At 39.9% G+C, this 125,308-nt stretch overlaps 3 protein-coding genes across 5 annotated transcripts; 2 read left to right on the top strand and 1 right to left on the bottom strand.

Moving 5' to 3' along the window:
• The first annotated feature begins 11,766 nt into the window (after positions 1–11,766).
• On the top strand, positions 11,767–15,745 carry LOC133047061 (vigilin-like). Its single transcript, XM_061130090.1, is given in 4 exon segments — positions 11,767–14,190; positions 14,192–15,413; positions 15,416–15,668; positions 15,670–15,745. Coding segments are annotated over 4 exon segments (3,774 nt in total). The 5' UTR covers positions 11,767–11,967.
• An 11,258-nt stretch (positions 15,746–27,003) lies between these two features.
• Positions 27,004–70,571, top strand: MED23 (mediator complex subunit 23). 3 transcript variants are annotated; one of them, XM_061130360.1, is made up of 30 exons: positions 27,004–27,237; positions 27,598–27,629; positions 27,781–27,868; positions 30,703–30,827; positions 32,880–32,991; positions 34,418–34,516; positions 35,300–35,401; positions 35,843–35,912; positions 37,087–37,199; positions 38,557–38,652; positions 39,198–39,215; positions 44,474–44,674; positions 46,364–46,507; positions 47,722–47,867; positions 48,925–49,170; positions 51,805–51,947; positions 52,686–52,860; positions 53,501–53,664; positions 55,752–55,876; positions 56,913–57,118; positions 57,203–57,383; positions 58,450–58,620; positions 59,058–59,274; positions 60,921–61,157; positions 62,154–62,319; positions 62,877–62,949; positions 65,555–65,769; positions 66,436–66,556; positions 67,295–67,426; positions 69,003–70,571. In XM_061130360.1, the coding sequence occupies exons 1-30, from the start codon at positions 27,190–27,192 to the stop codon at positions 69,168–69,170; spliced, it is 4,134 nt and encodes a 1,377-aa protein (XP_060986343.1). In that variant the 5' UTR covers positions 27,004–27,189; the 3' UTR covers positions 69,171–70,571. The 3 variants fall into 3 exon arrangements, with proteins under 3 accessions (XP_060986343.1, XP_060986344.1, XP_060986345.1); XM_061130361.1 differs by lacking the exon at positions 39,198–39,215; XM_061130362.1 differs by lacking the exons at positions 38,557–38,652; positions 39,198–39,215.
• A 933-nt stretch (positions 70,572–71,504) lies between these two features.
• Positions 71,505–125,051, bottom strand: ARG1 (arginase 1). Its single transcript, XM_061130363.1, has 8 exons — positions 124,931–125,051; positions 81,724–81,796; positions 78,917–79,091; positions 76,882–77,041; positions 75,088–75,182; positions 73,600–73,704; positions 73,246–73,382; positions 71,505–73,012 (listed from the first exon to the last, which is right to left on the bottom strand). The coding sequence occupies exons 1-8, from the start codon at positions 124,973–124,975 to the stop codon at positions 72,846–72,848; spliced, it is 957 nt and encodes a 318-aa protein (XP_060986346.1). The 5' UTR covers positions 124,976–125,051; the 3' UTR covers positions 71,505–72,845.
• Between the last annotated feature and the right edge of the window lie 257 nt (positions 125,052–125,308).

Genomic DNA, 125,308 nt, shown 5'->3' with positions numbered 1-125,308 from the left:
CTCTTCTGTTCATGGAATTCTCCAGGCAAGAATACTGGAGTGGGGAGCCAATCTCTTCTCCAGGGAATCTTCCTGACCCAGGGATTGAACCCAGGTCTCCTGCATTGTACGCAGATTCTTTACCATCTGAGTGACTAGGTAGAATGATTCTGAACCTCAGTTAAATAAAATATTATCCCCCAGCCCAAGAGGGAAAAAAGTTCTATTTTATTTTTAATTTTATCAATAAAAATTTGTGAATTTTGTTTCCTCTTTTACTATGTAAGTGCACACATCTTTGATTTCATACATATACCGATATAATACCTTTGGTTATGCATCTTGGACCACAAAGCTTAAAATATTCACTAACTGGTCCTCTGCAGTTTCAAAGTCTGGCACTAATATACTTAACCATAGAAATCCATCACTTGAACAATTATAGTTTTATCAATTGATTTCACAATGAATAACTAAAAAACTAAAGTTTTAAATTCTGGACAACACAGTAAACACTCTCGATCTGAGTTAAAGTACCATTTGAATCAAAGCAGGTAAATGGATAAAATGATCCAGGACATGAGGTTTTTATGTGGCAGAATAGGCTATAAGGATCAGAACTCTTCAGTCTGTAAAATCTATGTGGTATGAATAAAAGAATAATAAATTTGGAGTCAAAAATTATTTTGTGGCAAAAGAAAGAAGAAATGAAAAGATTTGAATTGGAGAAATTGAAATGTGAGTCTGTTAGAAATGAAATTCCAAGGCTGGATTTGGAGGCAGAGAGTAATAGGATAAAAGATTTGCTTTGGGAATATTTTCCTGGTTCTAGAGAATGAAAGGGCTTCCATGGTGGGTCAGAGGGTAAAGCGTCTGCCCACAACATGGAAGACCTGGGTTTGATCCCTGGGTCAGGAAGATCCCCTGGAGAAGGAAATAGCAACCCACTCCAGTATTCTTGCCTAGAAAATCCCATGGATGGAGGAGCCTGGTAGGCTATAGCTCACGGGGTCACAAAGAGTCGGACACGACTGAGCAACTTCACAGAGAATGAAATGAACCAGAGTGAGGAGAGATGAAGACAGCAAGGCCAGGTAGGTATAGCTGTCACCCAGTGAGACAGTGAGATGAAGTCAGAGGAAGGCTGTGGAAATGAATAGTATGTGTTGGGTTTGAGAAATATGAAGGCTGATCTTGGAGACTGATTCTAAACCCAGGTCACCCAAAGAAGAGTGGGATCTCAGGAGCAGAGAGAGGGCTATCAGGACCGGAGGCTAGTTCTCTGGAAAAATGACAAGCTAGGTTTTAGACCTAACAAACTAAGTTATTTATAGAACACATATTGAAATCTTCAGCATCAAAAGTAAAGAAAAATATCTTTTAAAAAGAAGGGTAAAAATGCCTCTACTTTTTTTTTTTTAAATATTACTTTATAATAAATAGTGTGTGCATGCTCGGTCACTCAGTCCAACTCTGCGACCCCATGGATTGCTGCTCACAGGGTTCCTCTGTCCATGGAATTTTCCAAGCAAGAATACTGGAGTGGGTTGCCATTTCGTTCTCCAGGGGATCTTCACCTGCATTAACCCAGGGATTAAACCTGCATCTCCTGGGCTGGCAGGCAGATTCTTTACCACTGAGCCATCTGGGAAGCCCCATATAATAAACATTATAACACAAATAATCTCTGTCAGAGAGTCAATATTGATACTTAGGATGCATATAAGTTTTCTGTGGCTTTGTAGCAAACTAGGCTACATAATTTGCTAGCAAATTTTAGGCCACAGTATCATAAATTTAGTGGCCTAAAACAACACAGATTTATTATTTTACAGTCCTCTTGGTTTAAAGTTCAATCAGTTCTCAGTGGGCTAAGGTCAAGATGTCAGGTGAGCTGGATTCCTTTCTGGAGCCTGCAGGGGACAATCTGTTTTATTGCCTTTTCTAGCTTTCAGGAGCCACCTACACTCCTTGGGTCCCCCTTCCTCCACTTTCTAGTCCAAAAACTTTGCATCTTCCTGACCGTTCTTCCTTAGTCGTATCTCCTATTGACTCTTCTCTTCAATTTACCTCTTCCACTGTGAAGGGTCCTTGGATTACACTAGTCCACCCAGGTAATCCAGGATAGTCTCTTTATTTGAGGGTTTACAGATTAGCAATCTTAAATCCATCTGTAAATTTCATTTCTCTTTGCTTATGTAATTTAACATATCTTCAAGGGCTGGGGCTTAGACATTGACATTCTGCCTACCATAGGCAAAAACACTTTTATACTTTGATGAGATAAAATATATGTTTTAAGGCAGCACAAGAAAAAAGTAAACCTAAAATTCTCTGTGTTTTCTTGGACCTCCTCCCTCCCTAATGTGCAGTGTTTATCTGCATACATGTCAACAGAGCTCCTCAAAGAGAAGGACCCCTGCTCAAATATGAAGGTCAGTTTTTTTTTTTTTTTTCTTTATTCTGATGCTGACACTGTAACTTGTTAAAGAATAACCTTCTTAGCTCTGTAGGGGTCACTGTGAATTCCTGCTCACTATGTATCCTTGGTGAACATTCTGATGTTTTAGTCTCTCAGTCATACCCAGCTCATTGCAACCCCATGGACTGCAGCACGCCAGGCTTCCCTGTCCTTCACCATCTCCCAGAGTTTGTTCAAAACCATGTCCATTGAGTCAGTGATACCATCGAACCATATCATCTTCTGTCATCCCCTTCTCCACCTGCTCTCATACTTTCCCAGCATCAGGGTCTTTTCCAATGAGTCGACTCTTCCCATCAGATGGCCAAAGTATGGGAGCTTCATCTTCAGCATCAATCTTTCCAATGAATATTCAGAGTTGATTTCCTTTAGGATTGACTGGTTTGATATCCTTGCAGTCCAAGGAACTCTCAAGTGTCTTCTCCAGCACCCTATTCCGATGTATGATCCTTTGTCTTAAAAATGTATATGGCTGTGTCTTCAGTTTCAAACAGGCAGAACCGTTCTCAGAGCTGTCCGGCTTACAATCCTCAGTTTGGTTCAAATAAAATTCCCTTTTTTTACTTTCTGTACTTGATAGGTAATTGCATTTTGGTCAACACTTTCTTGGCATAGTCGGCAGAACATCAGACACCCACGGAGGACACCGGGAGTCCACCCTGAACCACTGCTTGGTCCCAGCAGGGGCCATCTGAGTCCTACCCTCCCCCTGGTCTTCCTCAAGTGCTCCGGTGAGTCCTTCTGGTCTCTGAACATCATTGCTTTAAATGTCCTGAATTGTACTCTAGCTGTTTTTCTTGGATTTGGAGTCTTAAGAGGCTACCAGTATATTTCCTAGGTGGGGACCTAGGGGGATCTTTGGAGTGAACTGGCTGACTGTCCTTTCATAAAATTTGGTTTAGAGGTTACATTGAATTTAGGTGGGATGGGGTGGGCGGTAGGAGTGAGGTTCAAGAGGAAGGGGGCATATGATTACCTATGGTTGATTCATGTTGATATAGGGCAGAAACATATATAATATTGTAAAGTAATTATCCTCCAATTAAAAATAAATTTAAATGCATAAATAATGAATGAATTTTAATTTTAAAGGTGAAATGATGTAAAGCTGTAACTTGGTTTATTTCTCTGCTGAGACGACAAAGTTTTCTTGAAGTATTCATCTGCTTTTGGTAAGATTTATAAAGCCTCTTTACCAGTAGCTTTTCTCACTTGCCTTTCAAATCTCATTGTCATTTTGTTTGTATGAATAAGCACGGCTTCCCACTGACATGATCCTCCCTGGCCAAATGTTTAAAACCTTCTGTTCTGACAATCTTTCTAAAAACAAATTCATGGAGGCAGGGGAGGTGGGGCGAGGCGAGTCTTGTTGAGGCAAGGCGGCGGCCGGGCGGGCCGGGCCACAGGCGGTGGCGACGGGACTATGGAGGCAGCGGCCGATACTCCTTGTCCCCGGCTGCTCCTCCTCATGCTGGTGGCGGCCGCCACGCTGGTCCCGGAGGCAGTGGGAACATCGGTAGAGAGGTTCGATTTCTTGAGCGACAGTAGTTTGAATCGGTCGTCTGTGTAGCTGGTTTTCGAGGATCTTAGTTCCCTGACCAGGGATCAAACCTGTGCCCCCTGCAGTGGAAGTGCGGAGTTTTAACCACTGGAACGCCAGGATCTACTTTGTAAATGTTGAAATTAAACGGGGAACTGATATGTTAAAAATAATCAAAAGGGAAGCCAGTCTTCTTGTGGGGAAGGCTGCTCCTGTGGACTTCACTTGAAAGCTCCTAGGCCTAATTGAAACGATTACCTGGACTCAGTACGGTTCTTGTAGTAGTGCTATATTGTATTAGATATGTTCATGTCTAATGAAGTGGGTTTTGAAAATGCCAGTATCCAGTGGATTGCCCTTTTGATGTCAGAACATGTCTTTTCAAACCGCAGAATCCCCTGCACATGTCAAAAAACCTCATGCCTTTTGCTGTTCTTTCTTGGTCGTGGATTGCATAATGCAACTTTCTCTGAACAGACAGACTGTGGTTTGATACCATGTGATTGGGTCACGTCTTTGCTTCCTGGTTCTGGAACTGAGGGCAGAAACTGGCATTTTCTCAGAACTTTTCATGCCTTGTCCCATAGAACTGGCTCAAGAAAACTTTTGGAATCTTCTAAAAATGTATAGTCTGTCTTGACCCAGCCTAACTCCAATACTTAGGGTAACATTTAATGCCTTTCTTAATGTAGTTTTCTCAGTATCAAATCCAAGCAGTCTCCATAAATATTAAGATTTGCTGCTACTCTGAATTAGATCTAGGTTTAACTGTACAGTTTCAGTCCAGATAGTGCAAGTAGGTTTCTTACGGTTACCTTTTTCTGGTGTGAACTTAGGATTGATTGACTTGTAGGCTTTTTGCCTTAGAAACTTTCTCATATGCTAGAGGAATAAGCCTGATTGGTTTTATGGGTCCAGTTTTATAGATCAGATCTGGCCTTTTGACAGCTGCTTTCTCAGTTTGGCAATCTGAGAGCAATAAGCATTATAAAGAATGATTTATAACTTAAATTTTGACTTACAGGATATACAAATAGGTTGCTTTCACATTTCTCAAAGGTTTAGTGGACCTTGCATCATCTTATCAATCTGAAAGGAACATATTTTAAGAATGTGCCAGGAATTCTACCTGCCTTGTCTCATTTAATTTGCATGACCAACCTTAGATGATAGCTGTGTAATAATACAAAAACTTCTTACTGTGTACCAGTTAATTTCCAGAAGAGTGTTTTTAAGTCCATTTGTTCCCAAGTCCAGTGACCAGTGCTCCGGAAATAACTGTAGATTTTGATGATATTGGTTTTAACCCAAGATTCCTTTTAGTTCTCTTAAATATTTTTCAAAGATGTTAACATTTTGTAATTCATATTTTAATCATAAACACATTTGTAAAAGGAAGACCCTTCAGATGGAACAGATAGTGACTAACAGTAATCCAACTACTGAGACTCAAATGATTGCACATTAATTACCATTAACTCCATCTGCCTGCGTAGGCATAGTTTTGTCCGGATTTTGCTCAGATTGGAACTTAGTTTGTATTGATGAAAGTTGGTAAAATAGAGCTTCTGTGTTTCCATTTTACAGACCAGGAAACTGAGGTCATGGTGGTAATGAGTGGAGCCTGTGTTTGAGCTTTTCAGAGTGTGGATTCTTTGCTCTACATCATGCTGCTTTCATACACAGTAAACACTTTGTTATGTTCACTGTGTCAGGAAGGATTTTTTTTTTTTTAAACCATGAGAATTTGCTTCACTTTGTCTTTATTATGGGATTCCCTGGTCTTTATTACAGTTCACCTCTTTGAAATTGTAGGTTACTCAGATCTTGCAGTCTTTGACATAGATAATTTTAATTTTTCCAGGGAGTCTAGTGACAATTGATCACTCACTATTTGTGTTGATTTGTTTATATTCATAGCAGTCTCTTATGCTTCTCAAATTAACATAGGCACAGACCTGAAAATTTGAGTCAGAGAAAAGAAAAAAGCTATCATTGTCCATCATTAACGTTTAGCTTATTCTTCCTCCTCCATACATTTTTTGTGTAATATAAACATTCTTTAATCATTCTGTTTTAATAGTTTATCAAAACTAATAAATATGTTTTTAAGATGGCAAAAAAAAAAAAAAAACAAATTCATTAAATCCTTTTGACCTCCAGCTAACTTCAGGATGCTTCAGAGGACTCTTGTATATCCCAAAGAAAGACATTAAGCTAATTAAACTTATCTGGTATATAAAATTACATGGGGAACACTGCCAAATGAGTAATAATACATTTTTTAAGTTGTATAGGTAAATATTATTAATATAAAGGCTCTAGAACTCATATTAAGTTGCTAAAATTTGAAGAGTTCTGGTATATTTTCAGTGCTAATACTAGTTATTATATAAGTATTGTATGTTCCAGAAGTTGCCAATTTCCTTAATAATTGCCTTGTAATCAGGTCTTTAACCATGCTTTTTAAGTCTTTTTCATTTACAGACAGTTACTGTCTTACCCTAATGCTTGTGGATGACTTGTTTTCATGCTCCAAAACTAAATTAGACTTGGTAGCAGGTATGAGGGTTATTTCAGAAAGAATACTAAAGAAATAAGAACAGGGTTTCCTTTAACTGCTTGTATCTTACACTCACTTGAGTCTCTTCTAAACTCTACCGCATTCAGCACAATTCTGAAAGCCAACAAACTTCTCATGAACTACTGTTGCTTTCTGCCCTTCATATCACGTTGGTTGGATGTAATAACATTAATCTTGCAAATTTGCTTCCAGCATCACAAGAAGAAAACAACTGTGGCTCCAATTTGTTAACTGATTATCTCCTTGCTCCAGGAATTATTTACAAGAAACTCCTACTGATAAGACTGATCTAACCAGATCTACAGATGGGTCTTACTTAATTGACAAGCAGGGTCATTACAAAGTTGCAAATACAATAATGACCACAATGAATGTCATTATAAATTTTTATTTACCAGAAAAAAAGTCAGCAGAACAAGTCACATGAATTGTCTTTAGCTTGTCAAGTAAAGATCAGGTGAAGTGAAGTGAAAGTTATTCAGTCATGTCTGACTCTTTGCGACCCCAAGGATTATACAGTCCATGGAATCTCCAGGGGATCTTCTTATCCCAGGGATCGAACCCAGGTCTCCCACAAAACAGGCAGATTTTTTACCAGCTCAGCCACCAGGGAAAGTGAAAGTGAAAGTGAAGTCACTCAGTCCTGTCTGGCTCTGCAACCCATGAGTGTAGCCTACCAGGCTCCTCCATCCATGGGATTCTCCAAGGCAAGAGTACTGGAGTGGGTTGCCATTTCCTTTTCCAGGGGAATCTTCCCGACCAAGGAATCAAACTGGGGTCTCCAGCATTGCAGGCGGATTCTTTAACAGCTGCAGATTCTTTATCAGATTCTTACCCCGGTAAGGTAACAAGGTCATGTAACAAGAATTTATAATGAGGTCAGTATACTTTCGAAGTCACATAACAACTTTGGAGCCCGAGAAAACAATGAAGTTTTTAACCTCTTCAGAACAATCTATTTTAAAAAATAGGTTGCATAGTTATTGTTATACAATTGCCAAAACACTTGGCAATTATTAAAACAATGGGGCATTCCAAGCCTGACACTGGGGAAACTAAAAGAAAGAGCTTGCTGATGCTGCAGCCCAACAGCAGCTTTAAATATTCATCCTGTGCAGCCTTGAGAATGTCCACTGCTCTCCAGTAGCCCTGCTAACCCAATAAAAGATTCCTTTCCTAGGGACTCAAGAAAGTGCCACCATAGAAGGGAAACAGATTATCGCAACAAAAGCTGGGAATTTTTACCCCATGACTAAACTAATGAATCTAAAAGTGGTTTAGAGGATTTTTGGTTTTGTTTTAATCACTAAGTCATGTCCAACTCTTTTGTGACCCCATGGACTGTAGCCCACCAGGCTCCTCTGTCCATGGGATTTCCAAGGTAAGAATATTGGAGTGGGTTATCATTTCCTTCTCCAGGGGATGATTTAGATAGAACAAAACAAATTTATAGTGTCTACTGAAACCCAACTGCCACTACACCAGTACATCCTTCAACCCAATGGGCATCTGGAAAAAATGGTTATGGGGGGAAAGCAGTACTTTGGAAACTTCCACCTGCAATGCTGCAAAAGGAAGTATATTACATTCTTGACAGGGTCTCATGAAGACACTTTAAAAATTGGTGATGACTTTTCCAGAAAGCTCCCAGGAGATGTAAAGGATCATGAATTTCAACCTAGAGATTTTGTTTCCTGGAACGGGCATCAAATAAAAGATTGTTTGCAATCAGAATGGGAAGAACCTTAACAGGTATCATTGTTAATAACTGCTCCATTCACAGCCAGACTGAAAGATGATGATTTATGGATTCACATCTCTCACTTTAGAAAGGCTCCTCCACTTGAATGGTCTTTGACCCCTGTTTCTACACCTGACTTCAACTAAGACAAGCATCAGCAAGCGAGGGCGAGAAGACAACGGTAGCAAACTGACCCATCTACTCCCAACCTCCAAAGATTCTAAGTTGTTTCATCTCCATCCTCAACTTCTAGGGTTTCCAGCTTTCCATTAGAATTGCTACACCCTATTCCTTAGGCAGGTAGGTACACTGCCTAATCTTCAAATCTAAGGCAGTATTTCTTCGAAACCAAATGGCTTTGTTTTATATCGTTGCATTTTGGGGGTTTTTTTGGGGGGGAGGGGTACGGGAAGGTTTCTGACTTCCTCAAAGTTCACTCCTTTATTCATACACCCAAAGTGATGGTCTCAATAGCTGCTGACTCAAAGTACCCATCCTGGCTTTCAGAGCTCTCCAATTCTGAGAGGTACTACTCTGGACTCATTCTCCAGGCAGACCCGACTATTTGCCTGAAGGTCAGCTCTAACAATGATCTGGCCTTCATTGCAAACACACCCTAGGTGATCTCACTTTGTCCAAGTCCTACTGGTCACCACAACCTCCTTTTCTGCCTTCGCTTGTTTCCTGATCTTTTGATGCATTTCCTGTTCCCAATGCCAAGCCTCTACTTTGAACCAATTTAATCACATTGGTTTGACCACTAACACGCTTCCTTGGGTACTGTTTTATGTTCACCCTTTTGCTCCATCTGTTTTGGTCGGCTCCACATAATTTTTTCTTTTTGCTGAAGGAGAAGAAAGCCTCTCTTTTCTACTCAACCTCTGAACCTCACCACAATCTCCTCCCATGCTTGGATTCCCATGTCATTCCAGTCAAGTGCCTACAAACTCTCCCGAGCCGACCCCCATCCCCAACCTGGAGGACAGAGCATCTCACCAAAAGTCTCAGAATCGAAAGAAAATTGCCCAGCTACATTTCAGAGTTGCTTGGAACTTGTGACCCCTTGATTTCTTTCAATTTTCCCCTTTGGACATGGGGATGTATATCCTAGGCTGTCCTACCGTTATGCTTTGGAAGCAGATAACTTGTTATCTGGTTTCACAGGTTCACTGTTGTTGCTTCTCATCTGCTCGGTCATGTCCAATGCTTTGCAACCCCATGGAATGCAGCATGCCAGGCTTCCCTGTCCTCTCAGCATCTCATGGAGTCTGCTCAAACTCATGTCCATTGAGATGATGATGCCATCCAACCATCTCAACCTCTGTCACTCTCTTCTTCTCCTGCCTCAAACTTTCCCAGCACCAGGGGCTTTTCCAATGAGTCTGCTCCTCCCATCGATGGCCAAAGTATTGGAGCCTCATCTTTAGCATCAGTCCTTCCAGTGATTGTGCAGGGTAGATTTCCATCAGGAGTGACTGGTTTGATCACCCTGCAGTCCAAAAAACTCTCAAGTGTCTTCTCCAGCACCACATTTTGATCTATGATCCTTTGTCTTGAAAATGTATATGGCTGTTCTTTCAACTTCTTCAGGCAGAAGAGTTCTCAGAGCTGCCCAGCTTATAATCCTCAGTGTGGCTCAAATAAAATTCCATTTTTTTTTTTTTAACTTGATAGGTAACTGCATTACTGTCAACACTTTCCTGGCACAGTCAGCAGAACATCAAGGACACCCACAGAGGACACCAGGAGCCTACCCTAAACCATTGCTTGGTCCCAGCAGGGGCCATCTGAGTCCTACCCTCCCCCTGGTCTTCCTCAAGTGCTCCGGTGAGTTCTGATCTCTGTCTGAACATCATTGTTTTAAATGTCTTGAATTGTACTCCAGCAGTTTGTCTTGGGATTTGGAGTCTTAAGGGGCTACCAGTATATTTCCTATGCAGGGACTTAAGGGGATCTTTGGAGTGAACTGTGTGACTGTCCTTTCATAAAATTTGCTTTAGGGTTACTTTGAATTTAGGTGGGATGGGGTGGGCGGTAGGAGGGAGGTTCAAGAGAAAGGGGACATATGATTACCTATGGTTGATTCATGTTGATATAGGACAGAAACATGTATAATGTTGTAAGGTAATTATCCTCCAATTAAAAATAAATTTAAGTACATAAATAATGAATGAGTTTTATTTTTAAAGGTGAAAAGAGGTAAAAATGTAACTTGGTTTACTTCTCTGTTGAGAGGACAAAGTTTTCTTCAAATATTGTTCTGTTTTTGATAACAGATATTTGTAAAGCTTCTTTACCAGTAACTATTCTTGCTTGTCTTTCAAATCTTATTGTCATTTTCTTGTGTGAATAAGCACGGCTTCACACTGACATGATCCTCCTTGGCCAAATGTTTAAAACCTTTTTCTGTCTTGACAGTCTTTCTAAAATCAAATTCATGAAGTCCATATGACTTCCCGCTAAATTCAGGATGCTTCAAAGGGCTCTTGAATACCCCAAAGAAAGATACTATGCTAACTAAACTTATCTGGTATATTAAATTACATGGGGAACATTGCCAAATGAGTAATAATACATTTCTTAAGTTGTATAGGTAAATATTAATATAGAAGCTTTAGAAATCATAAGAAGTTGCTAAAATTTGAAGAGCTCCACTATATTGTCAGTGTCAATTCTAGCTATCATTTTAAAATGTTCTATGTCACAGAAATTGCCAAATTTCCTTAATAATTGCATTGTAATCAGGTCTTTAACCAAGCTTTTTAAGTCTTTTTCGTTTATAGACGGTTATTGTCTCAGTCTGATTTGAATGCAGAGTTCGAAAACTAGCAGGGAGAGATAAGAAAGCCTTCCTCAGTGATCAGTGCAAAGAAATAGAGGAAAACAATAGAATGGGAAAGACTAGAGATATCTTCAAGAAAATCAGAGATACAAAGGGAATATTTCACACAAAGATGGGACAATACAGGACAGAAATGCTATGGACCTAACAGAAACAGAAGGTATTAAGAAGAGGTGGCAAGAATACACAGAAGAACTGTACAAAAAAGACCTTCATGACCCAGATAACCATGATGGTGTGATCACTCACCTAGAGCCAGACATCCTGGAGTGTGAAGTCAAGTGGGCCTTAGGATGCATCACTGCAAACAAAGCTAGTGGAGGTGATGGAATTCCAGTTGAGCTATTTCAAATCCTGAAAGATGATGCTGTGAAAGTGCTGCATTCAATATGTCAGCAAATTTGGAAAACTCAGCAGTGGCTACAGGGCTGGAAAGGGTCAGTTTTCATTCCAATCCCTAAGAAAGGCAATGCCAAAGAATGTTCAGACTACTGCACAATTGCACTCATCTCACATGCTAGTAAAGTAATGCTCAAAATTCTCCAAGCCAGAGGGCGGTTGGCCATATAGAGGCTGGGGGGTGGGGGGGAGGTCAAGTGTAGCCTCTTCTCCTTTAGCAAGATGGCGGCTCGTCCCTGTTTCGCCACAGTTCCTACCTTATGAGCTTGATTTCCTTACGCTGATAAGAGAGGAACAGCAAAAGCCGGCAGGCTGACAGAGGCGGCCTCAGGACGGACCTTCTGGCTACTGACCGTTTTGCTGTGGTTCACCCGGATCGAGTGGCGGCTTGAGACCAACCATGAGCTCCGTTGCAGTTCTGACCCAGGAGAGCTTTGCTGAACACCGCAGTGGACTGGTTCCGCAACAGATCAAAGTTGCCACTTTAACTCCCGAAGAGGAGAGTGACCCTCCAACCTACAAGGATGCCTTCCCCCCACTCCCCGAGAAAGCAGCCTGCCTGGAAAATGCCCAGGAGCCGGCTGGCGCCTGGAGTAACAAGATCCGGCCCATCAAGGCTTCAGTCATCACTCAGGTGTTCCATGTACCGCTGGAGGAGAGGAAATACAAGGACATGAACCAGTTTGGAGAAGGTGAACAAGCAAAAATCTGTCTTGAGATCATGCAGAGAACCGGCGCTCACCTGGAGCTGTCTCTCGCCAAAGACCAGGGCCTGTCCATCATGGTTTCAGGGAAGCTGGACGCTGTCATGAAAGCCCGGAAAGACATTGTGGCCCGACTGCAGACTCAGGCTTCAGCAACCGTTGCCATTCCCAAAGAGCACCATCGCTTTGTTATTGGCAAAAATGGAGAGAAATTGCAAGACTTGGAGCTAAAAACTGCAACCAAGATCCAGATCCCACGCCCGGATGATGCCAGCAATCAGATCAGGATCACGGGCACCAAGGAGGGCATCGAGAAGGCACGCCACGAGGTGCTGCTGATCTCCGCGGAGCAGGACAAACGTGCTGTGGAGCGGCTCGAGGTGGAGAAGGCCTTCCACCCCTTCATTGCGGGGCCTTACAACCGGCTGGTGAGCGAGATCCTGCAGGAGACCGGGACACGCATCAACATCCCACCGCCCAGCGTCAGCCGCACCGAGATCGTCTTCACCGGCGAGAAGGAGCAGCTGGCCCAGGCCGTGGCTCGCGTCAAGAAGATTTATGACAAGAAGAAAAAGAAGACCACGACCATCGCAGTGGAGGTGAAGAAGTCCCAGCACAAGTATGTCATCGGTCCCAAGGGCAACTCCCTGCAGGAGATCCTGGAGAGAACCGGGGTCTCTGTGGAGATCCCGCCCTCGGACAGTGCCTCCGAGACGGTGATACTGCGAGGCGAGCCCGAGAAGCTGGGGCAGGCGCTGACTGAAGTCTACGCCAAGGCCAACAGTTTCACCGTCTCTGCTCCCTCCTGGCTCCACCGTTTCATCATCGGCAAGAAAGGGCAGAACCTGGCCAAAATCACTCAGCAGATGCCAAAGGTCCACGTCGAGTTCACGGAGGGCGAGGACAAGATCACGCTGGAAGGCCCCACGGAGGACGTCAGCGTGGCCCAGGAGCAGATCGAGGCCATGGTCAAGGACCTGATTAACTGGATGGATTATGTAGAGATCAACATCGACCACAAGTTCCACAGACACCTCATTAGGAAGAGCGGAGCCAACATAAATAGGATCAAGGACCAGTGCAAGTTGTCCATGCGCATCCCTCCCGACAGCGAGAAGAGCAGCCTGATCCGCATCGAGGGCGACCCGCAGGGCGTGCGGCAGGCCAAGCGGGAGCTGCTGGAGCTCGCCCCTGGTATGGAAAATGAGCGTACCAAGGATCTAAACATTGAGCAGAGATTTCATCGCACAATCATCGGGCAGAAGGGTGAACGCATTCGTGAAATTCGGGACAAATTCCCAGAGGTTATCATTAACTTTCCAGACCCAGCACAAAAAAGCGATATTGTCCAACTCAGAGGGCCCAAGAACGAGGTGGAAAAATGTACAAAATACATGCAGAAGATGGTGGCAGACTTGGTGGAAAACAGCTATTCGATTTCTGTTCCGATCTTCAAACAGTTCCACAAGAACATCACCGGGAAAGGAGGTGCAAACATTAAAAAGATTCGGGAAGAAAGCAACACCAAAATCGACCTTCCGGCAGAGAACAGCAACTCGGAGACCATCGTCATCACCGGCAAGCAGGCCAACTGCGAGGCCGCCTGCAGCCGCATCCTGTCCATCCAGAAGGGCCTGGCCAACATCGCCGAGGTGGAGGTGTCCATCCCTGCATGACTGCACAACTCGCTCATCGGCACCAAGGGCCGCCTCATCCCCTCCCTCATGGAGGAGTGCGGCGGGGTGCACATCCACTTCCCCGTGGAGGGCTCAGGCAGCGACACCGTGGTCATCAGGGGCCCGTCCTCGGACGTGGAGAAGGCTCGGAAGCAGCTGCTGCACCTGGCGGAGGAGATGCAAACCAAGAGCTTCACCGTGGACATCCGCGCCAAGCCCGAGCATCACAAGTTCCTCATCGGCAAAGGGGGGTGGGAAGATCCGCAAGGTGCGGGACAGCACCGGGGCGCGCATCGTCTTCCCAGCGGCCGAGGACCGCGAGCAGGACCTGATCACCATCATCGGGAAGGAGGATGCCGTCAGGGAGGCCCAGCGGGAGCTGGAGGCGCTCATCCAGAACCTGGACAACGTGGTTGAAGACTGCATGCTGGTGCACCCCAAGCACCACCGCCACTTCGTCATCCGCAGAGGCCAGGTGCTGCGGGAGATCGCCGAGGAGTACGGCGGGGTGATGGTCAGCTTCCCACGCTCTGGCACGCAGAGCGACAAGGTCACCCTCAAGGGCGCCAAGGACTGCGTGGAGGCAGCCAAGAAGCGCATCCAGAAGATCATCGAGGACCTGGAAGCCCAGGTGACCATAGAATGCACCATACCCCAGAAATTCCATCGATCAGTCATGGGCCCTAAAGGTTCCAAGATCCAGCAGATCACCCGGGACTATAACGTTCAGATTAAATTCCCAGACAGAGAGGAGAACCCAGGGCACGGCGTGGAGCCCCCTGTCCACGAGAACGGCGAGGATGCCGCGGAGGGGAGAGAGGGCAAGGAGGCCGAGCCCGGCTCCCCCAGGAGGTGCGACATCATCGTCATTTCCGGCCGGAAGGAGAAGTGCGAGGCGGCCAAGGAAGCCCTGGAGGCGCTGGTTCCCGTCACCATTGAAGTGGAGGTGCCCTATGACCTTCACCGCTACATCATCGGCCAGAAGGGAAGTGGGATATGCAAGATGATGGACGAGTTTGAGGTGAACATTCACGTCCCGGCACCGGAGCTGCAGTCTGACATCATCGCCATCACGGGCCTGGCTGCAAACTTGGACTGGGCCAAGGCGGGGCTACTGGAGCGGGTGAAGGAGCTGCAGGCTGAGCAGGAGGACCGGGCTTTACGGAGCTTTAAGCTGAGTGTCACTGTGGACCCCAAATACCACCCCAAGATCATCGGGAGGAAGGGGGCGGTGATCACCCAGATCTGCCTGGAGCACGACGTGAACATCCAGTTCCATGATAAGGACAACGGGAGCCAGCCACAGGACCAAATCACCATCACAGGCTATGAGAAGAACACAGAGGCTGCCCGGGACGCCATCCTGAAGATCGTGGGTGAGCTTGAACAGATGGTTTCTGAGGATGTTCCGCTAGACCACCGCGTTCACGCCCGCATCATTGGTGCCCGTGGCAAAGCCATCCGCAAAATATGGATGAGTTCAAGGTGGACATCCGCTTCCCGCAGAGCGGGGCGCCCGACCCCAACTGCGTGACCGTGACGGGGCTCCCGGAGAACGTGGAGGAGGCCATCGACCACATCCTCAACCTGGAGGAGGAATACCTGGCCGATGTGGTAGACAGCGAGGCGCTGCATTTGTATCTGAGGCCCCCTGCCCACGAGGAGTCCAAGGCGCCATCCAAGGGCTTCGTCATGCGCGACGCCCCCTGGACCGGTCGCCAGCAGCAGCTCTGAGGAGTTCCCCAGCTTCGGGGCTCAGGTGGCCCCTAAGACGCTTCCGTGGGGCCCCAAGCGATAATGACCAAGGAGCAGCACCTGCCCCGCGAGGATCCACCTCACTCTGACCCAGCAGCTGGACCCCACGTACGTGTCGATCCCGCCCGCTCTGAGGTCTCACGGCGAAGCCGGCGGCCCTGGCCCGGCCTGGCCCTGCACTCGGCACCTCGTGAACACTAAGGAGGCCGTGGTTCGGAGTCACCCCGCACAGCGGCCAAGCTCCCATCCCGCTGGGAGAGCCCGCAGCTGCGGCCGCGCCTGCTTCCTGTCATGACCTCAGGAAATAAATTTCCTTGACTTTATAAAAGCCAAAAAAAAAAAAAATTCTCCAAGCCAGGCTTCAGCAATATGTGAACCGTGAACTTCCAGATGTTCAAGCTGGTTTTAGAAAAGGCAGAAGAACCAGAGATCAAATTGCCAACATCTGTTGGATCATCAAAAAAGTGAAAGAGTTCCAGAAAAACATCTACTTCTGCTTTTTTGACTACACCAAAGTCTTTCACTGTGTGGATCACAACAAACTGTGGAAAATTCTTCAAGAGATGGGAATACCAGACCACCTGACCTGCCTCCTGAGAAATCTGTATGCAGGTCAAGAAGCAACAGTTAGAACTGGACATGGAACAACAGACTGCTTCCAAATTGGGAAAGGAGTACATCAAGGCTGTATATTGTCACCTTGCTTATTTGACTTATATGCAGAGTACATCATGAGAAATGCTGGGCTGGATGAAGCCCAAGCTGGAATCAAGATTCCTGGGAGAAATATCAATAACCTAAGATATGCAGATGATACCATCCTTATGGCAGAAAGTGAAGAAGAACTAAAGAGCCTCTTGATGAAAGTGAAAGAGGAGAGTGAAAAAGTTGGCTTAACTCAACATTCAGAAAACTAAGATAATGGCATCCAGTCCCATCACTTCATGGCAAATAGATGGGAAACAGTGGAAACAGTGATAAACTTTATTTTTCGGGGCTCCAAAATGACTGCAGATGGTGACTGCAGCCATGAAATTAAAAGACGCTTCCTCCTTGGAAAAAAAGTTATAGACAGCATATTAAAAAGCAGAGACATTACTTTGCCAACAAAGGTCTGTCTAGTCAAGGTTATGGTTTTTCCAGTAGTCATGTATGGATTTGAGAGTTGGACTATAAAGAAAGCTGAGCGCCAGAGAATTGATGCTTTTGAACTGTGGTGTTGGAGAAGACTCTTGAGAGTCCCTTGGACTGCAAGGAGATCCAACCAGTCCATCCTAAAGGAAATCAGTCATGAATATTCATTGGAAGGACTGATGCTGAAGCTGAAACTCCAATACTTTGGCCACCTGATGAGAAGAACTGACTCATTTGAAAAGTCCCTGATGCTGGGAAAGATTGAAGATGGGAGGAGAAGGCGACGATAGAGGATGAGATTCTTGGATGGCATCACAGATTCAGTGGACATGAGTTTGAGTAAACTCCAGGAGTTAGTGATGGACAGGGAGGCCTGGCGTGCTGCCGTCCATGGGGTTGCAGAGTAGGACAAGACTAAGTGACTGAATTGAACTCAACTGATGCTTTTATGAAAATGCTTGTAGATGACATGCTTTCATGCTCCAAAACTAAATTTGACTTGGTAGCAAGTATGAGGGTTATTTCAGAAAGAATACTAAAGAAATAAGAACAGGGTTTCCTTTAACTGCTTATATCCCACACTCAGTTGAGATCTTCTAAACTCTACCACATTTAGCACAATTCTGTAAGCTAACAAACTTCCTATGAACTATGGTTGCTTTCTGCCCTTAATATCACCTTGTGGATGTAATGATATTATTCTTGCAACTTTGCTCTCAGCATCACAAGAAAATAACTGTGACTGCACTTTGTTAATTGATTATCTTCTTGCTCCCAGGAATGATTCACGAGAAACCCTGTTGATAAGGCTGATATAACCAGATTTACAGACAGGTCCTATTAATTGATAAGCAGAGTCATTACAGAGCTGCAAATGCAATAATGTCCACAGTGCATGCAATTAAAAACTTTTATTTACCAGAAAGAAAGTCAGCAGAACAAGTCACATGAATTGTCTTTACTCTAGTGTGTCAATTAGCTAAAGGTCAGGTGAAGTGAAGGGAAATGAAAGTCACTCAGTCATGTCTGACTCTTTGCAATCCCATGGGCTATACTGTCCAGAATATTGGAGTGGGTAGCCATTCCCTTCTCCAGAGGATCTTCCCAACCCAGGGATTGAACCCAGGTCTCCCAGACTGCAGGCAGATTCTTTACCAGCTGAGCCACCAGGGAAGCCCATGAATACTGGATTGGGTAGCCTAGCCCTTCTCCAGGGGAATCTTCCCGACCAAGGAATCAAACTGGGGTCGCCAGCATTGCAGGCAGATTCTTCACCAGCTGTGCTACCAGGGAAATCCCTGGTAAGGTAGCAAGGTCTTGTAACAAGAATTTATAATGAGGTCAGTATACTTTTGAAGTGTCATAACAGCTTTGGAGTGCTAAGAAAACAATGAGGTTTTTAACCTCTTCAGAACAATCTACTTTAAAAAATAGGTTGCACAGTTATTAATTATTATACAATTGCCAAAACACTTGGCAATTATTAAAACAACGGGGCATTCCAAGCCTGACACTGGGGAAACTAAAAGAAACAGCTTGCTGATGCTGCAGCCCAACAGCAGCTTTAAATATTCATCCCGTGCAGCCTTGAGAATGTCCACTGCTCTCCAGTAGCCCTGCTAACCCAATAAAAGATTCCTTTCCTAGGGACTCAAGAAAGTGCCACCATAGAAGGGAAACAGATATCACAACAAAAGCTGGGAATTTTTACCCCATGACTAAACTAATGAATCTAAAAGTGGTTTAGAGGATTTTTGGTTTTGTTTTAATCACTAAGTCATGTCCAACTCTTTTGTGACCCCATGGACTGTAGCCCACCAGGCTCCTCTGTCCATGGGATTTCCAAGGTAAGAATATTGGAGTGGGTTATCATTTCCTTCTCCAGGGGATGATTTAGATAGAACAAAACAAATTTATTGTGTCTATTGAAGCCCAACTGCCACTACACCAGTACATCCTTCAACCCAATGGGCATCTGGAAAAAATGGTTGTGGGGGGAAAGCAGTATTTTGGAAACTTCCACCTGCAATGATGCAAAAGGAAGTATATTACATTCTTGACAGGGTCTCATGAAGACACTTTAAAAATTGGTGATGACTTTTCCAGAAAGCTCCCAGCAGATGTAAAGGATCATGAATTTCAACCTAGAGATTTGGTTGACTGGAACGGGCATCAGATAAAAGATTGTTTGCAATCAGAATGGGAAGAACCTTAACAGGTATCATTGTTAAGAACTAATCAATTCACAGCGAGACTGAAAGATGATGATTCGTGGATTCACATCTCTCACTTTAGAAAGGCTCCTCCACTTGAATGGTCTTTGCCCCCTGTTTCTACACCTGACTTCAACTAAGACAAGCATCAGCAAGCGAGGGCGAGAAGACAACAGTAGCAAACTGACCCGTCTACTCCCAACCTCCAAAGATTCTAAGTTGTTTCATCTCCATCCTCAACTTCTAGGGTTTCCAGCTTTCCATTAGAATTGCTACACCCTATTCCTTAGGCAGGTAGGTACACTGCCTAATCTTCAAATCTAAGGCAGTATTTCTTCGAAACCAAATGGCTTTGTTTTATATTGTTGCATTTTGGGGTTTTTTGGAGATGGGTATGGAAAGGTTTCTGACTTCCTTAAAGTTCACTCCTTTATTCATACACCCAAAGTGATGGTCTCAATAGCTGCTGACTCAAAGTACCCATCTTGGCTTTCAGAGCTCTCCAATTCATTCTCCAGCCAGACCCGACTATTTGCCTGAAGGCCAGCTCTAACAGTGATCTGGCCTTCATTGCAAACACACCCTAGGTGATCTCACTTTGTCCAAGTCCTACTGGTCACCACAACCTCCTTTTCTGCCTTTGCTCGTTTCCTGAACTTTTGATGCATTTCCTGTTCCCAGCGCCAAGCCTCTGCTTTGAACCAATTTAATCACATTGGTTTGACTACTAACACGCTTCCTTAGGTACAGTTTTATGTTCACCCTTATGCTCCATCTGTTTTGGTAGGCTCCACATAATTTTTCTTTTTGCTGAAATAGAAGAAAGCCTCTCTTTCTCTCAACCTCTCGACCTCACCACTATCTCCTTCCATGCTTGGATGCCCATGTCATTCCAGTCAAGTGCCTACAAACTCTCCTGAGCCAACCCCCATCCCGAACCTGGAGGACAGAGCATCTCACCAAAAGTCTCAAAATCAAATGGAAATTGCCCAGCTACATTTCAGAGTTGCTTGGAACTTGTGACCCCTTGATTTCTTTCAATTCACCCCTTTGGACATGGGGATGTATATCCTAGGCTGTCCTACCATTATGCTTTGGAAGCAGATAACTTGTTATCTGGTTTCACAGGTTCACTGTTGGTGCTGTTCACCTGCTCATTCATGTCCAACACTTTGCGCCCCCGTGGAATGCAGCATGCCAGGCTTCCCTGTCCTTCACTATGTCACGGAGTTTGCTCAAACACATGTCCATTGAGTTGATGATGTCATCCAACAATCTCAACCTCTGTCACTCTCTTCTCCTCCTGCATCAAACTTTTTCAGCATCAGGGTCTTTTCCAGTGAGTTGGCTTTTTGCATCTGATGGCCAAAGTATTGGAGCTTCATCTTTAGCATCAGTCCTTCCAATGAAGGACTAGATTTCCTTTAGGATTAACTGGTTTGATCTCCTTGCTGTCTAAGGGTCTCTTAAGAGTTTTCTCTAGCACCACAGTTCAAAAGCATCAATTCTTTAGTGCTCAGCTTTCTTTATAGTCCAACTCTCACATCCCTACGTGACTACTGGAAATACCATAGTTTTGACTAGACAGACCTTTGTCAGCAAAGTGATGTCTCTGATTTAATACACTGTCTAGATTTGTCATAGCTTTTCTTCCAAGGTGCAAGTGTCTTTTAATTTTTGGCTTTTTAATTTCACAGATTCATAGCTGGAAGAAAATATTGCCTCAGGATGTCTCACACCTCAAGTCTGACCTACACCTGATTTAGATATTTAGACAAAATTATAGAATTGGAGTTGATGCTAGAATGGCTAAGTTTTGTGAGCTATTGTGATGGGTGAAATGTATTTTGCATGCTACAAGGACAAGCATTTGGTGGCCCAGAGGAAAGAGTTTTGAGGCTGAATTGTATGCCCCTCAAATACACATCTTGAAAACAAAATTTTATTTGAACATGGGGTCTTTGAAGAGGTAATTAAGTTAAAATAAGGTCATTATGGTGGGCCCTGACCCAGTATGACAGGTGTACTTATAAGAATAGAAGTTAGCCACAGACATGCACGGTGGAGGACCATGTGAAGGCACAGGGAAGAGACAGCCACTCACAATTCCAGGAGAGAGGCCTCCAAAGAAACCAGCCAACTGATAAACCTATGAATTGTAAATAGTTCTTATATGTTTATAAATATAAATAATGAAATTAGTGGATTTTGACTTATTGAGCAAAATAGGAAATTTTGATCTCAAATTTTTACCGACTTGATCTCAGACTTCTAACCTCCAGAACTGTGAGAAAGTACCTTTTTATTTTTTAAGCACCCAGTTTCTATTGCTATGGCACCAAACTTATACACTCAGGCTAATTCTTGGAGTTAGTCTCCAGCAGAAAATTCGAATTCTTTATATCAGGTTTTTAGAAGTTCTTCAGTGCAGTTCAGTTTGGTTGCTCAGTCATGTCCAACTCTTTGTGACCCCATGGACTGCAGCACCCTAGACCTCCCTGTCCATCACCAACTCCTGGAGTTTACTCAAACTCATGTCTACTGAGTCAGTGATGCCATCCAACCATCTCATCCTCTGTCATCCCCTTCTCCTCCTGCCTTCAATCTTTCCCAGCATCAGGGTCTTTTCAAATGAGTCAGCACTTCGCATCAGGTGGCCAAAGTATTGGAGTTTCAGCTTCAGCATCAGTCCTTCCAATGAATATTCGTGGCTGGTTTCCTTTAGGATGGACTGGTTGGATCTCCTTGCAGTCTAAGGGACTCTCAAGAGTCTTCTCCAACACCACAGTTCAAAATCATCAATTCTTCCACACTCAGCTTTCTTTATAGTCCAACTCTCAAATCCATACATGACTACTGGAAAAACCATAGCTTTGACTAGATGAACTTTTGTTGTCAAAGTAACGTCTCTGCTTTTTAATATGCTATCTAGGTTGGTCATCACTTTTCTCCCAAGGAGTAAGTGTCTTTTAATTTCATGAGTACAGTCACCATGTGCAGTGATTTTGGAGCCTCCCAAAATAAAGTTTCTCACTGTTTCAATTGTTTACCCATCCATTTGCCATGAACTGATGGGACTGGATGCCATGATCTTTGCTTTCTGAATGTTGAGTTAAGCCAACTTTTTCAGTCTCCTCTTTCACTTTCATCAAGAGGCTCTTTAGTTCTTCTTCACTTTCTGCCATAAGGATGGTATCATCTGCATATCTGAGGTTATTGATATTTCTCCCGGCAATCTTGATTCCAGCTTGTGCTTCAACCAGCCCAGCATTTCTCATGATGTACTCTGCATATAAGTTGAATAAGCAGGGTGACAATATACAGTCTTGACATACCCCTTTCCCGATTTGGAACCAGTCTGTTGTTCCATGTCCAGTTCTAACTGTTGCTTCCTGATCTGTATTCAGATTTCTCAGGAGGCAGGTCAGGTGGTCTGATATTCCCATCTCTTGAAGAATTTTCCAGTTTCTTGTGACCCACACAGTGAAAGACTTTGGTGTAGTCAAAAAAGCAGAAGTAGATGTTTTTCTGGAACTCTCTCACTTTTTTGATGATCCAATTAAGGTTGGCAATTTGATCTCTGGTTCCTCTGCCTTTTCTAAAACCAGCTTGAACATCTGGAAGTTCACGTATTGTTGAAGCCTGGCTTGGAGAATTTTGAGCATTACTTTACTAGCCTGTGAGATGAGTGCAATTGCGCAGTAGTTTGGGCATTCTTTGATTGCCTTTTTTGGGATTGGAATGAAAACTAACCTTTTCCAGTCCTGTGGCCACTGCTGAGTTTTCCAAATTTGCTGGCATATTGAGTGCAGCACTTTCACAGCATCATCTTTTAGGAATTGAAATAGCTCAACTGGAATTCCATCACCTCCACTAGCTTTGTTCAGAATGATGTTTCTGAAGGCCCACTTGACTTCACATTCCAGGATATCTGGCTTTAGGTGAGGGATCACACCATCGTGATTATCTGGGTCATGAAGATCTTTTCTGTATAGTTCTTCTGTGTATTCTTGCCACCTCTTCTTAATACCTTCTGCTTCTGTTAGGTCCATACCATTTCTGTCCTTTATTGTGCCCATCTTTGCATGGAATGATCCCTTGGTATCTCTAATTTTCTTGAAGAGATCTCTAGTCTTTCCTAATCTATTGTTTTCCTCTATTTCTTTGCATTGATCATTGAGGAAGGCTTTCTTATCTCTCCTTGCTATTCTTTGGAACTCTGCATTCAAATGGGTGTATCTTTCCTTTTCTCCTTTGCTTTCTGCTTCTCTGCTTTTCAGAGCTATTTGTAAGGCCTCTTCAGACAGCCATTTTTTTTTTTTTTTCATTTCTTTTTCTTGGGGATGGTCTTGCTCCTTGTCTCCTGTACAGTGTCATGAACCTCCGTCCGTAGTTCATCAGGCACTCTGTCTATCAGATCTAGTCCCTTAAATCTATTTTTTACTTCCGCTGTATAATCGTTAGAAGTTAGAAATTCTTACATAGTAAAAATGGCATTGCTTTTGTTTAGCCACTAAATTCTAACTCTACTGCAACCCCATGGACCACAGCCTGCCAGGCTCCTGTGTGCAGGGGATTTCTCAGGCAAGAATACTGGAATTGGTTGCCATTTCCTACTCCAGGGGATCTTTCCAACTCAGGGATTGAACTCTTGTCTCCTGCATGGCAGGTGGATTTTTTTTTTTTTTTTTTTTTTACCACTGAGCCACCGAGGAACCCCAACAATGTCATGCAGTGTTGCATATACATACACAAATGTTAGGGAACTATGTATCTTCCAGGTCAAAGATTTGTATAGCAAAGCCACAACAGGTGAATTATTAGATCAAAAATTAGCAAGTGAACAGCATGAGTTCAGCTGTATGAGGTATTCCACAAACTTCAAAAAAAAGTTAAAGGTCACTTGGACCCCTATGACACCCAGGAGTTTTTTCACTAGTTAAAGCTGATCATCAAAAAAAAAAAAAAAAAGACTTGTTTATTAGGAGTTGGTGATGATAGTGGCATATGAAAAGAATACAATCTCAATAAAATAGTAACAGATAGATTTCAAAAATATATAAAAGGGATAACATATCATAACTGAGTAGCGTGTATCCCATGGAGGCAATGTTGGTTTAGCACTGATTCAGGGCAGGCTGCCCCAAGATGTGCCTCTCTGGAATGCTGAAAAGACTCAGAAAGAATCTTTGAACTTCCCCCCCACTTATTAACTGAAAGAATTTAAGACATAAGACCTGTTTGAGGAAGGAGCTCACACCATAAATAGTATAGTGAAATATGAACTAGGGGTGGTAGACAAGGAGGAACTTTCCAAACTGGTTAGATCAAAGTCTTATCTATGTTCTATTGTCTCTAGATGGCCTGGCAAACATTTGCTCATGAAACATTAATTCTTTTCATCCTGCTATGAATACCTTACTTCCCTTTGAAGCCCAGACCCCACCTTCTTGTTCCAGGCAACAATACTGAAATGTGTTGCCATTTAATTACACATCAATTTAAAAAATTGACTCAGGGGAAAACACATTAAGAAGGTCTAGAAATGGATGGCTAACTTTTATTTAATGAACAGAGCATCAGTAAGCATAAGATAAAAGTTAATTGCATTTGGCTATGACAAATAATTCTTACAGACCATCTTGGTGATGATGTATGTCACTTCAGTCGCGTCTGACTCTTTGCAACCCTATGGACTGTAGCCCACCAGGCTTCTCTGTCCATGGGATTTCCCAGGCAAGAATACTGGAGTGTGCTGCCGTTTTCTCCTCTAGGGGATCTTCCCAACTCAGGGATGGAACCCGCATCTCTTAGTCTCCTGCATTGGCAGGCAGGTTCGTTAGTACTTATGCCACCTGAGAAGTCCACTGACCATCTTATCTACTTAACTACACAAGCCCTGGCCAATATCAAGAATAGCTGGCATTTGCTGAGAATATAGTGATGTGGAACACAGAGCAGAAATGTGGAAACCTGCTAGATAGTAAGTGAAAGCTGTCTTAGAAGTGAATCTGATGAAAGATTGTTTATCTACAATAAAACAATCTGTTTAGCATTCAAAAAAAATAGATCCCTAGGGTACTTGGATTTTAATAATTCTGACTCTCTCACCCTTCTAGCTTGGACATTCTGCAAAATATACTCTTCAATACAGTTCATTAAATACCTAGTACTGAAGGAACAGTGGATAAATACTTCATAAATGAAATTCTCTAGTACTTCTGCACAAAAGTGTTGTATGAGGCTAAAGAAGAGACCCCTAAATCAGCTTGAAGAATAAGACCAGGTTCTCACGAATATGTCAAACTGATGCTTGAGAGAATAAAGCTCTGGCATGCTCCGACCAGGCCAGTGGACCAATCCTCCTCTTTGCCACCCTCACCAAAGGCTCGAGGTATTCAGTAATTGACAAATATTATTGTTTTTAGATTATGGTAACTGAAAATAGTAGATTTTATTCAATTGTTTTAATTAAAACAATTAAAAATCAATTATGATGCATTCATTCATTTTAAAAACCTTCACTGACAGCCTGCCGTGTTCTGGCACTGTGCAAGGCAGTGAGGTTTCCATAGCAAAAAAAACGTGGTCCCTGTCGTCAAGAAAAGTGCAGTTTTCAACCCCTGGCTCCAGGCAGCTGGTGAAGCCCCAGAAAGTCAGCAGCTCACAGACATCAAGTCGACCCAGGTTGCAGGAGAGGCATTTCCCGTGGGCTGCAGCCCCTAAGCCTCAAGTTTTGTTTTTTTTTAATTCCCAAGGTACAAAAGCATTAGCGCCAAGCAGGAAGCAATTCCCGCTTCAGCTGGGAAGTGGTGGCCTGCAGCCAACCTCGCCTCCTGCTGCCTTCGGTTCAGTCGCTCAGTCATGTCCGACTCTTTGCGGCCCCACGGACTGCAACATAGCCGGCCTCCCTGTCCATCACCAATTCATGGAGCTTATTCAAACTCATGTCCATTGAGTCAGTGATGCTATCCAGCCATCTCATCCTCTGTCATCCCCTTCTCCTCCTGCCTTTAATCTTTCCCAGCATCAGGGTCTTTTCTAATGAGTCAGTTCTTCCAAATCAGGTGGCCAAAGTATTGGAGCGTCAGCTTCAGCATCACTCCTTCCAATGAATATTCAGGACTGATTTCCTTAGGATTGACTGATTTAATCTCCTTGCAGTCCAGGGGACTCTCAGGAGCCTTCTCCAACACCACAGTTCAAAAGCATCAATTCTTCGGTGCTCGACTTTCCTTATGGTCCAACTCTCACATCCATATATGATTACCAGAAAACTATAGGTTTGACTAGATGGATCTTTGTCGGTAAAGCAATGTCTCTGCTTTTAATATGCTGTCTAGGTTAGTCATAGCTTTCCTTCCAAGGAGTAAGCATCTTTTAATTTCATGGCTGCAGCCACCATCTGCAGTCATTTTGGAGCCCAAGAAAATAAAATCTCTCACTGTTTCCATTGTTTTCCCGTCTATTTGCCATGAGGTGATGGGACCAGATACCATGATCTTAGTTTTCTGAATGCTGAGCTTTAAGCCAGTTTTTTCACTCTAATCTTTCACCTTCATCAAGAGGCTCTTTAGTTCTTCACTTTCTGCCATGAGGGTGGTGTCATCTAAGGTTATAGATTATTTCTCCCGGCAATCTTGATTCCAGCTTGTGCTTCAACCAGCCTGGCATTTCGCATGATTACTCTACATATAAGTTAAATAAGCAGAGTGACAATATACAGGCTTGATGTATTCCTTTCCCAATTTGGAACCAGTCTGTTGTTCCATGTTGGGTTCTGTTGCTTCTTGACCTGCATACAGATTTCTCAGGCGGCGGTGCCTTGGGCTGGAGGTTTCACTTGGGGGCGCTCGCATCTGGCTCGTGGATCGCGCTTCTCCACAGGCGGAACCCTCTGGCTGGGTCTCTTGTTTCCGTGAGTTCCGTAGTCCGCGCACACCCAGCGCTCCAGGCTTCCGTGCGGGTTCCGGCTGATTGCTGGGCCCCGGAGGGGACGGTGCCGGCTCGGCGCCCGAGGAAGAAGTTGAGTCCGGCGACTTGAAATTACCGGCAGGCGTCTCCGGCCTTCTGCCCATCCATTGCCGGAGTTCGGGCCTGACCCGTGCCGCGCTCCTGGCGTCCGCGGAAGGCGAGGGTGATGGTCCAGATGGAGACGCAACTGCAGAGCATTTTTGAGGAGGTGGTGGTGAGTGGAACTGCCAGGGATCCTGGGCGATGGCTGGGTGAGGGGGTGGCTCGGGGACAGCGGCTCAAGAAATTTGGCCCGCGCAACCTCTCCCCACGTCTTCCTTGTTGTGACATCGAGTATGTGTGCAAGGCCTGAGCGATTCTCAAACTACTGTCAAATTCAGTCTCATTTGAAATCCACAGCACCCTTTGTTACAGACCAGGCTGGTGGGTATTGTTTGTTTCTGCTCGTTGCTGACTAAGGTGATTTGCCCTATGTTGCACTGTATTATTCTGATCGGGAAGGCCCCTCTCCCTCCCTTAAAATAATAATTAAAAAAAAAAAATCATGTTGTTTACTATTTTTGTTTTTTAACAGAAAACGGAGATTATAGAAGAGGCTTTCCCTGGGTAAGTGTATACATGGCAGATCTTTGTGTTTTTACCTAATTATAAGATTTTCTTTAGATCTGTCCTGGAGGTTTATAAGATCTACTATTCTGTTTATGTTGAATTACCTTTTTAAAACTAGTGGCAAATAATTCGATTTTTGTTTTTTTAGCATGTTTATGGACACCCCTGAAGATGAAAAAACAAAACTTATTAGCTGTCTAGGGGCCTTCAGACAGTTTTGGGCTGGTCTTTCTCAGGTGAGCACTGCATTTTTAATACACTCAGCTGATGATTCTTGGCCCTTTATTTTTTTACACTTACTTTGATGTTGCTGTTAAGGTTTTTCTGGAAAAGGAGAAATAAAATTGTCATCATCTTTTATTTGTCTATTCTGGCTTCCGTTTGTTTCAACTCCCAGTAGAGAATCTGTATTGAAAAATCAAGTTGACTGTAGAAACAGTGTGAGTTGTTTTTATAAATCTCTCCCAAGTTAGATTGTATAAAACCATTTTCATCCTATTCTGATTTATTTAGTGCACTTCAGAACAACTGTGTTAGGAGTTGCAATGGATAAAAACTTCATTCATTTAATCAGCAAAGGAACTGATCCAGCATTGATACAAAGATATTATAAGAAAGGTACCATAGTAAAGATACAAAGATGGGACAGTAAGGATCCAAAGATACTTAAACAAAATTGAGGCAAGTACAGTGAAAATAATAAAGAGCATTCACCAGAAATTGCAGCCTTGTAAAAGATAAAATGTTTGAACCTTAAAGAGCTCATGATCCAGTAGTGCATTACTTTCTTATGATGCCTTATAAATAGGAAAATGAGAACTGTTTACCGTTGAGCCGCTAGTGACTAAGACTCACTACTCAGAAATGAATTGCAAAGTTGCAGTACATTCATTCTCTTATATTTCTTCTACTTTTGATTATTTTTTAATATATTCATATGGTACAAAATGCAGAGGGGTACCAAAAGTTCCACCCAGTGGGTAATCTGCCTTCTGCTTCTCTTAGCTTAGTCATTTGTTTCTTTTTCTGTCTGTGATCCGCGTTTCCAGTTTGTTTCTTTCTAGAATGTTTAATGCATAGAATCATTGTTATAGAATGTCTGTATGCCATGTACAGTATTCATTAGCACCTTGCTTTTTCCCTGTTAAATTCTCAAATTGATGTAATTTTATATCAATCCATTTCAAGTTACTTCTGCCCTCTTTCTTATAGCCGCATTATATCCTGTTAAATGGCTGCACCGTCCTTTGTTTAACCAGTCCCCCGCCATCTGCTAGGTTGCTTCTTACCTTTTTCTCTTTAAATGATACTATAATGAATAGTTTTAGGCAGGGGACACAGAATATATTATTGCTGGGTCAGAGAATATTTCTATTGTAGTTTTTTTTTTTTTTTTTATTATTTTTTTCCAGTGGGTTTTGTCATACATTGATATGAATCAGCCATGGATTTACATGTATTCCCAATCCCGATCCCCCCTCCCACCTCCCTCTCCACCCGATTCCTCCGGGTCTTCCCAGTGCACCAGGCCCGAGCACTTGTCTCGTGCATCCCTCCTGGGCTGGTGATCTGTTTCACCATAGATAGTATACATGCTGTTCTTTTGAAATATCCCACCCTCACATTCTCCCACAAAGTTCAAAAGTCTGTTCTGTATTTCTGTGTCTCTTTTTCTGTTCTGCATATAGGGTTATCGTTATCACCTTTCTAAATTCCATATACATGTGTCAGTATGCTGTAATGTTCTTTATCTTTCTGGCTTACTTCACTCTGTATAACGGGCTCCAGCTTCATCCATCTCATTAGGACTGGTTCAAATGAATTCTTTTTAATGGCTGAGTAATATTCCATGGTGTATATGTACCACAGCTTCCTTATCCATTCATCTGCTGATGGGCATCTAGGTTGCTTATTGTAGTTTTTATAAAAATAATCTAATAGCTTCCATAAGGGTTTTACCAGTTTATCCTCCCACTAGCAATATATGAGTGGGGTATATATTGCTATTCCGTCAAGCCTCACAGTAGCATATTAATGAGCTTTTTGATCTTTATCAGTCTAAAGCATGAGAAATTTTATCTCAGTGTAGTTTTATGTTGCATTTCTGTGAATGATATTGAACATCTTACATCTTTCTAACATATTGTAATGTTTTAATAATTGATTAAACAATTTATGAGTTAAGATAAAACTCTTGTCTTCAAGAATTTTGGATTCTAACGGAGGATCCAGGAAGAAAATAAGTATTTCTAAACCAGCACTGTTTTGTTTTGTTTTTTCCATTTATTTTAATTACTTGGAGGCTAATTACTTTACAATATTGTAGTGGTTTTTGTCATACATTAACATGAATCAGCCATGGATTTACATGTATTCCCCATCCCGATCCCCCCTCCCACCTCTGTCTCCACCCAATCCCTCTGGGTCTTCCCAGTGCACCAGGCCCGAGCACTTGTCTCATGCATCCAACCTGGGCTGGTGATCTGTTTATTCAGCGATAGAAATGTGAGTGAGGGACAGTGGTAGCACAGCAGGACATCTTGAGGATGTTCTGGAATGTAGTCTTTGATTTGGGCACCACATTTTGGTGTCAGATTTGAAGTTTTGGAAGTCTGGTAATTGGAAATGTCATTAGTTCATGACTGATTTGGCTCTTAGGGGTCAGAGTCACTGAACTCTCCTGAGGCTGCTGTAGTTCATAGTGGATTTCTCCCCCAGTGACGGGTATTTATGTCTGCCTTGAAGGACACTGCTCTCAGCGCCTTACTCAGCCTTGGCTAGACTTCTTTGTTGGTCATGAATATGTTCATAAAATCATACTGTTTTTGGAGGTCCCATGTAGTAAAAATGGTGCATGTTTTAATCTATATAATTGTGTGATTTTAAGCTTAATATAACTCAATTACTAAATCTGAATTTTTTCAGTTATTTTTAAATTGTTTTCATCCATTAATTTATAATGAAGTATCTCATACATAGTCTTCATTTATACTCCCAGATACTGTTAGCTCTTTGTTATTTATAAAATACAAGTCTAGACCTAAAATGTGATCATTTTCTGATTTTCTAGGAATCTCATGAACAGTGCATCCAGTGGATTGTTAAATTCATTCATGGCCAGCACAGTCCGAAAAGAATTTCTTTTCTTTACGACTGCTTAGCAATGGCAGTTGAGACTGGTCTCCTTCCACCCAGGTATGGTTAATGATGAGTATGAGCAGTCGAAAAGTTTTCTTGTTTTTATTAATGTTTAGAAATTGGTTGAGGTGATTGTTGTAAAAGGATAAGAGAATAAAGAAGGCAGTTACGGTCAGCAAAAAGTGCCTCATAGTATCTCAGTTTTAATTTCGAGGATGCAGTATTCTTGAAATTGTATACTTCAGGTGCTCAAAACCAGGCCGGCTTTGCCTTTGAGCCCAGGGATTAAAATCACTCACTTTGACAAGCTTTTCCAGGTAGTGTTTGTTGTATTTGTTATAGTCACTGATCTGTTTGTTGAATTTTTTAGATTCCACATATAAGTTATGTCATACAATATTTGTCTTTCTCTGTCTGACTTATTTCACTTAGCATAATACTCTTCCGGTCTGTCCATGTTATTGCAAATGGAAAAACTTCATTCTTTTTTTGTGGATGAGTAGTAGTTCACTGTATATGTGTGTGTGTGTGTGTGTGTGTGTGAGTGTGTGAGTGAGTGAGAGAGACATCTTTAACCATTCATCTGTTGAGGGACACTTAGGTTGCCTTCTTATCTTGGCGATAATAAACAGTGCTGCTATGACCATTGGGATGTGTGTATCTTTTCAGATTACTGGTTTTGTATTTTTTGGTTATGTACCCAGGAGTGAAATTCCTGGGTCAGTTCCAGTTACCTTTTGCTGCATGTGAATTGCCTCAGTACTTCATGGCTTAAAACAGTAGTAATCCTTTTATTATTAACATTCATGATTACAGTGCTTGCTTGGACAAGGAGTAGGTAGGATTTTCTCAGGTTTGTGTTTACAATTGGATGGTGGCTATGACTGGAGTCATGACCATTGAGTCAGTGATGCTATCCAGCCATCTCATCCTCTGTCATCCCCTTCTCCTCCTGCCTTTAATCTTTCCCAGCATCAGGGTCTTTTCTAATGAGTCAGTTCTTCCAAATCAGGTGGCCAAAGTATTGGAGCGTCAGCTTCAGCATCACTCCTTCCAATGAATATTCAGGACTGATTTCCTTAGGATTGACTGATTTAATCTCCTTGCAGTCCAGGGGACTCTCAGGAGAGTCAAGATATTCCCATTCGTGTGCCTGACTGTCACCTGAGAGACTTCGGCTGGCACTGTTGGCCGGAACCTACATATGCCTTCTCTGTGTGACCTTGGCTTTCTCGCAGTGTCGTGGAATCCAGGAGCAAGCATTCGTAAGAGGGCTCGGCAGAAGCCGTATCACCTTGCCTTGAAAGCCTTTCACTTGCCAGTCTTGGACCTGCCCAAACTGAGGGATAGATTTTTTTCCTACCTTTTTGACACTGATACTTTTCCTGGGAGGAGCATCAATATCACATTTTAGAAGACCACATGGGGTTGAAAGTCTTATTGCAGCCATCTTAGAAAAACACAATTTGCCACTAATTGGTTAATGGTAAACATTTAGCCAATAGCTTTTGGTACATTTCTTTCTAGCAAAAATATAACATAATTAATATTACTTAGTTCTACTTTGGAGAAGGCAATGGCACCCCACTCCAGTACTCTTGCCTGGGAAATCCCATGGACAGAGGAGCCTGGTAGGCTGCAGTCCATGGGGTCACTAAGAGTCGGACACAACTGAACGACTTCCCTTTCACTTTTCACCTTCATGCATTGGAGAAGGAAATGGCAACCCACTCCAGTGTTCTTGCCTGGAGAATCCCAGGGATGGGGGAGCCTGGTGGGCTGCCATCTATGGGGTTGCAGAGAGTCAGACATGGCTGAAGCAACTTAGCCACAGCAGCAGCAGTTCTCCTTTAGGACTTCCCTGGTGGCTCAAGATGGTAAGGAGTCTGCTTTGGGTTTAGTTCTACTTTGGGTTTAGTCTTTCATATAAGTAAAAAAATACAAAATGCTTTATGTAATTTTTTGAAAGTGTGCTTGAGTAATGTACCTTTATGACAATTATTAACACTTACTATGACAAATATAATATGCAGAGTTTGTGGACCTTGGCTATTAGAGAACTTACAGAAATTCTGTCTTGTAACTGGAATGGGTATTCGTGTTTTCTAGGATGGTTTGTGAATCCCTGATAAACTCTGACACACTTGAATGGGAAAGAACGCAGCTCTGGGCCTTAACATTTAAACTGGTTCGGAAAATAATAGGAGGAGTGGATTACAAGGTATTTTTTTTTTCCGATTATAAAAAATAATCACTGTCAGGTATGATTAATTTTTCCATGTATATTATTTTAATTTCACATAGGAGAAAGGAAGTGGAAGCCTTTGTAAAGTCTGTCTCTTTTTTGTTGTATTTCTTGAAGGAGTTTAAAATCGCCCAGTGTTTCCCACAGGTCTCTGCTCCTCTCCCAACGTTCTTTGAAGTGCGGGCGGCTACTGAACTTCTGTGACAAGTAGCGAGTCACCAGGCAGACTCGGCTCTCTCACGCCACAGATCTTATGATGTTGGGGCCCCTTTCCAATGGAAGAGCATAGAGCAGGGAGGTGTGGAATTGAGAAGGGATGTAGGCATCAGCAGACAAAGGGAGCCAATCCTGCTTCACCTTGGCCACCTCGGACACTGTCATTCCTTCACTGGTACCTTCAGCACTCTGCTCCTGACCGAAGCAACAACAGACACTCTAGTTATGTTTCATAACACAGCTCAGGAGCTCCACCGCTGCAGAAGCTTCTGCTTCATGCAAGCCACTTTCGTTATTGTCTCTTGAAAGACTTCCGGATACCTGACCCTGTGCGTTATATCTGTGTTTTCACTGATCTCAAATGATTTAACTGATAATTATTGGCCAGAGTCATGATTTCATACAAAATTAGTTCTAAGAAGCCTTTTCTGATTGTTTTCTATTTACGTGTACTTCTCTTTTCTTAGCAGGTTAATATGTAGTTCTTTACCTCCTTATTTGTATGGTGCTTCATAATTGTTTCTTTCATGTATATGTTCTGTCTGTCTTTTACAAGACTGATCACATAGTTTACACTATGGAATGAAATGTCTTCTTTGTGTATTAGATTCTGCTCTGAAAAAATGCAGCTGGTAATAGAGCTGAATAGATGACTAGTTAGCAGAATAGCCTTGTTGGCTAAGTTTGAGGGGTTAAAGTATGTGATGAATGATGGGAAAGAGAGAATGAAGTTAGAATATATACCAAAAGGAAGGTGCAGAAAGGGTTGTCTGCCAAAAAGTTGAATATTTGTTGTCCATGTTTTTCAGTGTTTTCAAGTTCTTCCAAATATATTTTTGTCTGTTAAGCTCAAATTAAACTTTTTGGTCCCTCATAATAATAGAAACTTTTGTAATGGTACGAAAGTAAGGAAAGCTGAACAGAATGTGAAAAGTTTAATTTTAATCTATGAATGATTTCCTTTGTTCATTCATATGGCAAGCCATTCTTTAAAATTCTGCTTTGGAACATGATGCTTCTCTTGGCTTAATGTTAGGGGTTTGAATGTTAGCTTTGGTTCAGAAAAATTAAGTGTGACTTTGAGGGTTACATATTTTTCCAAGTATATAATCTTGAAAGCTTTAGGCATTTTAACCAGCACCCGGGACTTCTTAAAAATTTAATCTATGACTTTTTGTTCTACCAGGGTGTTCGCGATCTCTTAAAAGTGATTTTGGAGAAAATCTTGACGATTCCCAATACAGTGAGCTCAGCTGTTGTACAGCAGCTTTTGGCAGCAAGAGAGGTAATTTAAACTTGTCTGCAATTCACTGATCATCTCCTAAAGATGTCTAGTTTTATGGTTCTGTGCTTTTAAAATTTATAGTAGTTTGTAAAATGTTCCATTTCTTTAGTTCTACAAAAATCATATTTTAAAGGTACTATTTCACTTCCACTGTATTTCAGAAGGAAATTATCCATTTTAATTCATAGTTTTTAATTATGAAAACAACAATATTGATGGTATTGTATCTTCAACCGTTATGAGATGTCAGCCTGTGAGCCACTTTAAAGGTCTTTGTGCTTTGTATCTAGTGTTACAAGAACTGTTATTTTAGTCTGTTGCCTTCCTGTTGGTTTTAGTCACTCAGTCGTTTCCAACTCTTTTTGACCCCATGGACTATTAGCCCGCCAGGCTCCCCTGTCCATGGGATTCTCCAGGCAGGAATACTGGAGTGGGTTGCCATTCCCTTCTCCAGGGGATCTTCCTGACCCGGGGATCGAACTTTGGTCTCCTGCATTTCAGGCAGATTCTTTACCACCTGATCCAACAGGGAAGCCTACCAATATTTAATGCAGGTTCAGTGTTACTTACTATCAGGAATCTAGTCTGCTATTTACTATCAGCAATCATTGTATTAATCTTCATTTTTAGATATTCACACTTAAATGAATTTTTATGCTATATTTAAGCCAACTGAATCCATGAAATAATATCTCTACTTTTTAAATATTGTTGTTGTTGGATTTAAATGGCACATCTGTGGGACTATTCAAAATAATAACATAGCCCTTTTATTTTTCCTAGGTTATAGCATATATCTTGGAAAGAAATGCTTGTTTACTACCAGCATATTTTGCAGTCACAGAGATCAGGAAACTATATCCTGAGGGAAAACTTCCACATTGGGTAAATTTGATGGTTTTTTTTTTTAATTTTAATAGAAATTTATATTAAAAATTATTATATTAATCTGATTTTTTGTGTGCTCATTTTTTAATGGTCACTTTATCCTTAGATAATATGTGGTTTTTTTTTTTTATGATGCATTTCTTTCATTTCTCTGCTGTTCTGTTGAGATAGTTTATATATATCATGTCGTAAAATACACGCAGCTTCATCAAATAGCTAAGGAGATGGTGGTATGACCTGGCTTAATTCAGGGATAAATAAACTGGTAAGTAATTGTTTAGGAGGAAGTGAAAGGGAACTAACCTTTGAGTAGTTTTATGTGCCAGGAATTGTACTGAATCTTTACATATTATCTTGTTTTATGTAAATGATTCTTATATTCAGAGCAATCTTGATTTTATTTCTCCACTTACTTGTTTTCATTTTATTTTGTTTTAGTTACTTGGAAACCTGGTATCAGACTTTGTGGATACCTTCAGGCCAACAGCAAGGATAAACTCCATTTGTGGTAGGATTATAATTTAAAATATTCTAAATAGTACCTGATTTTTAGCGAGCTGACTACTGAACCAAGTTGACGGATGAAATCTTACACATGTCTTGGTGACTTGCCATCTTAGTGTAACTCTAGGAGCTTTTATCTCTATAGCGTATACCTCTGCTCCCCAGGCACCTGGAAGTCTCAGCAGATCTGTCTCTCTGGCTCTAGTGCACCACATTGTCTGACTCCCAGCCCATTCCAGTTCACACCTTTGCTCTGTATATAATTTATCTTGTTTTCCACTTGTTTCATGTTTATTAGAGTCTCTGAATTTCCTTTTAAAAATAAGCACATGATTTGCAGTTTTTACAATTCTCATATGTATATTCCTGAATTACTTCTAGAAATCATGGTAGCCTGAGAACAGCCTGTGATTATAGACCCTTATTTAATCAATGACCAAGTTTTTAGCACTTTCTGTGAGTCAGGTGCTATTCTGGGCACTGAAAATACAGAAAAGAAATGAAAAGGACACTAGACCGATAATTCTTAGGCTTTTAGCTTTCTTAACTGAGTGGATATTGACATCATTTGATGACTTATGGAAAGTGGTGCAGATTTGAGAAGAGTGAGGATGAATTTAGTTTATGTTATATTGAACTTAAGGTGCCTGTAGGACATCCCAGTGACAACATTTATCAGGCATTTAGATACATGAACTGATCAATGGTCAAGTACTACATCTAAGGCCTCTAGGAACATCCTGTTTAAAGTTACTTAGTTTGACCCAAGATTAAAGGTCTGTAAACTTTTTCTATAAATGGTGATACAACAGATACTTTTGGCATTGTGGGCTATGCATTCTTAGAGCTACTCAACTCTGCCCTTAGAGTGCAGAAGGAATAGAATTCCAGTGAAACTTAACGGGAGCAGGTGGATTTGGTTCATGGATTGTGGCTTGCTGAACTCTGTCCCTGGACAAATGCAACATTTGTGAGTTTGGAAGTCTTGTGCAAATTGGTCTTTAACCACCTGGACTAAAAATATTGAAAGAAAATTCCCAGACTTCTAGCTAATTAAAACATATTTTTAACCAGTGCCTGGTTCAGCATAATATTCATTAACTATTTGTAGAGTGAATGAAGGACTAGGCATTGCTATGTTCACATTTACTTACAAGCCTTTTTTGTAACACCTACAGGCCGTTGCAGCCTTCTACCAGTTGTAAATAACTCGGGTGCCATTTGTAATTCATGGAAATTGGACCCTGCCACTCTCCGTTTTCCTTTGAAAGGCCTTTTGCCATATGATAAGGTATGTTGCTCAATATGAAGGAGCTTTTGATCCTTCAGAGTCTTCATCCAAGATTATATATTGTGTAATGCTAAATTGTCTCTTCATAGACTGAAAAAGTAAATATTCAATGAAAGATAGTTTATAACCATAAACCATGGTTTATGTCATGATTTCAGGATCCAAGTTTAGCCTGTGGTTTGTGATATTGCAGGTGTTTACATTCCAGCAGTCCACTTCTGGCAAAGTACTTGGTGTTAGAAAACTGAATTTTTAAATTGATTCCTTGTTTTCACTTTTCCTTTACAAAGCAAGGACCAAAAGTGAATTTGCAGTGTCCCTAAAACTTGATGAGTGAGCCTCCTTATTTGTTGCATTTTTGTCAAAAGGGGAGAGGTGGGGAAGGACAAAAGTAGAGTAGAAATTTCTCAAGGAGAAAAATCCACATATATCCATAATATGAAATATGAGGTATAGACATAGCGCTTTGATGAAACACATATGGCAGATTTATCTTACTATCTTGGGGTTTGGCGTGATGACAGAGCAGGTTATAGGGAGGGCCAAATAGTTTTCATGTAAATGTTTCATGTCAAAAATGATGTAGAGAGTGATTGGGAAACTTATCCCAAAGTGAAGGAGGATAAAATAGTACAACTAAGGTGACAATCCACAGCTCTTGGGATATTAGTCAGCAAAGCTTTGAAAGATGAAAAAGTGATAAAGTACATGGAATTTACAATCATAGCAGTAATAAAAACAGGTAAACTTATTGTGTACTTCCTATATGCCAGGCACAGTTTTAAGAACTTTACTTCGTAACAGCTTTTATTCTTAACTATCATCTTAATATTTCCACTATCCAGGTGATGAAACTGAGACACAGAGTGGGGTGTTAGCTTTAGCAGACAGTATGGTCAGGATTTGAGCTCAGATAATCTGATTCGGAATCTACACTATAAAGCCCTGTGCTGCCGATGCACTTGTCCTCCCGAATCTGGAAATGATGTTTATGTTTACACTTGCAGAATAATGGTTAGAAACTGCCCCCTTTCCTCTTTGATTAGATTTCTGGGCAGAAAATCCTTTCCTTACAGTGATGCTTAAGACTTTCACGTGACTGTGGCCGAAGCCATTCCTAAAGTTTTCTCTATGACCATGGGCAAGTCCCTTCAACTCAGTTATGTCATTTATGAAATGAAGGGTGGGAGCAGATTAATTGTAAACACTAAAATCCTTTGATTTTTTCCCACTAGATACTGCCTACTGTGTGAAGGTAACAAGAGCCTTTAGAGGATTTTTTTATCCCAATTTCAAATTTTTTGAATGAACATTAACTCTAATCTTGAAGCAATGATTTTCTTTATTTTCTTTAAAGGATCTGTTTGAACCCCAGACTGCTTTGTTGAGATATGTTTTGGAGCAGCCTTATTCCAGGGATATGGTCTGCAATATGCTAGGTTTAAATAAGCAGGTACTGTACTGTGCTGGAAACCTAGTAAACTCTGCATAGAATCTGCACTATTCTTTTCTCTTTTCTTTGCTATAGCTAACTGAGCAAAACAGTTAAGAACTATTTGATGATTTTTTTTTTAGTATATGGTTTATTAAGTAATGTATTATTTCTATCATTTATATATTGCTTTAAGAATGTTTAAATTAAAAAGGAGATATTTTAAAAGTTGGTTTATTTTGCATTGCTTTTTTTTCTATAAGGCCAGTTTCAAGTATACCTTTTGCCAGAGAAACCTACACATGACTTAACCATAATTTTTGACTTTTTTTTTTTTTGGTTTGGGTGTCTCTTTTTATAACCCTTGGTATCTTCAGTGTGGCCTCAATTGCTGTTTTTTTTTTTTCTTTTTGGTGTATGTTTTTGGTGGTTTAACATGTGGGCGGGTTTGTGCTGACTCTGGGTTCCTTGAGGCTGGCCTCATAGTCACTGTTTTGTCTTTTCTTTTTTTCTTCCTTTATTTTTGTTCTGTCCTGTCTTGTCCTGCCCATCCTCCAATGCTCTAGACCTTGAACATTGCTCAGGTATGTTCACAACCTTACTGTTGTATTGTGACTAACGATACGCTGGCCGCTTTGTAGCCACTGATTCCATTTAGAGAATACATGTATGGTCGGGGCTTGAAATTGGCAGGACCATGCTGAGACCAAGGCCACTAAAATGAATTTCTTCTTGGGATTATGAGAGTTGTTTTTGGTGGATTGTTTTTGGTTTTGGTTTTTGGTGTTTGTTTGTTTTTTGTTTTTTTTTAAAATATTCTTTTTTCTTTTTTTTTTTTTTTAAATCAAGAGACAACACCTGGCACTTGATAAAGCCTGTCACTTTTTGATGAGTTGTTTTTCCTTCCCACTCCATTTTACTGTTTTTCCTACCTTAGGGCTAAAGCTAGCCTGGTGGAATTTTCAGAGATGGAAAGATTTGTGGTGGCCTTTATCTTTCCAGATAATTAAAACATAAACAAACAACAACATCAATAAAAATACCTGCCTTGCTTTGCCTAAAAACAAAAACAAATTAAAAACAAAACAAAAGAAGAGAAAAAAACAGTTTAACAGAGATACGTTACTTTTACAAGTTGGAGTGGTAAGCTTTACATGGGGAAGTTTTTTTGGAAATGTGGAGGTTGACTGAGAAATGTCACACTCTTAGGTGACCCCACACCTGCTTGACAGACACGCTTCTTTGTCAGTCTTTGCCGGAAGTGACCCCCTCCTGGCGTGAGCGCCTCAGTGGAAGGCCACGTGTGGTAGGAGGAGCACGAAATGGCCAGACTCTATAAAACGGACTCTTGTACATTCCCAAGTCTGTTCCAGGACTTTTCACCTTTGAGATTTTAAGCAAAATAGTGGTTCTAATTATTTTTGTTAAACATTTTTGAGCCCAGCATATTAAAATAGACCAGCTTTTTGATTTTAATAAGACGTTCTTGTCCAAGTTATATAAAATAGCGTTGCTGTTTGCAATACTATAGTGAAGGTTGTGCCAGTGCTTCCATTTATAAAGCCCTATTTTTAAGGACATAGAGCTTGGCCATAAAACTTGCTCAGTGTTGAAACTTTGCATGCCAAACCTCACCCTAGTAGCAGTATCTCTTTTATTATTTTAAGTTTTTTCTTCTGAAAAATTTACCAAGTCTCCTTGTTTGGACAAGCCTTTGTTCATGTGAAACTGAAACTGCTTCACACCACAGTATCTGACAGTTACCTCACATAACCTGTCAATGTAACATCTTAAACACCAAGTCATTAACTCTGATGAGCTTTCACTTGAGTTAGAGGTAAGTATTCAGTTAACCTTGAAAGAATGCTTTCATGCTATGTCTTAAACCTAATTTTTGCAATGAACTTTAAGGCATACTTGACTCAGTTTTTTTTTTGCAGTTTGGTGAATAAACATACCCATGGTCATTTGAATCCCACCCCCCAGATATCCTTAGCTATCCTTAACTTTTTGCTTTTGGAAGGCAGCTTTTCTCAAATGAGAAATTGATGAAATTTAGAGAAGGATATTTCTGATCTGATCCTTTTAATAACAAGTTTCAACCTAAAAAAAGTTTATGACTAAGACATAAATCCATAAAAAATACAGTTTATAATGGAAATGCTGACAGAACATTAGTAGTATTGATCCCACTATAGTGTTAACATTGTCAAAAATTCACAATTCATCAGTAATTGTTTTGGTAGAAAACACTGTAGTGAGTGGATTTGTAAATGTAAGGTATATGCCGAATTGACATATTATTTTTACCACCTGGAAAGTAGGGTGGAGAATGAGAGCACACTGTATGAGAAGCATATGATTAAAAATTAACAAGTTATTACATCTTTTATCATTACAGAACTATATCCTGCACTATACTTTCTTATCCTTTCTCTAGCAATGCAATAATTTACTTAAAGCTTTGAAACCTTTTAAGAGCTGTCCATATTGTATTTTCCAGTAGGAATTGGGCTCTGGTACTTTATCCTAAAATTGGTTGCATTCAGAAGGTCATTAATAGCCCAGTTCTGCGACCAGCAGGGTAGAGTGTTCACAGTGGGAGAATCCTGTTTTGTGTGTTTGCACAACAGTTTGTATTCCTTGTACTGAAAAGGAGCGTTACAAAACAGGTCCATTCCCAAGCTCTTACGTGGTGCTGTATGGACTCTGACTATGCTGAGATGGTGAGGTACTAGACTGATCATTCAGTCTGTCCTTCAAAGGCACCATTGAAAGTGGTGTTTACTGGCAGGGGACTCCAGTTCTGGTTAATAGAGAATATGATAAATGAAATACAAAGGGATTTTTCTTCCCAAGTTGTCCTGAATAAATACTGCTTTAAAATTAATTTCTGTCTTTGAAATAATGGTTTTTAAGTTAACCAATGCCTGCCTAGGTTCATGGGCTTCCCAGGTGGCACCAGTGTTAAAGAACCCACGTGCCAGTGCAGGGGATGAGAAACCCAGGCTCGACCCTTGGGCTGGAGGACCCTGGAGGAGGGCACGGCAGCCCACCACAGCATTCTTGACTGGAGAATCCCACGGACAGAGCAGCCTCGTGGGCTACAGTCCACAGGGTCTCAAAGAGTCGGACACAGCTGAAGCAACTTAGAAAGCACACACCTAATTATACTATGTTAAAATTGTACCCATAAGCAGTACCAAAACCATTACATGGAAATATGAGGAGCCGCTTAATACAGGATATGGTTACTGAGACTGAAGGCATTATCATTTGCCATTTTAAATAGTGGTGGGAAAAAAATCAGGGGCATGGGTGGGGGTTATTATTCATGTTTCCATTAATGCCTTGTGCCTGATTTTTAGACTGACAATCCAAAATAAGTTTCCAATACAGTTTGAACCATTATGCAGAAATTAAAAAGCTGAATTTAGATTCTTACTGTTAAAAAGAGGCTTCAACTAAACATGCATATATGTATGATGTAAGCTAATTCAACTTATCTACCTACATCTTGAAGACTTAAATTCATGAAAACTTTCAGCAACTTGTGAACAGTCATAGACATAGCATCCACTGGCTACCAATCTAGTGATTGATAATTAGCCTTTATTCACAAGTCATTAAACTGATTTACAGATTTGTTCCACTTTATAAAATAATTTATGTGGTAGAGAGTCTTAATTTTAATGTACTTATCTTTTAGCAGTTGAAAACTAAAATAAAACTTACTCTAAAGTAGTTAGCAGCACAGCTCATTTTATAATCCATACTTCTCTTTCTCTCTCTTATTTTGGTATTATTAAAATTGGCAAGTAAAAGAAGAACATAAGTTTAAGCTATCCCTAAGCTTGGTTTGAGAACTATCCTTGGATTTAACCAAAAACACCTGGGAAATACAGAGTTAATTTTGACAGATGTTCTTCTATCCTCAGACTAAGTAGCTGCATTTGGTGCCCAAGATATACCTGACTGATTTAACTGTTAACAGAAAATTTGGGGGTAATTTTGAGTCTTAATACATATTGAATGATTGTCAGCTTTGACTGTAAATTTCCCAGTTCTTACTTTGCCAAAATCTTAGTATTTTTGGTTTTCCTCTAAATCATGAACTATTTGACCATAAATCACTGCACTTCTAAAAATATATAGGTTAAAATTCAGTTCTTTAAAACAAATAGCTAGTACTAACATGGAAAACTCAAAAAAATGACCCAGGTGCTAAAAACCAACTTGGTTTAGTTTGTTCTTTTTTCCTGAGGCAGATTGATGGAAGACTGTCGTGGGTGGAGGAATAGATGACAAATTGGTTAGTTTCCAAACTAGAACCAAATTCCCATCACTAACGAAAAATTCCTACTGGAAATCCTGGCTTTACTTCTTTTCACAAATTTTTCTGACTCTTGTATACTTTGAATGATCTCACTCTAAATTTGTGTTGTCTGACACATTTCTTAGGTTGTTGGTGGTTGGCAGAACTAGTGAATTTCAAGCCCTGTACACAGTAGTTTTGCATGCTGATTTAAGAAATAGTTTGTAGTGTTGTCTGTTGCACTTTGCTCTGCTTCATAATGATAATTACATTTGGAGGAAAAGTACTGTAGTCCCAACTGGTGGTGTTAATATTGCTCTTCGTAAAACTGTAATGTGGTTGAACTGTGATCATGGCATTGTGTTTTTGGGAAAATTATGAAACAACCATTGATGCTTACTGTTTGGGATAGATGTTTGTTTTATTTGCATGCTTTAAGGAGGTGCAGCTATATTGGAGCTTTACAAGTTTGGAGCTGGCAGAAAGCATGCAAAAGAGGGGATGCTATTCATTATGTTTTGTTTTTTTCCAAATTCGTCCCCATTTTGCATTTCCCCCCTAAATTTAAGGAAATCATATCCCTTTTTCATGGCAAAAGACTAATAATCACATCTAAAGTTTATAGGGAAAGCATCTGTATTAGTATTGTATTCATTAGTAAGGCTTCCAACTGCCTGGCTATTAAGTCATATAACATACTTTATTAAAAATATGAAAATGGCTTAAAATATGGCTTAACATTTCTTTTGATAAAAGCTTTTGAATCGCTTTAAAAAGCATAAACCTTTTTGCCTCTAGAAAGGGAAGTTGCATTTTCATTTTTAGTGTTTAAACTCAATTCTTTTTCTTGTTTTAGATTTTAAAATAGTCTAATTTAAAATTAAAGCTGCATAATGTTTGACTTCTAAGAGGGAAGAACATAGCTTTAACTTTGAGGCCTTTTTTTTTTTTTAATAGAGGAAGTTTCCATTTCAGTATCAAATAAGTACCACACATTGAAAAACAGAAATTGAATATTTAGATATACCTCTGTATATAAAGCTAGTGTAAACCAGTGGTGATTACTTTTAAGTAAATAGATGACACACTGCTTTGTTCACTCTCTCGTCATAATATGTGATTCCTGGAAATCCAGGGTTTTCATATTTTGAGTTAGATTGCAAAATTATTACTGTTATCACCATTTCATGTATCTTTAAAATGATCTTTGTTCAAGAAATAAATAACAGAATTTTCTACTGTGTAGCTCCCTCTGTCATACTGGAACAATGATGTCTGTAGTAAAAGTCAAAAGCTGATGGGAAGCCTGTTTTAGGTGAGACCTGAAAACTAATTTTTTATGAAACTCATCCTCTGTGATCATATAACATGGTGCAGCTTTAATGGACTAAACCTAGCCTTAACTTTGTAAGTTCAACGTCATTCCATGCTTCTTGGCCTCTCTGTTACGATGAACGCCCCTTGACTGGTAACTTGGGAGCTGGCCGGGAGGCTCTTGGAATACTGTATTCAATCTCTGCCCCACAGCACAAGCAGCGCTGCCCTGTGCTGGAGGACCAGCTGGTGGACCTGGTGGTGTACGCCATGGAGCGGTCCGAGACGGAGGAGAAGTTTGACGACGGGGGGACCAGCCAGCTCCTCTGGCAGCATCTCTCCAGCCAGCTCATTTTCTTTGTGCTTTTCCAGTTTGCAAGTTTCCCACATATGGTCCTTTCTCTTCATCAGAAGGTGAGTGCACGCCCTCTTTCAGAGCCATTTCACCTGCTGATGAGTCTATTTCAGACGAGTGTATCTAGTGAAACCGAAGTTCCGAGCTCTGATTTCTCTTTTGTTCAGTGCTCTTATGATTTCTTCACTTTTCACTTTCTTGTCACTGTAAAAACTGGATTCATTTATTTATTCCACATGTTCACAACGCCAGGACCAGGAGATACAAAATGAAAAGGTGCTAATATAGTACCCTCAAAGAGCTCCTTACTAGTGAGAAGATGTAGGTATAAACAATTGTATTATAATAATAATGGAAACATGTTTCCTTGCAATAGAAATGAAAGAGAAAAATCCCTGTTAAAGACACCCAAGAATGGCTTTATCAAAGGGGGCTTGAAACTATTACTTGAAAGACAAGTAGAAATTTGCCAAGGGGAAAAGATAGGGAAGTGTTACCATGGCAATAAAATGATCATTTAGAGGCAGAAATGTGTGAAAACATGAAAGAAAACTATAGAAGGGAAAGTGTTGGTGAGATGAGGAAAGCAGGACAGAAAGACCAGACATGGAGACCTTTATATGCCCCTGTGTTTGTTCTAAGGATTTAAAATTTACTTTGGGAAGTAAATGAGGAACGGAAAGACATCATCAGATACAAGCTGGAAAAATTACTGCTAAGCATCACATATGGGAAGACAGTGATGTAGAGATGAATGAAGCCAAAATCAGAGGCCAGGAAACTAGTAAGGGAGCTGTTGCAGTGGTCTGGGGGAGAAAGGCTGAGGCCTAAACCAGGAAAGAGGAGGAGCAAGAAAGCAGGTAGGCGGGGAAGTATATTAATAAGACATGATGGCAGTAGGTGACAGAGTGTCAGGAATCTAGGACCACTCACTGGCTTCTGCTTTGGCAGTGAACGAAAGAGGAGGACAGTGAATCCAAAACAGAGAATACATGTGGCAAAGTAAGTGTGTGGGAAGGGTTGGTTTTAGGCACAAGGCTTTATACACATTGAATGGGAGTAAAATGAGTGGTGTTATATCTAACATCTTGAGAGACTGGATTATCTTGGGGAAATTTTTCATAAGAGTTGTTAAAATCCTTTTAACCACCACTTACTTAGCACCCCTATCTCCACCACTGGTTTCTGTTACAATCTATAGGAAACCAGGAAAAGTATTTTTCATAACCAGTCCTTGAAGAGTAAAAAATAAATAAATTTAACCTTTTTGTTATAATAATAACAAACTCTGGTTTTTTTTTTAATTTATTTTTAATTGGAGGATAATTGCTTTGCAATGTTGTATTGGTTTTTGCCATGTATCAACATGAAGCAGCCATAGGTGTACATATGTTCCCTTCATCTTGAACCTCCCTCCCACCTCCCACCCCAGACTCCTTGTGTTTTGATGCAGTATTTTTAGTAACATTCCCATATTAAACTTGATTCTCGTGCACACATACTCGACTTAATTATGTCTAAAACATTTCATTTTCGATTTGCATAGTTGTTTTGGAAATCAGGGAGAAGCAATATTAATTTTAAAAGCGTTGCTGGGTGTGCCTTGAGTAGAGACAAAGTAACCAGTAAATGCCAAAGTTAGGTGCTAACTTTCTAAGAACAAGATTTCTCTCTCTTTTTTTTTTTCTTTAAACTTTATATATCTGTTTCTTTGACTGTGTAGATGTGCATTTAAATATCTTTTACAGTTGGCGGGGCGAGGACTGATTAAAGGCCGAGACCATCTTATGTGGGTTCTCCTGCAATTCATTTCTGGGAGTATTCAGAAAAATGCACTCGCTGATTTTCTTCCTGTCATGAAGCTCTTTGACCTTTTGTACCCGGAAAAAGAAGTAAGTTTGGCTAGTATGATTAGAATTATGTCTAGTTTATGTATAAGAATGTTAGTGTAATTTTGTGAAAAGAGCACTGGACTTGAAAAATGGAAACATGGTTCTTTTCCCAGTTTTTGTAATAGCTGTAATCACGGGATGGACATTCAGTCTCTCTTGACATTAGTTCATTTCTATGTAAAATGAAGAAATTTAACTAGATTGTTTCTGAAGTTTATCTTTAATCACAATCAAATCACAGTCAAACAGCTAGTATGGCAAGCTCTTTCTCTATATTTTAAAAAGGTTAACGGTTTTTTAAGAGTGTGAGACTGTTTTAACGTACACACATTTAAGGACCAAATAACATCAGTATCTGTTAACTTTTTTTTTTTTTTTGGTTGTTTGCTAATTGAGTATGTCACAGTAGTAAAGTCGCTGTCGTGTCTGACTCTTTGTGACCCAATAGACTGTAACCTATGAGGTTCCTCCATCCGTGGAATTTTCCAGGCAAGAGTATTGGAGTGGGTTGCCATTTCCTTCTCCAATGTCACACTAGTGCTTATTATATAAGGTGTTTGAAATATGATATGTATTGATGATTGCCGTTTTTTAGGAACATTTTATTATGGAAATTTTTAAATGCACCAAAAATGTAGAGTAAGTTTAAAAAAGAAACTCTCATGTACCCATCACCAAGAAATGTTCTTATTTCTTCTTTCCTTCTCATCTTGTTTTTCCTAATGCTGGATAATTTTAAAGCAAATTCCAGACATCTGTGTCATTTCACCCATCAATATACAGTACATCTGATGCTGCTCATTTAGATTGCTTATCTCTTACATGTTGTTGAAAAGCACACATGTGACTCTTAGAAATTCTCTATTCATGTGTATCACACTCAATAAAATAATGATGTGATTAATTTTTTCATATGATGTGTTTAAATTTTAGAAAATAAAAATTTAATGATTGTGGATGCTCTGTGACAGTAGAAAAAGCTTGACTAAGCACCTGTGAATTTCTGTTATTTTCTTGGAAAGTAAAAGCAATCTTTTAGTAGTTTCAGTATCTGATAGCTGTTAGATCTTCTGATTTGTATTATTGAACAAAGGACAGCTGGAGCTAACTTAACACAGGATATTTTAAAAAGGAGTCCAGTGGAAATGGGTGACTGTAATACATGTAATTAGTTCACTCTGCTCTCTTATAATATGCAAATTGTTCTTTTTTAGTTTATCCCGGTTCCTGACATTAACAAACCCCAGTCAACTCATGCCTTTGCCATGACCTGCATTTGGATTCACCTCAACAGAAAAGCCCAAAATGACAACTCCAAATTACAGATTCCAATACCTCACTCCCTAAAGCTTCACCATGAGTAAGTTGTTTGTAGCTTGACAGTTCATTTTTTTAACTTAATAGTGGGGTGAAGGCTAATGATAATTGTCTCAATATTTATATAAAATATGAAAATTTTCCAGCATCCACTGGAGGTAAGGATAAATATTTAATGTGTACATTATAACTAAGAACCTGATCAATACCTGCAGCAGAAAGCAATTAGAAGATTAACCCATCCTGTTTATATGTGTGGGGATATATACATATATATATTTTTTAATTTTCAGGTCTATTTTTGCTTATGTATTTTACCTTAGTTAAAATACTTAATTTCCAAAAATATGTAAAAATGTTTCAGAATATCTTAGATTTGAGCCTGATTGAGATATCACTCACTCCCTGGGCTTCCAGGATTGACTGAACTGATCTGGTTGGCATGCTCCCTTACATCATTTCCAAAGCTGTGATTACTCAAAAAAGATGCACTTTTTTAGATAGGAGTGGGCTTCCATCATGGATGTTAATTCCCACCTAGACCTTCTGAAAAAGACTGTCAGGTCTGTTCATAGGAGACTTCAGGGTAGTCTTTCACATTTCACATTTCATTTGACTTTCATTGGATGATACCCCTTAACCATTTTCCTTAGTGACATCTGTAATGAAGGCATTTGAATGTTCTTAAGCAAGTAGATAATAGATAGAAGCCTAATTTATGAATCTGTGACTTATTTCTTCATTACCTGAGTCTTAGTGCAGTATATGTAGTACCTATTTAACAAATAACCATTCATTGTTCACTTTTAACTGCTAACATTCTTTCTGAATGCTTCTTAAACCTTTCGTGTGTCAGCACTCATTTGGCAGAAACTATGATATCTATAGGAATAAAGATAGTATATTTGTTCAGTCACTCAGTCTCGTCCAACTCTTTGTGACCCCATAGACGATAGCCTGCCAGGCTTCCCTGTCCTTTACCATCTCCCAGAGCTTGCTCAAACTCTTGCATGAAATTAAACTTTTATTTTAAAAAAATGCAGATTACCCTTCTGGAATTTATTTTCATTTTTTCTATTTAATGGAACTTGTAATTTTAGGTTCCTGCAGCAGAGTCTTAGAAATAAGAGTTTACAAATGAATGACTATAAGATCGCCCTGCTATGTAATGCATACTCTACAAATTCAGAATGTTTTACGTTACCTATGGGAGCTCTGGTGGAAACTATTTATGGAAATGGAATTATGAGGATACCACTTCCTGGAACGAGCTGTTTGGCTTCAGGGTCTATTACGCCCTTACCAATGAACCTCCTGGATTCACTGACAGTTCATGCCAAAATGAGGTATATTCTTTTTATTTGTTTGGTTTTATGTCAGGAAATTGATATCAGTGTAGTAAAGACTTGATTTCATGATTATGTGTGTATATTTTATGGTCAGATATATATATATATATATATATATATATATATAGGCATTTTTCTTCCTCTTTATTTTTAATGAAGTTTTTTCATAGTTAAATGTGCTCTGTTTGCTTAACCTTATGTCCTAAATATTTTCCAGCTTCTCGGAAAGCTTTATTAATGGTGTATATTTGATTGCATGATTTACCATAATTTATTAACTATTCCCTTAAAATTGGACCTTTAGGCTGTTTCCAAATATCTGGTATTATAACTGGCATTTTGATGAAATCTTTGTTCATATTTCAGATTGCTTCTTTTTTTTTTTTTTCATTTATTTTTATTAATTGGAGGCTAATTACTTCACAACATTGCAGTGGGTTTTGTCATACATTGACATAAATCAGCCATAGAGTTACATGTATTCCCGATCCTGATCCCCCCTCCCACCTCCCTCTCCACCTGATGCATGAGACGAGTGCTCAGGCCTGGTGCACTGGGAAGACCCAGAGGTCAGATATATTTTTAAAAACCTTTAGGTTTATTCTGTAACAAAAATGGTATTGTTTATTATGGGAATTCTAGAATATACATATAAGCCCAAAGAAGATGAAAATAATTGCTATAATCCCTCCTTGAAAAATAAGCATTGTAAAATTACATTTATATATATGTATTCTGAGTCCTTTTTCTATGTGTGTATATATATGAATTTATAGGGGTTTTTTTTTGTTTTTTTCAAAAATGTGCTGTTAACTACAGTACTGTTTATAGCCACCTTTTTCTCATTGTTGTTTAGTTGCTAAGTTGTATCCAACTCTATTAAACACCTGTTTATTTTCATTTTTTAATTAAACATCTTCTTAGGGCTAGTGCTCTTGAGAACCATCTGTTTTAATTGCTACATAGAGGTCTTTTTTTAGGTCTATATGTGATCCTTCAGTCAATTGCATATTGTTGGATACTGAAATTACTTGCAGTGTCTTAGTGTTATAAAAATGGCTATGAAAATTATTTTTTTGGCTGTGTTTGCACCTATCCATAATTCCATTTTTATTAAATAATTTGCTGGAAGTAGAATTACTACATCCAGGGATGCAAAACCTGTAATACCTTTCTTGTATTGACTATATGTAGGGGTGCTTTTAGAATTGGCATTTATGGCCTCTAAAAGACAGAAAAGGCCCCAAGTGGCCACAGGAGCTAAGCTGATGGTGTAGGTGAGTGGTGCCTGGTGCTGCATGTGGGCAAGGCAGGTAACAGTGTGCCCAGAAGCTTGTGTTTAGAGGGGGATTGTGAGTGACTGGGGTGTGTGGGGCTCAACTCACGGTACTGCCACTTGGGCTAATTTCTGTTATGTTAAACTGCGTACTAGTGTAGCTAGTTCTTCAAAATGTTTTTTGAAAAGGGCTAGAAATCCAGATTTTTATTTCTAGACTTCCAACCATTAAATGTTGACTCAGCTTCAAACACTGCATAGGCCCAAGAGAATGTGTGTGTGGGCCTCCAGGTCGGGAGAGCATTGGTTCCAGAACAGCCACTCTGTTTTTCAGGCGGTAAATGTTGTGCTAGAATCATACATGCACTTTACTGGAGTATGTGAGGGAGTTGCGTATAGCCCTGTTAATACCTTATATTAACAGGTAATCCTGTTAATATTTGGATTTGCAGTTACTTGTTAAGTGGTTCTGTAACAAAAGTTAATTTCTTAAGTGGTTTTAGTTACATATTTGGAAAAGAAAAATGGCCTAAAACCATTCAAGCATATTTTTTTTTTTTAAAGATTTATTTTTTTTTAATTGAAGGATAATTGCTTTATGGAATTTTGTTGTTTTCTGTCAAACATCAACATGAATCAGCCATTGGTATGCATGTGTCACCTCCGTTTGAACCTCCCTCCCACCTCCCTCCCCACCCTGTGCCTCTAGGTTGGTACAGAGCCCGTGTTTGAATTCCCCAGGGCCTACAGCAGATTCTCCCTGGCTGTCTCTTTTGCATATGGTGATGTGAGTTTCCATGTTACTCTGTCCATACATCTCACCCTCTTCTTCCCCTGCCCTGCGTCCACAAGTCTGTTCTCTCTGTCTGTTTCACCATTACTACCCTGCCAATAAATTCATTGGTACCATCTTTCTAGATTCCATATGTATACGATACGATATTTATCTTTCCCTTTCTGACTTACTTCACTCTGCGTAATAGGTTCTAGGTTCATCCACCACATTAGAACTGACCCAAATGTGTTCCTTTTTATGGATGAGTAATATTCCGTTGTATATATGTATCACAGCTTCTTTCTTCCATTCTTATGAGTTGTACCCAGATTGTGCTGTTTTGTGAACAGAGAGACCCTGATGTGGGTTGAAAGCAACGTGGAAATCAGAATCGGTCTCAGGCTGTACAGTGCATCACTGCCCTGTGTCCTGCAAAACCTAAATGACAAAAACAGAGTGGGTTCATTTCAGCCAGGAGTTCAAATTTACACCAGGTTCCCTAGAAGTAGAATAATTCCTGTATTTATGTTAAAAATCTGGATTTTTATTTTGTTTATTTTATGTTGTTGTTTCTCTGCAGCCTTATCCACAGCATTGCTACCAGAGTGATAAAACTTGCTCACGCAAAGTCCAGTGTGGCCTTGGCTCCAGCCCTAGTGGAAACTTACAGCCGCTTATTGGTCTATATGGAAATAGAATCTTTGGGCATCAAAGGATTTATCAGTAAGACAGGACTTTCTGGTGTTTTATAACCACTAACCTTTTTCTTCATTCAACATACACTTTTCTAGCTTCTAGGAATATAGAAGTGTGCAGAAGTCACTCTCATCGTAGAGATCACCTGCTAATGAGGAAAACAGAAAATATATATATATAATTTAAATATAAAATAAACAAATCATACAGAGAAAAATAGAGCAAAAAAGAGGGATAAGACCCTCACAGAGGGTCAAGGGAATGGGATACATTTTTTAAACGTTATGGTTATAAAGTGTGTGTATGGGGGGCGGGGGGCATGTAATTGTCCTAGGTGCTTGGGATGCAGTAAACAGGGCAGGACAGACCTGTCTGATCATAAAAACCCTGGTCCCATTTGGCTGGCTTGCTGGTTTGCCCTGGGACAGCAGTAAGTTGCAAGTCTGACTGGCAATTTGAAAGCATGTTCCTGCATTGCATTACAATTCAGTGCAATTCAATGTAATACAGTTTAGTTGCGTTACAATTCAGTTCCTGCATTATAATGTCTGTTAGTTATTATGCAGTTCTAAATAATAAACCACTTTCTAATGTGAAAGTGTTTTTCTGATTTGTGTGTATTTGTGTGTATCTGTGTGTTTGCATATGTGTATGTTCATGATCAAAATCTTTATGCATAGAGTTTACTCGCTGTGACTTTTCTTTAAGTAACTTTTAATTCATAGCTTTTACTGATTGGTGTCTTAAATTTTCTTCTTCTTCAAGGTCAGCTTCTGCCAACTGTTTTTAAGTCTCATGCCTGGGGTATCTTGCACACTCTCCTTGAGATGTTCAGCTACCGGATGCACCACATCCAGCCGCATTACCGAGTCCAGCTCCTGAGTCATCTTCATACATTGGCTGCAGTTGCACAGACAAACCAGAACCAGCTCCATCTCTGGTGAGCTCACTGGAGACCGTCTTTCCTTGGGTTTGTTAGAAAATTTGTTCAAGATGGTGAACTTAATCCATTACCTTATAATGTTCACTGTCATAAAATTCCTCTGCTTCTGGAGTGTTTTATTTCCAGTATAGAAAAAGTAGAGTTCAACTTCTTAAATAGAAACCTACTAAGATGGTTGCATCATTGCTTGGGGATCTTTGGACTGAGAACAAGTACTTCCACGACCTTTGACATTGTGTTTTAACTTAGTCCTTATTTAGGTTGTGGTTACAGTATCATGTCATTTTGATTTTGCTCTAATTGAAAATATATTCTGAATTTTTAAAGATGTCATTTTTAAAATGCTGTGTATCCAGGTGACATTTTTTTTTTAGTCCTTAAAGCTACACATTATCTTTTTCAGATGCATAAAAATGTCAGATGATTTTTGCTATTAAATTTGACACCTCAGATTTTTAAAAACAAGTTAAGCAAAGCTTGTTTTCACACAGAAGAGTTTGTTTTTAATCAAAGAAGAGAATTTATAGTTTGCTTGTTTTCCCATTGTGATTAACCTAGAGTTACATTTAATTCTAGAGTTCTGAGTTTATGTGCAGCTTAACTTCTCCACAATTGTGTCTGCTCTCCCACCTTGCAGCGTTGAGAGCACTGCACTCAGGCTCATCACAGCGCTCGGCAGCTCAGAGGTGCAGCCGCAGTTCACACGCTTCCTCAGTGATCCCAAGACGGTGCTCTCAGCGGAGTCTGAAGAACTGAACCGTGCCTTGATACTGACCTTAGCTAGAGCAACTCACGTGACAGGTACAGTGAACACGCTGCCCCCAGCCGCAGACACAGATGCGTCAGAGGGTGCCGTGTCTCCTGACTCCTGGGCTGGGGCTGGCGGGTAACATATTGAAAAGATTCTTCTCACTTGTATCCAGAAAAACCAGTTGTTGTTTGGTTATCTTTACCATTTCAGTCATTAAAGCAAGTTCTTCTGTACTACCATTTTAACTTGGTTCAACATCAGTTTTTAGTCATCTGACATCGTTTTAAAGCCACGGTTCCTGAGCTTTTTGGTCTCAGGACCACTTTATACTCAAAAATAGCAATAATAATAATGATTAAAATTTCCAAACATTTTCTGTTTATATGGCTTATATCTATGATATTTGCTTTGTTAGGTATTAAAGTAGGACTTTTTAAGATCTGACTCATTTTACAGCAATAATAAAAAGCCTATTGCATGTTAACATAAACAATGTAATTTTTGGTGTAAAGGATCATAGCTGAATTTAATGTCTGGTGTAAAGAAACATAGCTGAATTCTCTTAGTTTCACCTATTGTAGATGTTACTTTAGAAGAAGTAAGTAAAAAAAAAAACAAGCACTGTATGGTTTCACACAGATAGGAGGTTGGGAAGAGAAAGAGTATTTTAAATAGCTTTTTCAGCTAATTATGAATCCACTGTAATGTCACACAAAATTGAAAAATTGGTAGTTTCTTAAATGTTCATCGCAATGTGGAATCCAAAGTCCCATCAGGGAACCCTGCTCTGTCACATTATAATCTGCTCATCTGTTTTGGACATTTAGTGGATTTTGTGTTCATGCATATTTTAACTTTATGGATTGGTTTTTTGGAAAACATTGGTTTACTGGATTATGTAGGTAGATCTTATAAATGTTGACACATTTCATTATATAGCATCATAAAATTATATTTTTTAACCTTGCTACAAATTTCATTAGGAAAAAAGTCTTTAAGTTTTAGAAAGCTATTGGGTTTGTGGTAGTGGATACAAGTTTTCCAAAATTCTCATTTTCGCTTGAAAGTTCAGATTTTATCATTGGTGAAAGATACAGTCATTTGTTCTTCTTGAAGTTAGAGGCTCCCTTTATTAATTTTCAAGAAAATATCTGCCTAATGTCCAAATCTGAAAAACTATATGCTCTTTCAAGTAAAATTGGGATTCCATGAAAAAACAGCTAATTTGACCCAATACTCAATCACAAAGTATTTTTCCTCAAGATAACCTTCATACTTTGATAAGTAGCAGCAACACCTTATGCGTACTTCTATTTTATCACACAGGATGTTACAAACAGATGTACTTAAGGGCTGAGACACAATCTTTTTTACAGTTTTATCAAAGATAGTCTTAAGTGACACTGGCAGTTTTTTCCTGCTAAGGGTGTGTTGTGAAGATTACAGTGGCTGTGAGTATAATCTGGTAGCACTGTTTGATTTGTTCCCACGGCCAGCATTGTTACCCCACCATTGCTTTCGCACCATCTGCACATTTCAACATGGTAAAAAGGCCAATGGTGTCTTAGTATTATTGTTATTATTATTATTATTTTAATAGTGTTGACCTCATCAAATCCTTGAAAGATACTGGGGACCCACAAAGTTTGCAGACCAGACTTTGAGAATGGCTGTTTTAGAGAAATAGTTACTGAGTTTAGCAACCTCCAATACATTTGTGTATACTGTCTTATTTTACATAAATAAGCCTCTTTGATTTAGAGGATTATAGACTGTAGGTGTTTCAATCTTCAAACCAGAAGACATAGCTGCTGTACTTTAACGGTTCTGTTTCCTTGGCTCAGTAAAGTGATAATACCTCACTGTCAGGAGTGAACTAAATGAGCAGTCATGGTGGGCCTGTACCACTGTTGTGTCATTGATGTTCTGTAATCTTAACAAGAAAAAAAGGTACTAAATGTCTTTTGTATCCTTTTCACTAGCTATCTTCATATTTACTGATGTGATCACTAGTTAAGTGGTGAATGCTCTGCAGAAATTCTCTGACTGTACAAACTTGTGACTTTTTCTGTGATATCGTCCATGAATTATGGACATGATCTTTTATATCTGGGTTACATTTATTTGTTTGTGTTAGATTTTTTTACAGGCTCTGATTCAATTCAGGGAACTTGGTGTAAAGACATACTTCAGACCATCATGAGTTTTACTCCTCATAATTGGGCTTCACATACTCTTAGTTGCTTTCCAGGCCCACTTCAGGTAATTTTGTTTGAATTATATATTGAATGTACAGTATATGAAATCATTCCTCCCATTTACTGTGTTATTCTAGAGAGTTTTGATGACATCCAAAGAAAATTAGCTTTTGTTTCTCCTTGTGAATCTTTCTTATTACTCCCAAAATCTCTTGAGCTCTTCCTTGTCCTGTTGAAGGACCGGATGTGTCTCTAAAACTGCAATTGTATGGCTTCATCTTATTAGTTACCAGTTTTAGAATCTTGTGAGATGTAACACATGACCTAAACAATTCTTTCTCTCTCATTGAACAGTAATGGGGAGAAACACAATGTAGTGGACCTTCACAGAATATACACATGTACATTTGACTGATTTTTTTTTTAATCACACAGAGAGAAAAGCTATAAACTTGGCTATTATAATATGGAGAAAGGAAAACCTCATCTGTCTTCTACTTTTCAGAGAAAATTTTAAGCATAATGAACATCTGCTTTCTATAACTTCTAATAGGACTGGAACAGTAGGTCTCAAACTTAGAATCCCCTGGAGTGGTGGTTTAGCTAGACCCCTAGACTCCAGCTGCAGAGCTTCTGATTCATTAGGTCTGAGATGGGGGCCAAGAATTCACATTTCTTACAGGTCCGAGGTCATGCTAATACTGATGGTCTGGGGACCATACTCTGAGAACCACCTGGTTAGTGTAATGGATTTTCCTCATAGGGATATTAAAATATATAACCCAAGAGTACATGCATATCTTTTTCTTTTTCTCTTTTTTCAAAGATGAGCAGAAGTATCAACAGATGACTGAAGAAAGTTTAATTTCAGTTTTGCTTGGAATTTCTGTTTAGAAAATCTAGGAAAGGAATCTTACGGATAATCCAATCAAAGCCTTTATATTTTCCCAATATAGAAATTTAGGCCTTGATTACTGAGTTACTTGAGGGCACATGGAATTTATTAGTGTTAGAGTCAAGCCCGAAACTGGTTTCTTGATTCTGCAGCTAGTACCCTTTTTACTATAGCCATTGAAATAAACTTCTGATCTTCCTTGTAGGCATTCTTTAAACAAAATAACGTACCTCAAGAGAGTCGTTTTAATCTGAAAAAAAATGTGGAGGAGGAGTATAGGAAGTGGAAGTCAATGACCAACGAAAATGACATCATCACCCACTTTTCTGCACAACGTTCTCCTCCTCTCTTCCTTTGTCTGCTCTGGAAAATGCTCCTGGAAACAGATCATATTAATCAGATTGGCTACAGGTAACTCGAAAACCTAGATCTGCATTCCATTTGACAGTCCATTTTATCAGCAGTGTAATTTATTTTTTACTCTCTGCTTTCCAGAGTACTGGAGAGAATTGGAGCCAGGGCCTTAGTAGTCCATGTGAGAACATTTGCAGATTTCCTGGTATACGAGTTCTCTACGTCAGCTGGAGGTCAGCAACTCAACAAATGCATTGAAATTCTTAATGATATGGTGTGGAAGTACAACATTGTTACACTGGACAGATTAATTCTCTGCCTGGTAAGAATACACTTACTTAAGAACAGATTTCTAAGCCATCTCATTCTCTTTGGATCAGTGTTAATGACTAGATCTTGTGCCGATCTACTGTATGTTTCTAGTAAAGTAAAAGTTGCTCAGTCATGTTTGACCCTTTGCGACTCCATGGACTATATATAGTCCATGGAATTCTCCAGGCCAGGATACTGGAGTGGGTAGCCTGTCCCTTCTCCAGGGGATCTTCCTGACCCAGAAATCAAACTGGGGTCTCCTACATTGCAGGTGGATTCTTTACCAGCTGAGCTACCAGGGAAGCCCCATATTGTTTTAAGGATTTAATGAATTTATACTGTATATCATGCATTGCTGTCAATTCCCGAAGGAATTAAAGATTCCCCAATTTCTTTATTCATCCATTCAGTAAGCATGTATTGAATATCTACTATGTTGTATGTACAGAAGGTAGAAAAGTAAGTAAGACAGATGTGGTCCTGGCTTTGTGATGCTCTGAGATGATTCTCAAAAACTCCTAGAAGAGGCAGGAAGTAATAAAAAAAAAAGTCACTGGGTTATTTTTCGGAGTGCTAATAATTATTTATGTATACTTTGGTAGCCATAATATATAAGAAGCAATGCTTCTTATAGTCACCCAGTATTCTCCAAGTGGTTTTTTTTCTCCTGACTTTGATGTCTATTTCAGGCCAAATTTTAAGAAAAATCACTGAATCAGGCTGGAAACTGCCACATATTTTAATACTATAGTAGTGATATTTGAAGGGTTTAAGTGCTTAACAATCAGCTCTCAGCCCTAGAGCATAGAGATAAAGATAGTTACAGTCTAGTGAGGGAAATAAGGTAAGTCTGTGAATCAGTAAATAAAAGAGTAAAGATGGACATTCCAGGTGAGAGCCAAAACTAGGCAAGAAGGGGTCAGGCATATTTGGGAAATGCTGAGCAATTATTTTGGGGTGGATTGTACAGTGAAATTCTAATTCTGAGATTTTAGTGTCTTCAAATTTAGGATCTTTGGAGCTTTGCTCTCTCTTAGGTTTGTCATTTCATTTAATTGTTCTGTTCTTCTCCAAAGGCCATGCGTAGCCACGAAGGGAATGAAGCCCAGGTTTGTTATTTCATAATTCAGCTGCTGTTACTCAAGCCAAATGATTTTAGAAATCGAGTAAGTGACTTTGTGAAGGAAAATTCCCCAGAACACTGGCTACAGAATGACTGGCACACCAAGCACATGAATTATCACAAGGTACGAATTAAAATTAGTGCTTCAGCTCATCCTTTTTAAGGCCAAACTTTAGGTCTGGCTAATTGACTTGGCTGTTTTCTCGGCAGGTCTGTTCTTTTCTCTCTGGTCTGTGTAGAAGTGACTTAGCTGCCTAAACTTTCTCGAGGTTCTAGAGTCTCTCTAATATTAAGAACAAATTGAAACTACAGTTTTAGTAGGTGTGGGTACTTACAATAGAAAATGAAGAGTTAAACCCAGTCCTTTCATATGTAAATCTCTTTTGGTATATCTTTAGGAGAATAGAAATTTTGTTAAGGACTCTAGATTTCATTGCATTGCCAGAGCAAACACAGTTGTATATTCTTTGAAAAATGGCAGGTTTATTTAGCTTTTTTTTTTTTTTAAAGAAAATTTAAAAAAAGATGCCCTAAACATTTACCATTTCCTCACTTCCACAGAAATACCCGGAGAAGCTCTATTTTGAGGGCCTGGCGGAGCAGGTTGATCCTCCTGTGCCGATACAGTCTCCATATCTGCCCATCTATTTTGGAAATGTGTGTCTCCGATTCCTTCCAGTGTTTGATATAGTAATCCACAGGTTTTTAGAGTTGCTCCCAGTATCCAAATCCTTGGAGACTCTACTAGATCACCTAGGAGGCTTATATAAATTTCATGGTGAGCTTTTTCAAGTTTTAATTCCGTCTAAGCTCTCTATAGACAAAAGTAGTCTGGGCATGACCATATGGATAATAATAGTTCTATAAGGTTTTATTTTAATAATTTTTAATAAAAGCATTTTCATCAGAAGTGCTATGTGATGATGCCTTGATGTATAAAATAGACAACATAAAAATATCAATAGGTAAAATTATAGCAAAAATAAATAATATGCAAGAGATGCCTTATTTTATATATTGTGTGATTAATTATCAAATCAGTACAGAAAGAAGTATGAGTTCAGAACAGATGGATATTACTGTGAACTAAATGAATCTTGGCAAGCTTCTTGGATGGATAGGGTTTGAACTATAATGTATGTGATTTTTATAAACAGGAGAAGAGAGCAAAATAGGCAGGAGAAATCCTTTGGAAAAATCATGGAGGTATTAAAAACAAGGCATTTTTTAAAAAATAATTGCCTCATTGGGCTAAATTGTACCTGGCAACTCATCACTGTAAATGCCAGGCTGAGAAGTTCTGATTTTATAATCTATAGATAATGGAGAATTAACTAGAAGTTATTGAGTAAAGTCATGGTATGGAAAGCATTATTTTAGAAGGGTGAGTCCAGTTCTAGTAGCATCTAAACTTGTTTAGCATCTAAACAAGTATGGTGACGCTGAAAATGAGGAGGAAGGGAGAGAGAGTCAAGGGTAGGAACTGAGCTTGTTTGACCAGTTATGGGGAGAATATCGAAAGAAAGAAATCAAGGACAACTCTTAAGTTTTGAGCCTGGTAACCGAGAACGGTGAAGTCCGTGACAGAGCATGGGAGTCCTGGAGCAGCCACAGTGGGGGGATAGAGAATATTTATCTGGCAGGGTGGTGGAGGAGGGGGAGGTAGTTCTTCTTAGTCCTTGATCTAAGATGTCTCCCTTCGTAGCAGAAGTCTGAATTGCATTTTAGCACTGCAGAGTAAATGTGAAGTTCAAGGGAGCTTTCCTTTGAAAATACTTCTCTTTTCGGATTGGGTAATATATGCACCTGATGCAGTAAAAGTGGTTAGTCCCACCCCTGTCCTCTAGCTTATTCTTGTAGCTCCTCCTTTCTTTCCCTGTAGGCCATCAACTGTTACCAGTTTCTTGTGTATCCTAACCTTAAATATTCTGGGGTTGGTAGTTTATTTTTTTCACAAATATAATATATACATTATTTGTTATTAACCTTTATAAGGTTTTACAGTTGATTATTTTGTATCAGATCATACAAAGCTGCTTCATACATATCCATGATTAACTTGCCATGATTAACATGCCACTAACCAGTCCCCTGTTTTCATCATGTAGGCTATTCTAATCTTTTGCTAGTATTAACAGGCTGCAGTGACGTTGCTTACACATACATCATTTTCGCAGGATAAATTTCCAGGAGTGGAATTGCTATATCTAAATGTGATGCGTATCCTTCAGTAGAAGCTGTGTGTATTGTTAGAAGCCTTCTGCCCTGCCCTAAAATAAAATTAGCCGTTGTATGCAATTGCCTAACATGTGAAATAGTCTTATAACCTTCTGAGCTATTTTTTGGCAATCTTGAAACTAGATCAGTTTTTTACGGTTGTCAATACCAGGTAAACATTGTAGTGATCTGTTTTCTTCTTGGCAGATCGTCCAGTGACTTATTTGTATAATACTCTGCACTATTATGAAATGCACCTGAGAAATCGCGAAAGTCTCAAACGAAAACTTGTCCATGCAATCATTGGGTCGCTCAAGGATAACCGACCACAGGGCTGGTGTCTAAGTGACACTTACCTGAAAAATGCTATGAATGCACGAGAAGACAATCCCTGGGTCCCAGACGACTCTTATTACTGCAAACTGATTGGCAGACTAGTAGATAATATCCTTTTTATTGTGATTTTCCAGACTCTATTGAAATAACTATATGTTGATTTGTGTGAACATATATTATCATTTTAAATATTCCAAAGTTTTTATATATTCTAAGACTTCAGTTTTTTAGAACATTTTATTTTTTAATTTTTACTTCTGTAAAGGTTTTGAAATCTTAAATTAGCAGCATAATGCCAGATAGGCAGAAATTTACTCCATTAAAACTTTTATTTAAAAAAAAAAAAAACCTTAGAGAAGAGATTTGTTTTAAAGAAAAACATTCCTAAATAAATATACTATATATTATATTATATTATTTTATATATTTTTATATTTATATATATTGTATTATATTATATTAGTTCTATGGAGAACATAGAACTTTGTTGCTTTAAATAAATCCCTGAATAATTTTTAAAACATTAATAGATAAAAGTAAAACTTTTTTTTGTAGTGAAAAAGATTCTATATTGGTGTTTTCGTTCTCTACTTCTGTTTTAAATTATTAACCCACTATACTTAATATGGCTATACACTATGCCACTCTCTTCACTAAATAGAGCAGTTTTACAAAAATAGGCCTGGTTTAATTTTCCTACAGGAATTACTTGCTGAAGTAAAGGAGCTACTCATGAGAAAGTAATGTTCTTATTAACTTTCCTACAACTATTAAAAGAAAATAGGTTGATAAGCCTTCGGATACCTTGGTTGCTTCCACAGCCGTCATGTCACGGTAATAAGAACCTACTTATACATGTAAGACCAATCGTTGATACCTGTGGTTGAGCATATGGTTGCTATCAACACATGTCAGATTTATTTGTATTCAGTTTGTTATTGTTTGCCTCTTAAGCCCTCCGATAAATCACTTGCTGAGGGCTCATAATCAGATGTATCAAATGAAATGTTTACATGTTGAACCTTTGAAAACTGTAAAGCGCTATGCAAATATGAGCCTTTCGTCTCAGAATAATCCGCCGGTTATTGCTTTAATCGTCTGCACCGATGGCGGGCAAGTCTCCGGGTCCATTCCCAAACTGTGACTGGAGGTTCAACGAGTTTCCCAACCCCGCTGCCCACGCACTGCATGTCACCTGTGTGGAGCTCATGGCCTTGGCTGTTTCTGGCCAAGATGTTGGAAATGCTCTTCTAAATGTTGTTCTGAAGAGGTGTGTATCCTGTTTCATGCAATAAGATTCAGTGTTTAAGAGAATGGTATTTTATTTGGAGCTATGAGACACACCTGTTGGCCCAAGGCTCGGGCACATGGAATACTGACTACCTTTAGGTTTCAGATCTTGTCTTAGTAATAAAGGTGAAATGGAATGAGCCCTGAACAGCCAGAAAACCTGGGTTTGTTCCTACTTCTACTCTTTATTAGCTGTTTGACGTTTAACTTAGGAATAATGTTAGCTTCTCCCTAAAGACAGTCTTTCAAGATTTTCTTCTTAAAGGCCAGTATAAAGTAGGGGATAATGATTGGAGAATAAATATAAATTAGTGAAATAGTCTTTCAGCTCAGCAACCATTGTTAAAGAAGAAAACTGAAAAAATTGAAAAGCCTTACTTAGCATTTATTTATATGTTTACTCACTAAAAATCCATTGTAGTTTTATTGAAATAGATCAGTTGTCAGCCCCCAAATTATATATCCTCAAAGATCCAATGTCAACCATATAAAATGTTTTTATAATTTCACCTTTTTGTTCTTTTTCCCAACTAACAGTCAGCCTTTAGTGCCGAGAGAGAACATTACAGCATGGATGAATGCCATTGGATTGATCATCACTGCCCTACCAGTGAGTGAATCATTGTGATTTATACAAGGTCATCATGCAGTTAATGAAATGTTTCATTTTTTTTTCCACATTATTATTGCTTCTAAAATCTACAGTGCCTCTTTTGCATCAGATCTAAATAAATCTATCTGACTCTGGGTCCCTACATCCCTTGGTCCCACTTTCCTATCCAACCTTAGTTTTCCTGATCTACTGGATCTACTTTTGACCCCTTAACATGTGTATCTAGATCCTTTGAGTTCAGTTCAGTTCAGTCGCTCAGTTCAGTTCGGTCGTGTCCAACTCTTTGTGACCCCATGGACTTGCAGCATGCCAGGCCTCCCTGTCCATCACCAACTCCCAGAGTACACCCAAATACATGTCCAATGAGTCCGTGATATCATCCAACCATCTCATCCTGTCGTCCCCTTCTCCTCAATCTTTCCCAAAATTAGGGTCTTTTCAAATGAGTCAGTTCGTCCCTTCAGGTAGCCAAAATATTGGAGTTTCAGCTTCAGCATCAGTCCTTCCAATGAACACCCAGGACTGATGTCCTTTAGGATGGACTGATTGGATCTCCTTGCAGTCCAAGGGACTCTCAAGGGTCTTCTCCAGCACTACAGGTCAAATACATCAATTCTTCGGCGCTTAGTTTTCTTCATAGTCCAACTCTCACATCCATACATGACTACTGGAAAACCCATAGCCTTGACTAGACAGACCTTTGTTGACAAAGTAATGTCTCTGCTTTTTAATATGCTGTCTAGGTTGGTCATAACTTTCCTTCCACGGAATAAGCGTCTTTTAATTTCATGGCTGCAATCACCACCTGCAGTGATTTTGGAACCCCAAAAAAATAAAGTCAGCCACTGTTTCCACTGTTTCTCCATCTATTTGCCATGAAGTGGTAGGACTGGATACCCTGATCTTAGTTTTCTGAATGTTGAGCTTTAAGCCAACTTTTTCACTCTCCTCTTTCACTTTCATCAAGAGGTTCTTAGTTCTTCTTCACTTTCTGCCATAAGGGTTATGTCATCTGCATATCTGAAGTTATTGATATTTCTCTCGGCTATCTTGATTTCATCTTGTGCTTCATCCAGCCCAGTGTTCCTCATGATGTACTCTGCATATAAGTTAAATAAGCATGCTGACAATATACAACCTTGACATACTCCTTTTCCTATTTGGAACCAGTCTGTTGTTCCATGTCCAGTTCTGTTGCTTCCTAACCTGCATACAGATTTCTCAAGAGGTAGGTCAGTTGGTTTGGTATTCCCATCTCTTGAAGAATTTTCTGCAGTTTATTGTGATCCACACAGTCAAAGGCTTTAGCATAATCAATAAAGCAGAAATAGATGTTTTTCTGGAACTCTCTTGCTTTTCGATGATCCAGTAGATGTTGGCAGTTTGATCTCTGGTTCCTCTGCCTTTTCTAAAACCAGCTTGAACATCTGGAAGTTCATGGTTCATGTATTGCTGAAGCCTAGTTTGGAGAATTTTGAGCATTACTTTACTAGCGTGTGAGATGAGTGGAATTGTGCAGTAGTTTGAGCATTCTTTGGCATTGCCTTTCTTTGGGACTGGAATGAAAACTGACCTTTTCCAGTCCTGAGGCCACTGCTGAGTTTTCCAAATTTGCTGGCATATATTGAGTGCAGCACTTTCACAGCATCATCTTTTAGGATTTGAAATCGCTCATCTGGAATTCCATCACCTCCACTAGCTTTGTTCGTAGTGATGCTTCCTAAGGCCCACTTGACTTCCCATTCCAGGATGTCTGGCTCTAGGTGAGTGATCACACCATCGTGATTATCTGGGTCGTGAAGATCTTTTTTGTACAGTTCTTCTGTGTTTTCTTGCCACCTCTTCTTAATATCTCCTGCTTCTGTTAGGTCCATACCATTTCTGTCCTTTATTGAGCTCATCTTTGCATGAAATGTTCCCTTGGTATCTCTAATTTATCCTTTATTCCTGCAAATGATGCTTGTTGACACGTTTTTCAGGTACTTCTGCCATATAAGAGAATATGCCAGGACACTTTTCCTTCTGTTACCTTCCCTAAAGCCTACTCATTCTTTGCTAACTTAGGGCTTGCTTTTTCAGCGAAGCCTTTTATAACTTCTCCACTCATGCGATGTCTCCCTCTGTGACCTCCACACATGTCTAGTTAGCACCACACAGATGTCTGACATCTTTGAGTGTCAGTAATATTGTCTAAAGCTGTGCTCTCCAAACTTGCTTGATTATGCATCTTTATGAATCACTTTTTCCTTACACTCCTCCAAAATATACAAATATTCATATTTGTGAATTATAAGTGTGTACCAGCATTACCTGTATAGTAAATATAGGTAAAGTCAATTTACCGTGTAGTAAATATCAGCTATTAAGTTAACTGGACAGACTCATGTCTGGAGCGCTGTTAACTCACAGACACTTCTGCCCAGGTTGTTACTGACTTAATTTGACTCATTGCAAAGCCACGCAAAGACACAAGCTGGATAAATGGAAAACATTGAAGAATGAGAAAGTGCTATTATTTTAGGCTTTTGGAGTAGAATACTGGATATGGAGTGGAATACTAGAGAAATGGTGTTTTTCAACAGGCTTTCTCCTGGTTTTATAGGAGCCGTATTGGATTGTCCTTCACGATCGCATAGTGAGTGTTATCAGCAGCCCCAGCTTGACGTCTGAAACGGAGTGGGTGGGCTACCCTTTCCGCCTCTTCGATTTCACCGCTTGCCATCAGTCCTACTCTGAGATGAGCTGTAGCTACACGTTGGCTCTGGCACATGCAGTGTGGCACCACTCCAGCATCGGGCAGCTCTCCCTCATTCCCAAGTGTGTATTCTGACTGCCTAACGAGATTTGACTGACTTTGTTTTTGTTTTTCAATCTCATGTACACCCGGGGTATATATCTGATTCAGTGGAACAGCTTACACAGTAAAAGTCTTAAGTAGTTTCTAGGTATCAGAAAGCCTCCTTTATGTCAGAATTGATTGAAGAAAATTAATTTATATGTATAAGTAATAATCTGGTATTCAGTTTTCCTTTGTCATTTCAATGGGCTTAATCAAATGCATGCTTTTTTCCAGAATATATCCCAAAATTTGCCTTTTGAACTGCATACCTGATACTGGCCTATCTTCTGATTATTATTTTTGACTGTATAATTGTATTAATTAAATTTAAATTTCTTGAGAATGGCTTTTATATTAGGTTGGTTATTCTCTTTTTATTTCAAATAATTCACATTCCGTCACTCAGTAATTGTCCTATTAGGAACAACTCCTAAATCTGAAGTAAATTATTTAAATAATCAAATGAAAATAAGAGCCAGTGAGAGATATGAGATTAATTAGAAATGTTACCAGAATTAAAATAAACTTTAAAAAAATTATTACAAATTTTGCAAATACTCGGATAGGCTGTATTAACAAAATTCAGACAATTTAACTGATTTCAAGTCACAAGAAATTTTTTCATTTTTATCTTTAAATTTTAGATTTCTCACTGAAGTGCTTCTTCCGATCGTGAAGACTGAGTTCCAGTTGCTCTATGTGTACCACCTCGTGGGACCATTTTTACAAAGGTTTCAGCAAGAGAGAACGCGATGTATGATAGAGGTAAAATTTAATCTGGGTTTTCAGTGGTAAGATTAAGTTCTAAAAAGTATATTAAGGTTTCTTTCCTAGTGTTTTTCAAACTCTGTATCATTACCATTAGTAGGAAAATCAGTTTAGCAGGATCTAAGAGCAATGCTTGGGGCCTTAGCATCCCCGTAACTTAGTATGCCTATAATGAGTTTTGTGGGGGATGTGCTGAACTGGAGCCGCAGGGGAAAATACTCATCATCACGGCTGAGAAGAAAGTTAAAGATGGAGAAGTGCATTTGAGCACCTCTACTATAGTACAGAGGAATTCGTTAAAGTCATGGGAATGACTAAAGTTGATCCCCTATAACAAAAGTGTAGAGAAAAGAGAATTCACCAAATATAGAACTTTGAAGTGTGAGACACCCAGTGGAACTTAGAAGGTACAGTATATAAAGGCTCCATGAGACTGCCAAGTATCCCAGAAATTGAGAGATGGTTTCCAGAAAAGGGATTGTCTATCTCTTAATTTTAAATTTTAAATTAGGAAGAGAAAGTGTATTTAATCCCTATTTGGGGTCAGTTGGTAGCACTCTGAATTCCATTATAATTGCAAGCAGTTTCGTATCACCCATGTCCATAGAGGTTTGTGTGATAGTAATACAGTTCCTCAACAAGGATGTTACCCTCTGTTTTGTTCTTGTCATGGAGACCAGCTGCATCATGATTGAACCATTTTTGACCATTTAAATAATTTTATTTGTTAAATAGATTGGTGTGGCATTTTATGACATGTTGCTGAATGTAGACCAGTGTAGCACCCACTTAAACTACATGGATCCCATCTGTGACTTCCTGTATCACATGAAGTATATGTTTACTGGTGACAGTGTAAAAGAACAAGTAAGTTCACTTTAATTATTTTCCAGTGATGTTTAGTTTTGAAAACTTAAACATGCGGGGACATATGTATACTTACAGTTGACTCACATTGTTATATGGCAGAAACCAACCCAGCACTGTAAGGCAATCATCTGCCAATTAAAAAACAATAAATACCTACGATAATTTCTCACACTTTTCCCCCTTGATATTTGCAACAAAACATCTGAAAATGACGCGGGGAGTTATAGTAGTAAACCCAGCAGGAAGGAACAGTACAGCCTGGCTACTGCAAACATCAGCGCGTTTGTGTTGCGAGTGAAGCGGAGCCTGGTTTCCCCAGTGAATGGGGTGCGCTGTGAGAACAGAAGACAGACTGCAGTGACTACAAGATTAAAACCAGGAGGGCCGGGAGAGTGACTAATGAAGGGTATTTAAAAACTCAGGGCGCTGAACTTGAATTTTTTTAAAGTCCTAGGGAATTAATTATATCCTAACTATTTGGGGGTGGGGGGGTTGCCATTTGGAATAGGTATTAAATCTGTTCTGTGTCACTTTAAAAGGCATGCACACTGGTGAAGTTAAGTTGTGACTCAGCATATAAAGAGCCACTCCCGGGGAGGGCTGTCCCCAAGTGCAGAGGACCTCCTTAGATACCTCTTTAAATCCTGAGTTTCCTGTCTGTTGGAACCAGAATCTCTGCTCTTTTTAGAAGGGTGGAGGGAGGGCAAATAGGTGAAGTTAAGCGACCTCCTTTCCACACTTTAATGTTATTTCTCTCTAAAATGGGAAAGGAATATACGTAAGCACGGGAATCCTAGTCTGCAGGATTCACTCTTTGAAGCTGGCGACATGGAGTGGGGAGGGTGTTGACTCCTTTACACCTCCACAGGATTGTCAAGTGGAAACCAATACAGAAATGTTTTCTTTAGCATATTCCTTATATTTGAGCCTAAGAAACTTTGACACAAGGGAATACAGAAAGGAAGAATTTTTAATGGACTAATCTTTCCTAGTAAGGTCCAAGAACATATAAGTAAAGCTAAGAACACTATGGAACTACTTGATGTGTTTATTTCTTTAAAGCATTTTAAGTAAGAGTAAGTCTAATATGATTTAGTTTGAATTCCAGGTGTAAATCAAAACCAAAAAAGTTAACTGTATAGATAAATGTTTTGAACTTAAGTTATTCAAAGATCTTTGAAATATAATGGTGCTTTGTGTAAAGATGGCATTTTAAAAGGATGAGCCCCTTGGTGGATGTGTAGAACCCCCAGTGTAAACTCTACTGGCTTTTGGCAGGAGGATGACTGCTGTCCAGGTCAGCGAGTATGTTTCTGTTAAGTGTATGCATATATAGATAGATGCACATACGCAAATGTACGTGTATATAATAGGTGCGTGAGGGACACACATGCCTTTTTCAGCTAAGAAAGAGCTAGTTTTACCGGCTTTTGTTAAAACGCAAAACATGAGACTTATCCACCTGTTGCCCTCCCTGGTTTATTGTCTCAGGAAATGTGTAAATCACTTCTTTAAAAGTGGGAAATTGAACTTCTCTGGTGAAAATATGTTTCATTGTGCTTTTGTGTTTTAGGTAGAGAAGATCATCTGTAACTTAAAACCAGCTTTGAAGCTCCGTCTTCGGTTCATCACTCACATCAGCAAGATGGAGCCGGCCGCCGTGCCCCCGCAGGCCGTCAGCAGTGGGTCTCCAGCACCTCAGCCGGCCCAGGGGCCAGCGTCTCTGCCAGTGACCCAGTGAAGCCAGAGTGTGCCGCGCTGAAAGCAGACCTGAGTCTGTTAAATCTGAACCTGAGAGTGCTGCATTGTGATGGAGCAGAGCCAGCAGAGTTCAGGTTGTTTTATTTTGATTCATATGGTGAATCTGTTGACGTCCAACCCCTGTCTTTCTATTGCTTTGTCTCTAAGAGATTAAGTAAACTACACGTTGTTCATATCCGCAACCAGGTACTAGAGCTACCTAGGAACATTGACGTATCTGATCAAATGACCTTTACCAGGCACTCTCAGTCTTTCCTGTTTTGGCCACTGTTTTTGTTTTTATTTTTTAGTATTAATAACTTATTCAGTCTTCAAATCCAGTTTTAAAGGCACCACACATGTAAAATAGTTATTACAAATGCTTTTATACATAAATCTCTTTTGGTATATCTTTGCAACAAAAGATTTTTGTCAAGTAAAGGACTCTAGATTTCATTGCATTACAGGAGCAAACACAGTTTCATATTCTTTTTAAAATGGCTTAAACTTTTTATCATAGATTTCCAAGTAAACAGGCTAATATTTCTATTGAAGTAGATTGGCAAGGTTTTGCCTTTGCTGTGGACTTGAACTTACTGTATGAAATGAGTTGGAAGCCATGTAAGAAGATAACGTAACTTAAGAAAATCATACTTAAATGGTGATTCTTCAATCCCTGTTTTTAAAAATCAGTTACTTTTCCAGGTTGACACATTTACCTGGCAGATGATGTGATTCTTTGAATTTTTATAGTCTTAAATTTTTTTAATATTTATATTTTTAAATATCATATACATTTTGGTTCTTTAGAGTTTATTAGATTTTGAGAGACATACTGTTATTTTGGGGGTGTGGAATTAAGATTGTAAAAGACTTGGAAAATAATTAGTAAAATCTGTTGAACGAATAAACTGTCTGATTAATTACTCAGTTTGAATGAGCATCTGCTGGGTGCCAGGCAATGTACTGGCTGGATTAGAACAGAGAACTGAGCCACCTCCATGGATTGTATACTATAGTCAATGACTGACATTAACCTAGGAATTAAGGGGTACTGATATTTTTTTTAAAAGAATTAGTGAAATTTAACTGTGAAATTCTATTTCCAAATCATTCCTTCTAGGCTTTTATCTTCATGATTCATATTTTTATAATCACTAGATCTTTATTTGCCATGCAAGGACAGCTTAAAATTTGTATAATGGTATATAAACAATTTTTCTAAGCTAATGATATTCTTAAAATTCTCCAGGAGTTTTATACTAGAAATGATTTCAAGTATTACTCTTAACCTAGTCTTGGTATATTCTTGCTGCCTCAAGAAATATATTGCTTTGAGATCGCAGAATAGAAATAATTGTAACAATAGTATTATACAAATAGAATAAAGAGTAAAATTCAATGTCAGTTTCTTAAGGACATACACATTCCAGTTAATTTTATTAAAAATTCAGTTTTTCCTCTCTAGCTTTAAAAAAGGGAATATGATTTCCCCAAATAGGCTTTTAAGAGGTTAGTATTAATCAGAGACATTAATAGAAGACAGAAGCTTAATTTGTGTTTAGAATACAGCTGAGAAAAAAATACTTATATCCATTGCATCCTAAAATTTTTCCTTTTGAAAACTAATAATAACTTGAGCGTGGCTGTGTTCACCAGGCATTTCTGCAGTGGTGGAAACGGTCATGTCTGTGCTGGGCAGTTCAGTAGTTAGAAGCTCCATGTGCTTGTTGAGCACTCACAGTGTGCAACTGAGTATTTTATTAAACTTTAATTAATTTAACTGCATGTGACTGCTGTACTGGATAATGGTCTCTAGAGTAAGATCCATTATAGGTGCTCTTATCTAAAAGTTAATCAGTAAAACACTTGTTCTACAAAGTCCATAGTGTCAACAGGTTTAAAATTCTGTATTGCAGGTAGACAATCAGATGATAGAGGTTCTTTAACACATAAAGCTGTTATAACAAGAATAACAAAAGGGAGGAGATATATGTGTACCTATGGGTGATTCATGTTGAGGTTTGACAGGAAACAGCAAAATTCTGTAAAGCAATTATCCTTCAATAAAAAAATAAATTAATTTTTTAAAAAAAAGAATAATAGTAAAAATTCTTTTGTGGAGCCTGTTTCATTACAGACTCCACTTTGAATTCCATGTAAGTTGGAGGAAAGGGAAAGAGTTCACTTCCCTTGTTTTGATTCTAGTTTATTTTCACTTACTTTCCCACTTCCTTCACTATATAATAGAGCTGAGATGAGTTTTTAGGATGTTCAGGAGTTCAGCCAGTGAGCACACTCTTAACTGCAGTGAGTAAAAGGTGGGGCATTTGGAAACTTGGGAAAGTGTTAGTTGCTCAGTAGTGTCTGACTGTTTGGGACCCCTTGGACTGTAGCCTGCCAGGCTTCTCTATCCATGGAATTCTCCAGGCAAGAATTCTGGAGTGGGTTGTCATTCCCTTCTCCAGGAGCTCTTCCTGACCCAGAGATCAAAGCCAGGTCTCCTCTATTGCAGGCAGATTCTTTACCAACTGAAATAAGTGAAAGGTGGGGCATTTGGAAGCCACAGATAATTTTCAGTTAAATTGCAACCTAAATTAGCATATCTTAGAAACAAAAATGGAGAAGGCAATGGCAACCCATTCCAGTACTCTTGCCTGGAAAATCCCATGGACAGAGGAGCCTGGTAGGCTGCAATCCCTGGGGTCACTTCGAGTCGGACACAACTGAGCCAACTTCACTTTCACTTTTCACTTTCATGCATTGGAGAAGGAAATGGCAACCCACTCCAGTGTTCCTGCCTGGAGAATCCCAGGATCGGGGGAGCCTGGTGGGCTGCTGTCTATGGGGTCACACAGAGTCAGACACGACTGAAGTGACTTAGCAGCAGCAGCAGAAACAAAAATAGTTGATTTCTCTGTTTCCCAAAGATTGTCTGAATAGCTGCCATGCTTAACGTGATATTAAACAAGATCATACTTGAGGTTTAAAAAAAGTGAAACATGGTCATCTAACGTCAATGAACTTAGAGATTGCCCAAACCTTATAATAATACATTTTACAGATGAGGGAACCAGAGTAAAAGAGTTAAAATAACTTAACCAAGGTCTTACAGTGTTTTGGGGACAATGATTTCAGTGTGGTTTTTTAAGTATTTATGGTAGTCTTAAGCAGGATGTGTGTGTGTCAGTGTCTGTGTGTGTGGCGTGTGTTTAGAAACTTGTATAGGGATGACAGAATCTTATAAAGAGATAGAGAAGAGCAGTTTCTAGGCATCACAGCTTTGAACAACATGGAAATATGGTCCCTTTGCAGGTTGGGTAGCTTTATCTCCTGATATCAGGAGTCCCACTATACATGTGGGGGCTGATAAAAGTGTTTGTTTTTAATGCCAGCAAATTTTTATTTGGAAATGAATGTATGTTTCTCTAAGGATAAGTCTTTTGCCAAAATGGGAATATAAACTTTTTAATTTCACAAAAGTTAGCATTTCCATATCTTGAATTTCACACCAAGAGGGAATTGATACAGTTTATACTAATTGTACTAATATTTACCAAGGCAAAAGATTTTCCTGAAAGACCAAATCTTTGGGACAATAACTGTAACTTTAAACTATTAGATTTGCTAATTATGTCATTTAGCTGTGAGATTTTTTTATATGATGGTTCCACGTTTACTTCGGTGGTCTAAGGTAATCAGTAGGTTTATGGTTACCCTCTCGAGCAACCCCAAAGCAAGCCATAGTTATTGCTACTGTTGTGTTCACTGTTCGAGTCACTTCTTCTGGTGTCTTCCCCAGAGATGGATTCACTTCCATTATATCTAATCCTGAGAGTAACCCTACAACAACAAATGGAAATAATGTAATTTATTAAATAGCTGATATTTGTAATTTAGTACAGACTGACTTGAAATGTTATCCAGGAGTGCAACTGAAAACATTTCAGTCATTGTATTATGCAGTGGGCATTCAGGAAGTGTCAAGTTGAGGCTTTGTTTTCAGATCAGGGAGGTATCAATATATATTGGCCAGGTGTACACTTTCTCTTGTGTTCACTCAGATTTTTACTCACCTGTTTTGTAAATTTCCTCTGTGATGTAGAGACCTTCCCTGTAAGACAGACCTCCTTGGACTGGTGTGCCAGTAGCTGGCGTGAAAGACGGGTCCAGTCCATCAACATCAAAGCTCAGATGAATTGGCCTTTTCTTTCTTTTAAAAGGTGGGAAAGGAATTCAAGTTAAAGTTGGTGGTTTAATATTTAGTAGAAAAACACAGTTCTTACCTTGTTTTACAAAAGGTAACAACCCCGTGAACTTTCATGATTGTACTTGCAGGCTTTGTTAATAACTTACACTGACTAGTGTTAGTAGCAAGTCCTTTTAATAATATTTATGTTTACATACACACACACACACAGGCATCATACCTTCCTAGTAGATAGCTGAATGTTTCTTCCATCACCTTGCCAATTCCCAGTTTATCCACTTCAGTCATTGAAAAGTATTTAATTCCCAGAGTTTTCAGAATATAGCTATGAAAGAGAAGATATTAAGATAATCTACAGTTTATAAGGAGGCTGACCCTCTTGTTTCCTTTTAGAGAAAAGATCAATGTGGTAAAGATTCAAAAATTATTTAAGGGGCTTCCCTGGTGGTCCACTGGTTGATAATCCACTTTGCAATGCAACGGACGTGGGTTCGGTCCCTGGTCTGGAAAGATATCACGTGCTGCAGAGCAGCTAAGCTAGTGTGTGCCACAGCTCCTGAACCAGCGTTCCAGAGCCCGTGAGCCACGGCTGCTGAGCCCTCACACCGCGACTGCCGAAGCCCCCATGCCCTAGGGCCCGTGCTCCACAAAAGTGGAAACCACCACACTGAGAAGCCCAAGCGCCACAACAAAGGAGCCTTCACTCATCGCAGCTAGAGAAAGGCCACGTGCAGCAACGAAGACTCAACATAGCCAAAACATAAATCTTTAAAAAAGTATATTTAAGTTTGGTGAACTGTATGTATATATCAATAATTTTTAAACAGCAAGTCAAGGTAAAAATCACCTACCTACATACACAGATATCTATGTTGTTGCTGTGTAGTCCATAAGTCTTGTCTGACTCTTTGCAAGCCCACCAGACTCCTCTGTCCATGGGATTCTCCAGGCAAGAATACTACAGTAGGTTGCCATTTCATCCTCCAGGGGATCTTCCCAACCCAGGAATCAAACCCACATCTTCTGCATTGGCAGGCAGATTCTTGACTGCTGAGCCACCCAGGAAGCTCATATGTGTATATATGTGTGTATATAGATACAGATCTAGATACAGACAGGCTTCCTAGGTGGCTCAGCAATAAAGAATCCATCTGTCAATGCAGGAGACATGAGAGACCCGGGTTCGATCCCTGGGATGGAAAGATCCCCTGGAGGAGGGTATGGCAACCCACTCCAGTATTCTTGCCTGGAGAATCCCATAGAAAGAGAAGCCTGGCGGGCTACAGTCCGTAAGGTTTCAAAGTCAGACATGACTGAAGTGACTTAGCATGCACTTAGATACAGATATAGATATATGGGGCTTCCTAGGTGGTGCTAGTGGTAAAGAATCTGCCTGCCAATGCAGGAGACTTAAGAGACTATATTCTCTTATCTCTATCCCTGGGTGGGGAAGATCCCCTGGAGGAGGAAATGGGAACCCACTCCAGTATTCTTGCTAGAAGAATCCCATGAACAGAGGAGCCTGGCAGGCTACAGTCCATGGGGTTGCAGAGTCGGGCACAACGGAGTGTCTGAGCACACACATACAGATATATAGACTTGGTGTTGAAAATAATTTTTTCTCATCGACTTGACCAGCACGCCTAACATGAGAAAGGACAAAAAGGAAGGTAAACCACATCAAGGACACCTCAAGGAATAAACTTACTGTTCTGCAGGGTCCACATCTCTCAGACCAATATACACAATGTCTTTGGCAGATATGCAGGGAGCCACCCAGTAGAATCCTGGGACCTCAGGCATCTAGAATTGCAATGGTTCCATTGGGTTATATATGCTTCTCTTGAGCAAATCTTACATTGAAAGTTAAGGACACATGTTAGATTGCATGTATCTTATATTCAGAACATAAAATTCAAGGAAATCATTAAAATACAGTACAAAATTAGGAAGAGAACATCTGACCCCCTGTGCTACCCTTGGTTGCTTTGGCCTTACCCAGCCTCGCCTGGTATCCCAGACCTAACCGGAACCATTTGTCAGCGTTTACCTGCTCTACACTCCATTTCCACTGGGCCCTGTTCTCCTGGAACTCTTCTATAAAGAAATCAGTGTGCTTTTGTAGCTTCCTTCTTTTCTTCTCTTTTTCAAAACAGAATTTATCCAGAGGATGGTTTAGAGTGGCTGATGAAAATTTTCAATCAGACCTTTGGTTTGATCCGAATCTTCAAATGTCCCAGAGCCTAGCTTGGCTGTCTTATGAGCTAACAACACATTTGTAGGTGTATAAACCAATCATGTTGGTCAACTGTTTGGAAAATATTGCTGCTGACATTTAACATAAGGAGGTTTGGATCCCCAAGTATCATCACATTGTCCAATTTACTACAGTTGTATCAATAAAAATTGTTTTATTGGTAGCATATCAATAAAAATTATGAACCACAATGTTAAATCTTATTCTGAAATTTCATCTTACATTTTTTAGAAAAGAAGTTTCCAGGGAACAAGGAGATAGTTCTCCCTCTTGTGATTTAGACAGGTGCTTCTCATAGTAAAGATGTTAAATAATAAGCCATCATAATCTGCATTTAAAATCTCCATGTTTGAAAAGGCCCTGTGTTGTGAGGGGACACTTGGTTAGAATGAGAGGCTGTGGGGCGTGTAACCAAAAGAGGAGGCACCGGGAGCAGAGTTATGGTCCTTGCCTTTGTCCACATTTGGTGTGTGTGACCCTTTGCTCACTTGGTCATAAAGGACTCCTCTCTGCCCCACCTACTAAGAATCAAAAGGATGGGGGCACGGAGGACTGGGGGCTTTTGCCCACCCAGCGAGGAGCAAGCACACCGTCTGCAGCCTCCTTCCCTCCGCAGTCACCCGCTGGTCTGCCTCGCCCCCCAACCTCATGCTGCGGAGGCCTGCCTGCCCTTTCGAGAAGGATCATGTGTCTGAAACAGCAGGCTGTGCCCCGAACCCTGTCCCCTCTGTCACCAACCCTTAGAACTGCTTCACTTAAGGTCTTCATCTCTCTAAACCTAGAGATGTAAGGGGCCAAATCTCCTGCTGGGGTAGGAGCAGAAACAGCATCCATGGGAGCCGTCTGGAGAGCACCGTGGTCCTGAGAACACTGGCCTTGCCAGGAATTCATACGACCTTAGGGGAAGACTCAACTGTAAGTAGCCATATTCTCCACTTAGGAGTGGAGAATTGTGTTCTACCTTTCTGAGAGCAGAGAATCTACATAAACCATTTGGAATTCTGAGGAGAAAAAAAAAAATAATCAAAAGGGAAGCTACACCCGAAGTCAGTTTGCAAACTATTAAAAATGTAGAGAGAGAGTCTCACTACCTCTGTCCACCTCCCCCCATTGCTTATTGGCTGCTGAGAAAATGGTTTGAAAATTAATCAAGAATAAAATGGCACAGGGGTTCTTACTTTCCTTCTAGCTCCTGAACTTCTGCTAAAGATAAATTTTGTAACAGAACACAAACCAGCTGCTTACCTTTTCCTTTAGTTCCTTCAGAAGGAAAGACACAGGTTGTCCATGCAAGTTCCCCGTTGTAGTTGTCAGTGGAGTGTTGACGTCAGTGTGAGCATCCACCCAGATAACACAGAGATCTGGGTGGACCCTGGCGTGGCCAGAGATGCTGCCGATCGCCATACTTTAAAGGAAAAGAAGTTCGTGTGAACATCAGGTTTGCAGTATCGGTGCATATATCATATCATTTACGTACTATTCTTGCCTGATTTTCCTTTAAGTCAAAGTGGCTAATATTTCTGAGAGATTTTAAACTGAAGATGCCAATTAAACAATCGCAACACTAGAGAAAGTATACCTAACACAATATTTACTAACAAGTTATATTTATTCACTGTAACAGCATTACTAAAAAAAACTTTTACTTTTCTTCAAAACCACCTTCTAATAAAATTGCAAATTCTAGTTTAACTAAAAATTAAATGTGTGAAAAGACAGTAGCCACACAAGAAGTTTTTTAGCCTGAGATATGACTCAGTTCTCAGGGTTAAAACAGGCTCATTTTCTGTACTCTCATCTTTCTTGGAAAATACTTAATTCTCCCAAGTGAATTATGACAGAGTCCTCCCATTTTTCTTAAAATCCAATTCTTTTACAATTGGGGAACATCACTCAAACCCCTGACATCCACTTCGGCCAGTGTATCCTGGAAGCTCACTCTATTCAACATTCAGATCCTCTGCTGGAACTTTCTAGTCTCCTGCTACGTATTTAAGGACTCACTCTTAGCCGGGTCCAGAACCCTTGAAATTCATCTCAAACACTCCCAGCTCTAGAAAACTTGCCGGAATGGCAAAGCTAAGTAATATCTTACACAAAAGTTAAAAGACCAGGATTTGCCATACAATGTCTGCATTCTCCCCCTTGTGAAAGGTCAGGAACCCTGCAGAGAACCATGAACTCTCAGAAGCAGTCCTTGCTTGACGTTCAGGCGCTGATGATTCAGCATGCTGTTTCCCTCTCCCTTTAGGTTTCTTTTTCTTTGTCCATGTGCCACTCTTAAAATTCCCACTTACAAATTTTTTTTACTTAAAAAAGAGAGCTCCAGTTTCTCAACGTGAAGTTTTGTCACAGAAGTCCTGAAAACACTTTGGCTTTCAAGGAAAATATGGAGGGGGCTGAAGTAATTAACTCCTGCATTGAGTCATTGTAATCTTTGTACTTGTGATCTAATCGTACTTCTGATTACATGTCCTGGGACCTTGAGAGTAAACATGGGAAGACTCACGCGCAAACATCTTTGCTGCATTATTCATAATGGTGAAATTTGAAAATAACCTGAATATCTGACAAATGAATATATATATATATATATATATAGAGAGAGAGAGAGAGAGATCATACCTAGATGAAATATCAAGCAACAGTAAAAATTATGCTCATATGTATTGTGAGGTGTTAATAACATAAGGAAATCTGTAGTGTAGATGAAGAACAAAACAGAATAACGAGTACAATTGTTAAAATTATATACAAGGAAAAAATTATGGCAGGAAGGAAATGTAACAGATTTTCAAAATTCTAGTAGAAATGGTTTTTAGAGAACTACAATTGCCACTATTTTTTTCTTTTACATATGCATGTATATTTCAAAAATTTGATAATTATTACTTTGATAGTGGGAAACACGTGCTTTAATTCTTGACATAAATAAGTTATTTCTGTTATCACTAATCAAGTACAATAGGCTGACTATTAATTTCCTCAGTGCTTATTTATTTAGGAATGTAAGCTTGACTATTTTGCTGAAATTCATTCACATACCGTGTATTTTCTGCTGTCATAGAGAAAGGTCATGCAAGACTTCAAATAGAAGGAAGTTTTTGTTTCCAAAATAAAGTAGTAATCAATAAAATTAAAAGAAACAAGGCATAAATTGTGGTGTAAAATATTGATCAATACTTTCCTTTCCTATTTTCTCTCTTCTCATGATTTTGGTTATACTTCCTCCACTGTATTTATACCAGACTCCCATAGAGATAAGCATTAAAAAAAAGACCTGTGGTCTCCGCCCAGGACAAGGCTGATCCTTCCAGTCTTCTTGACTTCTGCCACCACATCAGCCAGCTTTTTATTTGCTTCTCCCACACACCTTGGATTTTTCACGATTTGAAAGGGACTGTCATCAGGGTCATCGACAAAGGACAGGTCCCCATAATCTTTCACATCATACTCTGTAATTAAAAGTTTAGGTTACTAAAGGAGATTACAAAATAGACTGTAAGATGATTCCAATTTTACCAAATAGGTGTATTTGCAAAAAAAAAAAAAAAGAAAAGAAAAGAACCCGGAATGGCTGTAAAAACTCATGAAAGTAAAAACTATGTCCTCTATTACCTGACATCATCATCCCAACTTCACTGCACACCAGTGCCTACTGTATACTGGGCTCTACACCGCTGCCTGCTATATACTGGGTTCTCTGCAAATTCTTGACTCAAGTCAGGCTAGACATGAAAATGTAACAGTGATAAGCAGGCTTGGACTTGATGCATGGCATCACTGTCTCGGGTTCTGTTTGTGTGCTGTTTACTTTTCTATGATAAGCTTGTTTTGTGTAGGTAATAAAAAAGCTGTTTTTAAAAAGAAAATATATTTATACATATATATATATATATATATATGGCTTCCTAGGTGGCTCAGTGGTAAAACATCCATCTGCCAAGTAGAAGACCTGGGTTTGATCCTTGGGTTGGGAAGATCCCCTGGAGAAGGAAATGACAACCCTTTCCAGTATTCTTGCCTGAAGAATCACATGGACAGAGGAGTCTGACCAGCTGCAGTCCATGGGGTCACAGCTTAGCTTAGAGTTGGACACAGCTTAGCAACCGAATAGCAACAATATATATTTATGCCCAGAAAAAAAAGACACTGATATTTTCTCAACTTCCTTACACTACATTAAGAGCCCTTGGATTCATCCCAAGCTGTCACCAACTGAAGCCACTCAGTTTCCTATTCTGCCTGCCCATTGTACCTGCCTCATAATGAGATTGTCTGAATTAAATAAGAATATATGATTAGCCTAATGCCTCCATGAGGTCAGGAAATAAAGGGTCTATTTTTATACTTTTTAAATAAATCGCAGGTAACCCAAAGATTCTAAAGACCTAGACTCACTTCCTAAAAGGCCCTGCTTAGGCTTCAAGGTACAGGCTTCATGTAAAAGTGTGATATGGGATCAATACAGTGTTCCGAATTAACCAGTCATGATATACTGTACTTATTACATGTCCATGTGTATCCATCAATCAGTAACACCTTCAAGAGATTCAAGCAGATATAAAATGTGGCTTGTCAACTGAGGGATCTAGCTTTCTATTCTCGCTTGGGGTCTTTTTTTTTTTTTTTAACTGTATGGGGTATAATTTTTATTCACTAAAATACACTCATTTTAAATGTACAAGTCAGAAATATCCACAGACTTGCAAGTATCACTATAATAAAGATTTAGAATATTTTCACTTTCAGAATATTTTCATTACTCCCCAAATTCCCTCCTGCCGTTTAGGTCAGTCTGTGCCCCTTCCCACAGGCAACTGCGGATCTTTCTCTTGCTACGCTTTTGTCTTTCCTAGAATTTCATATAAATCATACAGTTTGTAGCCTTTTGTGTCTGGCCTCTTTCATTCAGCATGATATCTTTGAGATTCACCCATGTTCTTGCCTGTGTTCCCGTTTATCGTTGAGTATTACCTCCATGGTATAGATGTCCCACTTTTTGTTTATCCATTCACCAGTTGATGAGCATTTTATTGTTTCCATTTCCTGACTTTTATAAATAATGCTACTACAAACATTCAAGTAGAAGACTTTGTAGTATATGTTTTCACTTCTCTTGGTCAATTTCTAGGAGAAGATTTGCTGGGTCAGGAGGTAAATGCATGTTAATTTAAGAAACTGCCAAACTGCTTTCCAAAGTGGCTGTGTATTTATGCATTCCCACCAGAAATACATGAGAGTTCTGACTGGTCCATATCCTCCCCAACATTTCGTCGGGGTTTTACATATAAAGATGACGTTTACTTTAGCCCATACTTTAAAAATTATATTACTTTTCATCTGCATGCTCATGTGTATATACAGAAGTATATGTATATATGTATACATACTAGGATGTTAATGCAAATACTAGGTACTGTTATTCTTATTATATAACCATCTTATTTTATTTCTTTTTACAAATAAGTATCCTCTTGTTAGTAATGTACTTTCTGCTGCCCCTGGCTTTTCATTTTCAGTTTCCCTGGATCCCCTACCACCAACCCACCCCCTAGTTCTTCCACGCACAGATTCTCTAAAAGAGTAGTCTCACTGGAAAGACAAAATATCTGAGTGAGGCTATTCATCCAACAATGTTTACTGAGCATTCTCCCCTTCACTGCATTTTTTTTTTAATAAGATGTACTTCTAAGGTGATAGTCAATGCTGCTATAATGTCACTGTGGTATAAATGTCACTTCAGACACACCTCCAGAAGCCTGGACATTCCTTCAGAGTAAGAAAGAAATCATGCTGATCAGCTTTCAACTTAGAAATTACCTTGTTCAAACCAGTGGTTACCAGTGGGGAAGGGGTTGGGGAGGGACAATATAGGAGTAGAGGGTTAAGAGGTACAAATTATTACAAATAAAATAAGCTATAAGGATATATTGTGCAACATAGGAAATACAGCCAACATTTTACAATAACTATAAATGGAGTGTAACCTTTAAAATATTATGAATCACTATTGTATAAATATGTAACATATAATATTGTACATCAACTATACTTTAGTAAAAAATTGATTGAGTAAACAGTTACCTAGTTCTTTAAGTTTCTCAAGCAGACCAGCCTTTCTCAGTACTGTAGGGCCTTCTTCCACTCCTCCTCGTGGCTGAAGAATGAAAACAGAATAATTCAGATATTATCATATCATCAAATCCCCACAATAGAAACCTTGTTCATTAATCAGTTGAAGAGTAACTATCATTTTTTGAGTACCTACAGGGTCAGGAATTTACATGATCTCACTGCATCACAGAGAGGTAGATTGAATTACTCCTATGTTGAGTATGAAGATATAGAATCAGAAAGGTTATATAACTTTCCTACAGGCACACAGCGAACAAGTGGCAGAGGCTTAGTTCACATCCAGGTGGTTTGGATCCCCAAACTTGCTGCTTCTCTTCTCCATCACACTGTGTTACCAACACAGTGGACACGTTTTGTACAAAAGCACTCTGAGAGAGAGACAGTGATCCAAAGGAGAGGGCTTTTGTCTTTGAGTGACTCACAAGTGAGTAGGGGATTTGGATATTTATTAATAATCCCAATTATAATACTTAGAGATTTGCGTCAACACAGTTACAAGATATTGTAACCACAAAAACAGGATGTTCCTAACCCTGTCATGGGTGGACAAGTTTCAGAGAAGTCTGCAGGGAACAGGCTGACATTTCTGCTGAGTCCTGCAACATGAGTAGGTGATTCAGGAAAATGGATGGGGTGATGAAGAAACTTTGCAAACCTGGAGAGCAGCTTGAGTCAAAACATAAGGTGAAAAAAGAGTGTGACATCAGACAGACCTACGTGCAGGTCTGCATGGTAGTAAGTTAGGGCTCTTGTGGAGAAAGGAGGCAGCAGGGAGAATCATCACTTGGGAGATGAACTCACAAAGACCAACCCAGTGTTTCAAGTTTTGACCTGTTTAAGCATGGTTGGCACAATTCTACCTTTGCTCTTTTTACATCGGGGAAGCTAGCACGCTTCTTCCTTGCAGTAAGTCTTCTCCAGCCTCCTGGCAGATAAGCCATCTAAGGAAACAGTTCTTTTATGTGTTTCTCTGATTCCAATTTCCAACAAGGCTTTTCAATAGAGAAAGTTACTCTGCGCTGTTAGGTGGGAGTGACAAAGTGGAAGTGTTAGTCACTCAGTCATGTCCAACACTTTGCGACCTCATGGACTACAGCCCACCAGGCTCCTCTGTCCATGAAATTCTCCAGGCAAGAATACTGGAGACGGGTTGTCCTTCTGGATTTCCTTCTCCAGGGGATCCTCCCAAACCAGCGAATGAGCCTTTGTCTCTTAGGTCTCCTGCGCTCACCACTAGTGCCACTGGGAAGCCTGCTGGCAGGGGTGGAGATGTGCAGAAAGACACCGCGTCCATCCTTAGGGTTGCACTGTGGCACCAAACTAAGCGGAAATTCTTCCCGCCTCAAATTACCAGATGACTTGCCCTGACTACCAGGCAAATCCTCCATGTCAAATTCCTGTCCCTGGCAGCAAGGGACTCCCCCCAACACCATGCCCAGCCAGACACGTTTGCTCCTTCACTTCACCTCCCTTTTTTATGACTCCCGCCCCTACCCGCTCAACAAGTAGATACAATTTCTCCTTCTTTAAACTCCAATAGAGTGCCACTTGGCTGAAATTTTGCCTTGATTTTGAGTTATTTGCCATTGTTTTCTCTCCCTGATTAGATTTCTGTCCAATCTTCTCCACACTTCCAGCACTGTCTTTTTTAGTATAGAGCTGACACTTAGTAGATGTTCAAAAACTGTCAATTTGATAAAATTCCCTGACCTTTGCCCTCTCCCTTTCAAACTTTGGAACAAATTTTAAACACTCCTGACAAATGAACTTATTTACAAAACAAAAATAGGCTAACCAACATAGAAAGCAAACTTACGGCTACCAAAGGGGAGATGGAGATGAGGGGATAAATTAGGAGTTTGGGATTAAAATATGCACACTATTAAATATAAATAGATAACCAAAGAGGACCTACTGTTGAGCACAGAGAACAATATTCAATATCTTGTAATAAGCTTCAATGGAAAAGAATTAAAATTTTATATATATATATATGTAATTAAATCATTTTGCTGTACATTCAAAACTAAAACATTGTAAATCAACTATATTTCAATAAAAATTTCAAAAATAAAACCATTGTGAACTTTCAGAATTATTAAAAAAATAAAAAGAAGAAGAAATCTTAAACATCCCTTAACTGATACTAAAATTCCTCCTCCAGATCTGTATAGGATTGACCAGGATGCCCTCCCCTCCCCCTTACATAAAATGACAGTAAAGACATTCCCACAGATATGGAGGGCTGGCTGTATATTTACAATAACACAGTTGTTCTGCTTCCCAGAGTGACACTTTTTAGCTTTTATTTTGCATCTGACTTAAAATGCTTCCCATGTTCTGACTTTTCTCATTGTTCTTTGTTAGTGCTACTGACTTTGAAGCTAGGCTCCAATCCCTAATTGACCACAACTCCAAGATCCACTGTACAACGAAAGATGTAACAGCGCCGGTCAGGAGCACAGGCTTTGGTGTCAGTGGAATTACAGTCAAAGCCGTGTGACCTTGAACAAATTACCATAGCCCTCTGAGCCTTAGCTAACACAATGGGAAAATAGATATACCTACTTTATTTTTGGTCACCACCCCCGCCCCTCAACCACCGCCCTGCAAGGGCATGGGCCTGAGCATGGAGTTCTTTCTCAGACTCAACCTTCTAGTCATCCGCCCTTTAATCCTCTCCTCTGCTTGTTTATCCAAATTTTATGTCCTTTGGCTGAGGACAGAAATTTATATGTTGGCTGATTTTTCCCTTCTATGCTATGGCTTACAGTAGAAAACTCTCTCTCTGAGTTCTTACTATTATAAGACAATATAAGCTTCATTCTCGTGTGTGTGTACGGGTCAGCAGTGTCTTACTCTTTGCATGGCGCCATGTTTTAATAAGGAGCGGCTGTAGAGGCAGGAGGAATTATGGAGAATGGAAAAGGCACCAGGCTATGTTTCAAAATGTTATCCCCTAGAGGGGCTGTTATCATCAGCATGTGGCCTTCTGCTGGGGTCCAAGGATCAGAGCATGTTCAAGCCATTTCCTCCCTCCCTCTCTCCCTTTCTTTCTTCCTTTCTCCCTCCCTCCCCTCTTTTCTTCTTCTTTTTTAAATCAGTTATTTCATTGTGATCTTTGTTAGAACCTGTCAGAATAGGTGAGCACACTGTGGAGTTTGCAGTTAAGCCCAGCATTACAAGTTAACACCTCTTTGTCAGCAAAACCTCCCTGTGTTTTGGGAGAGAACTTTGAAAGTTTTCCAGCGGAAGTGAAGCAGGTTTCACTGACGTTTCAAATGCAGTTCGCGTCTCTAACCTCTGACCTGTCCAATTTGTTTTGTAATAAAAAAGTCACAGAGTGCAAAGCAAGAACTCAGAACTAAGAGAAGCAATACACTGGTCAGTTGGGCAAAGAGAAAGGTCTAAGAAACCTGAGAAACTTCATTTAAAACAACCACAACCTCAAAAAAATCTGCATGGTGAGTTTTAATTCACGCTTTATCTTATTTGCTTTTGTTTTTATTCTTCCCCCACCCCTGTAGCACAAACACTTGGAGGAGTTGAAGATATCTGTAATCTCATTAGATTTACCAGAATGAGTGTGCCTGGGCAGAAAAAAAAAAAAAAGGACAGTATATTTAAGTGTTGCTGGCATGTTTTAGAACCTGGGAATTTTGATAAATCCAATAGTCTTTTCAATGTGATCAATCTGCAGCTGGGTTTCCTTTTTCGCTTTTCATTTTTCATCCCTCAAAGAGAGGTACACAAAGAAGTCCACCTAGTCCATGAGTCAACACTTTTAGAGAATCATTAAAGTGCTAAAATAATATAAATAACTCAAAATGTTGATAAATCAATAATATTTAGTTTATTCACATTTTTAAAACTTAAAATTTACCACCCATCTACAAATTTTTCTAGGTATTAATTACATAACTAAAAAAATACATTTTCTTAAAATTCTATCTCCTACATATACACAGTAACAGCAATCTTGCTAAGAGCATGGAAATCTAAATGAGTAGCTACAAGGCAGAAATAGTCTATTTCCAGTCAAAATTATTTTCTCAAAAAATGAGGAAAAGTTCAGCAGATTTAAATAAAACTGGCTGTGGCTGAGATTACGTGTTATAGTTACAAATCTAATGTTATAAGTGGATTTGTGACCATAATTACACAATGATGTAAAATGATGAAAAGACTTTAATACAAATTTCAGGTCAGGTGGTATCAGGCTGTTTAACTAACCAGACGGTTACACCTTACTAGTTTTGAAGCTCCTAACTTTTCTCCTAAACTCCAGTTATGCAAAGCCAGGCTCTCACTCACCTGGCCCTTTGAGAAAGGAGCTCCGATGATCCCTACGGACTGTGGCTTGGAACTCATGCTCCAGCACTTCTCAGCACGGCACCCGAGGTCTCCAGGTAGTCGTCCCTCTCTGCGACTCTCAATGGCGGAGGGCACATATTTTTTCTATTTATAATTGAGTTGAATCTGTTTACTCTAACGAGGAAGAGTGGCTCCACCTACTGATCCAAAGCAACAGTCAAGTCCAGCACGTTCATCCTCGGAATAACTTTGAGTCCTCCTGAGTCTAGGTCTCTAATTAATTGAGGTCATTCATGTAGCCAGTTCACACCCAGTTCACAAAGCCACCTGGCAACATTAATCTTTCCTAATCACAACCACGATTTCTTAATCATAGTCATCTTTTCTAACCATAATTAATTATAACCACAGAAGTGCCGTAGTTCTAGCAGCGCAAACTCAGAGCGTGGTACTTACTCTTTCAGGTCTTTGCATCTGCCTGTGTCAAAAAATCGGGGACTGGCAAGATGGTGTCTCACATCTTTTCCAGCCCTACAACCCTGAATTCAGTTTTCACTCTAGGATTAATGGTTAATCCACAAGACACACCTCACACACTACCGGGGTAGGTCTCAGGGAAGGCATAGGACTTCCTTTTCTGACTATTAATTAAAGAAAAAATTAATTGCCTGATTAATAACCAGAAGTGTTACCATACTAGTTTTGAAATAGCATATGTCTGTTGTGCTCAGTCATGTCTGACTCTTTGTGACCCCATGGACTGTAGCCCGCCAGGCTCCTCTGTCCATGCAGTTTTCCAGGCAAGCATACTGGAGTGGGCTGCCACTTCCTACTCCAGGGGATCTTCCCGACCCAGGGATCAAACCCGGGTCTCTTGTATCTCCTGCACTGGTAGGTGGCTTCTTTGCCACTAGCGCCACCTAGGACGCCCCATGATATGCGTGGGAAAATAACAATTATTGGACTCAACAGCTAAATGAAATATAGATGTAAAAACAGTCATGATTGAATTTTTATCATGTGCCAGATGCTGTTTTGTTTTATATTATCTCATCTGATCCTCGTATGAATTGTATGAGCTGTCTCATTACTTGTTATTTTACTGATTAGGGAACTAAAGCTCAGAGTGGTTGCCAAATGGCACACAATGGAAAAACCATGACTCAGTCATAGCAATTCTGGACCCATCTAACTACTGGGCTTTACATTCTAAACACAGATGAAGTGTCAGCTCTGCCACTGTGCCCTGGGAATATTATCACAAATGTATGGAATTAGAAGAAATGCACCCTAAAAATTCTTCCAATTTTAAAATGGCACAATTATAATTTTAAAGGAAAATTCATTTAGTAGAGACTAATTTCTTTCTCTTATTACAGAGAAGGTTGTGGACTATTTACATTTCATAAGGACAGGAAACTTGTCTGCTGTAACCCTCGTGCCAAGAGCAGTGTTGACATGTGATTGGCACTCAATAAATATTTATTGAATGTGTAAATGAGGAAACCAAGGTCTTACAAGGTCAATTTAAAGAGGAATATTTTCCATGATCTTCCTTTTACTTGTGGATTTGCTTGCATATCCTAGCTATTTGCTTCTGGGATTTTGTATAGTTAACTATTAACCTCTTACAGAACTAAAGAGGACCTAAAAAGCCTCTTGATGAGGGTGAAAGACGGGAGTGAGAAAGCTGGCTTAAAACTCAACTTTCAAAAAACTAAGATCATGGCATCTGATCCCATCACTTTATGGCAAACAGAGGAAAAGTGGAAATGGTGGCAGATTTTATTTTCTTGAGCTGTAAAATCACTGTGGACAGGGACTGCAGCCATGAAATTAACAGATGCTTCCTCCTTGGAAGAAAAGCTGTGACAAATCTAGATAGTGTATTAAAAAGAAGAGATGTCACTTTGCTGACAAAGATCTGTATAGTCAAAGTTACGGTTTTTTCAGTAGTCATGTATGGATGTGAGAGTCAGACCATAAAGAAGGCTGAGTGGTGAAGAATTGATGATTTCGAACTGTGGTGTTGGAGAAGACTCTTGAGAATCCCTTGGACTGCAAGGAGATCAAACCAGTCCATCCTAAAGGAAATCAACCCTGAGTGTTAATTGGAAGGACTGATACTGAAGCTGAAACTCCAGTACTTTGGCCACCTGATGCAAAGAACTGATTTATTGGGAAATACTCTGATGTGGGAAAGATTGAGGGCAGGAGGAGAAGGGGATGACAGAGGATGAGATGGCTGGATGGCATCACTGACTCAATTGTCATGAGTTTGAGCAAACTCTGGGATATGGTGAAGGACAGGGACGCCTTGGTGTGCTGCAGTCCTTGGGGCCGCAAAGAGTTGGACAACTGGACAACTCTAACAAAGAGTTAGCAACTGAACAACAACAACCTCTTATGGTTTCATATTGCAAATAACTTTCCTCAGTTCAGTTCAGTTCAGTTCAGTTGCTCAGTCGTGTCTGACTCTTTGTGACCCCATGAACTGCAACACGCCAGGCCTCCCTGTCCAACACCAACTCCCGGAGTCCACCCAAACTCACGTCCATTGAGTCAGTGATGCCATCCAACCATCTCATCCTCTGTCGTCCCCTTCTCCTCGCGCCCTCAATCTTTCCCAGCATCAGAGTATTTCCCAATAAATCAGTTCTTCCCATCAAGTGGCCAAAGTATTGGACTTTCAGCTTCAGCATCAGTCCTTCCAATGAACTCCCAGGACTGATCTCCTTTAGGATGGACTGGTTGGATCTCCTTGCAGTCCAAGGGACTCTCAAGAGTCTTCTCCAACACCACAGTTCAAAAGCATCAATTCTCCAGCGCTCAGCTTTCTTGATAGTCCAACTCTCACATCCATACATGACCACTGGAAAAACCATAGCCTTGACTAGATGGACCTTTGTTGGCTAAGTAATGTCTCTGCTTTTTAATATGCTGTCTAGGTTGATTATAACTTTCCTTCCAAGGAGCAAGCGTCTTTTAATTTCATGACTGCAATCAACTTCCGCAGTGATTTTGGAGCCCAAAAAAATAGTCAGCGACTGCTTCCACTGTTTTTCCATCTGTTTTCCATGAAGTGATGGGACTGGATGCCATGATCTTAGTTTTCTGAATGTTGAGCTTTAAGCCAACTTTTTCACTCTCCTCTTTCACTTTCATCAAGAGGCTCTTCTTTAGTTCTTCTTCACTTTCTGCCATAAAGGTGGTGTAATCTGCATATCTGAGGTTATTGAATATTTCTCCCGGCAATCTTGATTCCAGCTTGTGCTTCTTCCAGCCCAGCGTTTCTCATGATGTACTCTGCATATAAGTTAAATAAGCAGGGTGACAATTTACAGCCTTGACATACTCCTTTTCCTATTTGGAACCAGTCTGTTGTTCCATGTCCAATTCTAACTTTTGCTTCCTTATCTGCATATAGGTTTCTCAAGAGGCAGGTCAGGTGGTCTGGTATTCCTATCTCTTTCAGAATTTTCCACAGTTTATTGTGATCCACACAGTCAAAGGTTTTGGCATAGTCAATAAAGTAGAAATAGATGTTTTTCTGGAACTCTCTTGCTTTTTCGATGATCCAGTGGATGTTGACAATTTGATCTCTGGCTCCTCTGCCTTTTCTAAAACCAACTTGAACATCTGGAAGTTCACAGTTAACTTTTCCTAATCTGTAAATAATCTGATAATTTTATATATATCATCATTTGAGATTCTTATTTTTAAAATAGGCAATTGAAAAAAATTTCCCTGGCACTTTGCATTTTGAAAGTTTCACTAGTCCTTTCTACTCAAAAACCACAAATACATATTTCTATATTTTCTCCTATTTGCTTTAGTTTGTCTTTCATGCTTAGTTCTCTAATCCATTGATACCCATCTTTGTCCATTGTGTAAGTTTTCTGATTCTATTTTCCCCTGTAGAGTCTGTCAGTTTCCTCGATAACATCCATTAAGCAGTCCATCCATTTTCTCTCATGGATTCAAGTAGTATTTCCCTCATGTATCAAGTTCACACATGCAGGTGTGTCACTGAGCTCTTTCTTCTGATCTATTGGCTTATTTACCCATAGCTACACCAGGTCCACACTGCTTTATTATCATGGCTTTTTGGTATAAAAGTGAAAGTGAAAGTTACTCAGTCGTGTCTGACTCTTTGTGACCTCACGGACTTCACAGTCCATGGAATTCTCCAGGCCAGAATACTGGAGTGGGTAGCCTTTCCCTTCTCCAGGGAGCGTCCCAACCCAGGGATCAAACCCAGATTTCCCGCGTTGCAGGCAGATTCTTTACCAGCTGAGCCACAAGGGAAGCCCAAGATTACTGGAGTGGGTAGCCTATCCCTTCTCTAGCAGATCTTCCCAACTCAGGAATCGAACTGGGGTCTCCTGCATTGCAGGCGGATTCTTTACCAACTGAGCTGTTAGAGAAGCTTTAGCAACTGAGCTATGACTATTAGGGAAGCTTTATGGTATATCTTACCATTTTTTGGTCAAGAGTAGCATTTTTCTCTTCTTTTTCAAAACTGATTTAGCTATTTAAGGATCTCTATTCTACTACATATTCAGAATAAGTTGTTGGATTCCTTTTAAAAACTTCTGCTAGAATTTTTAGTAACTCTATAAATGAGTCCATAGAGATTTGCTGTCTCTCAAATTTCATTGTGGGTATATTATTTTTATGCCAACATCTGAAGTGTGTGTCTTTGCAACCCTATGGACTACAGCCCGCCAGGGTCCCCTATCCATGGCATTCTCCAGGCAAGAATACTGAAGTGTGTTGCCATTTCCTTCTCCAGGGGATTTTCCTGACCCAGGGATTGAACTCACATCTCCTGTATTGGCAGGTTGGGCCTTTACCACTGACCCATCAGAGAAATTCTCTCCTAATAATACAAACCTCTTAACTATATCTCTCCTCCCTCCTTCTCTTCATCTCCCTCTCCACATCTCTCACTCTCTTTCTCTCTTTCTGAAATCTTATCTAGCATATCCCTGAAGATGGGACCACATCTTATTTCACTTTGATCCAGAGCCACTAGAAAGACGTTTGGCATATAGGTCCTTGTGTTAGCTTCCTAGAGCTGCCATAATACACTGTCATAAACTAGATGATTTAAAACAGCAGAAATGTTAAGAAATTATAAACATTAACTGACCCTTAAAAACATTCAGGGCTTTTAAGGGTTGTACTGTGTTCCCCAAAAGATATGGTGATGTCCTTATCTCCAGTCCCTCAGAATGTGGTTGTATTTAGAAATAGGGTCATTGCATACACCTATCATTAGTTAAATGAGGTCATCCTGGAGTGAGGCGGGCTCTACTCCAATATGACCTGTGATCTGTAGAAGGCTGTAAGTCTTAAGGTGTTGCAAAGCCATGCTCCTTCTGAAACTGATATGAGACTCCTTCTTTGCCTCTTGCAAGCTTCTAGTAGTTTCCCAGCATCTCTACCATCCCTTGGCTTTTGATGCATGACTCTAACCCTCCATCCTCACAGGGTACTCTCCCTGTGTCTCTGTATTTCCCCATGGCCATCTTCTTGTATGGTCACAGGTCATATCTGAATAAGGCCCACCCTACTTGGCAGAGTCTAGCCCTTTCCAGGAAACCACTCAACTTTTTCAGCCTATATACCATAAATTCTCTGGTGAAGGATAGCGCTCCTCTGACATATATAAGTGCATACCTTCACTATATGGGTGGATCAGAACACACATTTCTATTCAGAGAGAGGGAGGCTGATGAAAGCAGAGGGCCCTACCTACCTAGATTTCTTGGTAAGCAGTCAATAAATAGGTATTTACTGATAACCATTTTATTTAGTGCTTGCTTCCATGTTTTTTGTTATTTGGGACTTGAGGTATAATATATAGACACAACCCTTAACTGAGGCTGAACCTAGGATCACAGATTGCATGAACTTGTCAGGCCCCCTTAGTCTCCTTTAATCATCAGAGTTCCTCAGTTTTTCTTTGTCTTTCATGAACTTCAGACTTTTAAAGAGTCTCTCAGTTTAGGTTTGTCTGAGGTTTCCTCTGATTATACTCAAGTTTTACATTTTTGCAAGAATATCACAAAAGTAATATTGCTTGTTCTCAATGTGTCACATTGGAGGGCATGTGATGCTGATTTGCCCCATTGCTGTTGAGGTTGACTTTGATCTTTTGGTTAAAGTAGGATTTGCCAAGTCTCACCACTGAAAAGTTACTGTTTTCCTTTTTGTAATTAATATCGTGTGAGGTTAATTAATCTTATGAAATTATCCTGTTTTTTATTATACTTCAACCCACTCAGTTTAACATTCATTGTTCTTGACTAAAACTTGATTATTACTGTGACATTTGCCAAATGATGGTCATTTATTTCCATAATTTTTTATATTTATTAGTTGGAATTCTACTCTAAAGAGGAGTTTTTACTCCTTCTCCATTTGTTTATTTATTCAGTTATTCACATCACCATGTATTCCTGGTTTCCTGTTTTACTCTATGTGTACTGAGTCATCATATTCTTTTATGAATGTTGGCATACCCCAACTCCAGATGATAGGTTGAGCCCTTCACCTCCATGGTATTTGAAAATAGGAGCCTTTGGGAGGTGATTAGGGTTAGATGAGGTCGTGAAAGGGGCTTCTATGGTGGGTCAGTGGTAAAGTAACTGCCTGCCAAGGCAGGAGACACAGGATCAATCCCTGGGTAGGGAAGATCCTCTGGAGAAGGAAATGGCAACCTACTCCAGTATTCTTGCCTGGAGAATCCCATGGACAGAGGAGCCTGGTGGGCTACAGTCCATGGGGTCCAAAGAGCTGGACACGACCGAGCACAAAGTCTCGAAGGAGGGGACCTCATGATGGGATTATTGCCACTATAAGAAGGGACACCAGAAAAACGGCTGTCCTCGAGGAGGGAATGGCAGCCCACTCCAGTATTCTTGTCTGGGAAATCCAATGGACAGAGGAACCTGGAAGGCTACAGCCTATGGGGTTGCAAAAGTGTCAGACACGACTTAGGGACTAAACAACAACAGCAAACATTGAGTACATATTAGCCAGCTTTTAAAAAAATCAAATAACTTGATTCTTGTTTTCGTTCAATTTAACTCACAGAATGTGGATGAGTAGTATTATTGATGTCATATGTAAGAATAGCCACATGCTGTAAGTAGAAAAATTTGACTCATAATTTTATCACATGGGATATTTTTTCTTGGCCCCAGGTATTAATAAAAGGCCTTGCAGGCAAACACATTAATCTAACTTTTGAATACCACTTGTAATTTATAATTTTATTTTAGCTTTAAATTATTGTCCCATTTCAGTCCTAAGATTTTTCTTCCAAAGAGGCATAATTAACCAATGAAAACTATTTTTTATTAGAAAGTAAAAATAAATATAATATTTGCACATAAATGAGAAAACTTAAGATCAATACATTTAAAAGAAATAATGGTTTTAGATTACTTCCATGAAGAGCAGCTTTTATATAGAAATTTAGAAAGAAAGGAAAAAATAAAAATCATTGCTTAAAGGTATATAAAGATGCAAAAAATTTCAATTGTAAAAAAAAAAAGCTAGCTGTCTTTCTCCATGGACGCACAAATAAGAGGTCACATGAGCACACGGAGAGATGGAAGCTGCTTACAAGCCAAAAGAAAGAAACCTTCCTGGCACCTTGATTTTGAACTTTAGAACTGTGAGGAACTTCTGTTGTTTAAGCCATGTAGTCTATCATATTTTGTTGTAGCTGCCTGACCTAAAACATTACCATTTATTATTTTGTTCTCAGATTACCCCAGATTTGGCCAATATTTCAAGGTGACTTGTGCATCATGTTTTAATGACCCCATCTTTACTGAGCACTTCCTTACTTTCTGACACCACTAGTTCTTTCCCTATGATCACCCTGGCCCTAGCCATTTGTCCAAGGAGCCCCAGTTCCTTTTATTTGAGAATGGTAGGTGGAGACCAAGATCTGGGTGTCAGGAGTGCCTATTGGTCTTAGGAAATCATTGCCTCTATGCTTTTTTAGCAGACAGAGCTAGGAAATACACACACAAACACACACCCCTATTCCTATAACCATCCATCCATCTTGAAATAGTCCCCTTCACAGAACCAGGACCAGACAATCTAGAGAGAGTTTGTGGGAGGGGACACATTCACACAGAGAGAAGGCCAGGAAATTTCCAGGAAAGAGGGAACTCACATGTTTATGTGATGTTTCTCAGCAGTCCAGTAGGAAGTCCCTGGGGGCAGAAAACTCTGAAGGGCATCAGTGGCTTAGAGCCTATATAACCACAGGGTTTATCTTATCTATGACTAGCAGATGTTGGGCGCTGTTTGGTGAAGAGTGCAAAGCAGGCAGGCAGCTCTAAATGGCTAAGAATCTGCTAATTTGGTCTATGCTTAAAATAACTAGCTGTGTAAAAATTTGAACTTGGTGCTGGTAGGCTTTTGGGTTAAATGGTCCCAGTCCTTGCTGGTGTTTTTTTTTTCAGTTTGATTTACACCACTATATAAAGTCAAGGTCTACAGTATAGTGATTTGACTTACCTATAGAATGAAATGATTAATGCAATAAGTTTAGTGAGCATCCATCATCGCATATAGATACAAAGTTAAAGAAATAGAAAAAATATTTTTCTTTTGATAAGAACTCTGGAATCTATTCCCAACAACTTTCACATCTAACTTTGTTGTTGTTTAGTTATTCAGTCATGTCCAACTCTTTGCAACTCCATAGACTGCAGCCCACCGGGCCCCTCTGTCCATGGGATTTCCCAGGCAAGAACACTGGAGTGGGTTGACATTTTCCTTCTCCAGGGGATCTTCCCAACCCAGTGACCAAACCCACGTCTCTTACGTCTCTTGCATTGGCAGGCGGATTCTTTACCACTAGTGTCCCCTGGGAAGCCCAGTATCTCACCATACTACACAATTATTGACTATATTCCCCACACTGTAGATGACTATATATGTGTGTGTGTGTATACATGATTGTTTTACATTGCTGATCTCTCAAGTACAAACATATTTTAACAACCTTGTATTTTTCCTACCCCCCACAAAGGTTTATTGTTTTTGACACTGTATTTTACATCTTTTTGTCTTGTATATCCTTTAACCACTTATTTGGATATAGGCCATTTTACTGCTTTTGTCTTTCAACTTTCCTGAAAGTTTTATGCTTGGTTGATTTACTATCTTTAATATATATTTGCCTTTAAAAATGAGGTTTTCCTTTCATAGTTCTATGGCCTTTCCTCTTCTGCTTAAAGTCTCCTTAGCATTTCTTGTAAAGCTGGTTTGGTGATGCTGAACTCTTAGCTTTTGTTCATGTGTAAAGCTTTTGATTTCTCTGTCAAATCTGAATGAACACCTTTCCAGGTTGAGCATTCTTAGTTATAGTTTTTTCTCTTTCACCACTTTAAATATACCCTGCCACTCCCTTCTGGCCTGAAGAGTTTCTGCTGAATAGTCAGCCGAGAGCCTTATGCGAGTTCCCATACACATCACTTTTTTCTTTTCCCTTGCTGCTTTAACTATTCTCTCTTTGTCTTTAATTTTTGCCATTTTTTAAATACAATTTATCTTTGTGTGGTCCTCTTTCAGTTGATCTTGCTTGGGACTCTCTCTGCTTCCTAAACCTGGATGTTTCTTTCCTTTCTCAGGTTTGACAAGTTTTTAGCTATTATGTCTTCAAAAGAAGTTCTCATCTGTTTTCTCTCTCTCTTCTAATTCTGGTACGCACCATAATGTAAATGCTATGCTTGATGTTGTCTCTTAAACTATCCTCATTTCTTCCTTGTCTTGTTCAGCTTCAGTGATTTCTACTACTCTGCTTTCCAGTTTGCTGATCCATTCCTCTATATTATCTAATTTACTATTGATTCCTTCTAATGTCTTTTTCATCTCAGTTATTGTATTCTTCATCTCTGTTTTGTTCTTCTTTATGTTTCTTAATCCTTTGTTAAAAACTCCTAATTTCTCACCCTGTTCATCCAGTCTTCTCCTGAGTGCTTGGAACATCTTTATAATCATTATCTTGGACCCTCTATGAAGTAGATCGCCTAGTTCAACTTCACTGAGTTCTGAGATTTTATCCTGTCCTTTCCTTTTGGACATAATCCTCCATTACTTCACTTGGCTAACTGGCCGTTTTTATGTCTGTGCACTGGTAGGTAGCTTATGTTTCCTGGCCTTGGAGAAGTGGCCTTTGGTAGGAGACCGCCTCTGTGTCCCAGGAGCTCTGCAGCCTCTGTCCGTGTCCCCAGATTGCCTCCTGCCTCTCCAGGAGGCTCTCCAAGATTAGCAAGGAGGTCTGACCCAGGCTCTCTTCAAATCACTGCTTCTTCCCTGGGTTCTGTCGCCTGTGAGATTTTGTGTGCACTCTTCAAGAGTTGTGTCTCCATTTGCCTCAGTCCTCTGGCTCTTCTGAAAGTGTTACTGGCCTTCAAAGCCAAATGTTCTGGAAGTTCACCTTCCTAATGCAGGATCCCCAAGGTGGGGAGCCTGATATGGAACTCAGACTATTCACTCAATGAGAAGACTGTAATTATCCTCTCATTTATAAGTTACCCACCTGGAGGCATAGGACAATACCATATCTCTGCCATTCCTACCTCTGTCATAGTTACTTCTTTATTTCTTTAATTGTAGAAGATCTTTTCTGCTGGTCTTCCAGTTTCTCCCACCAATAGTTGCTCTGTAAATAGTTGTAAGTTTGATGTGCCCATGGGAAGGGGTGAGCTCAGGGTCTTCCTACTCTGCCATCTTGGCCACTCCCTTATTTGGTTGATCTTACGGTATTTGGCTAGAATGTCCTTCAATCCATGACATTTTATACCTACATCTATTAATAGACAGGTGATCTCAAGTGAAGTAATTTTGATTTTTAAATGTAGGTTTTATTCAGTGTTTGAACCACAATCTAAGGAAGTGATATCCTTGGCCTCTATTTTGATTCATTGCTTACTGATCTCCCCAGGTTGCTTTTTGGTATCATGAAACTGATCTTTCTGGAAAGACACAATAAGAAGTGACCTTATGACATATATAACTGCATTTGCAGTGGAGATGTTATTGAAGCCTTTGTGTGTCATATCTTTAAGTGTTCCCTACATGCAGTCCTCTGAGTAATTTCTTTCAAAACTGAGTTCTATAAAGTGTTGCTTGGCCTTAGAAACTGTAGGTTTTCTTCTTTTGGACAATAAATACTATTCAACTAACTTTTGGTGGTGCTAACTTTTTCAGGAAGCTGAAAGCTAAATTTTTGTCCCACCCGTAGCCAATTATGTTGGACAATATTACTTGACTCTGTGTATGTGTGTGCTCATTTCACTTTCATTTTATCTGATCCTGATTTTTAGTGTATTTTGTTGTTGTTAGGTATTATATGTTACCTAAAAGCACTCTCAAATTCTCCATAATCTTAAAACACGGGAAGAATTATTGAGTTGGCCAAAATGCTCATTTGACTTTTCCATAAACGTTCTCATGGGAAAACCCAAATGAACCTTTGGCCAACCCAATAAATAAGCAACTGAATAGTAAATTTAAGATGCTTTTATATATTCTTTATTTTTTCTTGAAAAGACATAGACTGATTTATTTGTACCTGTTGAAAAAGTAGTCCTAAATTGTTCATGAGACAGTGGCAAATAGAGACTTGGAAATGCCAGAGACACCTAAGAGTATAAAAATACAGCTTCAGGTAAGGACAAGTGGTTTCTCAATTGGGTAGATCTAGTCAGTGCTCTTTTCTTGGATTTAGGAATGTCCATCACTTTCCATTCCCACTGAGGTCTACTTTCTGAATATGATACTTCCAGAGTTTCAGAATTTTTTCCAACAAGGCCATTGGAGGCAAGAATATAAATGGTATTTACTATGTAATATCTGTGTACTTGGTTGCCAAACTTCTATTACAAGTGATCTTCCAGGAAGATTTGTGCTATTGCAAGAAGCTTCTGCTGTTTTCAAGACTTTCAGGCAAGTATATGTAAGCTTAATATTTGATGTTCTCTTTTCCATATTGACAAAAAGAAGTTATATGCTCATTAAGACACATATATTAAATAGTTTTAGTGCTGCTTGAATTTATATCTCTGTTTTAAGCATATTTCTACTAATACTCCAAAATAAAAGGATGATTAAAATACTTATAAGACAATGCTCATAAATACACTTGCAGGTTAATTAAAAAAAAAAAAGAATGGTAAAAGGAAGTTGACAAAAGGTAACTGATCTTTTCATGTATTACAACCTGAGGAATTATCTCCTACCTATTCATTCATTCAACAAATATTTATTAAGAACTTACATTGTACCAGGTACCTTCTACTCTATTTTTAGCATGAAAACCATGAATATATATAAACCAATATTTTATAATACCAAACTCCCAAGGAAACTGTTAGTAACCTGTGGTTTTTCTATAAAATAGACATAGTTTCAGAAAAGTTTTATATCCAAATGTGAATATCTCTGATGAGACTAATTAGAGACATTTATCATTTCAGTTAGGCAACTCAATTATTCACTGAATGATATGTCAGATTCCTCACTATTTTATTTTTCTTACTGATGATAGACTAACATATTTTTATTTTTAAAATGGGTGTGTGCCCATAGTAAAATATTCAAAATATCAAAAACACAAGAAGAAAACAATACCCACAACCCTACTTCCCATATATGAATTCTTCTAATTTGCTATGCCATTCTAATATTTTATGCACTTACATATGTTTCTCATTGGAAACAATTCTATACCTCATTTTATTCTCTTAGAGTTATTTTCTGAACATTTCTTATATCATTAGTAATTTTTAAAGAATGCTTTAAAGAAATATCAATGTGCTATCAAATGATCATAGCACAAGTAACCCAAATGATGAATGTTTAGATTCACTCTTTACTATTCTTGAAATTACTGTGTCAGAACTTACAAGTTATCCATTCTACAGGCTCTCAAACAACAGCCAAGAAAATCCAATATTGAGTGAGAGCATTTTACCAGCTTAAAACAGAAGCAGCTCTTATCAAGACTAGAAGGGGGGTGATGAATCTTGTGCAGCTAGTTCTGCAAATGTTTCAAATGTTGAGTTGCAGGAGGAGTTCGGAGTTCTGTCATAGGAGTCTTCCCCATGGAAATTGATGAAACATGATATGAATACTAGGACTCTATATGTCACAATAGAATGGAAGATAATGTAATATGGTGAAAAGTTCATAAATTCTGGAATCAGAAATGTCTGGTTTTGAATCTTGAGTATTCCACCTTGAATAACATCTACAAAATGGGGAAAATAATAACTTTTAATGATTCTGGTGAAGAATATGTTAACTAATGTATATAATATGTCCAATATAGTGTGCATCAAAAATAAATGCCTAATTTATTGTAGATTGATTATGATTATTAATACTGACTGTTTTTATTTTAAAATTATATATAAAACTGAGATCATGGCATCTGGTCCTATCACTTCATGGCAAATAGATGGGGAAACAGTGGAAACTGTGAGAGACTTTATTTTTGGGGGGCTCCAAAATCACTGCAGATGATGATTGCAGTCATGAAGTTAAAAGACGCTTGCTCCTTGGAAGAAAATCTATGACCAACCTAGACAGCATTTTAAAAAGCAGAAACATTACTTTGCCAACAAAGGTCTGTCTAGTCAAAGCTATGGTTTTTCCAGTAGTCATGTATGGATGCGAGAGTTGGACTATAAAGAAGTCCAACTTATAAAGAAAGCTGAGCACTGAAGATTTGATGCTTTTGAACTGCAGTGTTGGAGACAACTCTTGAGTGTCCCCTGGACTGCAAGGAGATTAAATCTGTCAATCCTAAGGAAATCAGTCCTGAATGTTCATTGGAAGGACTGATGCTGAAGCTGATATTCCAATATTCTGGCCACCTGATACGAAGAACTGACTCATTGGAAAAGACCCTGATACTGGGAAAGTTTGAGGAGAAAGTAGGAGGAGAAGGGGATGACAGAGGATGAGATGGTTTGACGGCATCACTGACTTGGTGGACATGAGTGTGAGCAAGCTCTGGGAACTGGTGATGGACAGGGAAGCCTGGCGTGTGACAGTCCATAGGGCTGCAAAGAGTCAGACACGACTGAGCAACTGAACTGATATACATGTGTGTGTGCTCAGTCATGGATAACTCTTTGTGACCCCATGGACTGTAGCCTGCCAAGCTCCTCTGTCCATGAAATTTTCCAGGCAAGAATCCTGGAGTGAGTTGTCATTTCCCAACCCAAGGATCAACATATATGTGTGTGTTTCATTATTTAATAAAAATTACTTTATGAGGCAAGGCAGTGTCCTTCATCTGACTCTAGTGACGCCATGCAGCTATTCCAGGGGACAGTGACTTGCAAAAATTCCTTCTTCTGTGAATCAAAAGCCCACAAGCTCTTCAAAACAACGATTTCTCCACTCGTTGTGAAATAGATGGCTTAACAGAAACTGTTAGCAGAGCGGCTGATCAGTAACGAAAATTGATCTATTTGTCACTAAGGACAGCAATTGGAAGTTAAAAACCTCTACCCCAGGAACGGATTTTCTATCCTCTTCTTGTCGCTCAGTTGTGTCCGACTCTTTGTGACCCCCATGGACGGTAGCCTGCCAGGCTCTTCTGTCAATGGAATTTTCCAGGCAAGAATACTGGAGTGGGATGCCATTTCCTACTCCGGGGAATTTTCTCAACTCAAGGTTCAAACCCATGTCTCTTGTGTCTCCTCCATTGGCAGGGGAATTCTTTTACAATTAGCACCACCTTGGAGTCCTTTTTATCCTCTAGTGTCGTATAAATCACTCAGAGATTGTGTTTTATCTTTTCCATTAAAACAACTCTAAAAAATAAATTAGTATTTATTAAATAACCTGAAAGTAGCACTTGGGGCTCCTGCTCTTAAACAATAAATTAGTTGGAAGGAGGAAGAGTGCTGAAACATTACCTACAAAGTGCCCTTGTGATCATAGAAGGGCTGCCTAGTCGTACTGGACACCTTTAGTCTCCAAGCTAGAGCCACCCTACATGCCAGGAGCCATAGAGACATAGGTGTGGACATCGGATTTTCTTCCTTGGGGGGCTACAGATGGTTATCAGGAACCAGAGAATACATATTCAACATTTCAACCAGAGACTCAACTCTGCCTGCCCGTAAGAATTTCCCGGAGAGGTTTTAAAAGCATCAATGATTGGACTCCCATACCAGCCCAAATAAATCAGAACTTGTGGGGGACAGGGCTTGAGGATGACATATTTTGGTTTAGGCCAGCAAATATCAAACTTTAGCATGCATCAGAATCACTTCGTGGACTTGTTAAAGCACAGATTGCTACCCCACATCTAATATAGTGCTTTTGCATAGTCTAGTAACAAATGGATAAATAGTGCTAGATTTGCATTTGAAAAGAACAAATTTCTAGGACAAGGAAGGTTAACTGGTGTCCATGGATGGAATTGGCTTCCCAGGTGGCGCTACTGGTAAAGAATCCGGCTGCCAATGCAGGAGACACCACTGACACAGATTTGATCCCTGAATCGGGAATCTCCCCTGGAGTAGGAAATGGAAACCCACTCCAGTATTTTTGCCTGGAAAATCCCATGGGCAGAGGAGCCTGGCAGACTACAGTCCACGGGGTCACCCAGAGTCGGACACATCTGAGCACGCACGCACACACACATGGATGGAATTGTCTGCAGTATTTCATGGACTTGGGCATTTGCACACACAGAGACCAGCTCCTCACTGTCATAGGATTCTTAAGTGGGAGTATGGGTTTTATTGAAAGTTCTTTTCTTTTAGGCCTTTGTCTTCATAAATAGATTGAAGAAAAAGAAGTCATCTTTTATTTTCCCTAAAAAACAAATGTCAGTATTAACAAGCACAAAAATAGGAATTTTGTCTTATTAAAAATAATGAACTACTAAAGACATTAACTTCTCCACCCAAGAGCCAGTCTGTCCTCTACCTCTCTCACATGGTAGACATGGAGAGGAAGCAAAAGATGTGGACATGTTTTGAAGCTTGTCTATTTCATCAGCATTTTGCATTCTCTTGGAACACACTGCACACCTAGTTTTTTCCACAATACTGTTCTAGCCTGTACACCCAGTAAATGCTTCTCATCTGGGAGGCTGTAAATGGACTCTCCCAGTGTTTCTCTGTCTGTGGTCTATGCACCACCTACCAATGGACCACCCAGTGGATGAGTTAAAAAGGCAAATTCCTGGGACACCTGTCCCCCAGTCTGGTAAATTAGAATCTGTGTGTAAGAGGAAAGTTTCAAGTCTCCACTCTCCGGTCCCTGAATTCTGACTATTCTCAAATTTCTCAGATTATTTTTTTTTTTTTTTCTTATTTTTATTATTATTATTTTTTTTTCCCAGTGGGTTTTGTCATACATTGATATGAATCAGCCATGGATTTCCAGAGGAATCGGGTGGAGAGGGAGGTGGGAGGGGGGATCGGGATTGGGAATACATGTAAATCTCAGATTATTTTGAAGCAGATGAAAAGCAGAAAACTGCTGGACTAGGCTGACAATGGTGTTGCCAGTCTTCTTTGAAAGCTCCCTCAAAGGAAGAGGTTTAATACTACTTCCTTGACTGGAGAAGCAAGTTCAAAACAGGAAAACGTCCCCATCATAGGGTCCTTAGAGATCCATCTTAGAGTGGGCATACTACCCAAAACAGTACATTTCCTGTAATCAATTTCCCAAGAGAAGTTACAGTTTTCTAGTTTTAGGGTTGTGTGGATAAAATATTTGGCTGAATAAAATATTACCTGCCATGACTGCTAACAGTCATACTGAATGTAGGCTATGCAAAATGTCCCTGTGGAAATAGAAAACTAGGCCAGCCCTTTCTGGGTGACAATGGCCATGAATAATGCACAGAGGATGCAGTTTCTTTTCATGTAGTTCTTACTGTGCTAATATTTGTGACCACTTTAGAAAGTAGAAAGTGCAAGGGAAATAGAAGGCATACCTTACAATACATATCGAGCAAAGAAGTCCAACAACTTAGATGTTGCTTTCTCATACAGTGATACATGATTACGGGAGAGAATGACGAATAAGACGATTTCTTTGCAGATCAGATAGTAAGATTAGCTCACACAGGGAGAGTTCGCTTGGTGTGAAAACTGTGTTAAGTATTTTATGTTTTTATCTTATGAAACCTCATTAGTTTGCCACTTAACATCTTTTAATACAATTAAATATGGAATAAAATTAAGAAAACATGAAAAAGTGATCTAAATACTTGGAGGCAACAGGTGAAGCCAGAAATCCTGGTTTGTCCTCAAGGTTATTAGCTTCAGGTTCTATGAGGTCATCTGTCAGGCAGATTTATTGGACAGGGTTACAGTTTGGTGAACCACCAAGTGAAATGGCTTAGGGAAGCACGAAGCAGTCCTCTTGGGAAAGAAAAACAAACACGTTTGGAACATCCAGTGCTATTTGCTATTTTCACCTGTGACGCTGTTTCACCTGTGACAGAGTCACCAGCATTCCCATCAGAATGGAAGGGCCCAGGTGTCAGTCAGTTAACATTTGAAAATCCTCCTCTGTTTGCATAGTACATAACATAAGGCACCCTGTAGAAGGCAGTTCCCTCGTCTAAAAGAAGTTTACAATCTACTATGAGGGGAGGAAGATAAATTCTCACTTATTTTTACTTATAAATGCTTGTGTGTGTGTGTGTGTGTGTGTGTGTGTGTGTGTGTGTGTGTGAGGGGCTCAGTCATGTCCAACTCTTTGTAGCCCCATGGACTGTAGCCACTAGGCTCCCCTGTGCATGGAATTCTCCAGGCAATTATACTGGAGTGGATCGCTATTCCCTTCTCCCAGGCATCTTCCCAACACAGGGATCAAACTGTTAACCCTAAAAAGCAGCCTGAGCTTTGCAGATTCATGGGAAGGAATCAAGAAATAAAAAACAAAGTAATGGACCTCATGGAGACAGGGCCCCTGTCCTTGGAGGGGTCCCAGAGTCCAGGGACGATGAGGCATAAAGAGAGGAGTCACGGAAAGCGTCTACCACCACCTCTAAGCCAGACAGACACAAGGGAAGGGGGAGAAAATGAAGTCCCTGGTTACCAGCCGTGCCCAGGTCACACTGGGCTTTCCTGGCTCTGTCTCTGGGGGTTCCGCCCTGTCTTCTCTCTGCACCACAGGCCTCACAGGACCCCTCTTCTTCCCCCCTCTTCCTGAGACTACACAGCCTGACTATAGCCCTCAGCATCGGAGTCTGCCAGAGGCACCAGTGAGGTGTGAGATTCCTGACCTCCCAGAACCCAATGTTCTACTTCATCCCCAGCTCCACCCTCCCTGGAGGTCTGAGTGTGCCCAAGGCGTGGCTGCACACCACGCTCTCTCCGAAGTCAGCCAGTCCCTCTTTTCAGTAGCCTATAGTAACTTAATAGTATCTTAACTAAGCACGGGCTAAATTCCAGCAGTGATCAAGTAGCGCTCCAGCTATTATTATTCATAATAATGTGATAACAGCAGGAGAATTTTATTACCAAGATCCCATAGTCTGGGCAGTGAGCTTAATATTCAACTAGGACTGTAGCATCTGGGGCAAGCAAGGGTCTGTAATGTGGCCACTTCTCTGTGAATACTTGCCGCTGATATTAATCGTTCCTTTAGTCCCTTAGGGTGGCTCATCGGTAAAGGATCCACCTGCAATGCAGGAGACCCCCGTTCGATTCCTGGGTCAGGAAGATCCCCTGGAGAAGGGATAGACTACCCACCCCAGGACTCTTGGTCTTCCTTGGTGGCTCAGCTGGTAAAGAATCCGCCTGCAATGTGGGAGACCTGGGTTTGATCCCTGGGTTGGGAAGATCCCCTGGAGGAGGGAACGGCTACTCACTCCAGTATTCTGGCCTGGAGAATTCCATGAACTGTTAGTCCATGGGGTCCCAAAGAGTCAGACACGACTGAGCGACTTTCACTTTCACCTTAGTCCGTTATTAACTGCTTTTACTGTGTCCTCTGCTCTTGGGTAGCCAGATCTGCAAAGTTCTCTACTATCGGCCAGCATCATCCCAAGGTATCTCCAGGTCCACTCAGCCACATTTCCTTTAGAAGTGGGAGAAAACCCAAACCTTCCCGTACGATATCCCTCATCCTTCTCAACATGTTTCGGCATAAACATTAGTGAGTTCCCCTGATTTTGCTCTTGATATTCTAAGATAAGACTTTCAGACTTCTAAAAACCAAATAGTCAAATTTTGTGGTACCCTCAAATATCAATACCTGGCTCTTGAAAGTAAAAAATCACCTTTCGAAAGATGAACATCTCCCTTACTTCACAAGAGTTCACAAGAATCTCCATAGAGACCCAAAAGGTAGCAATTTGACTCCTCTCTCATCGTTCCTATCTTGAGAATAGCTCTCCTCAAAGCCATCTTTGCTGCTGGGAAAAGGGAAAAAGAATTCTGGCTACTGAAAAATGCTGGCATTTGGAAGATGGCTAAACTTCAATTTACTATCTGCAATTACCATCCTTGTACATAAGGAGGCAAAACAGAATTCCAAAAACAAACATCAAGAACAAATACCTGGACACTAAGTGGAGAACAGAGGGGAGTAGGCCATGAAACTGGGATTCACAAATGCACACTGCTGTGTAAATTGACGACTAATGATAACCTACCATAAAGCACGGGAGGTGGGGGAGAAGGTAAAGTCTGTCTGTAGGACACACATTAAGTTAACCTTAAAAATGCATTCCAATATACACATGCGTGCTCAATCACTTCAGTCGTGTCTGACTCTTTGCGACCCTGCCTCCTCTGCCCATCAGAAATTCTCCAGGCAAGAATACTGGAGTGGTTTGCCATGTCCTCCTCCAGGGGCTCTTGCAGACCCAGGGATCGAACCCACATCTCTTATGTTTCCTGCGTTGGCAGGCAGGTTCTTTACCACTAGCACCGCCTGGGAAGCCCCCAGTATACAGTTGGTGCAGACAAGCACTGTTTGATTCCATCTACACAACGTACCTAGAACAGCCAATTTCATAGAGTCAGAAAGTACCTTGGTAGATGCCAGGGGCCTGTGGGAGAGGGGAGGGAGAATGGGGAGTTGGTGTTTACTGGAGACAGAGTTTCCGTTTAGGATGGTGAAGAACTCAGGAGATGGGGGGTGGTGAGTTACACAGCAATGTGAATCTGTTTAGTGCCAGTAAGCGAAAGTGAAACTGACAGTCACATCTGACCCGCGACCCGCGACCCCACGGACTATAGAGTCCACGGGATTCTCCAGGCCAGAATACCGGAGTGGGTAGCCGTTCCCTTCTCCTGGGGATCTCCCCGGCTCAAGGACAGCCAATTATGATTAAAGGCTTATGTTTTATACTGTATGACTTTTGCCACAATAAAAAAAAAATTTTAAAACTTGGGTTTCTTTTAAATGCAAAATAATGAGGATAATAGAAACATTGAGGCCAGACTGAGAGAGAGTGGGTCAACGATAATTTATTACAGATGAAGTAAGGAGAGATGGCACACTCCTTTTCCCCACTCTCCAAATTTAGTCTTGTTTAATCATTACTTTTTCATAGAGAGTATTTAGGTCAGAGTTCCTAGTTGTAAGCAAGGAAAGCATATTCTGCCAATTAAGCTGAAAGAGCAACTTTTAGAAAGGATCCGAGGCAGCTCAGGGAAGTGTTGGGTGGGCTAGAAAACCAGGCTCAAGGTTGTTTCTAGGAACAAGCTCCCAAACAACATTGTGGAAGGGAATCTGCCCAAGGGCACTCACAGTGACAGTTGCCAACAGATGGTACCGTTTATCCTGATGCCCTTAAGTGAACTGTGTCAAGTCTGCAAATGCCATGGTCACCCTTGACCTTCTGCACCAGGAACCGATCTTGCAGCTATGTAGAAGCCTCACAAGCCTAATGCCATGCAGGCCATCAGCAGGGGTATCGTGCAGAAACGCCCTCCCTAAGTGCTCACTCTGCCAGCTCAGCCTGACCGGAGGGACCTAGAAAATACGAGAAAATGCCATTTTGCAAGGAGGAAGGTGGGGGGGAAGTGTGAGAATCAATTTTTCTGGGCTCTATCTACCCTTGTGAGGCTACATAGTCCCCCAAACATAGGAAGATGATTCAGAAGATGCTGAATTAGGAAAATTAATACATGAAGTTAGAAAAGGGTAGACATAACAGTGTTGTGGCGAGATCACCAAGATATGTGGTTATGTACAAAGAAGGGAAGCATAAAAATGAATAATACACTACCCTTTGTGTAGGAAAGGAAGGAAACAAGAAAAAAAATGTCTTAGCAAAAATAAACATTAGATGGCTAAAGAAGACACCATAAAAACGGTTACCTCCATCTCTTTCCTAATGAGATGGAGTAAGGATGGAAAGAAGAATTCTTATCTAGATTTGTATTCTGAGTCATTACCTGCTAAAGAATGTCATTTTATTGAAACCTCAATGGTTGAAATTGAAAGCCAAACAAAACAAATGACCTTGGTTGTATATTAAGTTTTAAGGGTCACTCTACAGAAGAAAGATGTATGAAGCCCAACTTTAAAACAAAATACCTTTACTGTACATTCTTACTAGGATGCATTTTAGGGGAGAAAAATCTACAAAAATTTTTTCTTAGCTCTTTTAGTGGTAATATTGATATTATATTTAAAAGTAGTTTCTTTACATTGTAGGATAACATATGAGGGAAGAAAGACAAAACTTTAAAATTAAAGAAATTAAGTAAAAATATAGTAATGACAAATTTTAATTGGAAATATCTATATGAACTACTAACAATCATAGTAGTCTCCCTGGTATGCTGCATTAAGAATATTGTTTTAAGTTGCTTCCTTCTCCATTGACAAGAGATTCAGAGATTCGGTCATCTTTCTCTGTGTGGTACAGAGAGGGGAACACCCTCAGTGGATACAAGGTTGTTTTATAAGATGAGAAAGTTCTAGAGTTCCGGTGTCCAACAACATGCCTATAGCTAACACTACTGTACTGTACACTTGAAATGGATAAGATGGTGAATTTTATGTTATGTGATTTTTACTATGCTTTTTTAAACAGAACATCCCAAATTGGATTTATCCAGCAGGCTTATGTTTTATTGCAATGTTTCCTAAAGATGTGACTCACAGACAATGGCTGTTTCTTTTCAATATACACAATTTTCAAAGGCTGCACTCCATTTACGGTTGGAAATATGGACTGCATTCATGTGTTGTGTTGTACTATGCATCCTTGTAGCCTATCCCACCTCTACATTCCCCGACTCCCATTCTCTCCCCAGTAACTGCTAGTTTGTTCCCCATATCTGTGCCACAGCTTTTTAAAAGCAGAGGTGGGTTGGCGGGGTGGGGAGGGTTGTTTGTTTATTTATTTATGGCGGTGCTAGGTCTTCATCGCTGTATGCATGTGGGTTTTCTCTAGTTTCGGCGAGCAGGAGAACTCTTCTTTGCGATGCCCAGGCTTCTAACTGCAGGGGCTTCTCTCATGGGCTTCATGTGTGTGCTTCAAACGAAGCACAGGCTTCGTTTCTTCGAGGCAGGTGGGATCTTCCCAGACTAGGGATTGAATCCATGCTCCCTGCACTGGCGGGTGGATTGGTAACCACTGGACCACCAGGGAAGACTCACAACTTTCTTTAAAAGAGAAGTTTGCCGTAACACCATGCTCCGTGTGAAGAACTAATGATGCCATTTAGCCTGTGTCATCCCACATGGTGTCAGCAGTATTTGCACAGGAAAAAGAAATGCCAACCACAGCCTGCCACTCACCAGATCTCCACGTTTTCTTCTTGCCTTAAAACTCCAAGAGTATGAACTAAATTCTCCTGTTTTACAAAATTATTTTTCCTATTTGGAAATTTATTAAAAAGAGAAAGAGAGAAAATAATACCACCATCCAATGACTATGTTCCTTAAGAAATTAGAAATCAAAATGTAGTATATAAGCCATCCTAGTGAGTGTAAAGTGCTGCCTCACTGTGGTTTTGATCAGCATTTCCATAAGGACTAATAGTGCAAGCATAGTTTCATGTGCTTATTGGCCATTTGTGTGACTTCTTTGCAGAAATGTATTTTCAAATTCATTGTTCATTTTTTAATTGGCTATTCGGATGTTTTTTGTTGAGTTGTAGGAATTCTTTATATATTATGGATATCCAAACTTTATCAGAAAACATGGTATGTTACATAAAGTGAAAGGGAAAGTCACTCAGTTGTGTCCGACTCTTTGCAACCCCATGGACTATACTGCTCCAGCAGATCTTCCTGACCCAGGAATCGAACCAGGGTCTCCTGCATTGCAGGCAGATTCTTTACCAACTGAGCTATCAGGGAAGTCCCAGTATGTTACATACTGATTCCCAAACTTTTACAAAAAAACAGTATATTAAATACTGATTCCCAAACTTTGTTATTAAAATCTATTACACAAGAGGGCGCTGGATTAACATATAATAGCTTGCCTTGTATAGGAACCAACATTTAAATTAGCTTTAGAATATAATTAAAAATAAATTTAAGCTGTGGTTTTTCCACTGCCGAAAATTGTCAGTATTCATCAATCGAAGAGTTTTTTCACATGTCATGTGGTAATTAATCTCTTTTTACTTCTGATATTACAAAAGTTTCTTTGAATCAATCTTCCCAACACACACACACACACACACACACACACACACACACACATGACAAATGCCTGGCAAATCTACACACATACCTCTCACTTGATCCGAAATAGCAATCAGGTCTCACATTATTAAGCATTTTTCTTACCCATGAAATGTGTTAAATTAAGTAATTAGAAGCAGCTGTCAAATAAAGTAAATTCTACTGGTGATGCAGCATGTCCTTAAAAAGGTTTTTCATTGACATGCATTCTGAGTTTAAATCTTTAAGGGAATTATGTGTTATCATGAATCATAGTTCATTCTGGTAGGCTTGTTCCTCCTAGCTTTAAACTTCCCCATTCCACAGAGTTATTTATAGGGACCATCAAACCAAATCAGCAAAATTTTCAGGAGTGGGAAGAAATAACCAGATATATTCATGTCTTCATTTCATATTTGCCCAGTAAATGTCCACAATGTAAAGATTTGAATGTATAGAGAGGGAAAAAAAGTCAGCAAGCTCTAATTAAAGTTCAAGGGAAAAAAATGCTCACAATCATAAATCTTATTCTACAGACTGGGTATTCAACTTTGTAAGGACAACCCTAAATTTTATTAAGTCTCCCCCTATCCCCATCACACTACTCTAAATTAAAAGCAGTGTGAATTCTGAGCCTCAATTTTCTCCTCTCTAAGGCAGGATCAGTATTCTCAATGTATTTGGTGCATTATGATGGCATTTTAAATAAGATAATGTTTATACATCATTCAGGTCAAACAATGTCTATTAAGTATTAGATATTCTTCTTTCCTTTCTTTTCCTTTTTTCTCTCTCTCTTCTCCTTTCTCCCTTCCTAAGCTCTCTGATTTCAAAAGATATTAGGCTTCAAAGAGAGGCAAGATTTCTACGTTGCTCTTACAGCCATTTTCAATATTTGGTGGTTTTTATTTGTCAGCTTCTTCTTGCCCCTTCCCTGGCCACCCCCCACACCACATCCATGTAAAAAATCTCTCCAGGGACGCTCCTTGGGGCTGTGCTCCAAGTACTTGGCAGAGTACCTGGAGCAGACTAATTCAGCTCTACTGTTTTGAAGGTCGTCTTCTTTTCCCATTATTATTCATTTCAGCTCTACTGAGGATGCATTGATGCACTAGAGTCAATAGTCTTAGTAGGACCTTTATTGTCAGGTGAAAGAATCCACTGTATTAGTGAAAGATTTTTTTCAGAGATAGACACAACTCAGAATTCTTGGGGTGGTTGCAGAAACCAGCTGAACTTCCAGGAACTGCTAGTTCTTCCAAAAGAGGGAGCTGTTGAATCAGAAAGCCATGGATGCCGATGGCAATACTCTGCTGGTGCCATGATCTCTATTAGCAAAGTGGATACCCCAAACCCTGCCTTTCCTTCTACATTCCTCAGAGGGGCAGCCTCTTTGCATACTGGAACCTGAGCTATACCTGGAACTTTACCTTTAAGAGAGATTGAGGGAGTATAACTGTTAGCTTTAAAGCACAGGAAGGCACAACAGAATTCATACTGGGGAGGATTTTAACTGAGAATCTCTACCTTCTTTGTTTTCTCTTTGGTTTATTTTCATATAATTATTAGAGCTTCTAAATTCATTATTGGGCGGCGGATCGGCCCCAGGGAGGGCAGTGGCAATGGTTGGATGACATCACTGAGTCAGTGGACATGAGTTTGAGCAAGCCAAGGGAGATAGTGAAGGACAGGGAAGCCTGGTATGCTGCTGATCGTGGGGTCACAGAGAGCCGGACACGACTTGGCAACTAAACAACAACAAAATTCATTATTAAACACAAGTCTATGTTCTTCTGACATGACTGGTGAGGAAGATGGATATGCAGAGGTTCAATAATGTGACACTATATTTAGGACTGCCTATTTTGAAACTATATATCCAGAATATTTTAAAAAGTTACCAAACTCAGTAATATCATATTATCTATTTTTCTAAACAGATATCTATATCATACCTATATAGATTAAATACAGAATTTTAAACACGAAGGAAGAGATTGGTCAGTTTATTACTGTTTTCAATAATCCTTTTCTCCAGAGGTATTTGCTTAATCCCTGAAAAAGCTGGAAAGCTGTAGTCTCTGATACCTTAGATTTTTAAATTCACCTGAAATTTCTTTTTATCCTAGAATAATTCAAAATACACTACAAGGAAGAATATTATCAAATGAAGGATTGCCATAGTTTTTTTCACTGGGAAGATTATTGAACAATGTTTTGGTTTCAACTTAACCTCTACTGGGCCAATTATGTCCGTCTATGACCTTTTACAAAGCTACGGAAGGCATTCCAAAATGAGAGAGATTATCAGCATAACTGAGAAGAAAATTAGAGTAAACGTGGGTTCCTTTTGATATGTTAAGTAATTTTCTGTATCTTTCTTTCCAGGTCTGACTCGTGCTCTATAATTTCCATTGCAATATCACAAATCAGAGGTAATATTGGGTTTGCAGAGCAAAGTGAGCTTGAAAATTATTAAAATGGCTCAAATTTTTGCTCCTGAAATCCTTCAAACTGTCCTTTCTTTCTTCCTTTTAAACAAAACAAATGCTAGAGTGCCTTTAAAATGCATCAAAGCTTTATGGTAGGTTCTTTATTTGCATTGCTTATTTAACTCTGATTTGAACTTTGCAAGTAGTTTCAATCAATGGCAACAGAGAAAACATCAGCAATAATAATCATTAATTCAGTCATTTAAATCAGGACAATGAATAGATGTTCCACTGAACAGAGGACACACGTGATTTAAAGCTAATTCATTTCCCCCTTCCGGTTATAGTGGGATGGAATGAACTATTATTTGTGTACATCATATTCCCAGGGTGAAACACAGGCACTCAGACTGAATCATTTGAGGACAGTTAAGTAAAAGGATGGGGAAGGAAATGGCAACCCACTCCAGTGTTCTTGCCTGGAGAATCCCAGGGATGGGGGAGCCTGGTGGGCTGTTGTTTATGGGGTCACACAGAGTTGGACACAACTGAAGTGACTTAGCAGCAGCAGCAGCAGCAAGTAAAAGGAAAAGCTGGCTTAAAACTCAACATTCAAAAAACTGAGATCATGGCATCCGGTCTCATCACTTCATGGCAAATAGATGAAGAAACAATGGAAACAGTGACAGACTTTATTTCTTAGGCTCCAAAATCACTGCAGGTGGTAACTGCAGCCATGAAATTCAAAGACACTTGCTCCTTGGAAAAAAGCTATGACAAACCTAGACAGCATATTAAAAAGCAGAGACATTATTCTGCCAACAAAGGTCCATCTGGTCAAAGCTACGGTTTTTCCAGTAGTCATGTATGGATGTGAGAGTTGGACTATAAAGAAAGCTGAGCGCCGAAGAACTGATGCTTTTGAACTGTAGCGTTGAAGACTTTTGCGAGTCTCTTGGACCACAAGGAGATCCAACCACTCCATCCTAAAGGAAATCAGTCCTGAATATTCATTGGAAGGACTGATGCTGAAGCTGAAACTCCAATACTTTGGCCACCTGATGGGAAGAACTGAGTCATTGGAAAAGACCCTGATGCTGGGAAAGATTGAGGGCAGAAGGAGAAGGGGACGACAGAGGATGAGTTGGTTGGATGGCATCACCAACTCAATGGACATGAGTTTGAGCAAGCTCTAGGAGTTGGTGATGGACAGGGAGGCCTGGCTTGCTGCAGTCCATGGGGTCACAAAGAGTCAGACACGACTGAGCGACTGAACTGACTGACAGACTGAAGTAAAAGGACCTCTTACAAAGATGTGGCAGAGATTAAGGACACCGAGGTGAAGAGAGCAGGACTGAGAGTCTGATCATTGCAGATGGGTGTGGAGAGTTGTATCACCTCTGGACTCAGGGAGGGGGGAGACGGTGTATTTAGCAGAACTGGATGGAGCAGCTCTGTGGAGACGGCTACATGGAAGGAACTGTGCTCTTCAGTAAAGGGACTCAGACACTCTGGTGTGGCCTGCCAAGGAGACAGTTGGCAGAAAGAAACACTCCGTTCACCCTTTTCCAGTCCTTCAATAACCTGCTGCTGCCTCTCAGTAGGAGGTGAGCTTAACTTGAAAGTTTACCTAAAATCTACATTGAGAAACAAAGAGTCAAGAATATTTAAAATGATTAGATAAGATCAAGACATACCCTACCAGGTATTAAGACTTATGACAAAATTGTAATAATTAAGACGATGTGACAAGGACAGGCAAACAGAAGCAAAGAGCCCAGAAGCGGACCTGCACACATTTGGTTCATGTTTATGTGACAGAGGCGGCAATACTGATCAGCGGCGCTCAAGAGGGCTAGGACAACTGGCTATCCATAAGGGAAAACACAAAATCAGATTCCTACATTACACTATATGCACAAATCATCTCTAGGTGTGTGAAAGACATTAAAAAAATAAAACTTGAACATTTAATAAGAAAATGTCTTCATGACTTTGGGTAAGAAAGGTTTTCTTGAATGACACATAAAACATATATGCCATAAAGGAAAGGGTGATAAATTTGTCAGCATCAAAATTAGTGATGCTTACAAATGATGTGACTGACAGGGCTTAATTTCCAAGATGCACAAACAGTTCATACAACTCAATACCATCAACAACAAAAAAACCCAATCCAAAAAATGTGTAAAAGACTTAAATAGACATTTCTCCAAAGAAGACAGTCAGATGGCTGATAGGCACATGAAAAGGTACTCAACATCACTAATTATCAGATAAATGCAAATCAAAACTATAATGAGGTATCAACTCAAAAGGTCTACAAGTAATAAATGCTGGAAAAGATATTAAAAAAAAGGAACCCTCCTACCCTACTGGTGGGGAATGTGAATTTGTGCAGCAGCCATGGAAAACAGTATGGAGGTTCCTTAAAAAAATAAAAATAGAGCTGCCATATGCCTCAGCCATCTTAGTCCTGGGCATATATTGAGAGAAAATTCTAATTTGAAAAGAGACATGTACTTAAGTGTTCATAGCAGTACTACTCACAATAATGAAGACATGAAAACAAACTAAATGCCCATCAACAAATGAATGGATGAAGAAGATGTGGTATATATACAAAATGAAATACAACCCTGCCATAAAAAAGAATGAAGTGATGCCATTTGCAGCAACACAGATAGACCTAGGAGAAGGCAATGGCAACACACTCCGGTACTCTTGCCGGGAAAATCCCATGGACAGAGGAGCCTGGTGGGCTGCCGTCTATGGGGTCGCACAGAGTCGGACATGACTGATGCGACTTAGCAGCAGCAGATAGACCTAGATTATGGTACTAAGTGAAGTAAGTCAAACAGAGAAAGACAAATATACCACTTACATGTGAAATTTTTAAATGGTACAAATTTTTTATTTATGAAACAGAATCAGGCTAACAGACATAGACAACAAATTTATGGTTACCCAAAGGGGGAGGAGGGAAGGACAAATTATGATTTGGTTTTAAAAAAATAAGAGTATTAACAACAGTACCCACATCTTGTGGCATGAATTCACTCCATGCCACCCTACAGGAAAAGTGCTTAGCAGACAGGCCTCTGGCAAATTTTCCTTCTGTGACTCAGCCACATTGATCTTTCAGAATGCCTGAAGCTGTCTTCAACTACAGACCTATTTACATGCTAATGCCGTGTACTTTACTGCACTGCATTCACTGACTGGGTAATTATGCACTTACATGAGCAATAGCTTGATTAATTTCCATCCCATTGCTATGCTGTTACGTTCCACAAAATCAGAGTCAGCATTATTTTGGCTCGGAATCATATCCCAAGAACCTAGTATATTTTCTGGTTCCTTCAGTACTTTCTGCTTGAAAAGTGAATGCATACACACTTAATAGATATTAGCTACTGAAACCACTTTAATGGCAGAAAGTGAAGAGGAACTAAAGAACCTCTTGATGAGGGTGAAAGAGGAGAGTGAAAAGCTGGTTTAAAACAATATTTAAAAAAAAACTAAGATCATGGCATCTGGCCCCATCACCTTATGGCAAATAGAAGGGGAAAAGGTGGAAGTAGTGACAGATTTCCTCTTCTCGGGCTCTAAAATCACTGCGGATACTCACTGCAGATGTGAAATTAGAAACAATTCCTTCTTGTCAGGAAAGCTATGACAAACCTAGACAGCTCCCTAGTGAAGTCTCAGAATTCTGGATGTTCATCTAAGTTGCTTTCAGGTTTTCAGCACTTTTGAAAGTTTATCCATTAACTCTGAAATCTTACAAAGCTCTGTTTTTTCTTTCTTTCCTTATATTCTGGTTTTTCTTCTTGGACCACTTACAGGACTCTGGGTGAAATCTTATTCTTTCCATTAACTTTCAGGTTTTAGTATCAGTGGTTTTTCCCTTCTATTTTCAACATTAAGAAATATTTCTCAGTCACAGAAAGATGAGGATAAAATGTTTTAACAAAGATTTTTACAGCACGGGGCCCCTAAGGGAACAATGCCTTTCACAGTTATGCTCCTGATCCTTTTGGTTGCCTCCGTGTACAGTATGCATTTTTATTTCACCCCAAAGTGAGAGTTGTTTTCTCTTCCACCCACAACAGTGCTGAGTGCTAGTGACATATTAACTAAGGTAGATTGCATCATTGCTACCCAGAGACCTTAGCATGTGCTCTGAGTCAAGGATGCAGAACTGGGCTCCCAGAGAAGAAGGCGGAGGAAGATCCAAATGGAAACATCAACATCACAATGACCTCAGGGGTAGTGTTCTGGATCCAGAGTCTAGCTGGAGGTGTTTTAGTATTATAGAGTGACAGGATGTAGGTTTTACTCATAGCAAGAGAGACATTAATAACCTAAGAAGGAATAGAAATGTCTCTGCTTAAAATATTCCCTTGTAGTAAAAAATCTGCTGCAAATGGTCTGACAGTTACCTTGAGAACAGATGAAGCAGGACCTTTTCATTAAAGAAGATGAGTACCAAGAAGATTCAAAATTTCCTCCCCCTCACCTTCACTGTTTAGGAGCTCAACAAATTACTTAATCTCTTTAGGCCCCAGATTCCTCATTTTTTAAATGGGGCTGATGATGATACATATTTCACAAGATTGGGATAAGTATTAAATGAGGTAATGAGTATAAATAGGCAGACCACCATGCCTAACACATAGAATAACTACTATTATCATTGTTATTACCAACCCTGGTTACTTCTCTACATTTTTCCTATCCCTCAGTTCAGTTCAGTTCAGTTCAGTTGCTCAGTCATGTCCGACTCTTTGCGACCCCATGAATTGCAGCACGCCAGACCTCCCTGTCCATCACAAACTCTCGGAGTTTACTCAAACCCATGTCCATCGCGTCGGTGATGCCATCCAGCCATCTCATCCTCTGTTGTCCCCTTCTCCTCCTGCCCCCAACCCCTCCCAGCATTAGGGTCTTTTCCAATGAGTCAACTCTTCGCATGAGGTGGCCAAAGTATTAGAGTTTCAGCTTCACCATCAGTCCTTCCAATGAACACCCAGGACTGATCCCCTTTAGGATGGACTGGTTGGATCTCCTTGCAGTCCAAGGGACTCTCAAGAGTCTTCTCCAACACCACAGTTCAAAAGCATCAGTTCTTCGGCGCTCAGCTTTCTTTATAGTCCAACTCTCACATCCATACATGACTACTGGAAAAACCATAGCCTTGACTATACGGACCTTTGTTGGCAAAGTAATGTCCCTGCTTTTAAATATGCTATCTAGCTAGAAAAATCCAAAAGATAATCACTAAGACTGAAAATAAAATATAATTAAATAGGGTGAAATGTTTTTTATGTTCTGAAAATTTTCCTGGAGTATATTTTATTAACTGAGGTAAAGGAAACTGCTTCTTTACCAAATGTATTTTAAAAGAAGACAGGAAGACAACCCACTGATTGGAATTAATGTGCTGTCTCTTCTTTTGCTAGTTTGACTGTCTTGTTATTTTACAAGTTATAAACCCTTCAGCATTAGGATAATTTGCGACTCTCAGAGTAAAATGTAAAAGAAACTGCAAATATGAGAGCATCAACAGTCATTGTATTTGTGTGAGATAAAATGAGGGGAACACTGTCTGACCATATTACCTCTAATTTTAAATTTACAGATTCATACATCAAACACATGAATAAATTACGTGTTGTGTTTTAAGTGTCCCCAGGGAAGGAAAGGCATTTTTGTTTATCTTTTTGTTTCTGGCACCTAACTTTACACCTACCAGATAAAAGTTTCCTGCTACTTGTCACAAGAACCAAATAAATAGTTTCTAAATGTTAAATGCTCATAACAAGTCTCGTATGACCTGTGTGAACTATTAAATCAAAACCTCATGAGAGTGCCATAGCCTGAGCTTTAAAGCAAAAGCATAATACATTGTTCAGTAACTCTGGCTTTATCACAAAAAAAGTTAAGGCGAAATTGGTTAGAATGAAACCGAATATTCTATTTATAAAGTGTGGCTAATGGTCGGAATGGGACTAAGGACAGCACGTTGTCATGGTGACAGTATGTGGGTTTGTTAAGCACAATGACAGTGTCAGTGTGTGAAAGGAGATTATTTGGAGAAATATTCAATTATTCTTTCTTTATTCAAGGGTCCTAACAACCATCATCCAAGAATGATGATAATGTAGCAAAGTAGCCAGGGATTTAAATTTGACTCTGTGCTCTCTGAACTTTAATGTAACAATCATAGAAGACTGAGTCATTCACTCAATAGGCATTTAATGAGTGCTCCTGTGTGCCAGGTGCTTTGAGGCTGGGGACCAAATAGCTAGGATTCTCCACTAATGTAAACCTACTGGTGTTGATGAGGGGATGTCTTAGTCCACTTGGGCTGCAGACCGGGTAGCATCCAAAATAAGAGAAATTTATTCCTCACGGTTCTATAGGCTGGAAACCCAAGATCAAGCTTCTAGCATGGTTGGTTAAGGGCCGTTTTCCAGAACGCAGATTTCTCATTGTACCCTCACACGGCAGGAGAATGGGCAAAAAACCTCTCTGGAGTTTCTTTTATAGGGGCACTCATCTCATTTATGGGCTTCCCTGGTGGCTCAGCTGGTAAAGAATCTGCCTGCAATGCAGGAGACCTGGGTTTGACCCCTGGGTTGGGACGATCCCCTGGAGAAGGGAATGGCTACCCACTCCAGAATTCTGGCCTGGAGAATTCCATGGACTATATGTCCATGGGGGTCACAGAGTCAGACACGACTGTGTGACTTTCACTTTCATCCCATTTACGAGGGCACCACTCTCATGCATGACCTAATTACCTCCCAAAGCCATCACCTCCTAAGAGCATCACCTTCTGGGTCAAGATATTAACATATGAATTTTAGGAGTACACAAGCATTTAGGGAATAGCAGGGGGTAACGTTAAAAGACGCTTACTCCTTGGAAGGAAAGTTATGACCAACCTAGATAGCATATTAAAAAGCAGAGGCATTACTTTGCCAACAAAGGTCCGTCTGGTCAAGGCTCTGGTTTTTTCAGTGGTCATGTATGGATGTGAGAGTTGGACTATAAAGAAAGCTGAGTGCCGAAAAATTGATGGTTTTTAACTGTGGTGTTGGAGAAGACTCTTGAGAGTCCCTTGGGCTGCAAGGAGATCCAACCAGTCCATCCTAAAGGAGATCAGTCCCGGGTGTTCATTGGAAGGACTGATGTTGAAGCTGAAACTCCAGTACTTTGGCCACCTCATGCGAAGTGTTGACTCATTGGAAAAAACCCTGATGCTGGGAAGGATTGGGGGCATGAGGAGAAGGGGACGACAGAGGATGAGATGGCTGGATGGCATCACCAACTCGATGGACATGGGTTTGAGTAAACTCCGAGAGTTTGTGATGGACAGGGAGGCCTGGCGTGCTGCGATTCATGGGGTCGCAAAGAGTCGGACATGACTGAGCGACTGAACTGAACTGAACTGAACTGAAAGTGAGAACGTTACTTGGTTTCTTTGACGCTTTGTTTCCTTTCTTGTTCTATCATTATACCCACAGAGAATATTGTTAGAATCCCTTCAGGGCCCTGTGAGTCTCCCTTCCTCCCTGGAATCCAATTGTCTTTAGAGTTTAACTTGTTCATTTGACATGTGTTACTACATTTTATAATGTGGCCTTACCCATTATAAAAGCCATATCATAATCATGAAATAACATAGGCTGCATGAAGTAACTGTAGTACGTAATTGTTAAAAAGAAGCTAAATAGAGAGGAGGAAGGTGAGAGAGGACTCGCAGAAGTAGAGACTATGCACATGAAAGCATGATGGAGAAGGCAGGGAGGTAAAGCAGGAAGGAGAAAAGAATGAATGCAAAAGTGGAGGTGGCTGACCTAAAGCATTGAGGTGGAGAGGAGCCATTCTCCAACACAGCCTATGTTTGTATTTCTGCATTCTGATCATTTTGTATTTTGACTCTCTCTTCTTTCTTCTTCTTATTCCTTTGATAAACTTTTTATTTAAAAATAACTGTCAACTTACAGAAAACTTGCAAAGATGGTACAGAGAGTTTCCACATACCTGTATTAGCCTGCTAGTGCTGCCACAATGAGGTACCATGGGCTGGGTGGAAAACATTTGTTTTCTCTCAGCTCTGGAGACCAGAAGTCTGAGATCAAGGTGCCATCAGACTTGGTTTCTGGTAGGGCCTCTCTTCTTGGTTTCTAGACAGTAGCCTTCTTGTTGTGTCCTTCTTGGCCATTTTGTGTGCACAGAAAAGGGGGAGGGAGATCTGGTGTCTCTTCCTCCTCTAATAGGGCTTTCCAGGTGGCGCTAGTGATAAAGAACCTGCCTGCCAATGCAAGAGACATAAAAGACACAGGTTCGATCCCTGGGTTGGGAAGATCCATTGGAGGAGGGCATGGCAATCCACTCTAGGATTCTTGCCTGAAGAATCCCACGGACAGAGGAGCCTGGCAAGCTACAGTCCATGGTGTCACAAAGAGTCAGATACAAGTGAAGCGACTTAGCACACCTCTTCTAATAAGGCTACCAATCCCATCAGATTAGAGCACCACCCTTATGACGTCATTTCACCTTAATGGTCTCCCTAAAACCCTTGCTCCAAATACAGTCATACTGGGGGTAGAAGACACAATTCATAGTCCATAGCAATACTTGCTGGCAGGCTATAGCTCATTGGCTCACAATCTCTCTTTGGGGAAGGTGGACAAAGAAAGGATAGAAGAAAATCCTAACACTCCTTACTAAGATTTCCTTTTAGTTGAAAAGTTATGTGCTCAGCTTAAAATCAAGATTTTCTTATTAAAAGAAAGGGGGGAGTAAATATTGTTAGGTAGCCAGTGTCTGACACAAGGTCTAATATAGCTTGGTATTTGATGACTCCTAGTTCTTCTGACTTTGAAAGCAAGAATACATCTGAACTACATGAGTACAGATGAATCTAAAAACCACTGAAGCTTGAATTGGTTATGAGTGGTTAATTGTAAGGGGAAAGTGAAGTTGGGGGAAAAAAATCAAAGATGGTTGAGTTCAGAGTAAGCAAAACTAGGAAGTTTAGAGATCCATGAGGAGATAATAATAGGATGGAATAGAATAACATGAGAATTTTCAGTTTAAGAGGTCTGTGGGGTCCAGATTCTTGGGGCCAGGGAATGAAAGATGGTGAATGTAATGAAAACTGTTGAGCGTGGCTGAGAGCAGTACATATAAATGCTTCATTTTCTGGTTGGCATGAAATGTTGGGACCAGTTTTACATGCTCTGCATTCAAATTCAGTAAGACAGGCATATGATCCCAGAGGAATCTGAATCCAAGGAGTTGCTTCTCTGTAACAGTCTGTTAATTGTTGAAGCCTGAGACAGGGCCTTCTATTCCTAATTCATTCTCAGTTATTATCCATAAGTTATCAAAATGGCAGAAGGATAGATTTTTTTCCCCAGTGGCATAAAAACCTCTTTCTGTTCATGAGGAATCTGCCTCTGTTCCAAGAAGGGAGAGATTAGACATTGTGACGTGGGAAGTTCATAGCTCTGGATGGAAGAAAAGGTATCACTGAATAACAAGATCTTTCATAAATTTAAATTTAGAAGTATAACCTTCTGAATATTTTCCTAGAAATCATGAAGCTCTTGATTACTGTAAAACAATTTGACAGCAGTCAGAGCAGAGTAGGTCTACCTCAGCGCCATTAAATATGCTAGTTTTATTTCCTTTCTGTCCTTTATGCTCTACTTACTCTAAACATCTTTAAATTATTCATTGCACTGCAGGGAAATCTCTCAAAATGACTGTCTTTATGTGATCACTCATACTAAATGTAAGTGGTCCCTCCTCTCCCAACTTTGTTTACTGATCATTCAGAAGTCCCTTCTGTATCCAACAGCCTCACTCTCCAGCGCATACCTTGCCACCAATTTGGACATCTTTCCTACCCATGTTGAAAATTTACCACTCAGTTATCTTGGCTTCAGGACTTTATCAGTAAATTGAGAGTACTCCACAGAGCCAAAGAAATTAATAAATTAGAAAGCAAACAGAAAAGTAGAATTAATAAGTAGAATCAGAGCTTTTTCTTCTAAAAAGACAGTAAGAAGAAAAAGGATAGCTAAGATTAACCAACAGAAGAGATAAAAAAGGAAAAAGTATCAATGAGAAAGACAGTAAAACCACAAATAAGGATATATTTGAAAGATCATAATAAAGTATCTCATGTAGCCTTTTGCCAACAAATTTGAAGGTCAGGTGCAAATGCAGATATTTCAGAAAAATAATTTTTATAATTGATTCAAGAATAAATAGAAAATCAGAATAGACCAATAGTCACTGAAAAAATATTTAACTTATCAAAGATCTACTTCTAAAAATGTGTCTTAGTCAAAGAACAGATGGCTCATCTTTTGCTGAACATGCAAAGATAGAAATCTTTCGCATTTTGGAAAACTAGCATGTCTCATATACTAAATCTGATATAGATAGACAGCACAATAAGTAAAACATAGATCAATTTCATTTATGAATATGGTGATTTCTTTCTTTTTTTTTTTTTTTTTTGGTGTGCTTTCTTAAACAATGAAGTTTTGGATGGAATTTCTGTGCCAAATAACTCCAGCTTTCTTCCGCTTCCCTCATAAATCCTCCATTCCCATGCTGGGGTATGATGGAAGGTTAAAGGAATAGGGAGTGGAATTTGGAACTCCGGGAAAGACAAAGGCAGACCCCAAAATGTAGTTTAAATAAATTCTGAGGTGTTTACAGATGACTTGAAAGTTTTCACAGCCCTGCTTTCAAATCTAAAAGCTTGTGACTGATTAGCTCACAAAGCTGAAGTGATAGTTAGCAGTTTGTATAGACTCTGGAGCAGAGGGTTCCTCTGGCATCGAATGCCTGATGATCTGAGGGAGAGCTGATGTAGTAATAATAGAAATAAATTGCACAATAAATGCAATGTGCTTGAATTATCCGGAAACCATCCCCCACCCCTCCTCAATGCAAGGGAAAATAGTCTTCTACGAAGCTCATCCCTGGTGCCAAAATGGTTGGTTACCACTGCTAGAGGTTGCAACCAAGAGACTCAGGTCTCCCTGGAGCAAACACCTTCTGCTTCAGCTCATGCAGTCTGCATGTGATAGATTTCTATGTGTGATTCTCAATCTCAGGATCAACACATCACAGTAATCAGGTGAGTGACTGCTTCTTAGCTTGACCCAAGACAACTTAATTTTTTTGGATCATGTTCAGAAAATATGATCCAGGGATGATTAGATGATAATATGAACATGGAAGTATTTCTTACCAGCTGGCTTTAAAGTGAAAGAGGAAGACTGCCAAATTCAGGTGGGAAAGCCTTAGAAATCAGACACACACACACACATTTTCTCTCCAAATCACACCATGGCTAAGATGATCTAAACAGAGGTTGGTAGCCCACTAGGTTGCTGCAGCAACCCCTCCCAGCCCACGTGCTCTCTGGTAATATAATCTGGTCATTCCCTCATCAAAAGGTGGAGTCTGTTTTCTCTCCTCTTAAATCTGAGCTCATCCCGTGACTTATTTCTTTGTAAACTTTTTATTTTAAAATAACCTCAATTTGTAGAAGAATTATAAACATACTACAGTGGGTTCCTGTGTACTTACTTCACCCAGCTTCCCATGATGTTAACATCTTACGTAAGCAGGATACATTTCTCTGATATATTTTGATCAGAAATCATTTGGAATTCAATGGTTTGTGTGTACTTTCTTAGACTAGGTTTGGAATTTCTTAAAGCCCAACATCCACTCAGAGAAAAGCCAGGTATCCATGTGAGAGAAGAACCAAGGCTTCAGCCAGTAACTCAATTCAACTCTTGGCTGGCCCCTGGCGCCAACAGCCAGCAACTTGAGAGAGGCCATTCTGGCCCTTCCAGCCATCTCAGTGCTCAGCTGACATGCAAGAACGCAGGAGAGCCATCTGGTCAACTCATAGCATTGTGAGAGAAAATAAATTGCTATTGCTTTAAGCCTCTAAGTTTGGAGGTAATTTATTATGCACCAGTACATAACTGAAACACCAACTTTAGCTAGTTTGACATTTGTACTGAGAACTAAATAAAGCTACGGCAGGCAAGCTGGGTCCAAGAAAGAAGAGGAAATGATACAAATAAAAAACTGTTTGGATAAGCAGTATTCTATCCCTCTAATTCAAGCATGCTAGTCATTCTTATTATTAGACTAAATATAGAGTCAAGGTGTTTTTAAGTGATAAACCTCAGCTTCGGGGATGGGGGACTCAAAGACCAACACAACTACTGGAGAAAGGCTGATAAGAAAGTCTTTTAAATTCTGGTTTGAATTAAATAATGTATATGTTTACCTATTCAAAAGTTATATCTACAAAAAGAATCTGCAGACACCTGAACTAATTTGGTTAGTCACACATTTCTTCTAAGCTTAGCAGTGAAATTAGCAGTTGCAAAAATGGCAAAAAAACAGTACCCTTTGAGAATTTTCTTTTAATTTCCTAGATCAGGAGCCAGCAAACTTTTTCTGTCAAGCATCAGACAGTTTAGGGTTTGCAGGCCAAGAGACAAAATCAATGGTACTATATAGAAACTTATACAAAAAGGGAGATTTTTATTAATAAAAGTCAAGGTCTACATGGCTTGGTGGTTAAGAATCCACCTTCTAATGCAGGAGACACAGGTTCAATCTCCTGGTCAGGAAGATCCCCTGGAGTAGGAAATGGTAACCCACTTCAGAATTCTTACCTGGATAATCCTATGGACAGAGGAGCCTGGCGGGCTACAGTCCATGGGGACACAAAGAGTCGGACATGACTGAGCACGCACACACACGTGCAAGGTATAATCAGGAAATGTTTTCTTTGCAATATAGGTCTATTAATGAGAAAGGTAGAACTGTTTTTTGTGGGGCAGAGTGACTTCTTTATTGGGGTTCAAATGCAAAAACCACCCTTAGCTCATGGATCATGCAAAAACAGGGGGCATTCAGATTTCATGCCGTGTATAGCTTGTCACCTCTGCTCCTTTGGGGGAAGCGATTTTGCCACGGGTCCTGAGCAGCCCTGCACATCCTTGGTTGGCATGTCAAGACTGCAAGACCCTGAATGACATTTTCTAGGCCAT

Source organism: Dama dama, chromosome 26, assembly GCF_033118175.1.
Source record: "Dama dama isolate Ldn47 chromosome 26, ASM3311817v1, whole genome shotgun sequence".
Taxonomy (NCBI): Eukaryota; Metazoa; Chordata; class Mammalia; order Artiodactyla; family Cervidae; genus Dama; species Dama dama.
Note: the sequence above shows the minus strand (reverse complement) of the source record. Positions and strands in the feature narration are given on the sequence as shown.

What these genes read in the sequence shown, in the direction of transcription:
- ARG1 (XM_061130363.1), bottom strand. Translation starts at nt 124,975, where the DNA reads ATGGACTGTAGCCCGCCAGGCTCCTCTGTCCATAGGATTATCCAG. An exon ending in TGAGAAACTTAAAGAACTAG is followed by an intron (nt 79,092 to 81,723) that starts GTAACTGTTTAC and finishes TTTTAATTACAG; the next exon opens with AGTATGATGTGAAAGATTAT. An exon ending in TGAAGGAACTAAAGGAAAAG is followed by an intron (nt 75,183 to 76,881) that starts GTAAGCAGCTGG and finishes TTGCAATTCTAG; the next exon opens with ATGCCTGAGGTCCCAGGATT.
- MED23 (XM_061130360.1), top strand. Translation starts at nt 27,190, where the DNA reads ATGGTCCAGATGGAGACGCAACTGCAGAGCATTTTTGAGGAGGTGGTG. An exon ending in TCCTTTCTCTTCATCAGAAG is followed by an intron (nt 44,675 to 46,363) that starts GTGAGTGCACGC and finishes TATCTTTTACAG; the next exon opens with TTGGCGGGGCGAGGACTGAT. An exon ending in GCTTTCCAGGCCCACTTCAG is followed by an intron (nt 55,877 to 56,912) that starts GTAATTTTGTTT and finishes TCTTCCTTGTAG; the next exon opens with GCATTCTTTAAACAAAATAA.